The sequence below is a fragment of the Pelobates fuscus genome, chromosome 5, assembly GCF_036172605.1.
Source record: "Pelobates fuscus isolate aPelFus1 chromosome 5, aPelFus1.pri, whole genome shotgun sequence".
NCBI classification, from domain to species: Eukaryota; Metazoa; Chordata; class Amphibia; order Anura; family Pelobatidae; genus Pelobates; species Pelobates fuscus.
The window spans coordinates 72175682-72319860 of record NC_086321.1 but is presented as its reverse complement, the minus strand read 5'-3'; the positions used below and the strand labels follow the sequence as shown (position 1 = coordinate 72319860).

Below are 144179 nucleotides of genomic sequence, written 5' to 3'. Positions count from 1 at the left end.
TCCATAGGAAGGGAGCCATCCGCGAGACGTCCTTCAAGTGTGAGTCAGCCATACGTGTGTGAGCAGCGGACAGGTGAAGGTCACGAGCAGAGTGGAGCGACCAAGAAGGGGCATACCTATGGATCTGTGAAGAGATAAAGGAGGGGCTGGAATTGTTCAGTGCTTTCTAGGTATGGGTTAGCACTTTGAATTGACTCCTACAGGATACAGGAAGCCAATGTAAGGATTGGCAGAGGGATAAAGTGTGAGAGAACTGACTAGAGAGGAAAATCAGTCTGGTGGCAGCATTCATTACAGTCTGTAGCAGAGCAATACGGCTTTTGGGAAGACAAACTGGGAGAGGGTTACAATAATCCATGTGGGAAATTACTAGAGCAAGGACAAGTTCCTTGGTAGCATCCTGTGTAAGAAAGGGGCGGCTACGGGCTATGTTTTTAAGATGGAATCTACAGGATTTGGCAACACACTGGATGTGAGGCCATAATCACGTATGACGCCAAGACAGCGCGGTTGTAAGGATGGACTATGTGGATACCGCTAACTTGAAGGGAGAGCAAAAGAGGAGGATCAGTATTTGGAGGAGGAAAGACAAGGAGCTCAGTTTTAGAGAAACCGAGTTTCAGAAAGCGGGAGGACATCCAGTCAGAGATGGAAGAAAGGCAAACAGTGACATGTTGCAGGACGGCAGGGGAGAGGTCCGGGGAGGAGAGATATATCTGTGGGTCATCAGCATACAGGTGGTAGTGGAATCCAAATGAGGCAATATGTTTGCCAAGAGAGGCAGTATGAAGAGAAAATAGAAGGGGACCAAGGACAGAGCCTTGGGGGACTCCAACCTAGACAGGACGAAGGGAGGAGGTACCATTAGAAAAGAAAACACTGAATGAGCGTTGGGAGAGATAAGAGGAAAACCACGAGAGGACAGAGTCACAGAGACCGAGTGATTGAAGAATTTGAACAAGGAGAGTATGATCAACTGTGTCAAAGGCAGCAAAGAGGTCAAGAAGAATTAGTATGGAGTAGTGGCCTTTGGATTTAGCTGCGATTAGGGCATTAGTAACTTTGATAAGAGCATTCTCAGTAGAGTGAAGAAGGTGGAAGCCAGATTGAAGAGGGTCAAGGAGAGAGTTGGAATTGAGGAAGTGAGACAAATACGGGTAAAAACAAGTCTTTCCAGAAGCTTTGAAGAAAAAGGGATCAGGGATATGGGATGATAGTTAGAGGTGCCAAGAGGTGTTTTTCAGGATAGGTACTACAGTGGTATATTTAAGATCAGTAGGGAAAATGCCAGAAGAGAGAGAGCAATTGAAGATGTGTGTTAAGGAAGGCACAAGACAGGGGGAGAGAGATCTGATAAGGTGAGATGGGACAGGATCGAGCGGGCAAGTGGTGGGATGAGAGGAAATATGTGCAGCCACCTCTTGTTCAGTAGCCAGGGAGAAAATCTGAAGGGTAGGAAAGGCATTTGCTATGTGTGGTTGAGAAAGAGAATGGCAAGGTGGGGAGAATTCTTTCCTTAGCTGTTCAATCTTGTCGGTAAAGTAGCATGCAAAGCTATCGGCCGTAAGGTTAATTTGGGGGGGTGGCCACAGCAGGGCAAAGAAGAGAGTGAAAGGTGTCAAATAGATGCCGGGGATTGCAGGAGCATGAACTGATGAGACAGGAAAAGAATGACTGTTTGGCGAGGGCAAGGGCTGCGCTGTATGAATCCAATATGAATCTATAATGGAGATAGTCTGCCTGGGTGCAAGACTTCCTCCAGGAGAGTTCAGCACAATGGGAGCATCTTTGCAGGTAGCGTGTTGATTTAGAATACCATGGTTGGGGGCATGTCCTCCTCGAGGAGCATGTTTGGAGCGGGCCTGCAGCGTTCAAGGCAGAGGTGAGACTAGTGTTATATGTGGAGACGGCCAGTGTTGGACAGGAGAGTGAAGAGACGGATAGCAGTTGTTAATCATTATCAGCTGACAGCTGCAGGAGGTCAATAGAATTACGGTTGGGTGGGGGTTAGGCTGAGGTTGTTGGGTGACGGGGTACTTGAGAGCAAACAATTAGAGGTAGTGATCAGAGAGAGGAAATGGAGTGTTGCAGATATTAGATACCGTACATGCAAAAGAGAAAATTAGGTTGAGGGTATTGCCAGCTACATGGGTGGGACAAAGGTGGGTTAATGGGAATATTAAAGTCCCCGAGAATTAGGGATGGAATATTAGAAGAGAGGAAGTAGGTTAGCCGGCAGGAAAGTAGTCAAGGAAGAGGAGAGGGGAACCAGGGGGGCGATAAATAACAGCAATGTTAGCAGAGACGGGTTTGAAGAGGCGAATCAAATGCATTTCAAATGATGGGAAAGAGAGGGAAGGGGGGGGGAGGTTTGAAGGAGCAGTGAGGTGAGAGGAGAAACCCTACAGCACCCCCTTTACATTCAGAGTGTCTTGGATTGTGAGTAAGTTGAAGACCACCAAAGGATAAAGATGCAGGGGTAGCAGTGTCAGAGTGCGAGAGCCATGTTTCTGTTAAGGCTAGTAAATCTAGGGAATGAGAGATGAAGAGGTCATGGACAGCAGTGGATTTTGTAATATTGCAAACAGAGCGTGCATTCCAGAGGGCAGCATTGAAGCAGGATTTAGAGGAAGAGTAGCATGAGATTAGTGTGGTTCCTTGAGTTAGTACGTGGTGGATTTGCTGAGATGGGACCGGGGTTTGGAGAGACATCACCAGCTGCTAGAAGCCGAAAGATAGAAAGGAAGTGAAGGTGGGAGTAGGATTTGAAAGTTTTGTAGGAGGGTATGTATATAGAGGACAAATGAGACAGACACTAGAGGCTGGATTAACCCTAATGTTTCTCTGAAACTGCTATGTTTACAGCTGCAGGGTTAACACTAGATGGACCTGGCACCCAGACCACTTCAATGAGCTGAAGTGGTCTGGGTGCCTATAGTGGTCCTTTAATATCAAATCAGGGTGGACATATTGTGTAAAAATATTAATGCCAGTCTTAGACTATAGGGATGTAATATATTAATCTGAACTACAAAGAATTCTCACTAAACTTAACACTGTATAATTAGTTAATGTGGACTTGTTCTCCCATGTAACTACAGTGATCTTCATTGTGATACCTTGAAACAACTATATTGGCTAATTCACATCCAGTTGGATTCTTTACCTTTCTTGTCTGTTTTCTAGCCACCTCTCTGTAAAACTCCTGTACTACCTGAGCAAAATGCTTACCCTGGCAGCATCGACGCCTTATATCCTCTATTCCACTTCCTGTTCCTTACTAGTCATTCCCACCTCAAAAAACAAGGTCAGTAGATCAGCATTCTCCTTTAGAGGTCTGCATATGTGAATAACAAAGTCTCCTGGATCAATTTACCTTCCATCACAAAGCAACTACACTCACTGTTAATGCTTAATGTATTATATGTGTAACAATGTATATATAATTGTATTGTAGCTGTATATTATATGTGTAACAATGTATATATAACTGTATTGTAGCTGTATATTATATGTGTAACAATGTATATATAATTGTATTGTAGATGTATATTATATGTGTAACAATGTATTTATAATTGTATTGTAGATGTAGATTATTTGTGTAACAATGTATTTATAATTGTATTGTAGATGTATATTATATGTGTAACAATGTATTTATAATTGTATTGTAGATGTAGATTATTTGTGTAACAATGTATTTATAATTGTATTGTAGATGTATATTATTTGTGTAACAATGTATTTATAATTGTATTGTGCCTGGCTCCTGCTATACAGTATGTACAGTGCTGTGGGAAAATTAAAGAATTTTAATGTCTAAATATTATCCTCCTGGCCGAATTCGGACAATGTATAAAAAAATGTTATGTAGAAAAAAAGTGCGTTTTTATACTTAAAAACATATACATATTCAAACCAAAATGGTGAAGTTGCAATATAATGCACTAAATAATGTGCTATAGTAGTGCAGATTATACAATATATTTATACACACATTGTGAACTTTCCAACCATTGTGCACTCTGTGATAAAAAGTTAATAATACAAATAGAGCACTTACTCCTTTATAAATAGAGGAAAGGAATTTAGGCAATATAACTTTCCAGATATGGGTAATGTAGCTCAGAACATAAATAGGAGAAAAGAGAAATACAGGGGGGAAACAATAGTGTAACTCTGTGTAAAAAATATAAACTATAAAAGATAATCAGGCAACTCACAAGAGTAGAGCAGTAAAAGTCTGCTCTAACTTTAACAGCTTTGATGTCTATACCAAGGACCATGATGTGACAGCAGGACGATGTAATAGGGTATAACAGGCAGGACGGCAACTTCATATAAATAAATCCTTTATTTGTAACATAAATAAAAATGATCTCTCCCTTGAGATGCTGATAGAACATCTAGCCCTCAAACCTTCTGACACACGGCTAGCACTTGCGGTCCTCAAGTAATGTATAAAAAAAACTTTTTCAGCAAACAGTTTTGACTAAGATGCACGGTCTCGCGAAAACAGGTACCTGACTCCCTGTGCGTTGCTGAAAGGGGTGGCATGCAGCAGGTACAGCTGTGTGAATGAGGCACGAGTACTGAGAGAACTGCTGGAATCTCAACTGGTACCTAGCTCCCTGTACTGTTACTGGAGCAGGGATATGACGTCACTCCAGCCTGGCATTAGTGCAGTGCTGCTCGGAGCCAGGCAGCAATTAGTGCAAATACTGTTACTATAAGCAAATTACTGGACCCAGGGATGAGGTTTCACTCGAGCTCCTTTTTAAGGTAAGAAATGAGAAACTGAGTGTACGTTACTGTGATCCCCCTACAAAAAAAATAATCTGAAATTAAAGTATGTGTGTATGAGTCTGTGTGTATATGAATGTGTGTTTGTGTATATGAGTGTGTGTGTGTGTGTGTAAATGAATGCGTGTTTGTGTATGTGAGTCTGTGTGTGAGTATGTGTGTGTGTGCATGAGTCTGTGTGTATATGTGTGTGTGTGTGTATGAATGTGTGTTTGTGTATATGAGTCTTTGTGTATGTGTGTATATGAATGTGTGTTTCTATGAGTCTGTGTGTGTAAATGTGTGCCTATATATGTGTCACAGGTTTGTTAGAAAATAGACACCATCTTTGCAGAGGGTCATAAATATTTATATTTATATTTATGACCCTCTGCAAAGATGGTGTCTATTTTCTAACAAACCTGTGTCTTATCTACACTCATGTCGCTTTAACCCCTGTATCACAACTCAACTTTGAATTCTATGTGTCGTCTGGCTCAGAAATGCTTCAGACTTGAGAAAGGTAGGTTCTCCCGAAAGCTTGTCATTATTATGTTAATCCAATAAAAAAGGTATTACAAGATACACATTGTATCTGTTTTTTACATCTACATCACTGGACTAATACGGCTACAATCTCTACTTGAACATCTAAAAGTTACGTAGAGATAGTAATTGAAAAAAAGGAGACACAAAATAAATTTTTGCACTTGTGGCAAGCTGTGGAAAGCAACAAAGGACTGTTAGCAATCAGATCTTCCTACATATGGAGCAGTACATGTCATTGCCCACTTTAGATTTTGTATCTATTAAGTAAAACATTAAAAGGCAAGTTGAAGATGCTGAATGTAAAATGTATTATTATTTGAAAAAGGCAGGTGTATATTTGTTGCAAAGTACTCCTCTAATGTTTCAAAACAGAGTGATTCTAACTACCTTAAGATACAAAGAGCACTGCTATTTTAACAGTTTAGAACCTTTTAAGCTGCGGTAACATCTGCATTACCCTGTTTTTGAATTTTTCCAAGAGAAGCAACGGTAGCAACCTCAGATGGTCTCCATTGTTTACATCTCTGTTGAGTTCACTCTAGGAAAGTAACCTCAATAGGTTATTCTTCTCATTGACCTGCCTTTAACCTCAACCTTTGACCTCACTAAAATACCATCAGGATTTTTGATTCATAGCCTTCATTTTAAACATTTCATGGCCACAGTTTTTAGCATACCCTTTAAGGAACAGTCAGAGCATTAGGCATACAAACTTGTATTCCTAATGCTACAGTGTTATACTAGGTATTTGGAATAATGATTCACCACAATTCCAAAAAAGGACCATGCTTTATAATCAGTAAGCTCCAAATCATCTCCACAAGGTGGATCCTTAAAAGTACTCAGTTCATTTAAAAATATGCAACATAATACAAAAATGCACACAGACCTCATAAGTAACATGTGATGTAGATGAAATCCTAAATTAATTAACAAAACATTAAAAAAAAAAATGCAAATCCCGTGAAGTCCTAGATCCAAGTACAGGTAAAAGGAAGGGGGAAGTAATGAAGTATAGGAATTACCCTAAGTGTGTTCTGAACGCTACAAACAATTGTTGATAAAGCCTTAGGGTAAACGCAAAACGCGTTTACCCTAAGGCTTTATCAACAATTGTTTGTTAATTTATATATTAGCAGAATCTATCTATCTATCCTAGCTGATACATTGTTACCAGTGTCTCTAGTTCAGTCACACTAGATACAATGCCAATTATCTTTAGACTAATTGGAATGGACTTTAAATTGCAAGACTTTTGCAACATTTGCAATTTGGCAATGACCATGGACTATGGACCTAATAGGTGATTTAGGGAGTGTTGGGCAAGTCAGTTTGGACTGCCAGAAATTCCACTCCCTAAACAATAAGGCAACTACTTGCTGGTAAAATACTGAAACAAGAAGGGGATCAGGCAAAGGTACGCACACAATAAACACTGAATACATTTTAAAGCCCAGACACAGAAACTAAAATGTTCTAAACAATTAAACCTCTGCTGTCGAGCAGACACAGGATCCAGGGTCAGGACAAAAGAGGCCTCAACAAAGGAGCCCATAGTCTCTAGAGAGAAGGATGGCCCCCAGGCTGGTTGTGGTGATGTGGGAGTGCAGTTCCTGGGACACCCACACAAAAATTTTCAATTCATAGGGGAATATATTTTATTTATAATTAGGCCATATAATGTGACTAAAATTAGTTTTATGTACTTTTGTTAGATTGGTACCTCACTTTATACAGAGTGCAAAGATTTATAAATGTCTCAACTAACCTTAATCACCACTGGCAATTGTTATAATTGCTCTGTTCTGTCACAGTAAAAACAGCTTCATTGATCCATAGAAAACACATCAGAATATAAATGAATAACGTGCTTACGTGCCAAAATATCTTTTAATCGATTTTATAAATGAATATCAATTAGAAAATAATTAAACAAAGAGTATCTTTTACAACATCAAAATGTGCTCACCTGGTAAAAGTGACAAAAAAAGACAAAAAAAAAATCTATTTCAAGTGCAAAATCAGTGCAAATACAATGAGCTATGAAATCATAGTGTGTAAGAATTAACATGCTAAGGAATAAATGAAAAATATGCATGTGCACGTATCAACACCATATTGAAATCTCTGTTTGTTTATACAGCTGTGTTCAGTATATCCAAACACACATGTGTTCCTCAGAATTCTGACGATTGGTTTTTGTAGATAATGGAATGTCTCTGTGTTTTTGAAGAGAAGCTGTGCATGGTGAATTCTGGAGTCCTGTTGGGAGACGAAATACTTAGAGGTTCAAAGTCTTTTATTGTGCTGTGTAAAAGTTGCCAGCAAGAAGCCAATGACTCTAGATCTTGGTTTGTGGGAGAGGTTATTATTAAGCACGGATATCCGACTGAGGGAACTGAATATATTTTTTTTTTTCTGGGGCTCTTATCTAAAAAAAGTGCGATAGAAGCTGAATAGAGAACTGAATTGTTCTACTTTTTTTCATGACTCTTGTAGTAGCCTTTCTGTAGAAAAACAGTTTAGTAATAAACACAAATGAAAAGGATATTGCAGATTTTTTTAAGGGCCTTCAAACAGTGTCTTTATTTCATTTTCCTTTGTACTTTCAATGTGTGGACAAAAGCCAAAAATGAACTCTCTTTTTCCCCATTTGTCTTCCCTATTATTTTGTTGCTAAGGTCGCAACATGGGAGAACAGACAAAAAAAAAACACAGCTTCTACTGCACCGTATACAATATTAGTGCTACAGAGATAGATTAGCACAAACTTCACATTTAGGGTAGCACTCTAGTACAATGGATAACCTAAAATGAAAACACCAAACACTGCAGACTCTACAGCTTGCTGTAGTGGTTATGGTGCCAAGAGTACACTTGTGCCCTCCCAGAGAAACTAGTCAAATAATTTAAGAATGATTTGGCAACTTACACAAGTCCCACCAATGTCTCCTCATGCAGCAAGATGAAGGAACTTAGCTAAACTGGCCTTAGCAACTGCTAGTTGGCCTTGCACATTGTTGCCTAGTTTGTTGTCTATAATAATTCCCAAATCCTTCTCGTGTGTTGTTATTCCTAATTCATTACTATTTAGGGTGTAGGTTTCTTGTGCATTCTTTACACCGAAGTGCATAGCTTTGCCTTTTGCTACATCTGCCATTTGAGTGCCCAGCCCCCCAACCTGTCTAAATCTCTCTGCAGCAAAGTAATATCTTGCTCACATTGTATTCTTTCACAGAGTTTTGTATCATCTGCAAACACTAAAACATGGCTTTCAATGCTGTCTTCAAGATTATTTACAAATATGTTGAATAGAACAGAATCCTGAACAGACCACTTACCACTTTTGTCCAGCTTGAAAATGTACCATTAGAGACGTCCTGAATAGTTCGCCGGCAGATAGTTCCCGGCAAACATAGCTTGTTCGCGTTCGCCACGGTGGGCGAACATATGCGATGTTCGGTCCGCCCCATATTCGTCATCATTGAGTAAACTTTGACCCTGTACCTCACAGTCAGCAGACACATTGCAGACACATTTTTTTTTTTTTTAGACAGAAGTGTGTTATATTTGAGCATGCTAGGCTGAACGTGCGTATATCATGGCTAGTTGCACTGAGGGTATGAGTATATAGCAGTACATTGGTGTGAAAGATGGCTGTCATGTTTAGGGTGTAGCTTGCACGTTTTCAACTGTGTATTTATATCAGCAGCTCCACCATTAGTTATAAATCAAGTGTGAGTCGCCCCATGAGATGAGACTAGTGAATAACATAAACGCTTGCTACTTTACGATTAGTTCATGTGCAGAGAGCAGTTCATGTTATCCAAGGCATGGTGTGGAGGATCGGCTATAGTGGGCAGGCTGCTGTTTACTGCTTGTGCTCATCCGATCCCTTCTGGGCGCCAGGTGTAGACCCTGGGAGTCCCTGATACCTGGAACAACAAAGGCAAGTCTCTGGCTGAGTGCCGGGTTCGCGGCTTGAGGTGGTGGAAGCTTGTTTTGTCGGGTGGTCGGATCTGTCCCGGTGGTGCTTCACGTCCGGTGCGGGATTGTGGTGGCTTAAGGTGGATGCGAGTGCTTGACGTGGGGCAGGCTCTGCATTTCTGTTTGTGCCTCCGGTCCCGTCTTCGACGCCTTTTGCATTGGTGGATTTTAATGGGGACTGCTTCGCTTAGCTGTGGTGGCGCTTGTTGGGGCTGTGGTGGAGCTTGTTGGGGCTTCCTGCTTGTTATTTGCTTCCAAAATTGATTAAAGAGTCTGTCCAGCTTAGACTCAATATCCTGCCATGCTTTGCTGGTACCAGGAGGACACGCGGCTGCCGCCATATTGGGAGAGTCGCAGATGAGTGTGTCAGCCTGGGTGGCTGTGCTCTGTGCGTCCATTAGCTCCAGACAGCCTCTCAGGGGTGGACCGCGATAACCCCCACCGGTCCAAGGGGAGGGGGGTGACGGAGCACCTGCCGGGAAGTAGCTGCTCCTGGGCATCCCAGGATCAGGAGATCGGCCGCCTCTCCCGCCCGGTGAGCACCAGGCCACACTTGCGGAGGTAAGTAAGACTCTGTCGAGTTGCTGACCGCTATTAAGCCTGTCGGGTGGGTCAGGTAGGAGCAACATTGCTGGGTCATCCCATTCTGGGGGGAAATTCGCTTGTTGATAGCTGCTTAAAGTGAGATATTGAGGGAGCTCACACGAGGTGCGTCTTTCCTCCATGACAGCTAGGCCCCTCCCCCGGAAGCTGCATCCTTAGTGAGAGGAGGGACAGTGTAGCTGCTGCTGATTTATTAGGGAAATCGATAGCTAGGCTAGTGTATTCAGTGTCCACTACAGTCCTGAAGCACTCATCTGATCTCTGCTGTAAGGACAGCACCCCCAAAAAGCCCTTTTTAGGGCTAGAACATCAGTCTGCTTTTTTTTTTCCTGTGTAATCTAATTGCAGTTGCCTGCCTGCCAGCGTGTGTGTCAGGCTCACAGCGTATACTGTGCCCACTTTCCCAGTGCCACCACTCATATCTGGTGTCACAATAGCTTGCATTTAAAAAAAAACTTTTTGGACTGTAATATAATAGCAGTCAGTTTCCTTTACACGTGTGCGTTTCAGGGCCTGCCAGGGCACAATGTTACACCAGTGCAACTCATATCTGGTGTAACTGTAGTGTACATTAAAAAAAAACTAGAAATTTGACTGTGAAATAATAGCAGTCAGTTTCATTCACACGTGTGCGTTTCAGGGCCTGCCAGGGCACAGTGTCACACCAGTGCAACTCATATCTGGTGTAACAGTAGTGTACATTTAAAAAAAACCTAGAAATTTGACTGTGAAATAATAGCAGTCAGTTTCCTTCACACGTGTGCGTTTCAGGGCCTGACAGGGCACAGTGTCACACCAGTGCAACTCATATCTGGTGTAACAGTAGTGTACATTTAAAAAAAAAAAAAAAACTTTTTTGACTGTGAAATAATAGCAGTCAGTTTCCTTCACGCGTGTGCGTTTCAGGGCCTGCCAGGGCACAGTGTTACACCAGTGCAACTCATATCTGGTGTAACTGTAGTGTACATTAAAAAAAAAAACTAGAAATTTGACTGTGAAATAATAGCAGTCAGTTTCATTCACACGTGTGCGTTTCAGGGCCTGCCAGGGCACAGTGTCACACCAGTGCAACTCATATCTGGTGTAACAGTAGTGTACATTTTTAAAAAAACTAGAAATTTGACTGTGAAATAATAGCAGTCAGTTTCCTTCACGCGTGTGCGTTTTAGGGCCTGCCAGGGCACAGTGTCACACCAGTGCAACTCATATCTGGTGTAACAGTAGTGTACATTTAAAAAAAAAACTAGAAATTTGACTGTGAAATAATAGCAGTCAGTTTCCTTCACACGTGTGCGTTTCAGGGCCTGCCAGGGCACAGTGTCACACCAGTGCAACTCATATCTGGTGTAACAGTAGTGTACATTTTTAAAAAAACTAGAAATTTGACTGTGAAATAATAGCAGTCAGTTTCCTTCACATGTGTGCGTTTCAGGGCCTGCCAGGGCACAGTGTCACACCAGTGCAACTCATATCTGGTGTAACAGTAGTGTACATTAAAAAAAAAAAAAACTAGAAATTTGACTGTGAAATAATAGCAGTCAGTTTCCTTCACGCGTGTGCGTTTCAGGGCCTGCCAGGGCACAGTGTCACACCAGTGCAACTCATATCTGGTGTAACAGTAGTGTACATTTTTAAAAAAACTAGAAATTTGACTGTGAAATAATAGCAGTCAGTTTCCTTCACATGTGTGCGTTTCAGGGCCTGCCAGGGCACAGTGTCACACCAGTGCAACTCATATCTGGTGTAACAGTAGTGTACATTAAAAAAAAAAAAAACTAGAAATTTGACTGTGAAATAAGAGCAGTCAGTTTCCTTCACACGTGTGCGTTTCAGGGCCTGCCAGGGCACAGTGTCACACCAGTGCAACTCATATCTGGTGTAACAGTAGTGTACATTTAAAAAAAAACAACACTTTTTTGACTGTGAAATAATAGCAGTCAGTTTCCTTCACGCGTGTGCGTTTCAGGGCCTGCCAGGGCACAGTGTTACACCAGTGCAACTCATATCTGGTGTAACTGTAGTGTACATTAAAAAAAAAAAAAACTAGAAATTTTACTGTGAAATAATAGCAGTCAGTTTCATTCACACGTGTGCGTTTCAGGGCCTGCCAGGGCACAGTGTCACACCAGTGCAACTCATATCTGGTGTAACAGTAGTGTACATTTAAAAAAAAACTAGAAATTTGACTGTGAAATAATAGCAGTCAGTTTCCTTCACATGTGTGCGTTTCAGGGCCTGCCAGGACACAGTGTCACACCAGTGCAACTCATATCTGGTGTAACAGTAGTGTACATTAAAAAAAAAACTAGAAATTTGACTGTGAAATAAGAGCAGTCAGTTTCCTTCACACGTGTGCGTTTCAGGGCCTGCCAGGGCACAGTGTCACACCAGTGCAACTCATATCTGGTGTAAAAGTAGTGTACATTAAGAAAAAAAAACTAGAAATTTGACTGTGAAATAATAGCAGTCAGTTTCCTTCACACGTGTGCGTTTCAGGGCCTGCCAGGGCACAGTGTCACACCAGTGCAACTCATATCTGGTATAGCAGTAGTGTACATTTAAAAAAAAAAACACTTTTTTGACTGTGAAATAATAGCAGTCAGTTTCCTTCATGCGTGTGCGTTTCAGGGCCTGCCAGGGCACAGTGTTACACCAGTGCAACTCATATCTGGTGTAACTGTAGTGTACATTAAAAAAAAAACCTAGAAATTTGACTGTGAAATAATAGCAGTCAGTTTCATTCACACGTGTGCGTTTGAGGGCCTGCCAGGGCACAGTGTCACACCAGTGCAACTCATATCTGGTGTAACAGTAGTGTACATAAAAAAAACAAAAAACTAGAAATTTGACTGTGAAATAATAGCAGTCAGTTTCTTTCACGCGTGTGCGTTTCAGGGCCTGCCAGGGCACAGTGTCACACCAGTGCAACTCATATCTGGTGTAACAGTAGTGTACATAAAAAAAAACAACACTTTTTTGACTGTGAAATAAGAGCAGTCAGTTTCCTTCACACGTGTGCGTTTCAGGGCCTGCCAGGGCACAGTGTCACACCAGTGCAACTCATATCTGGTGTTAAAGTAGTGTATATTAAGAAAAAAAAAACTAGAAATTTGACTGTGAAATAATAGCAGTCAGTTTCCTTCACACGTGTGCGTTTCAGGGCCTGCCAGGGCACAGTGTCACACCAGTGCAACTCATATCTGGTGTAACAGTAGTGTACATTTTTTTAAAAACCAAGAAATTTGACTGTGAAATAATAGCAGTCAGTTTCCTTCACATGTGTGCGTTTCAGGGCCTGCCAGGGCACAGTGTCACACCAGTGCAACTCATATCTGGTGTAACAGTAGTGTACATAAAAAAAAAACAACACTTTTTTGACTGTGAAATAAGAGCAGTCAGTTTCCTTCACACGTGTGCGTTTCAGGGCCTGCCAGGGCACAGTGTCACACCAGTGCAACTCATATCTGGTGTAAAAGTAGTGTACATTAAGAAAAAAAAAACTAGAAATTTGACTGTGAAATAATAGCAGTCAGTTTCCTTCACACGTGTGCGTTTCAGGGCCTGCCAGGGCACAGTGTCACACCAGTGCAACTCATATCTGGTGTAACAGTAGTGTACATTTAAAAAAAAACAACACTTTTTTGACTGTGAAATAATAGCAGTCAGTTTCCTTCATGCGTGTGCGTTTCAGGGCCTGCCAGGGCACAGTGTTACACCAGTGCAACTCATATCTGGTGTAACTGTAGTGTACATTAAAAAAAAAAACTAGAAATTTGACTGTGAAATAATAGCAGTCAGTTTCATTCACACGTGTGCGTTTCAGGGCCTGCCAGGGCACAGTGTCACACCAGTGCAACTCATATCTGGTGTAACAGTAGTGTACATTTAAAAAAAAACAACACTTTTTTGACTGTGAAATAATAGCAGTCAGTTTCCTTCATGCGTGTGCGTTTCAGGGCCTGCCAGGGCACAGTGTTACACCAGTGCAACTCATATCTGGTGTAACTGTAGTGTACATTAAAAAAAAAAACTAGAAATTTGACTGTGAAATAAGAGCAGTCAGTTTCCTTCACGCGTGTGCGTTTCAGGGCCTGCCAGGGCACAGTGTCACACCAGTGCAACTCATATCTGGTGTAACAGTAGTGTACATTTAAAAAAAACAACTAGAAATTTGACTGTGAAATAATAGCAGTCAGTTTCCTTCACACGTGTGCGTTTCAGGGCCTGCCAGGGCACAGTGTCACACCAGTGCAACTCATATCTGGTGTAACAGTAGTGTACATTAAAAAAAAAAAACTAGAAATTTGACTGTGGAATAATAGCAGTCAGTTTCCTTCACGCTTGTGCGTTTCAGGGCCTGCCAGGGCACAGTGTCACACCAGTGCAACTCATATCTGGTGTAACAGTAGTGTACATTTTTTAAAAAACCAAGAAATTTGACTGTGAAATAATAGCAGTCAGTTTCCTTCACATGTGTGCGTTTCAGGGCCTGCCAGGACACAGTGTCACACCAGTGCAACTCATATCTGGTGTAACAGTAGTGTACATTAAGAAAAAAAAACTAGAAATTTGACTGTGAAATAAGAGCAGTCAGTTTCCTTCACACGTGTGCGTTTCAGGGCCTTCCAGGGCACAGTGTCACACCAGTGCAACTCATATCTGGTGTAACAGTAGTGTACATTAAAAAAAAACTAGAAATTTGACTGTGAAATAAGAGCAGTCAGTTTCCTTCACACGTGTGCGTTTCAGGGCCTTCCAGGGCACAGTGTCACACCAGTGCAACTCATATCTGGTGTAAAAGTAGTGTACATTAAGAAAAAAAAACTAGAAATTTGACTGTGAAATAATAGCAGTCAGTTTCCTTCACACGTGTGCATTTCAGGGCCTGCCAGGGCACAGTGTCACACCAGTGCAACTCATATCTGGTGTAACAGTAGTGTACATTAAAAAAAAACAACACTTTTTTGACTGTGAAATAATAGCAGTCAGTTTCCTTCACGCGTGTGCGTTTCAGGGCCTGCCAGGGCACAGTGTCACACCAGTGCAACTCATATCTGGTGTAACAGTAGTGTACATAAAAAAAAAAAAAACTAGAAATTTGACTGTGAAATAAGAGCAGTCAGTTTCCTTCACACGTGTGCGTTTCAGGGCCTTCCAGGGCACAGTGTCACACCAGTGCAACTCATATCTGGTGTAACAGTAGTGTACATTAAAAAAAAACTAAAAATTTGACTGTGAAATAAGAGCAGTCAGTTTCCTTCACACGTGTGCGTTTCAGGGCCTTCCAGGGCACAGTGTCACACCAGTGCAACTAATATCTGGTGTAAAAGTAGTGTACATTAAGAAAAAAAAACTAGAAATTTGACTGTGAAATAATAGCAGTCAGTTTCCTTCACACGTGTGCATTTCAGGGCCTGCCAGGGCACAGTGTCACACCAGTGCAACTCATATCTGGTGTAACAGTAGTGTACATTAAAAAAAAACTAAAAATTTGACTGTGAAATAAGAGCAGTCAGTTTCCTTCACACGTGTGCGTTTCAGGGCCTTCCAGGGCACAGTGTCACACCAGTGCAACTAATATCTGGTGTAAAAGTAGTGTACATTAAGAAAAAAAAACTAGAAATTTGACTGTGAAATAATAGCAGTCAGTTTCCTTCACACGTGTGCATTTCAGGGCCTGCCAGGGCACAGTGTCACACCAGTGCAACTCATATCTGGTGTAACAGTAGTGTACATTAAAAAAAAAAAACTAGAAATTTGACTGTGAAATAATAGCAGTCAGTTTCCTTCACACGTGTGCGTTTCAGGGCCTGCCAGGGCACAGTGTCACACCAGTGCAACTCATATCTGGTGTAACAGTAGTGTACATTAAAAAAAACAAAACACTTTTTTGACTGTGAAATAATAGCAGTCAGTTTCCTTCACGCGTGTGCGTTTCAGGGCCTGCCAGGGCACAGTGTCACACCAGTGCAACTCATATCTGGTGTAACAGTAGTGTACATTAAAAAAAAAAACTAGAAATTTGACTGTGAAATAACAGCAGTCAGTTTCCTTCACATGTGTGCGTTTCAGGGCCTGTCAGGGCACAGTGTCACACCAGTGCAACTCATATCTGGTGTAACAGTAGTGTACATTAAAAAAAAACAACACTTTTTTGACTGTGAAATAATAGCAGTCAGTTTCCTTCACGCGTGTGCGTTTCAGGGCCTGCCAGGGCACAGTGTCACACCAGTGCAACTCATATCTGGTGTAACAGTAGTGTACATTAAAAAAAAAAAACTAGAAATTTGACTGTGAAATAATAGCAGGCAGTTTCCTTCACATGTGTGCGTTTCAGGGCCTGCTAGGGCACAGTGTCACACCAGTGCAACTCATATCTGGTGTAACAGTAGTGTACATTTAAAAAATTTGACTGTAATAGATTGAATAGCAGTTAGTTGTCTGCAAGCGTGTGTGTCAGGCCTACAGCGTCTACTCTGCCAACTTCTGCCAGTGCACAGTGCCACTCATATCTGTTGTCACAGTAGCTTGCATGCATAGTACTAATAATCGGGGAAAAAATGACTGGAAGAGGCAAGCCACCCGCAGGGGCCGTCGTGGTCATGGTGCTGTGATTCTCCTTTGGCCCTAGAATAATGCCCAGTGTTCAGAGGCCACGTACCCTGAACTCGAAAAGTTCTGAGGACATAGTTGACTGGCTAACACAGGACACCCAATCTTCTACAGCTTCCGCTCGGAACCTTGATGCACCATTCTCCTCCAGCTTAGCTTCGGGCACCTCTCAAGTTACCACTCGCCCGCCTGCCGCCACCACCAACACTAGAACCACAGCCGCTTCACTTGATCTGTCAGAGGAGTTATTTACACATCAGTTGGAAGAAATGAGTGATGCACAACCATTATTGCTAGAGGATGTAGATAACAGGGATATGTCTGAGTCAGGCAGCATTACACACATGGACGTACGGTGTGATGATGATGATGTTGTACCCGCTGCTGCTTCCTTTGCTGAGTTGTCAGATACAAGTGAAGCGGTTGATGATGATGATGCGCCTGTGGATGTCACGTGGGTGCCCGCTAGAAGAGAAGAAGAACAGGGGGAAAGTTCAGATGGGGAGACAGAGAGGAGGAGGAGATGAGTTGGAAGCAGGGGGAGGTCGTCGCAAGGAGCTAGTGGCACAGTCAGACAGCATGCATCGGCACCCGGGGTCAGCCAGACAGCACGCCAATCAACGCATGCTGTGTCCACCACCAGAATGCCGTCATTGCAGAGCTCAGCAGTGTGGCATTTTTTTTGTGTGTCTGCCTCTGACAACAGCGATGTCATTTGCAACCTGTGCCAAAAGAAACTGAGTCGTGGGAAGTCCAACACCCACCTAGGTACAACGGCTTTGCGAAGGCACATGATCGCACATCACAAACACCTATGGGATCAACACATGTGTACAAGCAGCACACAAACTCAAAGCCGCCATCCTCCTCCTGGTCCAGCATCTTCAGCCACGTTAACCACAGCTGTCCTCCTTGCCCCCTCTCAACCATCCGCCACTCCTTCTCTCGCCTTGAGCAGTTCCTGCTCATCTGCCCACAGTCAGGTGTCTGTCAAGGACATGTTTGAGCGTAAGAAGCCAATGTCACAAAGTCACCCCCTTGCCCGGCATCTGACAGCTGGCTTGTCTGAACTCTTAGCCCGCCAGCTTTTACCATACAAGCTGGTGGAGTCTGAGGCGTTCCAAATTTTTTTAGCTATTGGGAGACCGCAGTGGAAGGTACCCGGCCGAAATTTCTTTGCACAAAAGGCAATCCCCAACCTGTACTCGATTGTGCAAAAGAAAGTAATGGCATGTCTGGCACACAGTGTTGGGGCAAGGGTCCATCTGACCACTGATACCTGGTCTGCAAAGCATGGTCAGGGCAGGTATATCACCTACACTGCGCATTACCCCCGGTATAAGCATAAAGTGCCTGAAATGTTACCGAATTACTGCAAGTCGGAAAGGATGCAGCAGTTCCAAAATAAATTAAAAAGTATGCTTTACACAGCGTATAAGGGTGATGTCACAGCACAACAGGAATCTAACAGGGGAAGAGGTGAAAGTAATCCTCCTCCTCCCACGACCACGCCGGCAAGGACAGGACGCTTTACAGACGTGTTGTTGATGGAGGACATGCGGAGCTTTTTAAGTCCTACGGATCGCCACAGCCGTTCGGGGTCCACCCTCAGAGAACGACTCGACCGACAGGTAGCAGACTACCTCGCCTTAACTGCAGATATCGACACTCTGAGGAGCGATGGACCCCTTGACTACTGGGTGTGCAGGCTTGACCTGTGGCCTGAGCTATCCCAATTTGCGATAGAACTTCTGTCCTGCCCCGCTTCAAGTGTCCTGTCAGAAAGGACCTTCAGTGCAGCAGGAGGTATTGTCACTGAGAAGAGAAGTCGCCTAGGTCAAAAAAAGTCTAGATTACCTCACCTTTATTAAGATGAATGAGGGATGGATCCCGAAGGGACTGACAGTGGGCGATACATTTGACTAAAAAAGGCCTGATGAGGGGGACGTAACAGGGATTAAACTGATAAGAATAGTACTACTTAACACACCACTCCTATCTGGTGGCACATTAGATTGCACGTGCAGTGCCCCAAATTTGAAGTAGGAGGACCGACCAAGCATCTTTTTCCATCTCCCGGTTCCTAAAATCGATGCTATATACACGTCACCTGATAGGGGACGTAACAGGGATTAAACTGATAAGAATAGTACTACTTAACACACCACTCCTATCTGGTGGCACATTAGATTACATGCGCAGTGCCCCAAATTTGAAGCAGGAGGACCGACCAAGCATCTTTTTCCATCTCCCGGTTCCTAAAATCGATGCCATATACACGTCCCCTGATAGGGGACGTAACAGGGATTAAACTGATAAGAATAGTACTACTTAACACACCACTCCTATCTGGTGGCACATTAGATTACACGCGCAGTGCCCCAAATTTGAAGTAGGAGGACCGACCAAGCATCTTTTTCAATCTCCCGGTTCCTAAAATCGATGCCATATACACGTCCCCTGATAGGGGACGTAACAGGAATTAAACTGATAGGAATAGTACTACTTAACACACCTTATAATAACGCAGAGAGAGGCATTGCAGAGAGAGGAGTCTGAAGAAGAGGAGTCAGAGGAGGAAGGTGACTTTGAGGAGGTGGAAGACCAAACACAGCAGGCGTCCCAGGGGGCTTGTTGTCACCTTTCAGGGACCCTTGGTGTTGTACGTGGCTGGGTGGAGGAAGAGACCTTCAATGACATCAGTGAGGACAAGGAACGGGACATGGCTAGCTTGGTATCCAACCTTGTGCAAATGGGGAGTTTGCGGTTGTGCAAATGGACTGTTTGCGGTTGTTTGCGGTGCGTTAAACGGGGAGTTTGGTCTGTCACTCTGAAGCGGGCGTAACCCTTACACTACCTGATAGATACAACATCATACCTGATGTTTTAAAGCACGTTATTCCAAACAATTTAGGAATGTTAGGTGATTTATGCCCTTTATGGATTAAAAGACTCTGCATCAACTATGTAATTTTCCATGGGAGTTTTGCCATGGATCCCCCTCCGGCATGCCACAGTCCAGGTGTTAGTCCACTTGAAACAACTTTTCCATCACTATTGTGGCCAGAAAGAGTCCCTGTGGGTTTTAAAATTCGCCTGCCTATTGAAGTCTATGGCGGTTCGCCCGTTCGTGAACATTTGCGGAAATTCGCGTTCGCCATTCGCGAACGGAAAATTTTATGTTCGCAACATCTCTATGTACCATTAATGACACTCATGGCTAAGTCATTGTTCTATCCAAGAACAAGACTTTTAATTTAAACCAACTTATTTTAGTGTAAAAACTAACCTGTTGTGAGGAATCGTATCAAATGCCTTAGCAAAATCCAAGTATGCTGAACAAAATTATAAACGTAACACTTTTGTATTTGCCCCATGTATCATGAGCTGCACTCAAAGATCTAAGACTTTTTCTATGTACACAAAAGGCCTATTTCTCTCAAATATTGTTCACAAATCTGTCTAAATCTGTGTTAGTGATCACTTCTTTTCCGAGATAATCCATCCACCTCACAGGTGTGGCATATCAAGATGCTGATTAGACAGCATGATTATTGCACAGTTGTGCCTTAGGCTGACCACAATAGACGGCCACTCTAAAATGTGCAGTTTTATCACACAGCACAATGCCACAGATGTCACAAGTTTTGAGGGAGCATGCAATTGGCATGCTGACTTCAGAAATGTCCACCAGAGCTGTTGCCAGTGAATTGAATGTTCATTTCTCTACCATAAGCCGTCTCCAAAGGCATTTCAGAGAATTTAGCAGTACATCCAACCGGCCTCACAACCGCAGACCACGTGTAACCACACCAGCCCAGGACCTCCACATCCAGCATCCTCACCTCCAAGATTCTCTGAGACCAGCCACCCGGACAGCTGCTGCAACAATCGGTTTGCATAACTAAAGAATTTTTGATCAAATTGTCAGAAACCGTCTCAGAGAAGCAAATCTGCATGCTCGTCATCCTCATCGGGATCTCGACCTGACTGCAGTTTGTCGTTGTAACCGACTTGAGTGGGCAAATGCTCACATTCGATGGGGTCTGGCACTTTGGAGAGGTGTTCTCTTCATGGATGAATCCCGGTTTTCACTGTGCAGGGCAAATGGCAGACAGTGTGTATGGCGTCATGTGGGTGGGTGGTTTGCTGATGTCAATGTTGTGGATCGAGTTGCCCATGGTGGTGGTGGGGTTATGTTATGGACAACGAACACAGGTGCATTTTATTGATGGCATTTTGAATGCACAGAGAATGCGTGTTCCAGGTCCTGCCAATATCCAGCAACTTTGCACAGCTATTGAGGAGGAGCGGACCAACATTCCACAGGCCACAATCAACAACCTGATCAACTTTATGCGAAGGAGATGTGTTGAATTGCGTGAGGCAAATGGTGGTTACACCAGATACTGACTGGTTTTCAGACCCCCCCCCCCACCCCGGGACCCACTCTCAATACAGTAAAACTGCACATTTTAGAGTGGCCTTTTATTGTGGCCAGCCTAAGACATACCTGCACAATAATCATGCTGTCTAATCAGAATCTTGATATGCCACACCTGTGAGGTGGATGGATTATCTCGGCAAAGGAGTGCTCACAAAAACAGGTTTAGACAGATTTGTGAACAATATTTGAAATAAATAGGCTTTTTGTGTACATAGAAAAAGTCTTAGATGTTTGAGTTCTGAACTCCTGAAAAATGGGGGCAAAAACAATAGTTTTGCGTTTATAATTTTGTTCAGTGTAGATCATATACTGTAACACCCTGATCTATACTTCTACTTACTTCTTTGTAGCATGCAATTAGTTTAGTTTGATGTGACCAATGTTTCAGAAAACCATGTTGATTAAATACTTTCCCAGCCACAGACGTTAAGCTCACAGATCTATAATTTCCAGGCAAAGATTTTGAACCCTTCTTGAATATACGAACCCCATCTGCCTCCCTCCAATCCAACGGTACACTTCCTGAAAGAAAAGCAGCGCTAAAAGTGTTCCTTTAATGTTGTAAATGAATAGCTGTCCTCTATGGAAAAATTGATATTCAATTAACTGTTGTTGTGGTTAAAGGTTTGGTTGGAATGTGGGTAATCATGTGGGTTACTTGTATTGTAACTGACTAATACCAGGAATTCTCGTGAATCAGAATTTTTTTTTTAAGGTTAATAATATCAATAGAATTAGATTTTTAATGACAATTTCATGGTCAACTATTAACAAAAATGCATTTAAAAGTCTAGTATTATTTGTATAATATATCTATGCAGCAGACTTGACACCAGTTACTCTTGGTAAAATGTTGCTTGTTTTTAAGGCCCATATGTGTTGGAGATAGTTTTGGTCATGTATGTATCTTCTAAAGATGTAGATCCACCTGGAGTCTGACCACATGAAGTATACATCCTATAAATAGCTGTAGGATTCAGTTAGGTTAAAAGATGGTGTGTGGAGCTTCGGCAGTCCAGGAGAAAAAACAAACTAACATTGTTACAACAGTTTACCTACCAGCCGATAAGAGGAAAGTATAAAAAAGAAGTTGGAGGAAAGTGGTTTGGTAAAGCTGGAGGTCCATCTTCTCCTGCAACTCCTGGCAGCCTTGCTTGAGTTACGTCACTCCATGTCACTGTTGTATTCTTACAGATGTTTAGAAATGCAAAGCAGTTCTATATGGAACATCTTGAGAGAAAGTCGACATCAGCAGGATCATCAATGAGATCTGGGAGAATCAAAGAGTACTGCAGCAGGTAATGAATGACTCTGTATAACCAGCAGCTTTACGGCTTCCTATCCCACCTTCTAACAATACGTCATTCTGATCCATGGCCTCAATTTGCTATGTTTTCAAATTAAGTAATATTTTTGGATAAACTTTTGAAATGATTTAATATTTTTTTTAAATGTTTTACTATTGTGACCTTTTTTGATATAATAATATTTTAAGTAGGATATGTTTGATATTTTAAAATTGCGCAAACATTTTTTTGAAAAGCTTATCCGAAAATATTGAATCAAGGCCCATATTTTTTAACCACACACGTCTATCTATCGAACATTTATTTACTATTGTAACTTATACTGTTGGGCTTATGGAACTGACCCTTCAGGAACAACTCAGGAACAGTTTTATAGTCTGACTTTACACGTATACTGTGCTTAGAGTATGTTAATGATGTTACTATTTTGGTACCAATTCAAAAGTTGGAACTTCTAATGAAAAGTATTTATGATGCTATTAGTGAAGTTAAAACTAGCTACTTTAATACATTGCTCTGCTGATACAAATAACTAACTAAAAACCCATTATTTTTTTTAAATCTCATGTCCTGATAATGGTTATTTAAACTAGCGTTTGTAATGGATAAGAACAGGGCTGAACTGGGGATATAGAGCAGCGCTGGAAGGAAAAAAAATATATGCCAGCCCCATAAGTTGTTGCGCCATTTATTGTCACATGTAATATGTAAGGCTATGTATTACCACCCCAGATGATTGAGTAATATATAAACAAAAACATATACTGTATATATATATATATATATATATATATATATATATATATATATATATATATATAAATATATATATATAAACATATATATAACATAAATATATATTTCTTTTTCTTATATAAAATATTGATTCTTTCAGAGTAAAACATTTAATCATACAGTAAGCATACTCACATGCAGACACAGACAATCTCACTGACACACACAAGCTCATTGATACACAGCCTCATAGACAAACAATCTCACTGATATACATAACCTCATTGACATAAAAACACAAGCTCACAGATGCACACACATAGGCTCAGTGACAGACAATCTCACTGACACACACAGACAAGCTTATTGGTATGCACACAAACATAGTACAGACAAACTCTGACTAGCACAAGCTTTCTACAGACAAGCTCACTGTCACACACACACGCTCACTACAGAAAAGCTCACTGATACACACATGCTTCCTACAGACAAGCTCACTGACACACACAAGACCACTACAGACAAGCTCTCTGTCACACAAATGCTCACTACATACAAGTTCACTGACACACACATGCTCCCTACAGAAAAGTTTGTAATATACATGGTCTAGATTTCCTGTGGGCACCCTTTACTTTTTCCTGCAAACGTGTCATTGGCACAATGCCACACCTACAGTGGAAAGGATATGAGGATATGCTTCTAAAACCTCGCTTTAAAGGGATCTGGTTATATATGCAGTGGAGAACCTCAGGCTTTATCAAACTGTTCCAAAACAATCTGACAGAATTCATGAGCGGTATGCACCGATTAGTAGAACTATAATCAATTGGCACATGTACACACAAAAGCTAACTCACTAGCAGGCGCACACACACACACAAGCTCACTCACTAGCAGGCACACAAACACACAAGCTCACTCACTAGCAGGCACACACACACGCAAGCAAGTTCACTCAATAGCAGGCACACACACAGCTTAATATAGTGGTTCTGGTGTCCATAGCCTGTCCCTGCAGGCTTTTCAATGCAAACACTGACTTTTCAGAGAAAAGGCAGTGTTTACATTGCTTCCTGGTGACCCCTCTAGTGACAGTCACTCAGACGGTCACTAGAGGTGCTTCCTGTGTCAGTGCTGCACAGTGTGCAGCACGTACATTCAGCGCCGCCACGCTCTGCATGAAGGCGCTGAACATTCCCCATAGAGATGCTGATTGGTGTAGCATTTTGCAGCCAATCCTATGGCAAAAAACAACAAAGTGGAACCCACATCTAATAAGCATACAATATATGTATACAACCTGGGAATTAGACCAGAGTGAAATATTCTATATACAATGATGATAGAATCTAGAAAAACACAAATTGATAATCATAGCATAACACTGTTATATGTAATGAGTGAATACGTGGTAGTGATGTTTAACTCACAAACGAAGGTAGAAATCAGGCCTCTCACCCCCTTGGGGTATATATGGAGTATGAACCTTGGTAGCCGCTTCCGATGCACAATTGGAGAAGGTGTGTATCTTAAGAAGTGGATAAGAGAAAACCATACATGGTGAAGTATGTAATAAAAATTGTAAAAAGGATTTATTGGATACACTTACAAACAGAAGGCAATTCTGAGCATATCTCCACTCTTTGTGGAACTCCAGAGCAGCATGGAACAAACAGCACGATTCCAAAGAGGAGTAACACGACCAAGGGAGATCAAAATACAATATAAAATAAAAATTAAAAATTAAGAACAACTTGAGTCCATATATCCAACGCGTTTCGTCCAGATAAACTGTCAGGGACTTCTTCAGGGATATGTAAAGGATCGTATGAAGGAGAATCTTCTTATACCCGTTGCAATTCTTCATAATGCCGATCACCGGCGGCGTGCGTTTCAGTGTGGAACGCACCAACATATTTCCTGTGACGTACATCCGTTAGTTGAGCGCATGCGCGCTAGGAATCTAAGAATAAAACGCTCGAGACTCGAGCATGTATAGACACAAAAGGTGGAGATCAAAACACCAGAGATCTAAAAAGCCCATGAATATGTCGTTAGGTTACCACAACATAGTTAGAACTATACAGAACCCCAGAATTAGAATACATGGATAGACAGCATGTCTACTAAACAGACATACAATGAATCCAGCGTCAATTCAAATGTGTACATGGATGCGCAGGCAGGTTAACAAAACACCCAATATACGCATCCGTGTACAAAATGGTGACGGACTGGAACAAACTGGATAATAGAATTACAAAACAACCGTCTGAGTATGTATATATACCTCATAATACAAATAAAGCAGAAAATAATATAAATATTATATACATACATGTATCAATGAATGAACAAGAAATGAGGAAGTATAAGAGGAAAAACAGTCTATACCAATGACCAGCAATCAAAATATCTATATAAGACCTTGAAGATCTATTTCAGCATTCAAGCCAAAATGTAGCGTCTTTAATGTATAAATCCAAAAGGCTTCTTGTCGGATTAATAGTTGGAGCTTATCTCCTCCTCTGCAACCCAGTGTGATATGTTCAATGCCAAAGGCCTGGAAATTTTCCCAACGAAAGAGGGGACATGAATTACAATGTTTGGGAACACTGTGATCCAGAGTACCCCTCTTAATGTTGTTAAAATGCTCCAAAATTCTGATGTGGAGTTTTCTGGTGGTACGACCCACATACTGGGCTCCGCATCCACACTGGAGTATATAGATAACAAAAGTGGTAGAACATTGTATATGTTTTTTGATTACATATGATTTTTTAGTCTGAGTACTGACAAAGCTAGTGATTTTTCTTTTTTGATGTTTACACGTGGAACAGTGTCCACAACAATAAAAACCTTTAAGGGGTTGAAGAAAAGAACCAGAAGTAGATGAAGGAAGTGCAGGAAGAAGACTAGGAGCCAATTTATTTTTTAAATTGGCCGCTCTTTTGTATATAATCATGGGCTTATCGGGAATAATCTCTTTGAGTACGCTGTCACGTTGTAAAATGTACCAATACTTATTTAGAATCTTTTTAATTTTATTAGCATGTGGGTTGTATTGGGTAATGAATGCAAATTGAAATTTATTATTGTTTTTAGTATGTTGTTTTTTATGATGATTTTTCAAGAATGTATTTCTATCTGTAGTCAATATATTTTGTATATCTGTGTTAATTTGGTCCTGATTATAGCCCTTTTCCAGATACCGTGCCTTTATTACTTGAGCTTGTTCTACAAATGTGGCATTATCTGAACAATTCCTCCTGAGTCGAACTAACTGGCTTCTTGGCACATTAGAAAGCCAGGGGGGGTAATGGGCACTCGACAAGTCTATAGCATTATTACAATCAGTTGGTTTGAAAAATGTCTTGGTTTGAAGCTGATTTTGATCTATATAGATAGTAAGATCTAAGAAATCCAAGGACACTAGACTAGTGTTATAAGTGAATTTAAGATTATAATCATTTGAATTGACATGATTAAAGAAAAGATCTAGACTTTCCATGGAGCCCTCCCAAATAATGAGCACATCATCTATGTAGCGCCGCCATAGGACCAGATTGCCCCCCAGCTGAGGGCCTAGATGGATATGACGCTGTTCCCAATGGGAAACATATATATTGGCAAAGCTGGGGGCAAATTTGGTACCCATGGCGACGCCAAATTTCTGCAAAAAGTACTGACCATTAAACCAAAAAAAATTCTTAGTCAATACAAAGGCCATGCACTGTATTAGAAATTCGATTTGAATAGGTGAAAGACATTGATGTTTAATGAGTACATCTTTAATGGCCTGAATGCCCTTATCGTGTGGAATGTTTGAATATAGGGCTGTGATGTCTGTAGTGGCCAAAACGTATGTAGATTTCCAATGGATTGAGGAAATATCCTGTAAAATATGTTTGGTATCCCTAATATATGAATCAATACGGGAAACGTATGGTTGAAGAAAAAAGTCAACATACTCCGACAGGTTACAGGAGAGGGAATTGATGCCACTGACTATAGGGCGGCCGGGATTGGATTGGCTGAGATCATCAAGCTTGATCTCAGCCATAGAGGCAGGGCCAGTCGAGGGAAGACCAGCATGACGTGGGGGGGGGGGGGAAAGGTGAGTAATAACACTATCCCCTTGCCAATGGAAGGGGTATGGTAACCTAAATACACACACAGACAAACACATACACCATGACAGACACACACACACACACACCATGACACACACATATACCATGACACACACACACACACACACACACATACCATGACACACACACACACAATGACACACACACACACACACACCATGACTGGCACACACACCATGACACAGACAGACACACACACCATGACACAGACAGACACACACACCATGACAGACAGACAGACACACACACACACACACACATACATACACACACCATGACAGACCCATACACTCACACTGACAGACTGACTCATACATTATTGCTACCTGTGGGTTCCAGTGGGTGACCGGCAGGGGATTGTGCAGGCGGGCGGCATGCTGGTTGGTCGTACAGGGCGGGCGGCTGGCTGCGCCAATAGTAGATGTAAATAGGGAGCTGTGATGTCTTTGCTCTGCTCCGCAGTGCAAAACTCAATGAGCCGGGCCTGGAATATGACGTTATATTCCAGCCCCGGTCTCATTAAGTAGCCCGCAAGGGCGGAGGAGCAGAACAGAGACAACACAGGTCTCCCTCCGGCTGCCAGCACAACAGCTGTTTGCCCGGCCTCAGGTGCCGCTGCAGTCCGGTGCGCCAGTCCGGCCCTAGATAAGAAGGATTTACAAGAATCCACAGTAGGTTGAAACATGTCTTGGTCCTTTTTATTTTATTTTATTTTTTTTGTTAACATGAATGTTAGACGCAGGGGGTAAGGATTCCCTGAAATAAAATGTGGATGTTAGGCTAAAATATAAGTGAGTCAGTATTGTCTGGGGGAAATTGCTAAGTGTTTAATTATCTGGCAATAAGGCTATTCTACATTGCTACAATGGGCCCTAAATTGGCTAAAGAATAACTTTGAAAAGTCTGAACCTTGAAACATAAAGTGGAATGTACAGCAAGCAACTACACAATATGAAAATAAATATGTTGGTAAAAAAAATCTCTTTTCACTATCACTTTCTATCCCTGCTCAATATATAGAGCTACTAAACTGGTTCATGGATTACAGGATAAAACTTACCAGTAAAGGTTAAAGGATCTTAACATGTATAGCTTGGAGGAAAGACGAGACAGGGGGATATGATAGAAACATTTAAATACATAAAGGGAATCAACACAGTAAAGGAGGAGACTATATTTAAAAGAAGAAAAACTACCACAACAAGAGGACATAATCTTAAATTAGAGGGGCAAAGGTTTAAAAATAATATCAGGAAGTATTACTTTACTGAGAGGGTAGTGGATGCATGGAATAGCCTTCCAGCTTAAGTGGTAGAGGTTAACACAGTAAAGGAGTTTAAGCATGCGTAGGATAGGCATAAGGCTATCCTAACTATAAGATAAGGCCAGGGAATAAAGAAAGTATTTAGAAAATTGGGCAGACTAGATGGGCCGAATGGTTCTTATCTGCCGACACATTCTATGTTTCTATGTTTATTTTTTTTTAGCATCCTATTGTTAAATTTGTATTAGATGCAGGCATTTCTGTGTTATCCTAACATGGCCTATTGATCCAACTACTATTATATGCAGCTTATCTGTTCCTTTGGGACTCTACTCACCTCATACATTTTTTATCTATACTGTTCCATCATTGTAAAAACCTTATGGTTTTTGCACCTAACTAGGAGAAGGATCCTGAAAACTTTTGAACAGGACTTCTTTATTCAGACCTTGTTTGCAGTTTTACTAGTGTGAGTCAGTTTTTCCTCAGGATTTTTTCACCTTCACGGTTTATTATATATATAGCGTCACTTTTGTGACAAGCGTTATTGTTTTCCTTTCTATATGTATAGCTAGCATATCCTAATTTTAACTATACTATTAAAAGCTATATTTTATATTTAGGGGCACTCACCCTCTCTCTCTTTTTTCTTACTACCACCGTAGTCTCTAAAGGGTTAATCCCTATATGAGTGCATTCCCTTGCTTCCAGCCCCTTGTTCTATGTTTATTTTTCATTTATATATTTTATTCATTTTCACAGTGTACCTACTGGCTTTTAAAATGCACACACAACTGTTCAAGATTTAACTTTAGAGCAGCTGCAGACCAACTTGAATGCACTTTAATAATTTTAACATATTTCTTAGATCAAATAAATGTATTTTTTTCCTCTGTTCAGAAAAAGATTTATAAAGATACCCAAATTCAAACACTTTTCTTTTAAAAGACCTAGACTGAGATGTCAACGGAAGCAAAGTAACATATGGGCTTGCAGATTAAGACATTTAAAATAGTTGAGGATAACATATGCTATTTAGGTAACAGATACATCTTTCTTTCTAAACAGACAATGTTTTAATGGTGCGTCCCCTGCAGGGCTCACCAAAGATGTCTGCCATGTGAAAAATGATCAAAGGCAAGCATGACCACCCTGATGTCATGGGTTAATGCTCTTAAAGCAAGAACTGGCACTAAAGGGATTTACTCCGAGCTACACTTAGTTCCATTGTACAAACTTGCTAGATCATTTTCAGATCTTTCTTTCTGCAAAGGGTCTTAATGCATATATTCATGAATTGATTTTCTTGTTTTACATAATACATAATATAAAAAAATAAAATAATAAATTACCTATTGGTTAAATCAAATTAAATACTTTTAAAAATTCTATAAGTCATATCGCATTTGATATATATATATATATATATATATATATATATATATATATATATATATAAAACAGCAATGAATACATATTCTGTACTTCACAAGGTCACTGGAATGAACAGAACCCCCCCCCAAAAAATGCAATACTGTGTATTATCCCTCACCTCAAGACATAAGAGCTTATTCACTAAAGCATGGGTCACAGAGAACTGTCAAGGGGAATGCAGACCCCCAAACAGTTCCAATATTGGTGGGACAGTCCCTATTTTGGGTTCCTGTTCCACCTTTCCGGTGACTGGGGACACAAGGGAACTGTCTTTATGCAGCACAGCATGAACGCATTATAAGATGCGCTTGCCCTGTGCATGGACACTAGAATCCTAGGACTGCTGAAGACCTCTTTACAAGTTCCTGCAGGCTCAATGCCAGCTGGACGGGTCCCTGCAATGGGGTCCCTTCAGTTGTTTAACTCGACCATTTTCTGGGCAGGACCGCCTATTATGGGTGTTGTCCATGAGTCCCCTTGACACACCGCTTCAGGCCCACCCACCAATTCCGAACTGCATACCTCACAGTATTGGGACACATAGGAATGCAAATTTTATACCAATTTACATAATACAAAAAAAAATCTCCAACTCAGCTATAGTAATAAGTTAACTCTTTATAACCTCAGACAGGCCTATTACTGTTCTGAGATTGGGGGACCTGCAGTGCACCCATGTCAGTCTCACCATGTATTTTTAATGATACATTGTGTTACATCAACAGCCAAGCAGTATCAGATTTAAAAGAATATTCTTCCGGGGCATAACAGACAGATTACAAGACTGAATTTTTATTAATGTCTCCAGAATTGACGATTCATGATTTAAAAAAAAAAAAAAAAAAAATATATATATATATATATATATATATATATATATATATATATATATATATATAGTTAGGGCTAAGGTTAGGGTTCCTTTGATAATAAGGCAGCAGCAGACATACAGTATCTCCATCTGCCAGAGATTGGTGGAAGTTACATACACACAAATAACAGTTGCAATTTGTAGCTTCTGTCCTTAATTAGTCACTCTATCACAGTAAATATGGAGTTGTAGTCATCACACCATGTTTTATCATTTTTTATTGCCACCCATCTCACAATAAATAGTAAACCATAGAGTATTAAAAAGAAAGTCAATGTGATGAACCCATGGGGTTTGAGTGGGTAGAAGAACTAGTTGCTTATATATATTTTATTCTTTTGGCTGCTTTTGTCAATGACCAGCAACCTGTGATTTTATTTTCTGCATTAATGTCAATAAAATGCATAGCTAGGAGAACCAAAAGGTCCCAAAGAAGACTGAAGACTGAAGCATTATTTTACTGCACAGCATCAATGTAATTTTTTCATCTAATAAATTAAAAAGTAAATCACTAAATCAATGCATGCTCTTTTTTCTATGCTGTATCATCAAGTGCATGGTGTGTATATATATGCACTGTACAAAATAATAAACGCAACACTTTTGTTTTGCCCCCATTTTTCATGAGCTGAACTCAAAGATCTAAGACTTTTTCTATGTACACAAAAGGACTATTTGGGGGGCGGGGCCGGACTGTGGAGCTGAAAGGAAGCCATCTCATGCAGCTCCAGTCCTAAGCCTGAATAAACACTGATTTTCTGCCCACAAACTGACTATTAACCCTTCAAAATAAGATATCTGAATAGAGTAACCTGCCAGCATCATACGTTGTCCAACTTGAGGAGAACACAACAGTTCGCCTTTCCAGGGGTAAGGCTGCGAATCGCAAAGGCTCCTGCCAGAAGTTCTAGGCAGTTGATGTGTAACGACTTCTCTGCGTCGGACCATCTGCCCCCCGTGGAAATGTCGCCACAACGAGCCCCCCAGCCGTGCAAGCTGGCATCTGATTCTATGATCACGTCCGGAACGGAACCGAAAATCTCCCTTCCGTTCCAGGCTTCCATGTGTGCCAACCACCATACCAGCTTGTCTCTGGATTCCTCGTCCAGACAAATTCGGGATTCGTACGATCGACCCGAACGTAGGTGTGACCCCTTGAGCCGCTGGAGAGCCCTGTAATTCAGAGGGCCTGGGAATATCGCCTGAATGGAGGAGGCCAGCAGACCGATGATCCTTGCCAGCTGCCGGACCGACAAGTCCGAAGCACGAAGAGCTCGACGGAGCTCCTTCTGGATGGCTTTTATCTTGGATTCCGGCAAGTACAGGAACTGCCGTACAGAATCCACCTGGAACCCCAAAAACTCCATAGACTGGGCGGGTTTCAGGACCGACTTGTCCCAGTTGACCAGAAAACCTAGGTTCTGTAAGAGGTTGACCGTCCAGTCTAAATGCAACCTCAGGCATTCCAACGATTGGGACATGATTAGGATGTCGTCCAGGTAAATAATCAGTCGAACCCCTCGGGTACGGAGGAACGACACCACCGGCTTCATAACCTTGGTGAAACACCAAGGGGCCGAGGAGAGACCGAACGGCAGGCATGTACAGTGGATACTGTGCCCACTTGCCCAGTGCCACCACTCATATGTGGTGGCACAATAGCGTGCATTTAAAAACAAAAAACTTTTTTCACTTTTATAGATTGAATAGCAGTTAGTTGTCTGCAAGCGTCTGTGTGTCAGGCCAACAGCGTGTACTCTGCCAACCTCTGCCACTGCACATTGCCACTCATATCTCGTGTCACAATAGTGTGCATTTAAAACTAAAAAGCTTTTTCACTGTAATAGATTAATTAGCAGTTAGTTGTCTGCAAGCGTCTGTGTGTCAGGCCAACAGCGTGTACTCTGCCAGTGTGCACAGTGCCACTCATATCTGGTGGCACAATAGCGTGCATTTAAAAACCCACAAACTTTTTTTTCCCTGTAATAGATTGAATAGCAGTTAGTTGTCTGCAAGCGTCTCTGTGTCAGGCTCACAGTGGATACTGTGCCCACTTGCCCAGTGCCACCACTCATATCTGGTGTCACAATAGCTTGCATTTAAAACGAAAAAAATGTTTTCACTGTAATAGATTAATTAGCAGTTAGTTGTCTGCAAGCGTCTGTGTGTCAGGCCAAAAGCGTGTACTCTGCCAGTGTGCACAGTGCCACTTATAATTGGTGGCACAATAGCGTGCATTTAAAAACCCACAAACTTTTTTTCACTGTAATAGATTGAATAGCAGTTAGTTGTCTGCAAGCGTCTGTGTGTCAGGCCAACAGCGTGTACTCTGCCTGTGCACAGTGCCACTCATATCTGGTGTCACAATAGCGTGCAGTTAAAAACAAAAAAACATTTTTCACTGTTATAGATTGAATAGCAGTTAGTTGTCTGCAAGCGTCTGTGTGTCAGGCCAACAGCGTGTACTCTGCCTGTGCACAGTGCCACTCATATCTGGTGTCACAATAGCGTGCATTTAAAAACAAAAAATTTTTTTCACTGTAATAGATTAATTAGCAGTTAGTTGTCTGCAAGCGTCTGTGTGTCAGGCCAACAGCGTGTACTCTGCCTGTGCACAGTGCCACTCATATCTGGTGTCACAATAGCGTGCATTTAAAAACAAAAAAACATTTTTCACTGTTATAGATTGAATAGCAGTTAGTTGTCTGCAAGCGTCTGTGTGTCAGGCCAACAGTGTGTACTCTGCCAACCTCTGCCAATGCACATTGCCACTCATATCAGGTGTCACAATAGCGTGCATTTAAAACTAAAAAGCTCTTTTCACTGTAATAGATTAATTAGCAGTTAGTTGTCTGCAAGCGTCTGTGTGTCAGGCCAACAGCGTGTACTCTGCCAGTGTGCACAGTGCCACTCATATCTGGTGGCACAATAGCGTGCATTTAAAAACCCACAAACTTTTTTTTCACTGTAATAGATTGAATAGCAGTTAGTTGTCTGCAAGCGTCTGTGTGTCAGGCTCACAGTGGATACTGTGCCCACTTGCCCAGTGCCACCACTCATATCTGGTCTCACAATAGCTTGCATTTAAAACGAAAAAATTTTTTTCACTGTAATAGATTAATTAGCAGTTAGTTGTCTGCAAGCGTCTGTGTGTCAGGCCAAAAGCGTGTACTCTGCCAGTGTGCACAGTGCCACTTATAATTGGTGGCACAATAGCGTGCATTTAAAAACCCACAAACTTTTTTTTCACTGTAATAGATTGAATAGCAGTTAGTTGTCTGCAAGCGTCTGTGTGTCAGGCTCACAGTGGATACTGTGCCCACTTGCCCAGTGCCACCACTCATATGTGGTGGCACAATAGCGTGCATTTAAAAACAAAAAACTTTTTTCACTTTTATAGATTGAATAGCAGTTAGTTGTCTGCAAGCGTCTGTGTGTCAGGCCAACAGCGTGTACTCTGCCAACCTCTGCCACTGCACATTGCCACTCATATCTCGTGTCACAATAGTGTGCATTTAAAACTAAAAAGCTTTTTCACTGTAATAGATTAATTAGCAGTTAGTTGTCTGCAAGCGTCTGTGTGTCAGGCCAACAGCGTGTACTCTGCCAGTGTGCACAGTGCCACTCATATCTGGTGGCACAATAGCATGCATTTAAAAACCCACAAACTTTTTTTTCACTGTAATGGATTGAATAGCAGTTAGTTGTCTGCAAGCGTCTGTGTGTCAGGCTCACAGTGGATACTGTGCCCACTTGCCCAGTGCCACCACTCATATCTGGTGTCACAATAGCTTGCATTTAAAACGAAAAAAATGTTTTCACTGTAATAGATTAATTAGCAGTTAGTTGTCTGCAAGCGTCTGTGTGTCAGGCCAACAGCGTGTACTCTGCCTGTGCACAGTGCCACTCATATCTGGTGTCACAATAGCGTGCATTTAAAAACAAAAAAACATTTTTCACTGTTATAGATTGAATAGCAGTTAGTTATCTGCAAGCGTCTGTGTGTCAGGCCAACAGTGTGTACTCTGCCAACCTCTGCCAATGCACATTGCCACTCATATCAGGTGTCACAATAGCGTGCATTTAAAACTAAAAAGCTCTTTTCACTGTAATAGATTAATTAGCAGTTAGTTGTCTGCAAGCGTCTGTGTGTCAGGCCAACAGCGTGTACTCTGCCAGTGTGCACAGTGCCACTCATATCTGGTGGCACAATAGCGTGCATTTAAAAACCCACAAACTTTTTTTTCACTGTAATAGATTGAATAGCAGTTAGTTGTCTGCAAGCGTCTGTGTGTCAGGCTCACAGTGGATACTGTGCCCACTTGCCCAGTGCCACCACTCATATCTGGTGTCACAATAGCTTGCATTTAAAACGAAAAATTTTTTTTCACTGTAATAGATTAATTAGCAGTTAGTTGTCTGCAAGCGTCTGTGTGTCAGGCCAAAAGCGTGTACTCTGCCAGTGTGCACAGTGCCACTTATAATTGGTGGCACAATAGCGTGCATTTAAAAACCCACAAACTTTTTTTTCACTGTAATAGATTGAATAGCAGTTAGTTGTCTGCAAGCGTCTTTGTGTCAGGCTCACAGTGGATACTGTGCCCACTTGCCCAGTGCCACCACTCATATGTGGTGGCACAATAGCGTGCATTTAAAAACAAAAAACTTTTTTCACTTTTATAGATTGAATAGCAGTTAGTTGTCTGCAAGCGTCTGTGTGTCAGGCCAACAGCGTGTACTCTGCCAACCTCTGCCACTGCACATTGCCACTCATATCTCGTGTCACAATAGTGTGCATTTAAAACTAAAAAGCTTTTTCACTGTAATAGATTAATTAGCAGTTAGTTGTCTGCAAGCGTCTGTGTGTCAGGCCAACAGCGTGTACTCTGCCAGTGTGCACAGTGCCACTCATATCTGGTGGCACAATAGCGTGCATTTAAAAACCCACAAACTTTTTTTTCACTGTAATGGATTGAATAGCAGTTAGTTGTCTGCAAGCGTCTGTGTGTCAGGCTCACAGTGGATACTGTGCCCACTTGCCCAGTGCCACCACTCATACCTGGTGTCACAATAGCTTGCATTTAAAACGAAAAAAATTTTTTCACTGTAATAGATTAATTAGCAGTTAGTTGTCTGCAAGCGTCTGTGTGTCAGGCCAAAAGCGTGTACTCTGCCAGTGTGCACAGTGCCACTTATAATTGGTGGCACAATAGCGTGCATTTAAAAACCCACAAACTTTTTTTTCACTGTAATAGATTGAATAGCAGTTAGTTGTCTGCAAGCGTCTGTGTGTCAGGCTCACAGTGGATACTGTGCCCACTTGCCCAGTGCCACCACTCATATCTGGTGTCACAATAGCGTGCATTTAAAAAAAACAAAACTTTTTTCACTGTAATAGATTAATTAGCAGTTAGTTGTCTGCAAGCGTGTCAGACCAACAGCGTGTACTCTGCCAACCTCTGCCAGTGCACATTGCCACTCATATCTGGTGTCACAATAGCGTACATTTAAAACTAAAAGCTTTTTTCACTGTTATAGATTGAATAGCAGTTAGTTGTCTTCAAGCGGGTGTGTCAGGCCTACAGCGTGTACTCTGCCAACCTCTGCCACTGCACAGTGCCACTCATATCTGGTCTCACAGTAGCTTGCACGCATAGTACCACTAATCCAAAACAAAAATGACAGGCAGAGGCAGGACACCCCGCAGGGGCCATCGTGGTCGTAGTGCTGTGATTCCCTTTTGCCTTAGAATAATGCCCAGTTTTCAGAGGCCACGTACCCTGAACTTGAAAAGTTCTGAGGACATAGTTGACTGGCTAACACAGGACACCCAATCTTTTACAGCTTCCGCTCGGAACCTTGACGCACCATCCTCCTCCAGCTTAGCTTCGGGCACCTCTCAAGATACCACTCACCCGCCTGCCACCACCACCAACACTAGCACCACAGCCGCTTCACTTGGTATGTCAGAGGAGTTATTTACACATCCGTTTGAAGAAATGAGTGATGCGCAACCATTATTGCCAGAGGATGTAGATAACAGGGATATGTCTCAGGCAGGCAGCATTACACACATGGACGTACGGTGTGATGATGATGTGTTGTACCCACTGCTGCTTCCTTTGCTGAGTTGTCAGATACAAGTGAAGCGGTTGATGATGACGATGCGTCCACGGATGTCATGTGGGTGCAAGAAGAAGAACAGGGCGAATGTTCAGATGGGGAGACGGGGAGACAGAGAGGAGGAGGAGGAGACGAGTTGGAAGCAGGGGGAGGTCGTCGCAAGGAGCTAGTGGCACAGTCAGACAGCATGCATCGGCACCCGGGGTCAGCCCGATAGCACGCCAATCAACGCATGCTGTGTCCACCACCAGAATGCCGTCTTTGCAGAGCTCAGCAGTGTGGCATTTTTTTGTGTGTCTGTCTCTGACAACAGCGATGCCATTTGCAACCTGTGCCAAAAGAAACTGAGTCATGGGAAGTCCAACACCCACCTAGGTACAACTGCTTTGTGTAGGCACATGATCGCACATCACAAACGCCTATGGGATCAACACATGAGTACAAGCAGCACACAAACTCAAAGCTGCCATCCTCCTCCTGGTCCAGCATCTTCAGCCATGTCAACCACTGCTGTCCTCCTTTCCCCCTCTCAACCATCCGCCACTCCGTCTCTCGCCTTGAGCAGTTCCCGCTCATCTGCCCACAGTCAGGTGTCTGTCAAGGACATGTTTGAGCGTAAGAAGCCAATGTCAGAAAGTCACCCCATTGCCCAGCGTCTGACAGCTGGCTTGTCTGAACTATTAGCCTGCCAGATTTTACCATACAAGCTGGTGGAGTCTGAGGCGTTCAAAAAATTTTGGGCTATTGGGATACCGCAGTGGAAGGTACCCGGACGAAATTTCTTTGCACAAAAGGCAATCCCCAACCTGTACTCGATTGTGCAAAAGGAAGTAAGGGCATGTCTGGCACACAGTGTTGGGGCAAGGGTCCATCTGACCACTGATACCTGGTCTGCAAAGCATGGTCAGGGCAGGTATATCACCTACACTGCGCATTGGGTAAACCTGCTGACGGCTGGCAAGCATGGAATGCGTGGCTCTGCAGAGGAGTTGGTGACACCGCCACGACTTGCAGGCAGGCCTGCTGCCACCTCCTCTACTCCTCCTACTCCATCCTCTTCCATAACCTCCTCGGCTTAGTCCTCTTCTGCTGCTGTGTCTTGCTCCACATCAACGGCACCCCCCAGCTCCCCAGGTACTATTCCACATCCTGGATACGGCAGTGTCACGCCGTCTTGGGTTTGACTTGCTTGAAAACAGAGAGTCACACCGGACAAGCACTACTGTCCACCCTGAACGCACAGGTGGAAAAGTGGCTGACTCCGCAGCAACTGGATATCGGCAAAGTGGTTTGTGACAACAGAACAAATTTGTTGGTGGCATTGAAGTTGGGCAAGTTGACACATGTACCGTGCATGGCACATGTGTGTAATCTGATCGTACAACACTTTGTGCATAAGTACTTACAGGACGTCCTTACAGGTACTTACAGGACGTCCTGAAGCAGGCCATCCTGAAGCAGGCCAGGAAGGTGTGTGGCCATTTCAGGTGTTCCTACACGGCCATTGCGCACGTTTCAGATATCCAGCGGCAAAACAACATGCCAGTGAGGCGCTTGATTTGCGACAGCCCGACACGTTGGAATTCAACACTCCTAATGTTCGACCGCCTGCTCCAACAAGAAAAAGCCGTTAATGAATATTTGTATGACCGGGTCGCTAGGACAGCCTCTGGGGAGCTGGGAATGTTTTTGCCACGTTACTAGACGCTCATGCGCAATGCCTGTAGGCTCATGCGTCCTTTTGAGGAGGTGACAAACCTAGTCAGTCGCACCGAAGGCACCATCAGCGACATCATACCATTTGTTTTCTTCCTGGAGCGTGCCCTGCGAAGAGTGCTGGATCAGGCCGTAGATGAGCGTGAAGAGGAAGAGAAAGAGTTGTGGTCACCATCACCACCAGAAACAGCCTTATCAGCATCGCTTGCTGGACCTGCGGCAACGCTGGAAGAGGATTGTGAGGAAGAGGAGTCAGAGGAGGAATGTGGCTTTGAGGAGCAGGAGGAAGACCAACCACAACAGGAATCCCAGGGTGCTCGTTGTCACCTATCTGGTACCCGTGGTGTTGTATGTGGCTGGGGAGAAGAACATACCTTCATTGTCATCAATGAGGAGGAGGAACGGGAAATGAGTAGCTTGGCATCCAACCTTGTGGAAATGGGGTCTTTCATGCTGTCCTGCCTGTTGAGAGACCCTCGTATAAAAAGGCTGAAGGAGAACGACCTGTACTGGGTGTCCACGCTACTAGACCCCTGGTATAAGCAGAAAGTGGCTGAAATGTTACCAAATTACAACAAGTCAGAAAGGATGCAGCATTTGCAAAATAAATTAAAAAGTATGCTTTACACGGCGTATAAGGGTGATGTCACAGCACAACGGGAATCTAACAGGGGAAGAAGTGAAAGTAATCCTCATCCTCCCACGACCACGCCGGCAAGGACAGGATGCTTTAAAGACGTGTTTTTGATGGAGGACATGCGGAGCTTTTTAAGTCCTACGCATCGCCACAGCCCTTCGGGATCCACCCTCAGAGAACGACACGACCGACAGGTAGCAGACTAACTCGCCTTAACTGCAGATATCGACACTCTGAGGAGCGATGAACCCCTTGACTAGCATCTTCCAGCATCTTCAGCCACGTCAACCACAGCTGTCCTCCTTGCCCCCTCTCAACCATCTGCCACTCCGTCTCTCCTGCTCATCTGCCCACAGTCAGGTGTCTGTCAAGGACATGTTTGATCGTAAGAAGCCAATGTCACAAAGTGACCCCCTTGCCTGACATCTGACAGCTGGCTTGTCTGAACTCTATGCCCGCCAGCTTTTACCATACAAGCTGGTGGAGTCTGAGGCGTTCCAAAATTTTTTAGCTATTGGGACACCGCAGTGGAAGGTACCCGGCCGAAATTTCTTTGCACAAAAGGCAATCCCGAACCTGTACTCGATTGTGCAAAAGGAAGTAATGGCATGTCTGGCACACAGTGTTGGGGCAAGGGTCCATCTGACCACTGATACCTGGTCTGCAAAGCATGGTCAGGGCAGGTATATCACCTACACTGCGCATTACCCCCGGTATAAGCAGAAAGTGCCTGAAATGTTACCGCATTACCGCAAGTCGAAATGGATGCAGCAATTCCAAAATAAATTTAAAAGTATGCTTTACACAGCGTATAAGGGTAATGTCACAGCACAACGGGAATCTAACAGGGGAAGAGGTGAAAGTAATCCTCCTCCTCCCACGACCACGCCAGCAAGGACAGGACGCTTTAAAGACGTGTTGTTGATGAAGGACATGCGGAGCTTTTTAAGTCCTACGCATCGCCACAGCCCTTCGGGATACACCCTCAGAGAACGACTCGACCGACAGGTAGCAGACTACCTCGCCTTAACTGCAGATATCGACACTCTGAGGAGCGATGAACCCCTTGACTACTGGGTGTTCAGGCTTGACCTGTGGCCTGAGCTATCCCAATTTGCAATAGAACTTCTGGCCTGCCCCGCTTCAAGTGTCCTGTCAGAAAGGACCTTCAGTGCAGCAGGAGGTATTGTCACTGAGAAGAGAAGTCGCCTAGGTCAAAAAAGTCTAGATTACCTCACCTTTATTAAGATGAATGAGGGATGGATCCCGAAGGGACTGACAGTGGGCGATACATTCGACTAAAAAAGGCCTGATGAGATGAGCTGCCTTGGGCTAAAAATGGTGACCCTATGTAGGAGGAACAGTCCCTATTCTGCTCTGTGTCTGTGTGTATCAGGGTCCCTGAGGACAGGTGTCAATCCATATCTGCCAAGTGACCCTATGTAGGGGGAACAGTCCCTATTCTGCTCTGTGTCAGTGTGTATCAGGGTCTCTGAGGACAGGTGTCAATCCATATCTGCCAAGTGACCCTATGTAGGTGGAACAGTCCCTATTCTGCTCTGTGTCAGTGTGTATCAGGGTCTCTGAGGACAGGTGTCAATCCATATCTGCCAAGTGACCCTATGTAGGAGGAACAGCCCCTATTCTGCTCTGTGTCAGTGTGTATCAGGGTCCCTGAGGACAGGTGTCAATCCATATCTGCCAAATGACCCTATGTAGGGGGAACAGTCCCTATTCTGCTCTGTGTCAGTGTGTATCAGGGATCCTTAGGATAGGTGTCAATCCATATCTGCCAAGTGACCCTATGTAGGAGGAACAGTCCCTATTCTGCTCTGTGTCAGTGTGTATCAGGGTCCCTGAGGACAGGTGTCAATCCATATCTGCCAAGTGACCCTATGTAGGGGGAACAGTTCCTATTCTGCTCTGTGTCAGTGTGTATCAGGGATCCTTAGGATAGGTGTCAATCCATATCTGCCAAGTGACCCTATGTAGGGGGAACAGTCCCTATTCTGCTATTTGTCAGTGTGTATCAGGGTCCCTGAGGACAGGTGTCAATCCATATCTGCCAAGTGACCCTGTGTAGTCCCTATTCTGCTCTGTGTCAGTGTGTATCAGGGTCCCTGAGGACAGGTGTCAATCCATATCTGTCAAGTGACCCTATGTAGGGGGAACAGTCCCTATTCTGCTCTGTGTCAGTGTGTATCAGGGTCCCTGAGGACAGGTGTCAATCCATATCTGCCAAGTGACCCTATGTAGGGGGAACAGTCCCTATTCTGCTCTGTGTCAGTGTGTATCAGGGTCTCTGAGGACAGGTGTCAATCCATATGTCAAGGTGTCAATATGTCATATGTCAGGTGTCAATCCATATCCATTGTGATTTAGGAATGTTAGGTGATTTATGCCCTTTATGGATTAAAACCAGACTCTGCATCAACTGTGTAATTTTCCATGGGAGTTTTGCCATGGATCCCCCTCCGGCATGCCACAGTCCAGGTGTTAGTCCCCTTGAAACAATTTTTCCATCACTATTGTGGCCAGAAAGAGTCCCTGTGGGTTTTAAAATTCGCTTGTCCATTGAAGTCAATGGCGGTTCGCCGGTTCGCGAACGTTTGAGGAAGTTCGCGTTCGCCGTTCGTGAACCGAAAATTTTATGTTTGCGACATCATTACTCCCACCTAAAGCAGGAAGTTATTTTTACTTAATTAATTTTATTTCCTTAATTACTTACTTGTGGTTTTTTATTTTATTTTATATATATAACCTGGCCGCACTTGCTTGGACCAAGATCCCTGGGGTTCACAAGAGGACCTATCCCACAGGCCCCTCCACAACCGCGAGGGCACCCTTCCCATCTTTTTTATTTCCCCGTCTCTTATACTATCACATCATGATTACCTGGAGCGCTAGAGGGAGTTATACTTGGTACAAACTTAATATGGAGCCTGGGCTATGTCTACATAAGCCTAACACTAGAATGGAGTAGGCCATACGCCATAGTTAATGACACCGTTTTTGCCACAAGATAAATCATAAGAACCCAGGGGCTCCCAGGTGACGATAAACAGAAGAGCTGCTTCTTCTTCACTGCATTCTTCTTCCCGCACGTTAAGGCACAACGTTCATAACTGTAACCCTGTAAATTGATTTAGTTTTTTGGGAATATCCCCTTTATAATTGCAGAAAAACACACAGGAAATAGGATAGAGCAAAGGAAAATGAACAATCAGACATACATAAGCGAAACACTGTGGGCTGACACTCGCCTTTAAAGGTTAACCTGAAAACTCACATAGCTCATACAACTTGGATAGCAGGTGGGCCTGATGCACAGTTGCAACCATGCGATTTTTCTACATACTTCCCCATACCGACTATTCCTTATCTTTATAAGACATGCGCTACTTAGCCTGCTGTACTTATATTAGTATTAATTTAAATACTTAAAGTTAGCACTGATAGAGTTACATATATAATATACTCGTTACTCTTAAGTTCATTAAGCACATCTTCATAAAAATGCCCACTTATTTTGTAATATCTGTCGGCAATGTCACAGTATGTCATATTACATTCGCACCCTTTATTATAAACGCCTGTATACAGATATGGCACCTGTAGTACACTTCATGGACACGTTGGTTTCCAGACTTGTAATTATATTATTGCTATCACGACTGACTTTACTCCACTGTAATGCTGCAATATTATTGTACAACAGCTTATATTGAAATAAGCCCACTGTTTATGTATGCAAAATGATGTGAATAAAAGCCTATGTTTAATAACAAAAAACAAACAAAAAAAAGGACTATTTTTTTCAAATATTGTTCACAAATCTGTCTAAATCTATGTTAGTTAGCACATCTTCTTTGCCGCGATAATCCATCTACCTCATAGGTGAGGCATATTAAGATGCTGATTAGACAACATGATTATAGCACAGGTGTACCTTAGGCTGTCACAGTAAAAGGCCACTCTAAAATGAGCTGTTTTACTGTTCTGGAGGGCTCTGGGGCGGTCCGAAAACCAGTCAGTATCTGGTGTGACCACCATTTGCCTCACGCAGTGCAACACATCTCCTTCACATAGAGTTGATCAGGTTGTTGATTGTGGCCTGTGGAATGTTGGTACACTCCTCTTCAATGGCTGTGTGAAGTTGCTGGATATTGGCAGGACCTGGAACACGCTGTCATATACGCTGACCCAGAGCATCCCAAACATGATCAATGGGTGAAATGTCCGGTGAGTCTGCTGGCCATGCAAGAACTGGGATACTTTCAGCTTCCAGGAATTGTGTACAGATCCTTGCAACATGAGGCCGTGCATTATCATGCTGCAACACGAGGTGACGGTCTCAGGATCTCATCACAGTATCTGTGTGCATTCAAAATGCATTCAAAATGCCATCAATAAAATGCACCTGTGTTTGTTATCCATAACATACGCGTGCCCATACCATAACACCACCGCCACCATGGGCCACTCGATCCACAACGTTGACATCAGCAAACCTCCCACCCACACGATGCCATACACACTGTCTGCCATCTGCCCTATACAGTGAATACTGGGATTCATCCGTGAAGAGAACACCTCTCCAAAGTGCCAGACGCCATTGAATATGAGCATTTGCCCACTCAAGTCAGTTACGACGACGAACTGTAGTCGGGTCGAGACCCCAATGAGGATGACGAGCATGCACATGAGCTTCCCCTAGATGGTTTCTGACAGTTTGTGGTGGTCTTGGAGGTGAAGATGATGGATGTGGAGATCCTGGGCTGGTGTGGTTACATGTGGTCTGTAGTTATGAGGCCGGTTGGATGTACTGCCAAATTCTCTGAAATGTCTTTGAAGACATTTTATGGTAGAGAAATGAACATTCAATTCACTGGCAACAGCTCTGGTGGACACTCCTGCAGTCAACATGCCAACTGCACACTCCCTCAAAACTAGCGACATCTGTGGCATTGTGCTGTGTGAAAAAACTGCACATTTTAGAGTGGCCTTTTATTGTGGCCAGCATAGGGCACACCTGTGCAATAATCATGCTGTCTAATCAGCATCTTGTGAGATGGATGGATTATCTCGGCAAAGGAGAATTGCTCACTAACAAAGATTTAGACAGATTTGTGAACAAGATTTGAGAAAAATAGGTCTTTTGTGTACATAGAAAAAATCTTAGGACTTTGAGTTCAGCTCATGAAAATTGGGGGCAAAAGCAAAAGTGTTATAATTTTGTTCAGTGTATATATATATATATATATATGTACATACATACTATATGCCCTAAAATGTGTCAGGTTTTCCAATGTAAAAAGAGTGAGACTGACACATTACAATATATTTAAATTACAGTAATTGAATGTGCAGCTAAATGGGGTATCTATAACTTCTATTGTTCTCAGTTATTACCCCGGGTTACAGAAATAGATGTAGTATTAACAGCGGCTATGAGGAGCTTGGAAGTGGATTTGTAGAAGTGGTAGGCATTCCCATTACTATGGTGATATCTTGCAGGATGGACAAGCCTTACATTGGCCGTAGACTAGTCCACAGTGCAAAAGGTTTCTTTCTTCTCACCGTCTATTTACCATGGACATAGCAAAATACTGAAAGCTATTTGGGGTAGGATACAAGCACTACACTTTTCAATGTGTTTCTAACACAGAGTTTGCCTAATTATAAAACCGATTGTCTGCTTAATGACCTCCAAATTTCACAGGATTCTCAAGGAGTTCCCTGTGTAATAGAATGTCCTTTCATATTTAATACATATCACGCACACTGCATGCATTTATTAATGTAATTTTAACTTTGTCTCTATTTGGTCACAGTGCCCCAGTAACATTCGTATTGGCAATGCAGGCATCAACGAAGGTTCTGCTTGTGGTAAGAAAGCCATATGTAGTCTGGTCATTCCTTAAACTGATAAAAGCTTAAGTGGACTGTTTGTTTCTGGGTGCCACGGATATTCATATAAGATTTTGAGCATGCCAGGTACCGTTATTTAAAGAGGTTTGTTTATTTCAGCCCAGCTGGAAAACATGGAGCAGATCATAAACGTTCAACTAGTTTGATGGTTGAGTTGGCAACAGATAACTGGTTGAGACCAATTCAGAAACAAGACTGGACGTGATAAGAAATATTAAAGATATTATCCTAGGTAGACTTCTGACAACTACATTTTTTACCTTGACAAATATGAAGCCTCCTGTCATGTGGTAAAATTACTCAATCACTCTGTGAAATTAACTTTGGAAACTAGAAAAGAAGCTTAGCACAAATTGTGAAGATAATTTTTTTTCAATAAAATATCTTTTAACCCCTTAAGGACAGAGCTTCGGAAGCTTGTCTTTCACTTTGTGACAACGGCATTTTTTGCATTTTTTGCTGTTTGCGTTCAACTGCAATTTGCATTTGACTAATTTATTGCACCGACGCATATTATATACCGTTTTTTAAAGGACAGAAAGGGCTTTCATTTGATGTAACATATATATATATATATATATATATATATACATGCTTATTTATTATAAAAAAAATACAGAAAAATGCAAAAAAAATGAAAATTTTTGATTTTTTTTACAGTTTTTGCAATAATAATGTGTGCCTAATTAGTGCAGGTTAAGGAAAGTAATTAAAAATAAATTCATTTAGTTGTTCTGATTTACAGAATATATAATGTGTCTGGGATTTTCAGTTTTTTTTGGTAGTTACAGGTCACAAAGCACAAGGAGTAAAATAAACTTTTAATATGGAGCGATTTTAGAATTTGGTATGTTTGTCTTGTAAGCTTTATAGCCATAAAAGAAAACAAAATTGCCACACAAAAGTATATATTTATATAAAGTAGACACCACAGGCTATTTACCTAAGGTTGTTTTGACACTTTCTACGTAGCCATTTTACCGCCAACCTCTGCTAAATATTGGAGTAAAATTGTGTTTTTTGGGGGGTTTCGCACACAAACTTATAACAAAGAACTTCTCATGTGTATTTTGTAAAGTTGGTGTGTGCTATTCCTGTACAAAGTTTTATTATGTGTTCAGTTACTTTTGCTGAGTACAACGGTACCCCCATTGTATGTCTTTGGCACTATTTTGTGAAGCTACAGTGCCATGTAGGAGACCTGTCATTTTCAGTATTCACAGTAGAATTTTGAGAGACGGATTTAATGAGCCTATGCTTCCATTTGGGGTATTATAACAGTTTGACTGTTCAAAAAAAACCCACAAAGGCCTACCATTTGTAAAAGTAGACACCCCAGGGTATCTCATAAGGTGCATATTGTGCCTTAACATGGCCCCATTTTTTTACCATTACATGCCAAAGTATGTGGTATAAAATAATTTTGTGCATTTTTTACATACGGATTGCATTTTTGCTGGGCATTTTGTATATTTCACATGTGCCACTAAGTTCAAACCCCCCAAATTATGCTCAGCTAAGTCTTCTGAGTAAAAGGACACCCCCATTGTATGTCTATGGCACTATTTCGTGAAGCTACAGTGCCATACAGGAGACCTGTCCTTTTCAGTATTCACAGTAGAATTTTGAGAGACGGATTTAATGAGCCTATGCTTCCATTTGGGGTATTATAACAGTTTGACTGTTCAAAAAAACCCCACAAAGGCCTACCATTTGTAAAAGTAGACACCCCAGGGTATCTCATAAGGTGCATATTGTGCCTTAACATGCCCCCATTGTTTTACCATTACATGCCAAAGTATGTGGTAAAAAATAATTTTGTGCATTTTTTACATACGGATTGCATTTTTGCTGGGCATTTTGTATATTTCATATGTGCCACTAAGTTCAAACTCCCCAAATTATGCTCAGCTATGTCTTCTGAGTAAAAGGACACCCCCATTGTATGTCTATGGCACTATTTCGTGAAGCTACAGTGCCATATAGGAGACCAAGCCATATCAGTTTTTACCGAACTTTGAATTTTGACGCCGGGCCTAAGTACAATTTCCAAGCATCTTCGCAGGTTTTAAATTTAAACTACCCCACAAAGGCCTACCATTTCTTAAAGTAGACACCCCAGGGTATTTCAAAAGGCATATTTTGAACCTTAGCGTGGGATCATTTTTCCGCTAGCTTGTACCAGGTGTAGTGGTAATAAGCATTTTTTCTGCCTTTTTGACACACAAAGTGAGTTTGCACAGTATATTTTGCAAACCTTATGTGTACTACCACTGTATAATACTTCATATGTTGCTCAGCTATGTCTGCTGAGTACAAAAATACCCCCGTATGTACCTTTGCCAGCTATATGTGGACATCGGAGGGGCACATTTGGGACACAGCCATTCCATTTTTTTTCAAACTTTAAATTTTTACGCTGTGCCCATGTCCCATTTTAGAGTATTTTACCAGGCTATATAAACCAAATACCCCATAAAGCCATACCATTTCTTAAAGAAGACATCCCAGGGTATTTTAAAAGGCATATTTCGAACCTTAGCGTGGGATCATTTTTCCGCTAGCTTGTACCAGGTGTAGTGGTAATGAGCGTTATTAAATGTATTTTTTTACTTTTTAAAACTTTTTTTACTTTTTAAAACTATTTTTTAAACTTTTATTTTGCTTATTAATTTTTTTAAAGTTTCCTAAACTTTCGTAAAACTTTTTTTTACAGATTTAAAATTTTTCTAAGCTTTATTTTTACGTTAACCCCTAACTAGCAGTAAGCAGCACTAACAGTAAATTCCCCATTTTCCCATAACTCCCACCCACCCCAGCTAGCAAAATATTTAATTATACAATATTTAAATTAGTTAATTAAATAAATTTAACCCCTGAGGGTTAAAAAATAAATAAAAGTTAATCGTCAGGGGTTAAAAAAAAATTAGATCACAGTATAATACTGTGATCTGTATTTTGATCACTGTAGGCAGTGATCGACTGGCAGGGAAGGGGTTAATTTTTATTTGGACTGGGTAAAGGGTTTATTTTTTTACATTTTTTACTTAAACGTTATTAAAACTTTTTTTTAACTTAATTTTTTAACTTTTTAAAGCTTATTTTTAAACTTTTTTTAACGTTAACCCCTAGTTAGCCTAATACTAAATCCCCCAATTCCCCACTAACTTCCACCCTCTCCAGCTAGCTAAATTTATAACTTTAAAATATTTAAATTAATTAATAAAATAAATGTAACCCCTGAGGGTTAAAAAAAAAATAATTAACCCTCAGGGGTTAAAAAAAAAATCAGATCATAGTAAAATGTAATCCCTGCCAATTGATCAATGTAGTCAGTGATCAATTGGCAGGGAAGGGGTTAATTTTATATTAAAATGGGTAAAGGGGGGGTAAAGAGGGTGGGATTTTAATTAAACTTTATTTTTTGAACACCAGGGGGCAGGATCAACACTGATCCGTCTCCCTGCACTTCACACTGAACCCGGAAGTGCAGGGAGGCGGAGGTGAGTATAGAGAGCACATGTGCCTGCTCTGGCATGCTGTCAGAGCGGGCACATGTACTTGGGCAGCCGGATCCGGTGCTCCCGGTCTGCCTCTAATGCAGAGGCAGACCGGAGCACCATTAACCCCACGATCGCCGCGATTGCGGCGATCTGGGGTTAATTTTAACGGGTGACGGACGAGGTCCGTCACTCGTCGTTAAGGCAATCCCCTGAGTGACGGACCTCGTCCGTCACTCGTCGTTAAGGGGTTAAGCACTCTCCCTTATTATTATTATTATTATTATTATTATTATTATTATTATTATTGGTTATTATTGGGTTTTATTTATAGAGAGCCAGCTTATTCCACAGCTCTTAAGAGGGGAATTTACCAAATGAGACAATAACAAAATGTAACAGGAACAATGGGTAGTTGAGGACCCTGCTCAAACAAGCTGACAGTCTAAAGGAGGTGGGGTATAAAAACACAATAGGAAGGGTATTGAGGGAGACAGCAAATAGACATGGTGGGAAAGTAGCAGAACTGGAGGTGAGAGCTGAGTGTGGCCCTTTAGGAGAGAGCAAGCGATAGAAGTTACTCTTGGAGGCCATAACCAATCCTGAAAAGATGGGTTTTGAGGGGCTTCTTAAAGGATTGAAGACTAGGGGAGAGTCTGACAGGCATGAATTTGCAGTACGGGTGCGAGCAGCAGACAGGAGAAGGTCTCCAGTAGAGCGGAGAGACCGAGAGGGGGCACACCTATGAATCAGTGAAGAAATGTAAAAGGGGCTAGAGTTGGTTAGAGCTTTATAGGTAAGGGTTAGTATTTTAAATTGACACCTGTAGGGTACAGGAAGCGAGTGTAAGGATTGACAGAGTGGTGAGGTGTGAGAGGAGCGACATGAGATAAAGATCAGCCTGGCAGCAGCATTCATCACAGATTGTAGGGGGCAGTACAGCTTTTGGGAAGACCAATTAGGAGGGAATTACAGTAATCCATGCGAGAGATTACTAGAGCATGAACAAGCTCCTTGGCAGCACATTGTGTAAGAAAGGGACGTATGAGGGCAATGTTTTTAATATGGAATCAACAGGGTTTAGCAAAAGACTGGACATGAGGCGCAAAGGTGAGGTCAGGATCGAAAATGACACCAAGACAGCAAGCTTGAAAGGATGGGGTGAGGCAGGTACCATCAACCTGCAAGGAGAGTGAAGGAGGAGGTTCAGTGTTATGAGGAGGAAAAATAAGAAACTCAGTTTTAGGGACAACATTGATGACATGTTGTAGGACAGCAGGGGAGAGGTCAGGAGAGCTATATCTGGGTGTAGTCGGCGTACAGGTGGTAGTGGAATCCATATGAATTAATGAGTTTGCCAATGGGCAGTATAGAGAGAGAACAAAAGGGGACCAAGAACTGAACCTTGAGGGACTCCGACTGAGACAGAATGAGGAGAAGAGGTGTAGTTGGAAAAAGAGACACTGAAGGAGCGTTGGGATAGATAGGAGAAGAACCATGAAAGGTTTGTGTCACAGAGAGGTGAAGAAGAATTAGTATGGAGTAGTGGCCTTCGGATTTAGCTGCAATTAGGTCATTTGTAACTTTAATAAGAGCAGTATCTGTAGAGTGGAGCCAGATTGAAGAGGATCGAGGAGGGAGTTGGAATTTAGGAAGTGAGTCATACGAGTAATGACAAGTCTATCTAGAAGTTTGGAGAAAAAAAGGAAACAGGGAAATGGGACAATAGTTGGAAGGGGAAGATGGGTCTAGGGATGGCTTTTTTAGGATGGGTACGACAGTAGCATGCTTAAAGGGAGCAGGGACAACACCAGGTGAAAGAGAGCAGTTTAGGATGTGTTAGGGATGGTACAAGACAAGGGGAGAGAGATCTGATAAGGTGGGAAGGTACTGGATCAAACAGACAGGTGGTGGGACAAGAGGAAAGGAGAAGTGTAGCCATCTCCTGTTCACTTACTTTCTACAGCTAAACATGTTAGTGAATACAATGCCCCTAATTGTTGACACTAATGAAAAAACAGGGAATCAGATGTTTGTTTTTACAATGAAAGACCCTGCGAAACAAGGCTTTTCTTGTTTTCTGTGAGTTAGCACAAGATTCGAGACTGTGACGTAAAATACTTTACTGTTATACGAGAATGATATTATGTTAAGATTACAGATCAAGTGCACACAAATATGAAGACACGTTAGTAGTGTACAATGTTGCAAAATAACGTTTAAGAACTTAATTTTCCATGATTCTCAGCCAGCCTTGTAGGCATTTACTTTGGCTGAGCCCAATGGGAAATGTAGTCAAATATCTTTTGTTCCAATGATAGCAATCCATGATCTATAATCTATCTTTAGACAATAAAAAAATACATTGATGGAACACAGTAGATTTATGGTAGAGATCCCATTAACATAAAACTCATTCATTTGAATGTATTAGAATGTATTGGAAAGTGTTTTTTTCATAACACTAAGTTTTCATACTTTCCCCACAATCTCTCTCCCTCCCTCTCTTTATCAACCTATGTAGTCTAGCTGTCTGTCCATCCACGTCCCCTATACCCATCCTTCCATTCATCCATCCGTCCATCTGTTCATCCGCCAATCTATGAATAAACAGGATAAACTATATTAATGATCTCTTCCTGACAGAATGTAAAACTATGACTACTTACATTTTCTTTTGTCAAAAAGCAATATAATGGTCAGCCAATAGGATTAAAAATAATTTGTGGCCCCCGACACGGGAAACCCCCACACCCACCAAGAGACCCGAAAGTCCAGAGGGTCCCAGTGAAAATTACCACACACAGAGCAAGCCATCCAGCTTCAAGGTGAAGAGACTGACTCCAGCACACAGAGCCGCAGAACCACGACCATCTGAGAAGAAGGACCGAACGAAAACTGATACTAACAGGGACTCCTTTTGGTAAACTGACTTAATCTGTTGACCCGCCAAAGATCGGCCACTGACCCTGAAATACAACACAGAGGCGAACACGACAAGTAACTGGTGCCCGATTACTCATCAAGCAGACACTCTCTATGGACAGTCCCGTAGAGACCCAGGTGCCAGGGCACCTATATAAAACACAGCGACTATCTAAACACTTTGCATATGTGCCTACCTAAATACACTGCATTACTAATATATTGCATGACTATATAGCCTGCATTACTAAATATAATGCATTACTAAATATATTACACCACTGTATTATTGCACCACTATAATATAGCTTTACTAACTATAGCATTACTAGTGATATTGCATTGCTAGAGATATTGCATTGCTAGAGATAGTGCATTACCAGAGATGTTGCATTACCAGAGATGTTGCATTACTAAATATATTGCATAATTATTCAGGCTGCATTACTATATATCATGCATTACTAAATATAATGCATAACTATATTATTACGTTACTATATTATTATAATACTGGAGAAAGTGTATCACTAAATATATTGCATAACTATAGTCTTGCATTACTAAAGATATTACATTACTGAATATATGGCATAACTATGTATACTGCATAACCGTATATATTGCATAAATGTACACGTTGACTACAACTTAATAAAACATTTTTTTTTTTTAAATAATTTGTGGATATCATTCATTATTAGAGATGCAACAGTAAACAAGACATACAAAATATAAAAAACTCTCACACCTTCCTTCCCTTTCCACGTTTGCCCATGTTTCTGGAGTGTATAAATTCACACAAAGATAGCACATTTCACAGAATAAGTTGCTTGTTTGGTTATCTCCTCTGTCTGTGTTTACTCAATGCATACATTGGAAGGTGGTAGTGTGAACTTCTGGTACCTTTTGATGAAGAATTTCTCTACATGGACCAGCTTAAGATCTCCAAATATGTTCTAGTAATAATTCTGGGGGGGAAAGAAGAGACAGCTCAAATTGCATTGCTGCGTCACACTGGTTATTTCATGACTGCAGCCCTACATGTCAAACAAATATTCTATATTGAAACCTTTAGGGCGAAATTCCCAGTTAGTTTCTAATTAAGTAGCAAGAGTTGCAAATATATTGGGAAAATCGTTCTCTAAAGAAACAATTATACTGGAGGCAGCCTATTGCACCATGTAGTTCAGTTAGATCTGTGTGTGTCTTTAGTACTCCTGGTCTATCCACTTTACTGTGATGCATTTTGCCTAATTTTACTGGAGCTAGCACCGGTTATGGCTCTAGTCAGGCATCCAACAATGGACATTTCTATTGGTAAGCCAAGTTCTCCCCACAGCCTGATCTTCCTTCACTTCATTCAAACTTGCTGAATAGGGAACGGACATCAAGGAGGGTGGTTCTGAAGAGAGGACATGGGTGGCACCATTGTTTCTCTGGTGCCAACGAGCTGTGCATGCTGAAGTCATACATTGAAATTCCACATAATTCACATTTGCCACCAGGCTGGTTAATGATGCCCCAATGACCCTTTCCTAAGGTGGAGTTATACCACTGGCAGCACAGGGGTTAATCTTTATGTGTGCAGTATTACATAGCAAAACAATGTACATACAGACTCAAGGCACCATGATCACTTAAAATCAATAAAATCAATTAACTGCTCATGGTGGTTGGAGTAACATATTAATGTTACCTCCTTGTTACTGTAATAACAGTGCAGTACAGACAAGGGAAAATCCTAAATTAGACTATAGGACAAATCCAAAGGTCAGGGCAGGCAGCTAGTATGCATAAACGATAATCAAAAATGAAGATAAAAAAACAGTCAGATCTCCCAAATGGGTGGCAACACCTGGCAGTTTTCAGAGATGGGGGAGAACTATGACACCTTTTGTTCCCATGCCGCAGCTGGCCCTGCAATTTTGATGATCTCAGATAATCCAATGCTTTGCCATATAAAAGCATTGAGAGGGTGTGGCGCATGCATGGCAAAACCCCACAATTTGCCAATCAGCATCTCCTCATAGAGATCCATTGAATCAATGCATCTCTAAGAGGAACGTTCAGCATCTCCATTGAGTGGCCACTGGAGGTGTCCTTAGAGAGCACTGTAAAAGCTGCATTTTCTCTGAAAAGACAGTGTTTACAGCCAGTGGCGTACTAAGGGGGGGGGGGGCGGCTAGGGGGGTGCGTTGACGTCCGGTGTCATGTGTCACCCCCCGGCCCCCATCATTAAGCTGCGCACAGCCGCAGCACCTTTGCGGCCCAGCAGGAATTACTACATGGATGAGAAGGGGAGGAGTGTTGCGGGCCGCGGCGTCACGAAACGTGATGACGCCGTGCGCAGCGCCGTCAGCCCGCCTTCACGGATCTTCAGCGGAAGGATCCGGGCGGTGTGGCACCCAGTCGGTCAAGGCATCAATAAAATGTAAGTAGTCATTTTATGTGATGGGGCTAAATTAATTAAAGGGGGGGGGGGTGGATAATGGATTAATTAAAGAATTAAAGGGGAGGGAGGTTTAATTAAGGGGGGGTGTATTACTTAAGGGGGTGTATTAATTAAGGGGGGAGTGAGTATTAATTAAGGGGGGTGTATTAATTAAGGGGTGTATTAAGGGGGAGTGAGGATTAATTAAGGGGTGAGTGGATTAATTAAGGGGTGAGTGGATTAATTAAGGGGGATGTATTAATTAAGAGGGTGTGGATTAATTAAGGGGTGTGTGGATTAATTAAGGGGGGTGTATTAATTAAGGGGGGTGTGAGCAGTGGCTTACGTACCGCGGTCGCAGGGGTCGCAGCTGCGACCGGGCCCGGCACTCCAGGGGGCCCGGCCGCCCTGCGGACCCCCGCGACCGGGTAGCAGCTGCCACGCTTTGCGGCCCCGGCCCGTGCGGCAAACCGCCGGGGCCGCATGTTAAGGGGTTCATCGGGTGGCCCATGATGTCAGGGCCACCCGATGGACATGGATTGTAAGGGGGCCCGGTCTGCGCTGGGCACTTCAAGAGCGCGACCGGGCCCCCTGTGATTACATCATCACGGCTGGGAGGAAGTGACCGCACGTCACTCCTCCCAATACTTAGAGCCCACGCGGGAGGAAACCGAAAGGAGGAGGGAGTCAGAGTGGGAACTCTGACTCCCCTCAGGCTGAGCCACCACTGGACCCCAGGGAAAGTCACACATGGTCAGGGCCGTCTTTAACGCGGGGCAAACGGGGCAGCTGCCCCGGGCCCAGTTGCTTCTGGGGGGCCCAGAGCAGCTGCTCTGTGGGCCCCGCGATTTGCGCAGCCCCTACAGGAAGTGCAGAATTATTAGGCAAGTTGTATTTTTGAGGATTCATTTTATTATTGAACAACAACCATGTTCTCAATGAACCCCAAAAAATCATTAATATCAAAGCTGAATATTTTTGGAAGTAGTTTTTAGTTTGTTTTTAGTTATAGCTATTTTAGGGGGATATCTGTGTGTGCGGTTGACTATTACTGTGCATAATTATTAGGCAACTTAACAAAAAACAAATATATACCCATTTCAATTATTTATTTTTACCAGTGAAACCAATATAACATCTCAACATTCACAAATATAAATTTCTTACATTCAAAAACATAACAAAAACAAACCAGTAACCAATATAGCCACCTTTCTTTGCAAGGACACTCAAAAGCCTGCCATCCATGGATTCTGTCAGTGTTTTGATCTGTTCACCATCAACATTGCGTGCAGCAGCAACCACAGCCTCCCAGACACTGTTCAGAGAGGTGTACTGTTTTCCCTCCTTGTAAATCTCACATTTGATGATGGACCACAGGTTCTCAATGGGGTTCAGATCAGGTGAACAAGGAGGCCATGTCATTAGATTTTCTTCTTTTATACCCTTTCTTGCCAGCCACGCTGTGGAGTACTTGGACGCATGTGATGGAGCATTGTCCTGCATAAAAATCATGTTTTTCTTGAAGGATGCAGACTTCTTCCTGTACCACTGCTTGAAGAAGGTGTCTTCCAGAAACTGGGAGTTGAGCTTGACTCCATCCTCAACCCGAAAAGGCCCCACAAGCTCATCTTTGATGATACCAGCCCAAACCAGTACTCCACCTCCACCTTGCTGGCGTCTGAGTCGGACTGGAGCTCTCTGCCCTTTACCAATCCATCCATCTGGCCCATCAAGACTCACTCTCATTTCATCAGTCCATAAAACCTTAGAAAAATCAGTCTTGAGATATTTCTTGGCCCAGTCTTGACGTTTCAGCTTGTGTGTCTTGTTCAGTGGTGGTCGTCTTTCAGCCTTTCTTACCTTGGCCATGTCTCTGAGTATTGGACACCTTGTGCTTTCGGGCACTCCAGTGATGTTGCAGCTCTGAAATATGGCCAAACTGGTGGCAAGTGGCATCTTGGCAGCTGCACGCTTGACTTTTCTCAGTTCATGGGCAGTTATTTTGCGCCTTGGTTTCTCCACACGCTTCTTGCGACCCTGTTGACTATTTTGAATGAAACGCTTGATTGTTCGATGATCACGCTTTAGAAGCTTTGCAATTTTAAGAGTGCTGCATCCCTCTGCAAGATATCTCACTATTTTTGACTTTCTGAGCCTGTCAAGTCCTTCTTTTGACCCATTTTGCCAAAGGAAAGGAAGTTGCCTAATAATTATGCACACCTGATATAGGGTGTTGATGTCATTAGACCACACCCCTTCTCATTACAGAGATGCACATCACCTAATATGCTTAATTGGTAGTAGGCTTTCAAGCCTATACAGCTTGGAGTAAGACAACATGCATAAAGAGGATGATGTGGTCAAAATACTAATTTGCCTAATAATTCTGCACACAGTGTATGGACCGGGCGGTGCGGCTCCCGCACACTGAGGAGGCCCCCCGGGTGGCCCATGCACTAAGGGCCACCCGGGGAGTATGTGTCAGCAGGGGCCCGGGCGGGCGCTGTGGTGCTTAAACAGCGCGACCGGGCCCCTTCCAGTTCTGCAGCCGGCTGGGAGAGGTCACTTCCTCCCACCGGAGATAACAGCCGTGCGGGAGGAGGAAGGTAGGGAGAAGGGGAGTTCCAGAGTAGAACTCCCATCTGCCTCAGCCTGCCACTGGACCAGGGAAACCACCCTCCAGGAAAAGGTAAGAACCTGGAGGGTGGCTCAATGTATGTCAGTAGGTCTGTGTGTGTGTGTGTGTGTGTGTGTGTGTGTGTGTGTCTGTCAGTATGTCTGTGTGTGTGTGTATGTCTGTGTGTGTGTCTGTGTATGTCAGTGTGTGTGTCTGTCAGTATGTCTGTGTGTGTATGTATGTCTGTGTGTGTGTCTGTCAGTATGTCTGTGTGTGTGTGTGTGTGTGTGTGTCTGTGTGTATGTATGTCTGTGTGTATGTATGTCTGTGTGTGTGTCTGTCAGTATGTCTGTGTGTGTGTGTCAGTGTGTGTCTGTGTGTATGTATGTATGTCTGTGTGTGTGTGTGTCAGTATGTCTGTGTGTGTATGTCAGTGTGTCTGTGTATGTCAGTGTGTCTGTGTGTGTGTATGTCAGTGTGTCTGTGTGTGTGTCAGTGTGTATGTCAGTGTGTGTGTATGTGTGTGTCAGTAGGCCTGTGTGTGTCAGTATATCTGTCAGTGTATGCGTCTGTGTGTATGTATGTCTGTGTGTGTGTGTCAGTATGTCTGCCAGGATATATTTGTGTTTCAGTGTATGTGTGTGTCAGTATGTATCTGTGAATGTTTTAATGTCTGTCTGTGTGTATCTGCCAGTACGTCTGTCTGTGTGTATGTCAGTATGCCTGTGTGTGTGTGTCAGTGTGTATGTCAGTATGCCTGTGTGTGTGTGTCAATGCGTCTGTCAGTGTATGTGTCTGTGTGTGTAAGTATATCTGTCAGCGTATGTGTCTGTGTATGTATGTATGTCTGTGTGTGTGTCAGTATGTCTGCCAGTATATATTTGTGTGTCAGTGACTGTGTGTGTCAGTATGTATCTGTGAATGTTTTAATGCCTGTCTGTCTGTGTGTGTATGTGCCAGTACGCCTGTCAGTGTGTTGGGCGTAATTGGGGGGTGAGGCGGTGGGAGGGGCAGGGCCCAGGGGGCCCAAGAAAATGCATTGCCCAGGGTCCTAATCAGATTATAGACGGCCCTGCACATGGTAGGAAACATTTTGTGTATTTGTGTCTCTGTATGTCTTTGTGTCTGTGTGTATGTGTGTCTGTGTCTCTGTATGTGTGTGTGTCTGTGTCTCTGTATGTGTGTATGTCTGTGTCTGTGTCTCTGTATGTGTGTGTGTATGTGTGTGTATGTGTCTCTGTATGTGTGTATGCCTGTGTCTCTGTATGTGTGTATGTCTGTCTGTGTCTCTGTATGTGTGTATGTATGTGTGTGTCTGTGTCTCTGTATGTGTGTATGTGTCTGTCTCTGTATGTATGTGTGTCTGTCTCTGTGTGTGTGTATCCGTATGTATGTCTGTGTGTGTGTATCCGTATGTATGTCTTTGTATGTGTGTGTCTGTCTGTGTCTCTGTGTGTATGTATGTCTGTGTCTTTGTCTCTGTGTGTGTGTGTGTATCTGTACGTATGTCTGTGTATGTATGTTTGTGTCTCTGTGTGTGTGTATGATTGTGTGTCTGTCTCTGTATGTGTGTATCTGTATGTATGTCTGTGTGTGTCTGTGTCTCTGTATGTGTGTGTGTCTCTGTATGTGTCTGTGTGTGTCTCTGTATGTATGTGTCTGCGTGTGTGTCTCTGTATGTATGTCTCTGCATGTGTGTATGTATGTATGTGTCTGTCGGGGGTGTGTGTATGTGTTTGTGTCTGTATGTATGTGTCGGGGGGGCACAGTCAGGGGGGAGTGGGTCAGGGTAGGGGGGGCCCACGGATCAGTTTCGCACCGGGGCCCCATGGAGTGTGTGTACGCCACTGGGTGTGAGTATTAATTAAGGGGGGTGTATTAATTAAGGGGTGTGTGGATTAATTAAGGGGGGTGTATTAATTAAGGGGGAGTGAGGATTAATTAAGGGGGGTGTATTAATTAAGGGGGGGTGAGGATTTATTAAGGGGGGTGTATTAAGGGGGTGTGCATTAATTAAGGGGGTGTATTAATTAAGGGGGGTGTGGATAAATTAAAGGGGGCTGTGGATTAAAGAATTAAAGGGGGAGGTTTAAATAATGGGGGTGCAGGGTTTTTTTTTATTAAGGGGGTTGAAGTATTCTATTTATTAAGGGAGGATGTGCACTGCAGATTTTTGTTTTTTGTTAAGGGGATGTGCAGGGTTTTTATAAGGGGGGTGTGCAGGTTTTTTGTTATTAAGAGGGGTTGTGCACGTTTTTGTTTTTTATTAAGGGGGTGTGCAGGGTTTTTTTATTAAGGGGGTGTGCAGGATTTTTATGTGTAGGGGGTGAATGAAATTTATGTGATCGGGGTGCAGGGTTTTTATGTGTAGGGAGTGTATGAAATTTATGTGATCGGGGTGCAGGGTTTTTATATGAAGGGCGAGACAAGGGGCTTTGTAGAAAGGGGCAGGGCAGGAGTTTTCTAGAAGGTTCTCACCAGCCCCTTTCTACAAAAGCACTGGTCTTCCCCCCTTCCCCTACAAAACTGGCGCATTTTACACATTTTACAAGCAGTTTACAAATTTGTGCAATAAATATTATTGAAAACATTGAAAAAAATGTGGGTGTTTTCTTACATTTTTATTATGGGGGGGGGGAGGGAGGATGCCACACTCAGGGTCCGCCCCGGGTGCCAAATGCTCTAGGTACGCCCCTGTTTACAGTAAAAAGCCTGCAGGGACTGACTATACTCACCAGAACAACTACAATAAGCTGTAGCTGTTATGGTGACTATAGTGTCCCTTTAAGAACCCAAAAGAAATCCTTAAAAAAAATTGAATTTATAATCACTGCAGTACTCAAGGAAACACACCAAGAAGCTTTTTCAACTGTGATGCTAGAAAAAACTGTATTGATCAATTAACAGTCGGTAAACTATTGTTGTTATCAGGCAGTAAACCCTCATAACTGTCTCATAACAATGCTTACACAAATAAAAATGAGCTAATGTAATTAAAAAGTATAAAGAACAGATACGTGCTAGCAGATCAACCCTAGATTGCAAACAAAGAAGAGATCCGCACTATCATCACCTGTAGACCTCGGTGCACTGTACCTAGGGCTGGCAATCCCCCAAATCCATATAATAAGAAAAAGGTTGTCCAGGCACTCAAGGTCTTCATAAAGCAGCAGATTTATTGGCAAAACATGGTGAATACAGCAATGTTTTGATCCCCTATGGGATCTTTGTCAAGCTTGAGAAAGATCCCATAGGGGATCGAAACGCTATATTCGCCATGTTTTGCCAATAAATTTGCTCAGTGGTATTTATCACCATACAAATCACATGAAAATTATAAATTACCCAGTTCCACCTTGCTTGAGATGCCTTCAAAGACCAGTTACACCATTTCATATCGGGTGTGCCTGTCCTTAACTCCACCATCTCTGGACGCAGGTCCAGGGACTGATTAACACGTTGTGTATCCTGTCTCTGCCATTCTTCTCCACACTATATCTATGCCTGTCTTTCACAGCCTCTCTCACCTTCCACAAAACTACATATGTTCTAGTAGTGAAAAATCTTATAGTCTTGAACTGATAAAGCCAAAAGGTTCCATCAATGAGAGACATGGAAGTGACGTTGCACATAAATTATAAATACAAACTCACGGCTGCCTCCACAGTATCCCAGAAAACAACAATGAGGAAGATTTGTAGTCTGTGGTTGGTAGAATATCCCCCGATCGACACCCCCATGTCTATATCTCTGTCTAGACACACTGAATGCCTTACTAAAGTGTCTTGCACTATCCTGTGCTCCCCCTAAAGTGTCTTGCACATCACATGCACTCGCTCCTCTCCTACTTGGGCACACGCCACTGTCTTGTGTAATTCTGAGCGCAGATAGGTAGAGTTGTCGGTTTAGCTGGTGCCATAACCTGCTTGTTTTTTGAGTTTGATGCTTAAAGATGTCTTGATGCTTTAATTTATCTGCAGTTCAAAGTATCTGTATATGCCATGTATTGTAACTCATGTATTCTTATTAATAAAAAAAACAATCAAATTCTATTTGAAAAAACCAACAACTTAATAACGGTGTTCTAACTGATTTTAAATAACCACAAACAGGAGAGCAATAAAACAACCCATAAAGTTATTGCTTAAACAGACTACTGTGTTTCCCCTGGAGGGCTGCTATGTATATATAAAGAGAATGATTAGATAACAATAAATTTACAGATAGCGTCTTTCCTGTTACATTCATATTCTTGCCACTTTATGGACTTGTTCGATGAAACGTCAAGGAATAAGGAAACACACTGTGAGAAAAAAAAAACCACAAACAAATGTTCTACAAGTACAATCAAGGGGCCTCATTGGCGCCTTCAAGTGGCTATCATTTATTTCTAAAAATAAAAAAAAAAACAAGGGGTTCTGTAGCAACTCTTTGGATCAGAGTGACACCCTCTACCCCCTCCACTTATTCCCCCCCCCCCCACCCTTTTATTTGTTTTTTAGAAAATATTTCATTAGGGACACTCAAGATTTCTGTTGTTGGTCAATTTATAATTCTTACGAGGTACTGATTTTGTATTATTAGCAAAGCAGAACTGACAAACCGTGAAAGTGGTCTAAAGAGGAAATACAAAGACAGGAGGCCTGATTTCTCTGTCAAGAGTAATCAATATTCCAAAGGCTCCTAGTTTATTCTTTTCACTGGGTCTCTCTGTTTTTTTTGTTGTTTTTTTTGACTAGCTGGTTCACTCCCCTTTTCTTAAGTCAGAGAGCAACAGTAGGTTGTTGTTGAGAGCACATGTTCTCTCTGATTAGTTCAGTCAGTCCTCTCTGTGTGTTAAAGGAAGATCATATCAAAGCTCTTGGTTTCTCCTCTGATAAAGGTGAGTGTAATATTTTGTGATATTTTGTTTAATTTCTATTTCTGATTTGATGACGTATACATTAAATGTATCATTAGCAATATTACGTTTATCTAAAGGGTACAAGTAGATTTAATATTGTGACTAAAAATAATCAGAGAAGAAGTGGATGTATTAACTTGATGCTTCTGCTAAATATGATCTGCCCCAAGACTGTAGCTTTGATTTGTTTATATCTATTGAAACTTTATTCATTTTGTTTGTGTTCCACAAGCCTGCTGGAGAAAAATGTGTTTTTGTTCTTTTAATCAGCACAGACTCTAAACATTCCATCACATCACAGTCTGTTTAACTCCGCAGCTAATTCCCAAACAATCAGCTCTCTATGGGTGATGAATGGCTTAGAATTTAAATATGAATCTATGCATCAGATATGATTGCCAGTAGTTCGGCCTCTGCTTCTAAATTATAGAAGTTATACAATCCTGGTTTGTGCAAAACGTGTACAATGAAAAGTCTCTATGTAACTTTTGTTTCTAGAATTCCAATGGTACAAACTCTTCTTCAGCTCAATATTTCAATGTACATATTTAATATTCCCAGCTGTCATTCACTTATTTCTGATAAGGGATTTTATATGCTCAGCTACCAGAGCTAAAACAAATTAAAGAAAATAGCTCTATAATCTCTAGAAAGGGAACTTAATGTCACCAAATTGGGGTTTGGAATTTCTGAGATTGTTGAGATTTTCCACGTAACCTGTTTCCGCTGAAGATTAAATAAAAATTCCAGTGTCTATACATAACAGAAATATCCATATGACATTTATTAATCTTAAATTATTACTGAAAAAAATAAACCTTTGGGGAGCAAAGCAGTGCTCATTAAACACGAAAAGAATTACATTAAAAAAAACTGATGTATTGTTATTATTATTTAAAATAAAGAATTCATTTAGAGAATGTAGTGGGATGCTGAGATAGTTTTGATAGAACATCTAGTTCAATATAAGTCAGTGTGAGCTCAGCAGGTTGATGTTTGGTTTCTCAGAAGACAAGACATTATGATTGGCAAGCTGATAGTATTTAGGGAAGAAAATATGTAATTTTGTAAAAAATGGCTAAAGAAGAGATTACATGCTTTAAAAGTTTAACAAGATTACATTGTAGATATGATGTCTTATGTAAAGGATGCAAAATTCACTGCGGAAATCGTATCATTAGAATGAAAATTAAGTTTTATGCTATTAAGTTATTACTCAAGTTATTAAGTAAAGTTATTATGAATTAATAACATTCATAAACAGATTGAGCGCTTAGCAGTGAGCTCTAATGAGTTGGAACTGACTTCAAAAACTTACGAAAGTTTGAAAAGTTTGTAAAAAAGTTGTAAAAAAACAAAAACCTGTATCTTAGCTGAATGAGAGAATGTATTTTAATATCTCTGCCAGATTTACCTGCATTTTGTGAGTCAATTATCAACTATCAACTTGGGTTACTTGCTACATATTGTTATGACGATTATGTTACTCAAAATAAATACGAGGCAAGTAAGCGAGTTGCACCACAGATCCTGTACAGTCTAACTCTCATCACTACCAGGCTGATGGCTGTAACAGTCAGTCAGTCATATAGATCTGTCTTTTTCTATCAAGATGTTAAAACTATTGTGAATTATCTAGCTTGAAATTTTGGATTAAACAGGTGCAAGGGTACAATTTATCACTAGAAATTAGATCCAGTGGAAATAAATATTGTCAGCAGAAAAAACTGTATTAAATCCAAGATACAAGTTCATTAAATATGAGAAGCTTTGATCAAAGAATTTAGTGCTTAATGAGCAGCGTGAGAGATATTTCTGCTTTCTGTTCTATTTTCTAGAGATTTGTAGGAAATGCTCAATGCAGTAAATTATCTTTAGAATAGAGAAGACCAAAAGGTGTATCACAGCTCACACTGGATAAGTTCATGCTAAATGTGATTCTGCATTGGCTGGGGATCAATCTTTTGGCCACCGTTGTTTTAAAATGTATTCTTCAATGGCATGGGGCACTTAACTAAGGCGTTGGTTAGTGCTTGCTTACGTATCATAAGTATACATGTATTGGCCGCACTATGCACAATAAATATACATCTACTAACCCATACATACAATTGAATCTATATATTTATCTAACACATTACATTTTGTATAAAATTGTATTCTCTTCAAATTACCAGGGTATTATTATTGAAGGGCTGTGAGATAGAGACATACAAAAGGGACTAGAGGGGGACAAAGATACACACAAGGGGCTGGGGGGAAGAGACACACAGTGGCTGTGGAGGAGAAAAACAGAAACACTAAAGGGCTAGAGGGAAGAGACACACAAATAGAGATGGGGAAAATAAGACACACAAAAGGGGCTAGGAGGAAAAGACACACAGAGGGGCTGGGGTGAAAGTGACACACACAGGGGCTCTGTACAAAGATGCACATGAGGGGCTAGGGGAGAGACACACACACAGGGGCTGGGGAAGGGGAAGAAAGAGACACACAAAAGGGGATGTGGGGAAAGAGACATACGAAAAGGGTTGTTGGGGAGAAAGAGACACACAAAGGGGCAGGGGGGAGTAAGAAACTCACAAAGGGGCTGGGGGAGAAAGAGACACACACAAAGGGGATTGGGGAAGTAAGAGACACAAGGGTAAAATGGGGAGTAAAATACACTAAATGGGGTGTAAGACACAAAAGAGGGGATAAGAAACACAAAAAGGGGTACAAAATGCAAAAGGGGTTAAGAAACACATAAGAAGATGTGTTTTTTTGGAAGGGAGGACAGCAAAATGCATCTTTGTCTGTGTAGCCCAAAATCCTTGCACAATCCCTATTCACATCTCACTGATTCGTAATTAGTATCATTGAGAAACCTATGCTGTTTAATCTAGTCTCTCACTTCAAAGATAGACCCTGATTTCAAACTGGGTTAGATTTCCTCCTACCAGAAGCTCATTCTCAGCATTTTTCAAGAGATCTTCCCATTGATTTGCGAATGAATGATATCATAGCCATGACTTCATTGCACACACACACATGCATGAGTAGCCTTGCAGTCCATCCCTATAGGTAATCCGAGAACTTGCATGTGATGTCACATTGGAGTGCATGATCATTAACATTCCCATAGAAAGCTACGAGAAGTCAGTGATTGGCTGAGAAATGCCCAACAATTAAAAAACAGAGTTGGTGGATCAGAACCATGGGGAACAAAGGAGAGTTTTTAATTAATTTATTTATTTAATGAAATACATAATTTCCAATAAAAATAACATGAAGTTTATTTGCAAAATAGCAAATTGCAGAGAATCGAAAACCTAATTGCACAATCCAGATCTTTTTTCCAACTTCACTCCTTTAGCTTAGTTTCAGCAATTCAGTTTTAAATTCACCACAATCTAGTATTTAGTTACAAAAAAAAACGCAGTGCAACATTCTAATTAAAACATAAAAATGCTATAAAGAGTTTGTCACTAAACTGGGATCTGGAGAGAATGGATGAGGAAATTGCTTCGTTTAGAAGGAGTTAATTGATAACAAATTCTCCACTTAATTTATTTTGACTTAAAATTTGCAATTTACTTATAATTTACTTGTACTTTCTCGACAATTCCTGTTTCTTTTTTTTAACTACGTGAACCATGCTAAAACTATATATGTTTGTGTCAACATATCCTGTAGTAATATATAATTTATGTATGTATGTATGTGCCAACATGTTCTGTAGTGTTGTAAAGAGGAGCTGTGAAATTTGAGACACACTGAAATCGATGGTATAAAATAGCCTTTTTGTTTAAACAAGTTCAATTTTACCTTGAGGATATGTCAAGACAAAACAGACTAAACGTTAGATGTCATATTAGATGAGTTATTCTTTTCCAATCTAAAACGTAAAGGGAATATTCAAATAATAAATTATATCCTTTATCCAAAAAAAATTTCATATTATTTTTTTCACTCATCAGTATGATATTACATTTTTATAGCTTTGCTTATTTTATTTATTCTATTTTTTTGTTACGTCTCCTAATATTATTGTTAATAGCTTCAGATCCTACAGTGGTGCACGAAAGATACGATTCACTGATTCCATTTTTTGACCCGAATAATGTTGCAAAATAAACCAAAAAAGTTTGATACAAGATGAGTACAATTCACAGGCTTGAGTGGTTGTAATGGTACCCCTTATCTCTTTTTAATGTAAATGAGGACTTATCTCATCACCTGGGAAACTTTCTGTTTGTGTTAATTCCCAAATTAGGTAAAACGTTTACAGGGAACCCCTTTTTTGGGGGGATTTTTCTGTAGATAAAACCATTTTAGATATCTCTCCTATTTTTTCTAAGGAAAATAACAGCTGTGCTCCATTTGACAATTAGCGAATTACCCCTTAAATGCGTCTGTATGGAGTTATGTATATAATCACATTAGACTGATATGAATATTGGTCAACGCGTCATGTTATAATACCCTGTTCACATCTTATATTACAGTTGTCTGCTAGTCCACTGGCAGGTGTAGTGGCCATTAAGTTCAGAGAAGAGGCATCCTCCAACTGGCCAGATGACTAAAAGTAACGGGGAAGACACACGATCAGGGAACAGGATGGAGCGTTTCCAGCAAGGGGTTCGCCAGCGCTCTTTATCGGCAAAAAAAAAGATGCAAAACATAACAAGAGAAGATGTCAAAACCTTTTTCCGCCGGAATGGATTTGTTCTTTTCACTGTCTCTGCCGTCATCATTGGTAAGTGTGTAAAAAATATATATTTCTGTGTTTATATTTACTACCTTGGCTTAACTCTGCCATAAATTGTAAATAAAACTGAATGCAATGTTCAAACTATTAGCTCTTAAGTAAAAATGACAGATCTTTAATGAAATGTCATAAATGTGGTCTGTGCAAGACGTCTAAAGATGTGAAGCGTACCTTTACTGATTTTTCTCAAACTGGTGTAGCTCTATAAACAGCAGTTCTAGGTCAAGGTTCTAAAAATGACAGTCAGAAGTAGTCTTGTCACCCCTGCAGTGACATTCCTTGTATAAGATGACCCCCAATTTTAGACTAAAAAATATTAGAAAAAAACATAGTCTTATACATGGTAAAACACAGTAGTTAGCATGGTGACTGCATCAAATTTAGAATTTTGACGAGTGGCGTTTAAACATAAACCACATAGTAGGTTATGATAAATGCGTTGGTACCTGAGACAAATTATTATAGCTAAGCAGAATAAATCCAGCATTAACATGTCAGCTTCCTAGTCCAAGGAGAGATCTGATTGTCATTCTGGGGTTGAGAAGGAATTTTTTTCCTAGCCAGAGAAATCGGAAAGCGCTTCAAACATAGTCAGATTAAGATTGCCAAGGGCCCAAAGCAGTCCAGATCGGGACCCCTTCCTAGAGCCCTGGGCCCTTGTGCAGATACTGCCTCACACAGAGGCATACATTCACAGATACACTTACCTTCATATATGTTCACTTTCTCACACTTACTCATACATACAGAAACATTTACCATTATAAACACATATTACAAACACAGATACGCAACACCACACACATAGACACACTGCCACAGATATATCCAAACAGGTATACAATGCCACACATAGATACACATTGCCACACACATATACATAGATACAAACTGCCACAAATTTACACAGCACATACAAACATATGCACACAGACACACATATACAAAACCAGGAGCATGTGACAATGGAACGTGTGTGGGTGATGTCACAAGCACGTTCCCAGAGGTTAGGGACCAATGGGTTAACTAAGGAGGAGGAGCTTAGTAATTGGCGCCATTCCCATTGCCACGTGGGAATGCCGCCGCAACAAGATGCGTCCGCTGGGTCCCAGACCACTCTCTGACAGGAGCGGATCCAGCGGGCGCCATGACGGTTTAACTTTATCTGTGTTTAATTGATTTTCTGTGTGCAACTGAGTAGGTGTGTCAGTGTGCATATATATCTGTGTGTGTGTAAGCTTATCTGTACATCGGTTTGTGTACTTGCCACAAAGTGTCCCTGGAAATCTTTTTCAACTATGCTTAGCATTCCACATAATTTCCTTTCCATTAGGCACCATGCATCAGTCATCTCCTTATTGATAGATGTGAGCAACATATGGGTGGAAGTCATTATTTTTGTTGTCACACTTGTGGAGAGCCGAAGATATAGATAATGGCATGGGGAATGACATCCTAAAGTTATGTAGGAACATTTTAGAGTGATTTAATGGGAATAAGCAGAGCTACTGGGTCTCAAGGTAGGGAGCAAGTTCTCGTGGTAAAAGGGCAGAAATTTCTGATTCTCAGATTAAATGAGCAAAGTTTCATGGGTGAATGGGCAGGTTGTGCTGAGGTCACCACCAAGAGTCAGAAACTCTCTCCAGAGACCATGAACCATGCAATAAAGCAGACCAGAGTCTGCAATTTATTAGAGCAGGACACTATAACTAATAGTAAAAATAGATAGTCATATTATTTTGACAGATTGGTCCATACATTTGCAACATAGCAAGACATGACTTTAAAGTCCCATTGAGTTATCATCCTTGTGCTAGACAATTTGTGGCATAGTGTCCTCACCAGTCCAAATATGCATACAAATGTAAAGGGACACTCCAGTCCCCTAAGGCAGGGGTGGGCAATCTGCAGCCCTCCAGATGTTTTGGACTACATCTCCCATAATGCTCTTAGGGCCATAATGCTAGCAAAGCATCAAGGGAGATGTAGTCCAAAACACCTGGAGGGCCACAGATTGCCCACCCCTGCCCTAAGGTATTTTATCTTGTGAAAGTGCTTTATATGTTCTAAATTAAACACAATTTGCAATAAAGGAAGTGTATACATCAAATGACTATTTACAGGAAGTGTTTAGGAAGGCTATGCAAGTCACATGCAGTGTGGGGTGTGACTAGAGCTGTATAAACATAGTGATTTAACTCTTAAATGACAGAGAATTGAGCAGTGAGACTGCAGGGGCATGATCTATACATCAAGATGTCTTCATTAAGATAAAGTTGTTTTTGGTGACTGTAGTGCCCCTTTAGAGAATTGACCCACATATTTTAATGCATTATATAGTTAAAAATGATGCAAAAACATTAAATAAAAAAAGAAAAAAATACTTTTAAAGATCTGACTGCTATTACACAGTAATAATGAGTAGCAGGCAGACTCCCATACCAGGGAAAGACCTCATCACTGAGAAGCTTCTTGCTTTGTAGCAAGTGTGTTAAAAAATGATAAGCTTAGAGTCATGTCTACAAATTCTCACAGTTTAGGGAATAAGATCCATGAACTTGTGGCAATAATGGCAACTGATAGTGTAGATTTAGTCGCTGTTACTGAGACATGGTATAATGAGAAAAATGACTGGGACATAGCAATACCAGGGTATTCTATATATAGAAAAGACAGGGAAGGCAAGAAAGGGGGAGGGGTGTCCCTGTATGTGAAGGATAGCATAAAATCTAGCCTAATAAAAGTTAGTGAGGCGAACATAGAGTCCGTTTGGGTTACGTTAGAATTTGGTAATCACACAGTAACTCGTGTAGGTCTGATTTATAGGCCCCCAGGACAAATTGAAGAGTTAGATAATCTACTAGTTGAGGAAATAGCTAAAATGACAATGAAGGGGGAAGTTATCATCATGGGTGACTTTAATCTTCCTGATGTGAATTGGAAAACAAAAATAGCTGCTTGTGCAGGGAGCACACATATTCTCCCTACTGGGATTGTCTCTAAAACAAGTCGTTGAGGAGCCAACTCATAAAGAGGCCATACTAGATTTAGTGTTAACAAATGGAGATTTGGTATCAGATACTACTGTAGGTGAAACTTTAGGATCAAGTGATCATCAGTCAGTGTGGTTTAATATAAGAACAGTGACTGAGTCCCACCACACAAAAACAAAAGTTTTAGACTTTAGAAAAACAGACTTTTCTAAAATTAGAATATGTGTAAAGGAGTCATTATCAGACTGGAGCACTTTAAATGGAGTCCAAGAAAAATTGGATTATTTAAAAGTTGCACAACTGAAGGCAACAGAAAATTGCATTAGGTTTGTCAGTAAAAAATTCAAGAAACCACTGTGGTACTCCGCAGATGTGGCCAATATAGTAAAAAACTAAAAGTTAGCATTTAGTAATTATAAAAAAACCCAGAGTGAGGAAGACAGAATGATCTATAAGATTAGGCAGAAATAGGCTAAGCAAGTTATAAGAGCTTCCAAATCACATAGATGAGAAAATAGCAGTCAGTAAAAAAGGGGGACAAACTTTTTTTAGATACATAAATGAGAAAAGAAAAGTAAAACAAGGATTAGTTAGATTAAAAACAAAAGAAGGAAGGTATGTAGAAGGAAGAAGTTCTATTTCAATTGTCAAAAGTAAAGACAAATAAGTCAATGGGACTTGATGCAATACACCCAAAGCTATTAAAAGAGCTTAGTGGTGTACTAGCAAAACCATTAACAGATTTATTTAACCAATCATTGTTAACAGTAGTCCCAGAAGATTGGAAGTTAGCAAATGTTGTGCCCATTCACAAGAAAGGTAATAGGGAGGAGTCGGGCAACTATAGGCCAGTAAGCCTTACTTCAGTAGTGGGGAAAGTGATGGAAACCATGTTAAAGGATAGGATTGTTGAACATCTAAAAACACATGGATTTCAAGATCAGAGACAACATGGGTTTACTCCAGGGAGATCATGCCAAACTAATCTTATTGATTTTTTTGATTGGGTAACTAAAATTATAGATCAGGGTGGTGCAGTAGAGTATTGCTTACCTAGATTTCAGTAAGGCTTTTGACACTGTTGCACATAGAAGACTTATCAATAAACTGCAATCTTTAAGTTTGGATTCCAATATTGTTGAATGGGTAAGGCAGTGGCTGAGTGACAGGCAACAGAGGGTTGTAGTCAATGGAGTATATTCAAAGCTTGGGCTTGTCACCAGTGGGGTACCTCAGGGATCTGTACTTGGCCACTTCTCTTTAATATTTTTATTAGTGATATTGCAGAAGGTCTTGATGGTAAGGTGTGTCTTTTTGCGGATGATACTAAGATATGTAACAGGGTTGATGTTCCAGGAGGGATAAGCCAAATGGCAAATGATTTAGGTAAACTAGAAAAATGGTCAGAGTTGTGGAAACTGACATTTAATGTGGATAAGTGCAAGATAATGCATCTTGGACGTAAAAACCCAAGGGCAGAGTACAGAATATTTGACAGAGTCCTAACCTCAACATCTGAGGAAAGGGATTTAGGAGTGATTATTTCTGATGACTTAAAGGTATGCAGACAATGTAATAGAGCAGCAGGAAATGCTAGCAGAATGCTTGGTTGTATAGGGAGAGGTATTAGCAGTAGAAAGAGGGAAGTGCTCATGCCATTGTGCAGAACACTTGTGAGACCTCTCTTGGAGTATTGTACGCAGTACTGGAGACCGTATCTCCAGAAGGATATTGATACTTTAGAGAGAGTTCAGAGAAGGGCTACTAAACTGGTTCATGGATTGCAGGATAAAACTTACCAGGAAAGGTTAAAGGATCTTAACATGTATAGCTTGGAGGAAAGACGAGACAGGGGGGATATGATAGAAACATTTAAATACATAAAGGTAATCAACACAGTAAAGGAGGAGACTATATTAAAAAGAAGAAAAACTACCACAACAAGAGGACATAGTCTTAAATTAGAGGGACAAAGGTTTAAAAATAATATCAGGAAGTATTACTTTACTGAGAGGGTAGTGGATGCATGGAGTAGCCTTCCAGCTGAAGTGGTAGAGGTTAACACAATAAAGGAGTTTAAGCATGCCTGGGATAGGCATAAGGCTATCCTAACTATAAGATAAGGCCAGGGACTAATGAAAGTATTTAGAAAATTGGGCAGACTAGATGGGCCGAATGGTTCTTATCTGCCGTCACATTCTATGTTTCTATGTTTCTATGTTGTTCTACTTGGCCTGATTTCATCCCATAAATATCTGTCCAGTGGAGCTTTTATGGGATAAGTTGATTTTACCAACAGCAGCTCCTCTCAACATATAGAATAAAGGGAATTGATTTAATAACTGAAACCTGCCATCATAAAGCCTGAATTGACAACGCTTGGCCTGGGGACAAGTACAAGTAAATAGGTATTTTCTTGGTACAAACATAGACACAGCAGTGGTGCTGGTGACATTTGGGGTGCTGTACTCCCCCCAGAATTGTATTCCTCCCTATACAGTACAGAGATGCTCATACATTACAGTGAAGCTGAGCATAATACAGAGATGCTCATACAATAAAACAAGTTGGGCTTCTGCAATGATACCTTTAGCTTTCCATTAAATAATGCTGTTATGAAACATGTCAGCTACTCCAATAGCTCTCAGCACACAGTGCACACTGGGTTAAAACAGCAGGATACTGATTGACTCCTTTTTACCTTTGCAGCTGACAATAATTAATCTGCAATAGTAATATGGAGTCAAGAAGTAGCTGGCATGGTTAACACAATCAACAATCATTGAAGATTAAAACAGACTGTATTTAGAATCAGATCAATCCTCCGAGTCACAGCCCCAGTCCTGCAGTTTGAAGCTTCACAACTTTTCAACTAGCCACAGCATGAGTGTCTCCGGTCTCAACTGTAGAGTGACTGAACATCATAGGCGTGCCCACGGGGTGTGCCGGGTGTGCCTAGGCACACCCTAATCCCCGCGGCACGCCTGTGAGTCCTGCAGGAACGCGTGGGAACAATGTTCCCACTGTTCCTGCAGGCACTCTGCCACCCCCAAATGCCCTCCGAGTTCCCCCTGTCTTGGGGGGGGGAGGGAAGGGGGGAGGCAAGAGGTAATGGACCCCTGCCAGTCTCCATCTCAACCGCAGCGAGAGAGCTGTGTGCTCTCTGCTCCCTCTCGCCGCGCGCTGTTTGCTTATGACGGGAGCCGGAATATGATGTCATATTCCGGCTCCCAGCTACAGCAGACAGCCCGCGCGGCGAGAGGAAGCAGAGAGCACACAGCTCTCTCGCTGCGGTTGAGATGGAGACCGGCACCTGACCCACTGGACCCCAGGGACAAGTCCACGCCAGCACTCCAGGTAGGGAGGCTGGGTGGACAATTTTTAATAAAAAAAAAAATTATGAGTGTCTGTGTGTGTGTCTAAGTATGTCTGTGTGTGTGTGTGTGTCTAAGTATGTCTGTGTGTGTGTGTGTCTAAGTATGTCTGTGAGTGTGTGTGTGTGTGTCTAAGTATGTCTGTGTGTGTGTGTCTGTGTGTGTGTATGTGAGTGTGTGTGTGTCTAAGTATGTCTGTGTGTGCGTATGTGAGTGTGTGTGTGTGTGTGTGTCTAAGTATATCTGTGTGTGTCTGTGAGTGTGTGTGTGTGTCTAATTATGTCTCTGTGTGTGTGTGTGTCTAAGTATGTCTGTGTGTGTGTGTGTCTAAGTATGTATGTGTGTCTGTGAGTGTGTGTGTGTGTGTGAGTATGTCTGTGTGTCTGTGAGTGTGTGTGTCTAAGTATGTCTGTGTGTGTGTGTGTGTGTCTGTGTCTGTGTCTAAGTATGTCTGTGTGTGTGTGTCTGAGTATGTGAGTGTGTGTCTGTGAGTGAGTGTATGTGTGTGTGTCTGAGTATGTGTGTGTGTCTGTGAGTGTATGTGTGTGTGTGTGTATGTGTGCCTGTGAATGTATGTGTGTGTGTGTGTCAAAGTATGTGTGTGTCTGTGAGTGTATGTGTATTTGTGAGTGTGTGTGTGTCTGTGAGTGTATGTGAATGTATGTGTGTGTGTGTCAGAGTATGTGTGTGTCTGTGAGTGTATGTGTGTGTACGCGTATATATATGTGTGTGTGTGTCAGTGTGTGTGTGCACTTATATATACACACAAGTGTATATTATTTTTTTGGGGGGGTGGGAATCTTGGGAGAGTTCTTACACTTTATTCCCAGGACTTGACCCCTGCCGGCAGGAGAGTTCTCCGGATCTCCCCTCTCGGCTCATGCAGAGCCGGCACTATTTGAGTGCCGGCTCTGCTCTAAGCCTCCATGGGCCGGCGGGGAGATCAAAGACCTACCTCACCGGCCCACAGTAGCATGGAGGGAGGCAGGAGAGGACCCAGGGAGCTCTAGACAGAAGCTCCGCCAGGTTCCTCTCGCGAGATCACTCTCGCGAAAGTGAACTCTAGCCCCGCAGGCTAGAGTATACTCTACACTGGACCACCAGGGATGGCACATGGCAGCAAGGATCTCCCCTCCCTACATAAGGTAAGAAGGGAGGGGGGATATTTACTAATCTGCCCCCACCTTCACAATCCCTCCAAACAGACAGCACACACACACATACAGCACCCTCACACACACAGCACACAAACAGCACCCACACACATAGCACACATACAGCACCCTCACACACACAGCACACATACAGCACCCTCACACACAGAGCACACATACAGCACCGTCACACACACACAGCACCCTTACAATCACACAACACTCTCACACACAGTACACTAACAGCACCCTCACAAACACACAGCACCCTCACACAAACAGCACACTCACAAATACATGACACAAACAGCACCCTCACACACACACATATCACACAAACAGCACCCTCACACAGCACACTAACAGGACCCTAACACACAGCACACTACCAGCACCCTCACACACAAACCGCACCCTCACACACAACACACTAACAACACCCTCACCCACATAGCACACTACCAACACCCTCACACACACACACACAGCACCCTTACACACACAGCACCCTCACACAGCGCACTAAGAGCACACACACACACAGCAGTGTATGTGTGTGCATTTATATATATATATATATATATATATATATATAACAAAAAAATATATATATATATATATATATACACATACACGCGGCGTGTGTTTGTGCTTTGGGATGCACACCCTAATGCAATAGGCTGCGCACGCCTATGCTGAACATGTTAAAGAAGATGGTAAATATGTGCAGTAGGAGTTATTAAAACTATTAGTGACAGGCAGCACAGTGCTCTGTGTTAGAAATGTTCCATTCCACTTGTCACCTCTGGCTTTTTATACACAGTAATTATTTATTTGAGCAAAGTTCTCTGGCAGTCGCTGGGGCTATTTGGGGAAGAAGAAAAGATAATACTATCCACTTACATTTGGCAGTGGCAGTAGCTGTGTTACTTCCAAGATGGATTTTTGCTTCTATCTCATGTGGGCACTTCAACCACACCCCCTGGTGCTATCAGCCAATGATGACCCCTGAACAGAGAAGCCAAGAAATGCCTTCCTTCATGGGCAGCTGGCTCTGCTGCCGAATGGCAACCAAATGGAAATTCCTGAAATTCCTTCTTAAAGGACACTAGGCATGTGCAAATCCTGCTAAAAATGGGCAGATGTTAAACTTGTCCATCTTTTTGACATGCCTAGATGTCCTCAAGTAAGCTTCTACAAACAGCTACAAATGAGTGGGCAGGGACCCAGCAGAACTGAAACCTATGACATAATTAAAGAGCCACTAATTGTTTCATATAGTAGTTTGGCTTATCACACTCACCTCCAAAAAACATTTGTTTTTAAACTGCAAATATTTTTTCTCCACATAAAAACTGGTGGTGTGCTGCCCCAAGGGCCCCAGTGGATAAGACTCTATTGAGACACAGTATATTGTCCAAATAAAGTGCAAATATATTAACTATAATATCTAGTATATTATAAGTTGTCTCACATCACATATCATATTACTGTTGTAGTAGAAATGTGGAACTGCACTCAATCCCAAGTATTGTGTATCTGGGTGAAACCAGGCCAGTGCCAGTACCAGGGACCAAATACTTAGTAGAGAAAATATAAGAAAGGTCCAGGTACTCCAGGATACAAAAAGGCAAATTTATTGAACCCACTGCCACTCACAATGTTTCGACCTATACGGTCTTTGTCAAGCTTTGTCAGGCTCTGTCATTCCCCCACCCCTACCAAAATAGAGTTTGTCTAAAGATAAAGATAAAATATCTGAAATTCAAATGCAGTCAAAACAAATCATAAGATAAAATAGAAACTACTTTGTCTTGTGCATTTTCCCTCCATTTTACAAAACTTGACAAAAGGCAGAGCTACCACCGTCAAGCAGGGCTGCCATAAGGGGGTGACATCCATGACGGTTGTCACGGGCCCGGCGGTCCTTGGGGGCCCGGACTCACTTGGCTGTCCTGGGCCCCACATTCTCTCTCTGCACATATATATAGCGATGATTGCTATATAAATGTGCAGCTGCAGGCCCCTCGGCTCCCTGTACCTGTTACCATGGCAACGCTCCGTGCGGCACGCACGTCACGCTCGCGGGAGTTAGAGAGAGGGAAGAGCTGTAACATACTGCTGCAGTCTGCTGCCCCCCCTGCAAGTACAGGGAGCCCAGACCTTTTGCTTTGTCAGGGGCCCCAAAATGTCTGGTGGCAGCCCTGCCGTCAAGTGTTGTCAGTTCCCCCAGCCATTATTAGTGACAGCTGTGAGGAAAAAAAGCATCGTCTATGGAGGCTCCCACAATCTTGCAGGATCATCCATAGACATGCGTGTTGCTCTCTTGTTCATGCGCAAGAGTACAGCACTGACGTGGGCTCCTGTCAGATGAAGCCCCAGGAGCTGAAGAGCATAATAACAGCAGCCATGAGGGTCAGGTTCAGGTAAGTAAAACCTACCTTCCCCCAGACCACCACACAGCAAGGAGAAATATCACCTTTGGAGGACTTTGCAAAATATGCACAAAATCCAGAAGGTGGCAGTGCCACTTTAATAGAGAACTGATTTATAATCACATAGCTTACAGCTCCTAGAGATGTATTTTGTCTTTTGCTACAAGGTGATGGGTAGCCCAGGATACAATGTATCTTCATCCTAATAACGATACATTTTTAGAGAGATTAAACACTTACAAGTCTGTGGGAACAGAACCTCCTGCTCTCGAGAAGCACAAACTGGTTGTCATTATGCACAAAAACTCGTCAATGTAGCAGAAAATGGAAACAGAAGACTGATAACGTGAAATCAATTTTTTTATTCCAAAAGCACAAATAAAAACAAAATAAAGATGAAAACGGCCAAAAAGTGTGCGGGTGATAAAAGCACAGACCCTTGGGAGAAAAACTCCACATTCTTAACATTAAAGGGACATTTCACTGCCCAAATACCAAAAAAAAAAAAAAATATTGCTGTTTAGTCCTGCATTTAATTATGCATTTTTTCATTGGTGATATGTTAGCTTGCAGAAACTGCAGTTTGCTGCCTTTACAAACTCTCCCCTTCTAACCCCACCCATACTTTCTGTGGCTGTCCAATCAAAGTCTTCCCAATGCAGCTCAATTAAAAGTCTTGACAAGGCTTGGCTCTGAGCAATTGCTGCCTCTTGAGTTTAGCACCACTGAATGAAACAACCAGGAAGTAACAGGACTTGTTGTCTGATTGACAGCACAAGGGGTGTAACAAGGTTCATTTATAAAAGTGCAAATTTCTTTTAAATATACAGTTTTTGGAAAATGACAAAAAGAGGACACAGTCTGCACACATAAAGCACTTCAGCAAGTTAAACTGCTTTAGGGGTCTTGAGTGACCCTTTGGTATTTGAGCAGTGAAATGTCCCTTTAATGTTAAGAATGTGGAGTTTTTTTTCCCAAGGGGCTGTGCTTTTATCACCCATGGTGCCCGCACACTTTTCTCATCTTTATTTTGTTTTTGTTTTATTTTGTGCTTTTGGAATGAAAATTGTATTTCGCGTTATCAGTCTTCTGTTTCCGTTTTCAGCTACATTGCTGAGATTTTCTGCATAATGGCAACCAGTTTGTGCTTCTTTAAAAAGTGTAAGCATGGCTAAAATTGTTCACCTCAAACCCTGCCTTGGATTACATGTTTCATCTGAACACCTCCATTCGATGCCTAGTTTTGGCTTCTGGTAACCATTTAATGCTAAAGTGTAAATAATTCATATGAATGTGTTCTTAGCGTGTTCATATGCTCCAATAACATAAAAAAAAAAAAAGGAAAATATCTGCAATTTCCAGTTTTATGTAAAGTAATCAATTGATGTAATAATATATTTGGCAATTTGTTGCCAGTGTTGCTGGAAAGTTTTACCGACCAGCCATTACTTGCTAAACTAACTATCTCTATTCTTAGCAAGTAGCAGATGTTTCTCAAATGTGAAATCAACCATTACAAACAACATACATCATAGGGAGAGCGTCTGTTGGCCACACTTGTCTCTCTCTATTAACAATATTAAAAACGTAAAAAGAGTAGGAATCTCTGGGCCCCAGTAATATTGGTTATGGGGCCTGACAATTGGCCCTGGGTTAAAGGGTGATAATCTAGTCCTGGAGACGCACAGTCTCTTGTGCTCCTTTTATTTACATCCATAATAGTACAATCAGTGCTTAGTGGTTTGGATTGTTCCTTTAAGAGATTTAGTTTTATGCATTATCCTATAAGAAATAGACCTGTTGAATTATTAGGCCCAATGTGAAACAAGCACGTTAATAATATATATTAGAGGAATGGGATGGAAGTACGGTAAATGAAAAAGTATTGCTATAGGTGTAAAAGGCAGGAAATGCTCCCAGTGCCAATAAGTCCCTTTCAGCATAGTAAATTGAAAGCCGTCTTAAATGGAGAAAGGATGGATTTTTTAAAACCAATACATGGACCACCCAAGAAGCTCTGCACCAACATTCTCATTGATCAAAAAGAATTTTGGAAAGTCATGAATGGAGCTTTTATCAGGCTTGCAATGGGCGCAGTATCAGTGAGAGAACATCTTCTCCCTTTCCATTATTAACACAAGTTATATAATTTACCCTCATTTTGAGACGACTTTGATGCATAATCCCTCAATTCATTAACTTAGATCTAAACTTTCAGTAGACTTTATTTATGCCCATAGAAATCCTATCTATTATTGTAGTCCTTGCTTACTGGTCTGCAGATCAGCAATTGCTGTGAGCCCAACATAATCTATTTTATATTCTTTTACAATCTGTCTCCTTACAGTTTGTTATATAGAGTTTATTATATAACTTAGTTCTTCTGAATTATATCATCTAAGTAAACTAACAAGCTTTAAATCCATATATTTTCAATGCTACCTTTAAATTAATGCTATGGTTATTTTTCCACTATTTATACTGGCACTGTAGCAGAGGTCATGGCGCAGTATGTAGATATGTTAAAGGCCTCAGTGGTGCTATAGAGAGGAGGGGAATCTGCATGACAAAAAGCAATATTAGGCTTTACACGTACAGAACATTCTTAGCATGTCGCATATGTGTTTGAATGCAGAACGCACACATGGAAAGACCTCTGTGCACACACATGTGATTGTTCTAAAATGTTCATGGAATTATTTACACTACAAAACAGTTTCTTCTCAACAGTTTCCCCTTGCACCATTGAAACTCTACAAGAATACAAATGTTTTGTTGGTTTGTTATGGCTTTGGATCATTCTGAATTAACACACATGGTTTGCTGTTCTACACAGTAATGTCCATAGCTAAAAACAAGACATACACAAGCTGAATTCTCACCGCATTCCCTGTGTTCATGCATAGAGCCCTGATAGGTGAGCAGAATTGAGGCCTCATTGCGTGGAATGGGACCCAGATTTTAAACTAGACCTCAGACCTCAGTAGTGAAGAGTTCCCAAAAAGCACAGCATAAACTCAGTAGTTCCAGGTGCCAAATGTTGCAGATTTGTGTGAATGTGTGGATGCAAAAAGCAAGAGAATTGACTGACTGGAGAAGATCAGAGTACATTTACTGTTTCATAAATGCCCAATCCTACAAATAGAAAAGGTACACAGCATGCAAATTAGGAGCATAGTTTTTTTTACAGCAGGTCTCTAATGTATCTTGCCCTCTCTAAATGCCATTTAACGTTTCTCACTATTCTTTCCTCTCACTCATACTTTCTAATTCTAGCTCTTACTCATCATACCCCCAAAATGTTTTACTATAGTATGACAGTAAGTGCCTTTCTCTCTGTCTTTCCTTCAACCCATGTGTAGCTCTTTTAGACATTCTGAATAGACCTGCCCTCTTAACCTGCCCATCATTTGCTTATTTATTCATTCGCTCATTCATTCATTCGTTCGTTCGTTCGTTCGTTCAATCATGATGATGTTTTCTACAATCTTGCATCTGCAATACTAAGTGTAACTTATTCAGATAAAGTAGACTATAATTAAATTATTGTCAGTCCTACATATGTCAATGGAGTAGGACAGATTTATACACACGCCGTACATAAACACTCTATTCTACAAATTCACTATACACTAAAAAATACATTTAGAATAAAGCCAAATCTTCATTTCTCCTTTCTGTTAATGTGGACTCACACTCAGAAGTTGAACTGTTTGGATATAAAGTGACCATGAAGCATGGCAGTGAGGTTCCCAAGTTTATTAATCTGGGGGAAGCCACCAGTGTAGGTTGCCCAGATGCTAAGTTTAGTGTTTGTTTTGGTTATCTATGTAAGAGTGAGTGCATAGCCAAGGGGATTCTGCTGCAGAATTAATTTGATCATTCAGCAAGTCAACAGTTTTCAACACTGAATTGGCTAATACGGTATTTCAACATACCTGTTTGTTTACCATCTTAAAGAATAAGAAGAATACTGGGGATGATAATTAATTGTAGTGAATTATTTTTTTGAGACGGGGATTAAGTTAAACACGTTAAATGCCATAGTGTGAGAATAATTCGGTTTGAGGAATACCTTTGAAGTTCCTCGTGTGCCCTGGAGGTTTCTTTTATGAACATTCAGTGCTGAACCTTAAGGGTCATGACTTAATCTTATAACATCTCTAAGTGTTTTGTTTCATTTAGAAATAGATATGTACACACTGTTTTAAGATGTCACTGTTATAATGTGTTGTTTCATAAGCAGACATGTCTGAATCTAACCCACCCTATTCTTTATATTAGGTATTATCCTGGGATTTTCTGTTCGGAAATATAAAATGTCCTTCCGGGAGATCAAATATTTCTCGTTCCCAGGAGAGCTTTTGATGAGAATGCTCCAGATGTTGGTCCTTCCGCTCATTGTGTCCAGCTTGGTTACAGGTACACTAACAATACATTTTTGTTACACATTCACGCTTTATAACATTAATTATGGATGTAATTCTACACACTGCCTAAAGGGTTTTAAAGTAATGTCTGCAGGTACAAAGGGTGTCCGCTACGACTGTAGATGTGATAAGCGCATCCTGATTTTCAATCAGAACTGACTTTAATTCTTCTCCGGTAACAACCCTGCAGATCTGAAGGTGGAGACTTCTGTTCTTGTAGAACGATTCGAGAATATGCTTTTATCACAGAAATCCACAGAAATAAAACCTATAGTAACCTATAGTGTAGAGGTAGGCAACCTTTGGCACTTCAAATATTTGGCACTCTCCCATAATGAACTCAGAGTCATAATACTGGCAAAGCATGGGAGATGCAGTCCACAATATTTGGAATGCCAAATGTTGCCTACCCCTACTATCATGTTTGAATGTAATGCAGAGTTTCACTGCAATAAAACTCACCACAATATGTATGAGTGTTTGGATAAGGAGAGAAATCTGTTGATATATTTTTTATTATTAATGAATTACCCCCATGATGGCATACCATTTGCAAAAGTAGACAACCCAAGGTATTGCAAATGGGGTATGTCCAGTCCTTTTTTAGTAGCCACTTAGTCACAAACATTGGCCAAAATTGGCGTTCAAATTAGTTTTTTGCATTTTTCACACACAAACAAATATGAATACAAAATTTGGCCAGTGTTTGTGACCAAGTGGCTACTAATAAAGACTGGACATACCCCATTTGCAATACGTTGGGTTGTCTACTTTTGCAAATAGTATGCCATCATGGGGGTAATTCTCATTCCTGGGCTACTATACAGTCTCAAAGGCAACGTAAACAATCTGGCGAATTTCAATGTGAAAAAACTGAAAAATTTAACATGCTATATTTGACCATGTAACTTCCAACAACACCATAAAACCTGTACATAGGGGATACTGTTTTACATGTGAGACATTGCTGAATACAAATATGTGTATTTTATTGCAGTAAAAGCAAACAGTATTATGACATTCACAGTTAGAATGTAACGTAGGACTAAACATTTTTAAAAATTCTTATTTTCTCCCTTTTTTTATATTTTATTCATATTAAATTATGTTTCATACCTAAATATTTGATGTTAAATGAAAGCCCTGTTTCCCCATCAATAAAATGATATATAATACATGTGGGTGCACATAATATGAAAGAACAGACAAATAGCGCAAATTCAAGTTTTTGTTTACGTTTTGTTTTGATCACAACGTGTACATTTGGCTCAGTCCTTAAGGGGTTAAAACTCAATGATATGGTGTAAGAATATCAGAAGCTCTAAGGGAAAATCAGCTTCTAGAGCTCCACAGCAATAACAATTGATTTTGCGTTGTGTGTGTTAGTATTATCAAGGAATAAATCATTGTGACGTAATGTGTGTGAGTATATCGCAGAGCTAGATTGTAATAATGCTCAGTGTCATCATGCAAATCACAGAGCTCCACAGAAATAACACTATGCATGATATATATAACTGTTTCACAGAGCTCCACAACAATATGATTTATTTTATTTTTAATTTTATTTTAACAATTATTATATTTGTTTCATTATCATTTATTTATGTACAGATGAAATATTATCTGTAATGTACCCAATGCAATTTTGTTTCAGCTGCAATGTATTACGCTCTGTAAAATCACAGAGTTGAGCCATATATTCAATATCAGAAATATCTCTTATGTTCACACTTTTTTTGATCTGTTAACTTATTAAAAGTGGCCTCATGTGCACAGGTTGAGATAAGTACTGTTAACCAATACACACAGACAAAGCGAGTCATATCATGGGCATGTACAGAATCTATAGCTTGATAAAAAATTGTACACACTTGTGCGAAATATGATAGCAGGGCCGCCATCAGAAATTTTGGGGGCCCTAATACAGCTCAAGGCCACCTCCAAGCCCGCCCACAGGGACCTCCTCCAAATCCCGCCCACAGGAATACACACACAGACACAAACAGATACAAATACTGCAACAGACTTACACACATACAGGCATACTGACACACACATACTGAGACACACACACATGCATGAGGAGATACAGATACACACACACACACTGACATACATACATACTCACATACACACATACTGACACACACACACACACATATACATGCAGACATACATACATACTGATATATACATACATACTGACAGACACATACTGGCATGCATACATACATACATACACACACATACACTGGCATACATACATACACACAGGCATACATACAGACAGACATACATACATACAGACATACATACATACAGACATACATGCAAACATACAGGCATACATACAGGCATACATACATACATAGATACATACATACAGGCATACATACAGACATACATACATACAATTCATTTTTCACCCACCCTCCTCTTCCTTACCTTTGTATTGATGGGGGTGATGGGTGTCGGCTGCCTCTCCTCTTGGCCTTCAGGCTGCGTCCTCCTTCCCACACGGAGTAAGCTGGGAGGAAGTGACCGTCTGTCACTTCCTCCCAGCAGCACTTGCGTTATGTATGCATTTTTTTTTAAAAGGGGCCCGGTCGCGCTATTACAGCTCTGACCGGTCCCCTGAAGATAATAGGACCCATTGGGTGGCCCTAAATGCTTGGGCCACCTGATGGGCCCCAGGGCCAGGGCCGCCGGGCCCGTGTCAACCATCATGGTTGTCACCCCCTGATGGCGACTATGTATGATAGTATGATACACACAGCTTTTAAGTCAGTCTTAGCACTGAACGGAAATGTTAAAGTAACCTCGGAATTTTGTTTTCACTAAACAGTCAGTTGGGGTGAATTGAAAACCATTTAGGACCTAGAAGTTGATTGGCATTCATTCTCCAATATAGCTATATTAAATATATACCAACTCTGCCTTTATTTTATCTGAATGTTGCAAATTTCCGCTTCTAGTTTGCCAAAACTGTTCACCATTGTTTAAAGCATAGTTATTCACTAAACCAGATTGACTAGAGAATTCCAAATTGTAATTAAAGTAACAGATAATGTTATTAATTATTTGTTATAATAAGTATGGATGTAATTCTACACATTGACTAAAACAAGCTGAGCTAATTTCTATACTGGTCAGTAAAAAGTAGCCATTATGTGTTGTTTATACCAACAGTAGATCCCTGTGGCTAAAAATACTGTCACACTTCCATAGTCCATCTTTTGTCTGCATGCTATGAATGTCTGCATCCACTGATACAGACCCCCACTTAGCACTTACCATTGATATATTATACAATAAGCAAGTGGTGTTGCCATAGCTTACTAAACTAACATAGTTCTGGTAAGTATAAAGAGAGGGCAGATCCGGAGCTCAATCTGCAGAGTAGCACACTTAGATTAGATTATGGATGACTTCTTTGCCATTTCTCCCTTTATTCATTCACAGCCCTTTGTCTGTGAGTTATTCCCTAGTTATTTCCTTCCCACTAATGTTCACATGTCAACATTACCTGCCAATTCACCACTTGTGCTTCCATGTAATTAGCCCTTTCCTCCCAAACTAGATCTTCACATTTGCTATTGCCTCCCCAAATTAGACCCCTCGCTTTTCCCTACCAGTAAATTATTTGCCTCCCTAAACTAGGATCCTTGCTATGCCCTGCAATTAAATGATTACTCCAACCACCATGACCACTTAAGTGATATAAAGTGCTCATAGTGATTGGAGTATGCATGTGCTGTGTTTCAGTTTGAAACACAGCACATACTGAGTTATTGCTTATTGTATGCTGGGGGGCTAGTTGGACTCACAGCAAACGTGACATTGGCAAGCTAGAACCCAATGTCAATTCTGTGCATAAAAAAATGTTTGTCATTAGTGTGCACTACAAAGGCAAACATGAAGATCTTCCTTTTGCAGGCAGAGCATCTTCAACAGGAAGATTGCTTCCCCCTCTCTTCCACCCTCTCGGCATTCCCTCCATTGAAGAATAATCGTTTTTTTGAGCATGCGCTCTGAGCTAGCAAAGTCTGTGATTAGACTGACGTCGAAGAGGGCATGCCTGTAAATGTTTTACTCATCCTTCTGCACTACACACAAAAACTGCAATTTTCTGTCCTCCTTGCTTATGTCTATCTTGTCAAAAGAAGAGGAGGTATATGGCAGCCCAGGGCTGGGATCTTGTTATAGCCAGAGACATGTGCTCTCAGGATTTCACATGGTCCTGGGCAACAAACTGAAGTGACATTATATTCCGTCTCCTGTGCGTGAGTTATATGCAGAGAGGGAGCCTAGATAGGCAACCTCGCATGTTTTGCTTCATATTTCTTTTTCTGAGTATATTAGTGGTTCTACCTCATGGCTAGGTGGGTGCACTTGCCCTCCTGCACCCTCCAGATTCCACTGGAGGTGTAAAGTGGGAAAGACAAGTTACTGACTGCAAAACTTTAATACATCCTATAGGTTAGAAAGACATTTGTGTTTAAGAAAACCTTGTAATGTGTTCTGGAAGAGTTTCTTTGGCAACACCAACATGTTTACAATGACCTGGTTGCTATGGCAAGTGCTGCAACAGCCCTGTATGCAGAGCATACCTGCCAATCTTCCCTGTCCACTTTCCAGGATGGAGGTGGGCAAGAAGAAAGCAAGCTCTGTGCAGAGAGCAGGTCCACCCCAAAATATGGTGGCCAGGCTGACTGACAAACTGTCCCCGCCCGCAGATCTTGCGCAGAGCGTTGCTGAAGCGTCCTCTGCGTGACTCTAGTGCCCAGGCCCCGACTGCATTTTGAAATCTGGTGGAACCTATTTTTGCTGAGACAGTATTCCAAAATGCGGGGCCATCCCAGCAAATTTGGGACTATATTCCCATAGACCAGTATATCATTTTCTCAGTATTTATGTTTGTTTAGAACAATACAGGTGGTCTTTATGTCTGAGCAGAGAATTATCTTATTGTTTAGCTAGATAGTTTTTATGTCCACTAAGAGAGATACATGGTCTGTGTTTGTATAGTGTTTGGTTATAGTTATATAACTAATTAAGGTATAAAAATTCTAATTAAAAAAAAAAAAAAACATTTGGAATGGCCAATTTTTGCTTACAAGCAGTTTGACTTGTCTGAATTTTGTTAAAAAAAAAAAAATTGGGGAATACGAATCAGATTAACCACAAAAAGTGACAACAGTGGTTTCAAGTATGTGGAGCTTACTATTGTTGAATTAAGAAACTTACTTATTTCAATAAAAGATTTATTTTTATTTTTTTCGGTCCTGTTGGTCAAAACAGAACAAAAAAAAACGATTCCAACTTTTTTATTCTTCTATTGTGAAATTATTTTGTAATGTTACATATGGACCATCTTTTCTTATGGACACATTTTCTTACCAATACGCATATAGCTCATAATTTGTATGTCCTCTCTTGTTGATATTTATTCTTCATTTTCCCAATACCCACAATATTTTTTATCCCAAGTTCAGTGACTCATCCAAACCATCATTCAGTAAATTCAATGGAGCAGAAACTTTTTGAATGAGAGTACTTGTCTTCCAACCCTTATTGTTAGTTACTCGTTGAGGAATGCTTATTGTCCTGCCCTTTCTCGCTCAAGTTTAATAGAACCCGTGTGATTTAGGCCGTGTGAATTTTGTGATACCTTTCTTCCCTAAAAGGAACTCGAGTTAAAAATAGCGGAAGTAATTCCTTCCTCTTTCCATTCGTAGAAAATCTTTTGATGGTATTATGATGTAGGTTTCTACAGAATTAAACGATTGCAGTAAAAAAAAAAAAAAAAATGTTGTATTAATATTGTTATGCTTCTTGAATGGTATAATATACATTGAGCTATTAACGTATCTCCTTCCATCTTTTGTCTAGCCTTCTCCTTACCCTGCATCTACAACCCCATTACCCTGCCGTTGTTTCTTTAATGGTAGTTTTCCTAATGTGAGTAAATAAGTCTGTAAAGGTTAAAGTTCTCCTGTTCTTTTTATTTTTCTCTTCTTATTATCTCAGTTATCTCATATGGATACACTCATCTTTAACGCTTTACTCAGTCTGGCTAAGGCTCATCACATGGTTACGCAAACTTTTTTTTATTGTTTTGTAATTCATATATACAATAAAGATCACTTGCAATATAGTGTTTGTTTTACATTCTCATCAAACATGATAATCTTATTTTTTTCTTTTCTTTTTCACATTTCCATTTCCTTTCCATTATTAAATATTGCAACATTAACATACATCATTTTCTTTACATGTTATACTCTAGCATCAAAGTATAATATACTTGAGCATATTGTTCACTTAGAAGACTTGTACCTTTTTTTTTTTTCAATATTGTTTTATAGCAACAACATATATATTTAAAAGCATGGGTCCTCAAACTCCGGCCCCCCAGATGTTGCTGAACTACAACTCCCATGATTCTCTGGCTATCTATGTAATTCAATGAATCATGGGAGTTGTAGTTCAGCAACATCTGGGGGGGCGGAGTTTGAGGACCCATGTTTTAAAGCATATTCAAAAACATTTTTCAATAAATACAAAAAATGCAACATAAATAACAAACTGGAAAAAAAGGGTGATAACTCACAGTGTGAGATTCAAGACTTTACCAAGTAGGGGATAATTTAGGAGAGGTCGTATCTGTGTAAGCAGACGTTATTGTTATACTATTTATTTTGTATGACAAGACAATATATTAATATATGTAGTTGATTAAATAAAATGCAATAAAATATATGGTGGTTTACTGAGGATAATTAATGTAAAACTGTATTAATAGCAGATGTTGTAAAAGACAAGGCTGATGGCTGATTTATTTATACATTTTTTTCACAAAAAATATAATTTTCCAAGTTAAATTAAAAAGTTGTGAAGGATATTCCTTTTTTTATTGTTTAGCGAAATGCGTTGGATATGGAAGTCTTGTTTTGTAACACTGTTTATCTCACAGTTCTGGACAGAGACAGCTTGATGATTTTGCAGGGCATCTCATGTTGCCAAAAATATCCATTCTAGTGAATACTAGTGTACTTCCCTTGAACTTTTTTTCTTTTTTAGATGCAAATTTTAGGCCACAGTGAATGACTGTTGGCATCACATCTATAATTGTTTATTCAGCAGGGTAAGTTATGAGCATGTCTCTATAATTGTGAGATACAGTTTTTTCTTCTCATTGCTATTTCTTTCCCTTGAGAAACAACACGGGAGTCACCAAGTGCTCATTATGCATCAATCTTCATATATTTAATCTGCATCAATGATTTGTTTTGTTTTTGGGTGAAACGAATTGAGCGATGGGAGGTTAAAGTATCATCTGGAAATGGAAACTGTAGTTGTATATCGAAAAATATCCAAAGAATTAACATTATCCAATCCTATAAAATAGTCATTGTCTAAAACGCAGCATACTCCATTTCCAAATAAACACAAAATAAAAACGTATTTAACTTCTGTTCAATGTTATTACTGAAGTATAATACTAATTTAATTTTGCATTTTATATTATACCTCGTATAATGCTCATGGCATATCCAAGGATGATATTTGGCAGATATGATGTAGATAATGTAAAGCAAGCATGTCAAACTCGCAGCCCACTGGCCACATGCGGCCCACAATGGACCTCTTTGCGGCCCGGCGAGCGGCGAGTACATGCTTAGTTTAAAGCACAGTAGGCACCTGTTTTCTCCACATCGCAGGTGCCTACTCTGCTAAAATTTACCCGGCTGGGAAGAGAGCTCAGTCTTCCTGCTCCTCACTGCTCCCTTGCGCGCGCCGTCTATAGTGATGCCGGAATATGAAGTCATATTCGGCACCCGGCATCACTAAACTGCGCGCGTGAGGGAGCAGTGAGCAGCAGGAAGGAGATCTCCAGATTGAAGATTTCCACTGAACCCCAGGGATAAATACAATGATGCGAGCATGTGTAAGAATGTGTAAATGTGTGTGTGTGTGTCTGTCAGTGTGTGTGTGTCTGTCAGTGAGTATGTGTGTTTCTGTCTGTTTGTGTCAGTGAGTGTATGTGTGTGTCTGTGTCAGTGAGTGTGTGTGTCTGTGTCAGTGTGTGTGTGTGTGTGTCTGTGTGTCTGTCAGTGAGTGTGTCTGTCAGTGAGTGTGTCTATCAGTGTGTGCGTGTGTGTGTGTGTGTCTGTCAGTGAATGTGTCTGTGTGTGTCTGTCTGTCTGTCAGTGAGTGTGTGTGTCAGTGAGTGTGTGTGTGTGTGTTTCGGTCAGTATTGCGTTGGCCGCGGGTGGACAGTGGAGGACCTGGAGGTGCATGGAGGCACGCAACACCACGTCCCATTCCAACGTGACGTCGACGTGCTCAACCTTCACAGGGTTTCAAGAAGAAGCAGTAAGATCTGCTTTGGCACAGGGTGCACACGGGGCCATTTGGGGTATACCAGAGGCCGGACTCTGGAGTCGCATACTGGCAACGGCAATGTGAGTGGAGTCTGCTTGTTGGCTAGAGGGGGGTGCTGGGATTTAGTAGAGGGGGAGGACGGGGATTTAGTAGAGGGACTGGGATTTAATCGAGGGGGTGCTGTAGTTTAGTAGAGGGGGATGCTGTTTTTTTTTTATACTGTACTTTTCAAAATAAACCTACGTTTCGATGAAAATTTAAGTTTTGTTTTTTTTTTTACGCCCCACATAAACTTAAACCTTGTTTATTTGGCCTGTGCTAGACTTTGAGTTTGACATGCTTGATGTAGAGCCAAAACGCATTGTGTATAGAGCATTATAATATACTGTATTGCCTATACTGTATACTGATCTGCTTGCTTACCTTGGGATCAGAGGCTACTGGAACTATGGATGAAAAACTAAAGCCACCCATTTCAGTTCTATAGCAACTATTACATCTAGACATGCATAAGTGAGAAACGATTTAAAAGCCGTGCCTCTCAGACAACATTACAAAAATTCTTAAAGAAAAAAAAACGCTTGCCAGCAGTATCGTACCACCGTGACATCTGTCACTCTATGTTCCTCTTGCAAACTTGCCAGAGGAATAATCACAGCAACTACAGGACATTTTACTAGTATTGTTTATGAAACATATATATTGCAGTCATAGTTCTAAAATTAATTAACACCTATATATAAAATAAATAAACACTTGCTAAGTAGCATTGGAAGTGTACATTTAAAACATTGGATTTGCCAAGGTTAGGCTTTCAATGGCCAAACTTAACATATTTCCATTCTAGTTGATTGTCATAATATTTTACTATTGTGTAATACACATAAACAAGGTGTACTTTTGTAGGTGATCTGTTTTTGTAGGATACTGTGAATTACATCTTGCTTGTGTTACCTAAACTGGTATTCAAACTCAATTAGTATTATTATTCTTAAAACGCAATTTATTTTATAGATTACCTGGCATTGTTTTGACACTTTTAATATCAACGTCTTCACATATCACTGATTTTTGTTGTCACTGCATAAGAAAATATATAACAACTACACTTAGCATCAATAACAACCCAGCACTGGTTCCATTCCAGCCTCACACGAAAAGGAAACATCAGCAAGAGTCTCATACATTTAAATCATATTTTATCATTCCCACTCCTGCACTGTATAAAAGCCTCCATGGATTATGGTCTGGAATAACATAATGCTAGAGAAGGAAGTGACATTCAATTATTAGGTATACATTGTATGCCCAGGGTAGTCATAGCACCACAATAGCATCCAGTAATGTATATATTATTTAAATTAGACATGCTTCATTTTAGTATGACAGGAGTATTTACTGTATATGATTAGTATGCCTATTCACAGTCATAATGTTTTTATTGTGTCTCATTAAGGAAATTCCCCAAAATGCCAGCAGATTCCTTACAAATATTCACAGTGAGCATAGCTGACCATTTCTATTTATTGCCTGCGGGGTTAAATGTATGTTCTTGTATGCCAGCCATACAGTAGTGCGACCACTATTCCCATGGCTTGCTTTTCTGATGATCATACCAAAGGGTGAGAAAAGCATGTGTTGAGGGTATAATTGAAGAAAAGTGTTTGAACATGTCATAATCCATCACAGACTGTGAATGTCGGTGCCTGAAGAAGTTTATGTAAAGATGTGTTGCATGCGGAGAGCAAATGATCTTAACGGGACAGTCGAAGCACCAAAACAACTTTAGCTTAATGAAGCAGTCTTATTCACTTCTGACGATCATTCAGTTCAATCCATTGTTTGCTTTTTGCTTACCAGCCACCAAACTAAAAAAAAAATTAAAAAATTTGGGGTCAATCAGAAGACAGAAGAAATGCCCAGCAGCAACCTAGTTAACCCCTTAAAGACAGTAGGATGTTTCATTATGCCTAACTTTAATGGGCTTTAATGCTTTTAGGACACAATGACACGTCCTTAGTGTCCCCAAACTGACCGATGAGCTCTGTGCAGTGCTGGAAGCCAGCACTGTACAGAGCCCTTTAACTCATCCATTAAACCACTGCAGTGTTTCTGGGATGCAAGCAGCTTTGGGGAGACCCACTAGGTCTGAATAAACTGACCGGGACTTGTGCTGGGCTTTGGCAACTGCTCAGCACTGATCAAACGATTGGATCATTGCAAAATTACACTAAGCCTAATTTTGAACACGGCCAGTAGAAGGTGGTAACATACCTTCATCTACTGTGTTAAATAGCAAAACCCAGTTCTAGTATCAGAATTGATTTTAGCAGTGGGTTACCATAGGTTTAGGGTATGGTCTGTGTTAGATTTAGGGTACGATTAGGGTCAGATTTAGCATTAAGAGTAGGGTAGGGTAACAATTAGTTTTGGGTTAGGGTTAAGTGTAGGGTTGGGGTTCATGCAGAGTTTGTGTAGACTTAGGTAAGCATTACTGTTGGGTATGGGTTAACACAGTTCTAAGGTTATAATAGAGTGGGGTTGAGGTTAATGGTGAGATTAGGGTAGGCATATGGCTAGATTTAGTGTTAGCATTATGTAAGGGGTGTGGTTGGTATAGCATTGGTGTGGGGCTTGGAATAGGTTACTGGTAAATACCAAATTTAGTTTCTAAACACATTAGGCATCTTACAATCAGAACTGATATGTGAATCTATTTTAATTTTTTTTTTTTAATTAGTTGCACTGGATGTATAACAATTATTATAAGCAAACATGTAAAAAATGTGACGGTTAGAAATAGTGTCAGTGAGGTACCTTTACACTGAAAATAAATTAAGAATTTAAATAGTCTAGCACCACCTATTTCCAGTATGATAGACACACAAATCCTCAAATTTATAAATATAAGATATGAGGAAAATATACAAAAAATGTATTGAAGGTAGTATAATGCATACTTCTGCTAATCCTATGCATAAATAAATTTACATTAAGTAGCTTTAATACCATTCATGATTATGATATTATTATATTATATTATGATATTTTAAAGCATCAAGCCCCTTTATCCAAGCTGAGATCAAAAAATCTGGGAAGTGTTGTATATATATTGTGATGTAGTAATCTTGATCTCTCTGTAGAGCAGTGTGTGACTTCAAAAGAGAAACACTTATCTGTACTGAGCACCAAAGAAATCTGAAAGACCCAACTTTCTTGCTTTAAGCTACATACAGTAGACTTTAGGACAAGGGTAGTCAACCTTTTAGTAGTACTGTGTACAAAACAAAATCTTGAAGTCCCATGGCGTGTCGGCCCTATTTTTTTAAATTGAGGTGTATATGTTGCTGTATTCTGCTTGTGTTTTTTCTGGGTGCTGCAGTTGCTTTGTAACTTGTGCGTATGTGGGGTGTTATATTGTACATGTCCATGAGCAGTTTGTGGTATTGTGCATGATACTTATGAATGTGGGCTGCATATAGGGGCTGCTTGTGAAGTTGTGTGTCTGAATGATATGTCACATTGTGTGTTTGGTGGTGTGTGTATGTGTGGGGCTGCTTGTGGTATTGCATGTGAGAGGCTACTTGTGGGATTGTCAGTGGGATTGTTTTTGTGGGGACTGTGGGTGTTTTTGTGTGTGGGCTGTTTGCATTATTTGTATGAGGGGAAACTTATCCTGTAGCTGTGTGTATATCAAGCCGAGTGGGTGGCTTATCTGGGGTCCAGTGTGGACCGTGATGGTCCGGTTTACCTTAAGTACAGGAGCTGTGATAGCTGTTACGGGCTGTTCTACTTAATTGTGGATTCCAGTTCACAAGTGCTGAAAGGAAGTGATCTGAGATGCAACAAAGCATACATTGAGGATTGTCCCTCGCCACCTGCAATCATAGCTGAAGACCCACTGGGACTCCTGACAGACCCCTACTTTAGGAGAATAATGTGCTCTTAGTACAGCCTGTCACCCAATAGCAATGGTGAGTTGAAAGGTACCGTTGTCAAAATACTCCTTAGAAAGAAAAGAATAGTCAGACATCAGTAACATCAGAGACAAGTATGTAATGTGGGTGATGTATTATATCATATGTTTTCTTTGATATTGCATTGCACATGAACTTTAACCGCTTAAAGGCTATCTTCCCACTGCATCAACTACACTAGTCAAATAGCTAACCCTAGGTCAGGCTTGCTCGAGATACAAAAGAAAAATAAGAAATAGAGTTATACGTACATTGTTCTGGTAAGCTTGTAATGAGATATAGACAATCAAGAATGTTTTTATGGCTTACTCCAAGCATCATGGCCATTTCAGTGATTTGAAGTGGTAACAGTGCTCAAGGCCTGTAAGTGCAGTGTTTCAGTAAAAAAAACACTGCAAGTACATATTTATTTAATGTTGATGTTGTGGTGGGTCTCCACCTTCAACAGCATCATTGTTAATGTTAATTCTGGACAAAAAAGATGACCTTGGTAGGCACGCTAACAATCCATCCTAATGGCGGCACGGTCCTCAAGTCTTCTCAGGTCAGCCTTTTGGGATGGCCCTCCCCCTGCAGTGGTTGGCAGAGACATCACCGAATGTGGATCAGGCTGCTTGAAGAATTGTTTGAATTTGTTGATATTTTGTTTTTAATGGGAGAGGGACATTCCAGGAAGCTTATGCCATCGAAATCAATGTCTTATTAAAACACTGTTATTGGTTGGAGTAACCCTTTAATTCATTTATTTATGTGTCAAAATTACACATGCAATAAAATTCAAAGGAATCTTAAATAATAAAATCCTCAACAACAAAATAATTGCCTGAAAGGAGACATACAAAACAAAACAAAAGAAAAGTCAGATAAGAGAAGTGCAAGTTTAAATGGTAGCTTAAATGTTAAAATAGAACCCACTTATGTTAATAAGATCAAAATAAATAGAGAACTAATGGAAATCATGTCAAGTGCAGTTGACATGAATAATGTTTCTAAAGAAATATGGGGAAAATATGTGATTGAGTATATGGGGGATCGGCAAGTAAACCATAAAATTCAAGGTATGCTATTTATAATATTAAAATCGTTTTCGAAATGTTATGTTTATTAATATTTTATATTATTTTTAAAGTAGCACCATGTTTCACAGAGCCCTACAACATTCTATACTTTCTCCTAAAGATTCCAGGAAAAGCCATGCTTAGATATTTGATAATCTGACTTGTGGTCTAAAGATCTCTGGTTTCTTCATTAGCCATCTGGATGGTAAATTGGGTCTTCACAAAAAATAGGACAAAACTTAAAAGGATCGAAAACCTTATTAACACTGTCACTGCCAAACAAAGGGGGGTAGGAGGGTGAGGCAACAACCATTTTCGGAATAACTAGTAAAGAGACTTCCCACCCTCCTTTTTATTTCACATTAAAAAAACATACCTCCGACATACACAATATAGAATATCTATTAGTATATAAGTTTTATTTTTAAACAGCCCCAGGAAATCCATACACAAACCATGACATGCTATGGGGAATGAAAAGCTCGAACACAAGAAAGGTATTATTTGGGGGATGCCATTGTTCAGGTAGCGGTGATATTTTGTTACAGGAATCTGTGCTGCTATTTTTTCTGTCCCTGGTCTTCCAATTCTTGGCTCAGACACAGTCAGCCCTTTGTGTTCCACAATCCCAATGAGGTAACCAAAGTAAAAGCGCCGCACAGCCTGGGACTGTCAGCTGTTACTAATCACCGCTCTAAGGCTTGCTGTGAATCCCCTGGCTGCCTGCTCCTCTATCCTGCTCTGCTTAGCACACATACAGAAGATAAATGACCCTCTGCTTCCCTTTCTAAAAGCATATTGTTGCGCATTCCACCCCAACAAATCAAGGAAATGGGATAATGTAAAGAGTTAAATGGGTACCTAAGCCTCACAACAGCAGGATCCCACACTGGTAACTACTAGCTTTTGGAAAACATTTTGGACACAAAAGAAACTTCTCACAGTGACATTTTGAACAACAATAGCTATATAACTAGAAAGTCGATGACAGTACACAGTTATGAAATGATTAATTGCAAAATAACAAAGATGTTATATTTTCTCACACTGTGCTAAAAACAATTTAATGAAGCCGAGCATTTTGATTGAAAAGGATTGCCGCAGTTCTGCTTCATTATAGGTGAACATGTTTGCATGCTTGGATGGATCTGGTATTGTTAATATAGTCTGGCAGTCGTAGTTTTAATTAAATAGTTTGGGTCTGAATCAAGGGGAAGTGTAAACTGGGGGCCCTGAAAATTTTCAAATCTCAGCTGGCTTCTGCTGTCAAAGTTTAACTTTGCAGAAAAAAAATATATAATTTTTTTTTTCTTTGCAACTTTAGGATAAGAGAATCCAAACGTGGCAAATTGACATTGCGAATAATTTTTCGCACTTCTGTGATAAATAGTGATAAATAGTGAATAAACATTTGCACAAAAAAATATAACCTATAAGAAAGTATAGGTTATATATTATGTTGTTCTAGTTGTTCTAGTTTGTGAATATATTTATTACATTTATGAAATAACTCAGTTTCACTAATAAAGTACTGCTGGTGGCACATTTGGTATTTTTTTTCTGCTCCTATTACATGCCTACCTAAATATAAAAAGGAGAAAATACTTATATTCAGGAAAATAAAATAATAGAAATTAATATAACTATATTGTTTATACACTTACACCCATAAGGGCACTAAATTGTTTTGGACTGGGTTGAAAACCTTTTGTAAGACTAGCTACAAATCTTTTCCCTCATCTTGCACCTCATTTTCTTTTCATTCGGCCACTCATCCTCTTTATTCTGCTTCTTTTATCCATTCTCACTTAGTGTCAAAGGGGAATGTTTTTACTTTGATAAGTATTTTATTGTAGGAAGAGGGCAAAGCCAGCTGGTGTGATCACTGTGGCATTCCAGATAGTTCAGAAACTTCAATATTTATTTGAGTATTTTGTTTTTATTTCTTTATTTTATGCGAGTGATCGCGTAATGGTAACATGGCACATGAAACATTTCCAAAAATTACAATCAAAACTTGGTACAATTGCGAGTTACTAGGTCTCATTTCTGTAGTCCACTCATTTTTAGGTTTTAATAACTAGGTTACTCTATTATGGACAGGGTGCGTTATGGCAAGCTATGTTTATAGAGGGGTCTAGCCTTAGATCTCGTAGAGCCTCTTAGGTCTTATCGTGATATGGCTTTGAGAAATCAGCTTCACTGAGGCTAAATATATTATAGTGAGGTAAATATTTAGCCTGCTAGCCTTCATTTGCTGTGGCTTTGCGCTTGACATATAAATGCTAGGGTGGAAGGCCTGAGGAGTGGCCCGTGCGAGCATGGTGTGCTTAGTGAAAACGTTAGGAACAACAGGCCTTTGCTCGTTATGGGGGGGGAGTGTGTCGTATTATATGGCTAGTCTATCAGCTTACGGAGCCACTTTAGATCTTAGGGGGGGGGGGCGAGGGGTATGGGGATAAATTCTGCATTATAGGCGACAGGCAGTCTTACGGTCCACCAACAGTGTGGACAGTCAACATGGGTGTCTGTAAGTCCCGCTCTCAGGTGGGTGAGGTATCCCTCTCACGTCTCCCCCTTCCAGGGACAAACGGAGTTATTCCAGCTACTGTCCATTATGGTCGCTCTGCTTGTGGTGCTTTCTCCGCTGGTATGCCTAGGCGTTGGAGGAAGGTGGGTGCTTCTGAGAGGCATGACATTGCGTGCATCTTGCCGGCTTTATCCACTATAATTCGGCGTGGGCCCCATCTGTAGGGGATAGAGGGTTCCTGTAGCGCCTGGGTGACTTGCTTGAGGGACCTCCTCCAGGTAAGTGTGTGCCTTGAAAAGTCTCGGAAGAAAGTCAGTTGTGCCCCCTCAAACGATACTTTGGAGGAGCCTCTTACTGCCCACATGATCGCTCTGCAGGCGGAGTCTCGGGTTAGCTTCAGCAGGATGTCTCTGGGCGCTTCTGGAGCGGCGTTGGAAGCCTTGTTGAGGCGGAAACAGGAGTCCACCACCACCTGCTTCGCCTGTTTGGGCATGAGCAGTGAGGCGAACAGTCTCCGGCAATAGTGGGGGAGTTCTGCCCCTGCAATCAACTCCGGAGCCCCCCGGATTCTTATGTTGCGGGCTCTGGCTCTGTCTTCCATGGAGACTATTTGCGCTTGTTGGTCTGCGCATTGTTTCTGTAATATATTTTATCTTGATTCATACAGTTGTATTCCTACATAAAGCTGGCCCTAAAGTCTGTTTGATGGGGTTATGGTGAACTGTTAGTGACTTAGGAATTAGTTCTACCTGGCATTGACTCAGACTTACCACTAAGACATATTATTATTATTATTTTATTATTTATATAGCGCCAGCAAAATTCCGTAGCGCTGTAAAATGGGTATTATTTTTGCGACTAATCCCCGTGAAACATTTTCATTTTTAAGTTGAACGTCTGCTCAGCCTAACTTTTCTGATGCTATAATTTTTCTGTGTGCTATTTGTGAAATAGCTGCAGTAAGCATGTTAGGTTGAGCAGCAATCGACAAGACAACATTAGAGTCGGACCCAGCATGGCTGCTTTGCCAGATAAAAAAGCAAACTTTTCTCAGAACATACAACATTTGAAAAAAAAAAATCGTAAAGCTTCATTAAATATAATAAACTTAAATTTAAAAAAACGAGACGTGAAAATGCTAGGACAGTTGTCCTTTAAGCAGATCTGGAATTCTAAATGTATTATTATAAAAAATAATCTGATTACAACACCGCCATCTTGTCTGTTTCCTGCTGTTTTTATTTTCTTCCAGACTGTAAGATCGAATGTTTATTTTATCTACTAAACATACATCTGGTCAGATCGTTTGGGCGAGGAAGGAGTAGTTAGCTCTTTATTGGGTGCAGCATTGTAAATGAAATGATAGTAGGAAGGGTCAAAATGAAATGGGAATCTGGCATGAGTAATTGATTAAAGACTCTGGGAGCAGTAAAGTTAGTTCCGTGTCTTTCACGTGTCATAGACCCTTTCAGTTTATGTTTTCCTCTTTCACAAGGAGCTAGCAATAGCCTCATTGTGGAAAGTAGATGTATACTCTGCTTTAATCTTAGCAAAGAGCTCTCTCTCCCACATGTGCAATAATGTATTCAGCCCCATGCTCCACGTCCCCCCTTTCTTGTCCCTTTAAAAGCCCTGGGAAACTCTTAGTACCAATAGACACTGTGTATAAAGATGCCTCTCTTGTTGCCGCGGTAACTCTAAATGTAGCCTTGGCGATTTATTCTTCTACACTCACACATACTCAAGTGAATAGGATGACGTAAGAGCAAAGCACATGCACTGAATAAAGCATCCTTCAATCCTTCTTCTTTCAACTCTTATTCTTTCCACTTGTTTTTGGTCATTCTCCTTAAGCGAGTGCGAAATGGTCGTACTGAGCTGATATAAAGACATAACAAGCCTTTCTGTGGGTTCCTTCAGAAAACAAAATCCCTCAGCTCCAGTGCCTCATCAGTGGTACAAAAAAGCTGGTTAGGTTACATTAGACCTAATGTTTTCACTTAGCAAATTGCTGAAAATTCCACTTTCTTTGTGGACTTGAAGCCTGGTAAAGAAACTTTCAGTAGTCTCTAAAACGTTTCTTCATGTTTGGATTAAAAAAATAGTTTTAATATTATAATAGTGCCTATAAAATATATATATATATATTTTAAATTTATTATTATTATTTAATATAATGTTTTATTTTTTATTTTTTATTATTATTATTATTATTATTATTATTATTATTATTTTGTCCTTTGCCTGTATCTTCTACTTAATTTATGCAATTTCCCAGTATATATTGGACCTCTGTTTCCTTATTGACTGCTCAGTTTGTGTCCTTATACTTCTTCAAAAATAAATTTATAAAATATGCATAACCAGGAAGAATACATTTTACTTTCCATCGTTTTTTCAGTACAGGTATCATAATTTCCAAACATAATGGTATGAATTCTACTGACATCGGAAATGAATAGATTGCCTAGGGAATGGAGGTTTCATGAAATATCATGGTGGGGCAGAATTAACACGATTAGGGCTTATATAGTCCCAAAATGGATTTATCTGTTCCGCATGATCCCTCTTAAGATCCCATTACACTGGTTAAATTTAATACAGAGACGTTTTACAGACTTTATATGGAGGGGTAAGAAACCCAGAATCAACTCAATAACATTAGCGAATAAAGCCTATCTGGGTCTGGGATACCCACTAATAATAAATACTTATCAAGCAATTATGATGTCACATGCCTTCAATTTACAAGCTGCAGATTGTAAAGAACAAGCGTGGTATAAATTAGAACTATATAGAGAGGAGTTGTCTAACCTAGAAACATTACTCTGGGCAAATATTGGTAAAAGGGTTAGCATACCAGAATGTAAAACCAAGATTATTTCACATACAATTATTGAATGGTTTACTATAAAAAAAAAATTGGGAATGGTAGATTTAATCCCAGATACGATATCTCTGAAAATGGTGGAATAAATTATGGATGATATAAGTTTGGAAAACTGGCACGATAACTCTGATATCTGTATTAAATATATATATGACAACGATCATTTAGAAGACTATCCCACTCTAAGGATAAGACTAGCCTTACCCCCCAGAGAAATGTTTAATTACTTGCGTATTAAGAGTTTCCTAAAGATGCATCTTATAAAATATAATGGGGATAAAGGAATTCTACTTAGAAAGATTCTATCCATAGAAACTACGAAAAGGAAATATTCCCTAATACTTGAATTGTTAAACTCTATAAAGCAACCAAACATCCCCACAGCTTTTAAAAAATGGGAGAGAGATTTTTATACCGAAGTTGACTTTAACTCGTGGTGCCTTGCATTTCTAAAAATTTAAAAATATCTCCATTGCTTAAATATATTGGAAAACTTTATTAAAGTCAGCTATAGATGGTATATGGTTCCAAGGAGATTAAACAAAATATGTCAAACTAATCCTCCTAATTGTTGGAGATGTTTTAATTTAGACGGCTCCATGATACACATATGGTGGAGCTGCCCTAGAAACCAACCAATATGTGACCTTACTTATAAAATAGTAGCTGAGATAAGTAATATTTATCTAAACTTTACACCAGAAACAGCCTTATTACATATTTATAACAACAAGCTAGATAAAAAAAAAACGAAATACTAGTTATACATTGTTTTATGGCTACAAAGCTCCTGATTTCAAGATCATGGGAAAAAAACAGATATTCCAAATATGCATCATTTAAAGGGCCAAATTTTGAATCAATTAGAGATGGAAAAAGGAATAATCTGGCATAATGCTCATAAAAAAACTCAATAAGAGAGATATATAATACCCTTATAGCAGATATAAACCTTATAGAAAGCTAAAGAGGAAAAAAAGATTAATAATTTGAAGAACAAGAGATAACCCATTTTATGTTTCAATGTATGTTGAAGTTAGTGTGAATGTGGCTTAATCATAGATAAGATGAACAATGTATGCAAAACAAGAATGTCTATATTGTTGACGCAAAGAGTAAAGTGTCAAGCTAAACAAAAGTAATGTAATTGTATAGATATAAGAATATAAAAAGAGAAAAAAAATGGAAAAAAAACTATCTTTCTATGACTATGTATGAATATTTTTATGTCTGATTCTTAACAGAATCATTGCTTTATTGTATGTATATTTGTATAGAATGTCTCAAGACAAATAATTTAATAAAGAGAAATTACAAATCAAAAGATAATTCTACTGACTTCGGAAACATCAGGGATTACTATGCCAGGAACAGAATCCGAGGTTTGAACAGATTCTATGGACAGTGCAGCTATAATGATAAACGTGTTTGTGAACATGGTATTCAATTACATTGCTTTCATTTTGATTTGCTGAACTTAAAATACAGGACATTGAACATTGGAAATTAACATATTGATCAAGATTCATTACTACATTTCTGCTGAACACACAACCTCTAGAGGAACAATATTTGATATTGTTACTTCCCTTCGTCTAGGCAACCCTTCCACTTGCTGAATTAGAATTTTCATTCTTCAACTTCCAAGAGATAATGTTATGTTCTCTGCTGAGCCCTTATCATCATCAGCTGTCCAGAAAACCACACATCCTCATTTATTTACCCCCTTAAGGACACGACTTCTGGAATAAAATGGAATCATGACGGAATATTTCCGTTATGTGTATTTAAGGGGTTAAAGATCTTTGTATTCTAGACAGGTATGACAATATAATGAAAATTACAAGATTATACATATCTGTGTAGGCTGGGTTAAACATTGATTAGGTTATCAGGTTTTCATATTAACACATTATTAATAACTATGAGCCTCTCCTATATACTGTCTTCTTTTTAAACTCATCTCTCTTCTTTCTGAAACATATGATGGGGTCCAATATTGAGCTGGGTAGGAGGGACAGATTACATCCAGTGAAATAGGATTTTAATATGTAAGAGTTTCAAGAGGATACTACCAGTATATTAAAAGGAAGAGCGGAGTTTGACTCTCATTATCTGTGGAAGGAAGGAATGAATGGTGGCCACCTAGCAAAAAGAGGCTTGATATTGTTATGTTTGTATAATAAAGTGTTGGACCAGTAAAGATAAAATAATGTTTAACTGGTGAAGAACTGCAACTTTCCTAATTTTTGCTGCTGATGCGTGATGAAGTGATTCATTGTTTCCAAGAGGGCCAACACAAAGAGGGCCCACTGAAGAGTCATAAGAAGTTTAGAACCAAAGTTTTTGGTAGCAAACTCATGGACTTTTTTTCCACGAGTTATGAATAGGTAAATTTTCTCTAATCTCTGGGGTCCTTAGAGATAAGAGCTGTGGGGCCGATGGATCATAGGACCATATTTACTGAAACTTTCTGAGAGTGATTAATATAAATGAGTTCAATGCTTTCCTAAAAGAAGCATGTGATTGGACGTGCACCTAGTCCCTGATCTAATCAAAAGATGCACTAGGACACTATAGTGTTAGGAATCATAAGAATTGTGATTGCAAATAAGGGAAATTCTTACCCCAGGCCACTAGCCCACTTAAACTGGAATTTAAGTCTAGCAGATTTAAAGTCTGTAATAAAACTGTGATGTGGGCTGGTGTTACTCAGTTACGGTATTCATATGGTTGTTTTGTGGCAAAAGAAATATAGTTCCGTAAGCAGTGAAGTGTAGCTTCCTAATCCAATCCACCATGTATTTATGTACTGACCCTAAATTGTATTTGACATAGGTTCCCTTGTCCATTTTTTTTTTCATTTTAATATTTACAGTACCATGTTAACATTTGTAAGGTAGTTTGACATACAGAGTATTGCAACCTGGGGTAGTTTATTTAATCCACAAAATGCATAACTCTCCATTTATCTATGTTGAAAAAATGTGATTATAAATGTTTGTACACATTGTAGCCCAGTAGGTTAATGTTCACATTGAATATTTATAAACTAAAAGTTATTCAACTTAATATTCTTATTGTATATATATACATTCTAGCCAATACAAATTTATGTTCATATTATATTTGCATATATTGTAACTTTTTCAGCTTAATGTTTTATATTGTAGCTAATTATATCAGCTTATTGTTCAGATTGTATGTTTGAGTCCTTTCAGGTTTTTCATATTGTATATGTGTAAATTCTAGCTTTAGTGTGTGAATCTAGTTGTTTATGTGGTTGTAGTTGTTTAGTTTCTTATGCTCTAGATTTGTTACCTACTTGTCACATGTGAATGTTCATATTGTATACAGTATATCAACATTCTTGATTTAGTATACGTCATTTGAAGACTGGCTTTGGATCTTTTATTTCATTAAACTCTGCATTTTATCAAATCTATTTCAATAAGGCATGTATATAAATTCTAGTTGTAATTTGTTTCTGAAATGTAAAAAGATTGGTTGCAGTTGTGTTAGTTTAGCACATGGTGTGATATTGGTATTTAAATTTGGGAAATTCTTTAATTTTGATAGAAAATAAATCACAGTTCAGTATAATACAAGTGGTCATTATATTGCGTCAAGTTAATAAAGAAAGGACCCAGGTATGTGTTGAACTGTGTTAAAATGTTTTGCAGATTTTTAAACTGTGCTACTTCACTGCTAGCACCATAATCACTACAGCAGGTTATATCAGGCGCCATCAGCAGGCTATATCAGGCGCCATCTTAGCTTCCTTTTACAAGATTTAGAAAAACAATACTTTGTTGGCCAAATAATCATATTTCAATTACACGCACATTGTTTCATATACATAGATCCATTTATATTAGATCTGCCTTCTAATTTAATTACCTAGCAATAATGTGTGTTGGGCTTACACACAGTAAACTAAAATTGTATATTTCTTATTTATTGTATTGGTGATTTCAGGAGGTACCCAGGTACCCTGGTATGAGGGCAAACCATCGCAAAACATTTTGCCCCATTAAAGATGATCAGTAACTACTAGGGCAGACTGCTTGGAGTAACACTTTTATAACTTATGATGGACTTTTTGGATTGTAGGATTCTCTGAATCATTGTTCATTGTCAAGGAATTTCTTTTAAGATATTATTATTATTTATGGATGGGTTGGTTGTATTTTTGTGATATTGGTAACTAGACATGCAAATAGTCATTCTGGGTGGAATTAAATTACTTTTAATCAACTGCGCTGCAGTTTTAACAATACGAAGTCTCCGGGGACAAGCTAAAGACATCAGAACCATTACATTGGTTCTGGTGACTGCAGTGTCCCTTTAATCCTTTGTTTAACTCCTCTTAAAAACACCTCATGTGCCCTAATACTAAATAAAAACTCTAGCCCTAAACACAGTAATCCTCACACTACCCCTGTATCCAAATGCAAAATTTAATTCTACTTTAGTCCTTAACAACCCGTATACCCATGGTCGGTGCTACACTATTCTGCGCACTAGGCAAGACCAGCTACTTGCATCCCCCAAAACAAAAAGTGTGTCTCTTTCTCCCTCTAGCCCCCTCAGTCTCTTTCTCCCTCAACCCATGTGTGTGTCTCTTTTTTCCCCTTCTCCAGCTCCTCTATGTGTCTTCCCCCCCCTCCCTCCCTCCAGCACCTATGTGGGTTTTTTTTCTTCCCCCAGGCCTATGTGTCTCTTCCTCCAGCCCCTTTGTGTGTATTTCTGTGCCCCAGTCTTTTTGTGTCTCTTTCTCCCCTCAGCCCTTTTGTTTGTCTCTTTCTCCTTTAGCCCCTTTTTGTGTCTCTTTTTCCCCTAGCTCCACTCTGTGTCATTCCTCCAGCCGCTTTCCATGTCTCTCCTCCCCAGCCACTTTCTATGTCTTTCCCCCAGCCTCTCTGTGTGGGCCATTATTCTCTTCCCCAGCTTCTCTGTGTGTCACTATCCCTTCCCCAGCCCCTCTGAGTGTTTCTGTTTCCCTTTCCCCAGCTCTTCTGTGTGTGTCAATGTCCGCTTTCCCAGGTCCTCTTTGTGTGTTACTGTTCCTTTCCCCAGCCCCTCTCTGTCTGTTGTTGTTCCCTTTTCCAGCCCGTCTGTGTGTGTTTTTCTCTCTATCCCCTTTGTGTATGGCTGAGCAAACTGTGGGTAGGATCTTCTCAATCCTCCAACCGGTTTGACAGGAAGCTGTTCTTTTAGAAGAATCTTTAAATATCTGTGGATTTAGTACAGACATGTTTTCGGACATTATGACATGAACAGTTAACCTTGTGATTTTTTTCTGCAATTCACATTGGTGCTAAATCAGTCAAGTGCTTTGTATGGAGTTAGTAACTTGACATTTTATGTGTGTGTGTCATACATATTTTCTGTGTTGGTTAGAATTCAGCACTTTCACCAATTCATTGATCTTTCATGAGCTAGTGTATCCAGTTTATGCATATTACTTTTTTAGGACTTTGTGATCTGCATTAAGATATATTCAGACATATTGCCCAACCACTTTCTGTGTCCCACTCAATAGTCATGTATTGTGTTAGACTTTTTGAATATGTGTGGTGTCCTTTCTCTCCTCTCTATGAGTTTGTCCTATAGCTCATTTACTAAATTTATAATACATTGGCTCACGTAGGCCTAGACTGGTGTAGATACTACTATATGTAGTTCCCTCATTACCAACTGATTTGATTAATGTTGTCCAGCCTAGATGTTTTACTTACATTATTTAATCAATTTAGCTGTGAGATTCTTGTAGCCAAGATCTTTGAATTTACAATCAACATATATTTATGATTTAAAACCCACACCTTCTAGTGCCCAACTTACCAATATTCCATTTTAGAGAACCGATATATATTTTTTTCCATTAATGTACTTAATTTGTGTGGGACGTGGATTTATTTTTCACCGTTTCTCAGTTTTTATTTATCTATTTCAACTTTATTGCCTTCTTTTAATGTCCATTAGCATCTTTGATTTTTTTTTACAATGCTATTGTTGCATCTGATGTATACTTTAAATGGCATGCTCTTTTTTCTTTGCTTCTATATTATATATTATTTATTCAAAGCACTGTATGATTGATTTTACGTCTTAAATATAATATATCTCAAAACAAATGCATTCTAGGATGAATATTTACTAATAGACACATGAATATGACAAATAAACATCCAAAACTCATTAAACATAAAAACATTGTGAGACATGAATATTAACTAAATATTTTTCAACAAGCACAGTCCTTAAAGGAACACTTTAGTGTTAGGAATACAAAGATGCATTCCTATATTCCTCACACTAAAGTGTTTCTCTGCCCGCATTGCACCCACCCCCCTCCTTAGACTCCCACTTTCCATGACAGGGTTAAAACCCTTTAATTCAACCTTACCAGATTCCAGCTCCAAAGTCCCTCAGTGCTGGGTTGCGCTCCTCTAACTTCAGCCGATGGGGCAACGAGCACTGTGTGTGCATCAGGCCTTCCTTGTTGAAAGCAGGGCTGGACTGGGAAAAAAATTAGGCCCGGGCATTTTTCAATCAGAGCGGCCCCCTAAGAAGGGGGCGGGGCCAGAGAGGGTGTGTTTTGTCATCACTAATGACAAGCACGCCCCCTCTCAAAGTGAGCATGTTGGTTCAATGCGCAGAGCCCCGCTGAAGAGCTCTAGCATTAGAAAAAGGCTCTGTATTTGTTCTGCGCAGCGCAAGCAAATATAATAACATGCTTGCGCTGTGTTTGCTTTTAAATTGTCTCTTGTGTCTCCACGAGTGGGATACCAGAGGACAAAAGGGCCAGAAAAGCGTATGGTGCATGTGTTTGGAGCCTGCTTGTGGGATTGCGTGTGTGTAGAGTGTGGTGTGGTATTGTGTATAGGTCAATTTCATTTGTGATTGTAGTGTAATATGTGTGGCTAGGGGCTGTAGAGAGTGCGTGCATAGGGGCATAGTGTTATATTGGATATAGCGAGTGTTTGGATATGGGCTGTAGTGTGTGTAGGCCAAATCAGAGTGCTCTGACAGGTAAATGAAGAGACTGACAGGTAAGTCTCTACATTTACCTGTCACAGCACTCTGATTGGTTGGTTTGAAATCCACCAATCAGAGTGCTCTGTGTAATTTTACACAGCGTGGGAAAGCTCTTTGGAATTTTCCCACGCTGTGTAATTTGAGTCATAACTCTCTGATTGGTTACTTAATCCACCAATCAGAGAGTTATGAGTCAAATTACACAGCGTGGGAAAATTCCAAAGAACTTTCCCACGCTGTGTAAAATGACACAGAGCACTCTGATTGGTGGATTTCAAACCAACCAATCAGAGTGCTGTGACAGGTAAATGTAGAGACTTACCTGCCAGTCTCTTCATTTATCTGTCAGAGCACTCTGATTGGATGGCTTAAACCCACCAATCAGAGTGCTCTGAGCCTAATTGCAGGGCAGGGGAAGGCTTTATAAGCCTTCCCCTGCCCTGCAGAGCTCAGTCTGCGCGGAGCCCTCGCCGGGTGAAGATGGATTTTTTTTTGGGGGGGCTCGTTTTTTGGGTTTTTTTTATAATTGCGTCGGTTATTATGGTTTTTTATTTGCCCTTTTTTGGGACTGAAAAAAGAAGATTTTAGAAGAAAGAAAACATCAAATGGTAAGTTTTATTTTTATTTTTTACTGGTACTTAGTTAAAGGTCCCCCCCTCATTAGTTTTTAAGGTGACGGGGGTAGGTAGAGGGATAATTTTTATTGGGGGGGAGGGGGTGACTAGGGGTTTGGGGACCCCAAGTCACCTGGGGGGACATTTTTTTTAGGCCCCCACCCGCCGCTCAGGGGTGGGGGCCAGGGGGAAGGACATTAGGTCCCCTCCCCTTATTAGTATTTAGGGCCCCCACCTGCCGCTGAGGGGTGGGGGCCAGGGGGAGGACACTAGGTCCCCCCCTTATTACAATTTAGGGCCCCCACCCGCCGCTCAGGGGTGGGGGCCAGGGGGGAGGACATTAGGTCCCCCCCTTATTAGTATTTAGGGCCCCCACCCGCCGCTCAGGGGTGGGGGCCAGGGTGGAGGACCTTAGGTCATCCCCCCTTATTTTACTGTAGGGCCCCCACCCACCGCTCAGGGGTGGGGGCCAGGGGGAAGGACATTAGGTCCCCCCCTTATTCTCGTTTAGGGCCCCCACCTGCCGCTAAGGGGTGGGGGTCAGGGGGAGGACAATAGTTCCCCCCCATAATTTTACGTTAGGGCCCCCACCTGCCGCTCAGGGGTGGGGGCCGGGGGGTATTTTTTTTTTTTTTTTAAACAGTGAGCAGTCACAGGCTGCTCACTGTTTACTAGACATGCCCCTACTCGCAGTATAGCGAGTAGGGGCAAAATTTACTAATACTAAGTAATTTTTACTTAGTACTAGTAAATTTGGCTGAAAGACCAATTTAGGTCTTTCAGCCTTTTGGTAGATAACTCCCTAATACCGTGGGAATTAGGGAGTTATCTACCAAGCGGCTGCAAGAGAAGTCCCGAGGTGCCGAAGTCCCGAAATTCCGAAATGCTGAAGTTCCAAAATTCCGAAGTGTCGAAGTGCCGAAGTTGCCGAAGTGCCGAAGTGCCGAAGTGCCGAAGTGCTGAAGTGCCGAAGTTCCAAAGTTGCCGAAGTTCTGAAGTCTTGAAGTGCGGAATTGCAGAAGTCCCGAATTGCGAAAATCACGAATTTCGGAATGCCGAACCGAACCAAAAATGTTTCCCATGCACATGCCTAGTGAGGGGTGCTGTAGTGTGTATATATATATATTTGGACGTATTGTATTTGTGAGGGGCGCTGTGTGTGTGAAGGGTGCTGTGTGTGTCTGGGGGTGCTGTGTGTGTCTGGGTGCTGTGTGTGTCTGGGGGTGCTGTGTGTGTCTAGGGGTGCTGTGTGTGTCTGGAGGTGCTGTGTGTGTCTGGGGGTGCTGTGTGTGTGAGGGGGTGCTGTGTGTGTGAGGGGGCTGTTAGTGTGAATTTATTTTTTATTTAAATATATTTTTTATTAATAATTAAAAAAAAAGGTTTTATCCCCCCCTCCCTTCTTTAGCCTGGGAGGGGGTGGTGCCGTTATGCCATGGAGTGGGGAGCCATGCTGCCTTCCCTGGTGGTCCAGTGGTGAAAGTGAACTCTAGCCTGCAGGCTAGAGTTCACTCTCGCGAGATCTGAGCGTTGCCGCGGTAACCGCGGCAACGCTCAGACCTCGCGAGAGGACCCGGCGTAGCTGCTAGCTTGAGATCCCTGGGTCCTCTCCTCCTTCCCTCACTCCCCAGTCAGCGGCCGCATCTCAGTGCCTCTGGGCCAGTGAGGAAGATCTTTGATCTCCCCACCGGCCCATGGAGGCACACAGCAAGGCCGGCGCTCGGATAGAGCTGGCCCTGCAGGGGCTGGCAGGGGAGATCCTGTGAACTCCCCTGCCGGCCTCGGCCCACGGCCATCGCGGCCCACCGGGCATTTGCCCGGTATGCCCGATGGCCAGTCCGGGCCTGGTTGAAAGCATTAACTCAATGCTTTGCTATGGGGATTTAGAAGACATTGGACGTTCTCATGCAACACATGAGGACGTCTAGTGTAGTTTCAATGAGTCAGACTACAGGAAGAGCCTCTAGTCATTGTCTGGTAGACAGCCACTAGAGGTAATCTTCTCTAAAACATTTGTAAAGCGATGTAAAACATTGCAGGGTTAAAGAAACGCTGCACTCAGACCACTTCAATGGGATGATGTGTTCTGGGTGCCCTTTATTTACAAAAGTATCCATATAAAGCAAGCAGATAATATTACAGAAGTAGAACAGTAGGCAGATGCATTTATATAAACTAGACTTGGGTGTTGCCGCAGTTTTAGTTTCATCTGAATACATTCGGACAATAAAAAATATGTATTTCTTTGGTCATTCGTTATCTGATGAAATTCAGCCATTATTTTTATTTTGGAATTTCATTGAAGGCAGGCTGGAGGAGGCAGTGTTCTGCTGGGAAACCTTGGGTCCTACCATTCATGTGGATATTACTTTGACACGTACCGCCTACCTAGAGATTGTTGCAGACCACATTCACCTTTTAGTGTTCCCTGGTGGCAGTGGTTTATCTCAGCAGGATAATACAGCCTGCCATTCTGCAAAAATTGTTCAGAAATGGTTAAAGGACCAGGACAAAGAGCTCAAGGTGTTGCCTTGGCCTCCAAATTCCCCAGATCCAACTAAGCATCTGTGGGATGTGCTGGAAGAGCAAATCCGATCCATCGAGACCCCCATCTCGCAACTTGCAGGAACTAAAGGATCTGTTGCCAAGGTATTGGTGCCACAAACAACAGGGTACGTTCATGACAGGAGTCCACGTCTCAATGCATCAGAGCTGTTGTTTCAGAAAGAGGGCAGGTGGTTTTAATGTTGTTGCTGATTAGTATATATATTCTTAGCCAACATGTTTTTGTTGGTTGCTGCATGTGATCTACAACATTTAGGTGTTCGATACCAGACCAATTTCTGTTCTACAGGTTCTATTGTTCAAAGATATCATAACCCACTTGGTGTTAGCAAAATATGATAGTGATAATATTCAACACTTTACAAGTGGATCTGACATCTAATTACTTGTTGGGTTTACATGTTATTTCTCTCTTTTACTAGGCATGGCAGCTCTTGACAGTAAGGCTTCAGGGAAGATGGGCATGCGAGCTGTTGTGTACTACATGACGACAACAGTGATAGCTGTGTTCATTGGAATTATCATCGTAATTATTATCCATCCAGGAAAGGGCAGCAAGGAAAAAATGCACAGAGAAGGGAAGATTGAACCGGTTACTGCTGCTGACGCGTTTCTTGATTTGATTAGGTATGAACTGGTCTCAGTTAATCAATGGTCATACAGCCAATCTGTCTAGACATTTCACTGTGAATTACATACACATCACCAGAATATAGGTGTCTATCTCAAAGTGGAATTTAATATATATTCAATACTATAAATGCCACATTAAGAAATCTATAGTTTCAAAAACTATGTAAACAAAGTCATCGATTTTTAATATATTATAGCTAAAGATTTGTGGATATTTTGAGCACATATTTAAACCACCTATTGTTTTTTTTATCTTTTGTACTAGTTACCATGATACACGTTTAGCAGCTAATCAGAAAAAAGCAAACACGTATATTATGGTGCACATTACATTCTCTGCACAAGAGTTATATTGTGGAAGTGCAAATATGTTATTAGATTATATCAAAATGTATTAGCCGTCTTTTTTAAAAAATCAGCCCATTATATCAACATTATTTTCTGTTGTTTTTTATAAAAAACATATAATATTTTCTATATTCTTCAATGTAGTATGTTTTGATTAGTGATAAGTAAGAACAAAGTGTATTTACTCTTTAAGGGTACTTTATAGGATAATGTAGATTTTATCTTTCTTGTATCTTCTTTTGAATAGGAACATGTTCCCTCCAAACATGGTGGAAGCTTGCTTTAAACAGGTATGCATGTTGCATTTTGTTAATTTGTTCGGCTGTCTAGCATGATCCACAAAATTTACATACTCTAGCAATGCAATGAGAAAACAAGATCATTTCAAATATACACTTAAAGGGTTGCTCCAAACTAGTAAGAAATATTGCACATGCTGACATTTTTTTAATTGCTCCACCTCCGGCACCATCATTAGCCAGCCCGGAAAAGGACTTTCAGGCTGAGTAATGTCAATCCTGTGCATATTCCTTGCACAGAGAATCTTAATGTGAGCACTCAACTGGCGCTCTCAGCTAATGAATGACTGGTGGGATCGGCATCCAGCTATTGCAATTCTGCATGTGATGTTCGTTTACTCGCTCCCAGCAAACAAAGTGAGCCGCTCAGGAGGGAGGAACAGCCCAGTACATGTCCACTAAATGCAGCCGTTGCCTGATCCCACAGGATGGGGAGGGTGGCTAAAACAAGTTAAATGTCAAAATCTGAATTTGTGTGTGCTTCTGTCAGTGTTTTTGTGTCTGTCAATGTGTTTGTCTGCTTGTGTGTATATGTGTGTCTGCCAGTGTGTGTGTATATGTCTGTGTGCTTGGCAGTGTGTGTGTCTGTATGTTTACCTGTGCATGCATAGTGTGTATGTATGTCAGTGTATGTGTCTGTCCGGCAGTGAATGTTAAGTAGTGTGTGTGTATGTCTCTCTGGCATTTTATTTGTGGGTGTATATGTATCTTTGATTGTATATATCTGGAATGTATAGGTGTGTGTGTGTGAGTTTGTATATATGTGTCAGGGAACTTGTTCTCAAACACTGGGTTTGAAAGGTTTTCCAAGTGATGTTAGATTGCCAGTTTGACAGGTCACTTCCTCCTAGCTAGCCAAAATGCCACGTGGAGACAGTGAAGAGAAAGGAGAAGGCAGAAGTGGAGGGGTTAGTGGGTTGAGAAAGCCTGGACAGCCAGCCTCAGACTCCTAAAAGCCTCTTCCAGCATCTAGATCCCAGTGGACCCTAAGGAAGCCAGAAGGTGTGGAAACAGGAGGGTGGCTAAAAATATATAAATAATGACTTGCATGAGTGTGTGTGCCAGCGTGTGTATCTGTGTGTGTGTTTCAATGTGTATGTGTCACACTCTTTAGCAAATGTTAATTAACGGCAAGATTTTAGGGAACACAATAGCACAGAATATTTTACCTTTGTTTCAGTGACTGGAGGGTCTCTTGAAATGTTTTCCCCACTAGATGTAAAGTTGTTTAAATGCACCGCTTGAAACTGGGAAGCAATGCACAGAGAGGATGTAGGTAAGAGATTCATAATCTGAAACGTATCAGCAGAGACAGACAGATACATTCATAATACAGAACTGGTCCAAGTCAGGGAACGCCGAAATTTAGAGATTGAGCAACAAAATATCAAGAAGTTTCAAGGTGTTGGGAGGTTAGCTACAAAATAATTGAACAGTTTGTTTTTCAATTAGTGTAACCTTCTGCTTCATTGGAAACCATGCACAATCTAAGCAGAGAATGTGAAACTCCCACATTTGTAGATTGTAACACCATGTGTATCTGCGTGTCAGTGTATATGTGTGTCAGTGTATATGCGTGTCAGTGTATTTGTGTGTCAGTATGTGTGTGTGGCAGTATATTTGTATATGTGCATGTATAACAGCATTAAAATGCCAAAACTACACAAAAATACACAAGTGCATTCAAATGCCAACCCTGCAAACAATCACATCGCTACATTCAAATGCAAACACTACACACAAACATATGCACCCCTATATTCACATACATACTCCATACAAAAAAATGCTAACATACCAACACTGAACAGTGCTCCCAATTACAACTGCACAAGGAAGGCAAATGGTAGATGCCCAGCTTGCAAAGCATTGTGGGAGATGTATGAAAATGGTGAGCTACCTTTGGACACCCTTGCACTACACGGGGGGCACAAAACATTATTGTGTCGTGGCATTTTCTACATTATTTCCGACACTGACTATGGTAAGGTATATTAGTGCAATTACACTTTTTAATTAATAAAGGGAAATTATGTCATACACAACTCAATAACTTTTTTACACTATTCGGGTAACTCGGGTTCCTGTCAAAAAGAACCACTGTGTTATTGACTTTTTTTTCTTCAAATCTTTAATTATTAAATAGCATTTAAATATCTTGTGTATTGTTCATCATCTAACCACTGTATGTTATTTCCTATGCAGTTCAAAACACATTATGAAAAGAAGCTTTTTAAAGTTCCAATTCCTCAGAATTTCTCCAATTCCTCATCATTGGTGTCAGCCATTGCAAACAACGTATCGGAAGCAATGACTACGCTCTACAAGATCAGGGAGGAATTAGTACCTGTTCCCGGAGCAGTGAATGGCGTCAATGCCCTTGGGCTAGTAGTCTTTTCTATGTGCTTCGGTTTTGTTATTGGCAACATGAAAGAGCAAGGAAAGGCTTTGAAAGACTTCTTTGACAGCCTCAACGAGGCAATTATGAGATTGGTTGCTGTTATCATGTGGTATGTTAAAATCTGTATTCAAATTCATAGTATGTGTAAATCGTATTAATGTTCCAGCAAAAGAAGTTATGAAAGAGATTATAGACTAACACTTAAAAAAAACCTATTACCGAATCCCCTCCCAATGTGGCATAAGGTGGTCAAATTTCAAAGAGTTTTTCATAAATGATGCCCTTAAAAACCCAAAGCATTTTGATGAAAACAGCATAGTATAGAATCATGGAACCCTGGACACCATATACACTCAATTAAATTGTACCCTAGATTTCTACTCTTACTTAAACCATCAGTATTTAACAGTCAAAAAATCACAGAGTAATATTTGTTGTCTAACTCCATCTGACTCCATATATAGTGTCTCACTCCGTGTATAGTGGGAGAAGCCAGGTTATGTATGCTTCATCCCCATTCTTCGGATATTAAATAGGTACTTGTTTATTGTGTGTGGAAATCTCTTAAATATCCAGGGAGAAAACACTGACCTTTTCTATGTCCACAAAAATACATAAGAAATTTACTTTATTTGCTCCTTTTACACATTTTCTCCATCTCGCTTGGTTAATCAGTCAGAGAGTTTCCAAGTACACAGATGCAGTACCCACACATATCATTTGGAATGCCAGTTGTGCTTGGCACTTGGTATGTCCAAACCAGAGCATAAATCCTGTGCCAGAGAAGTGCCCCAACCTTACCCACATGCATATATATGTATATATTTTATTTTGGAAAGTAATATAGTAATACTGCTATGTCTATCACTATGAGGCTTTTTCATTGCATACACTCACAGCCCTTAAGTCTCACTAACATCTCTAACTCTTAAAAGGTTAATCTAACCATTTTTCACTGTTGGGATTTTTTTTTAGTTAGATTGGTCATTATATACTAGGCCCCCCTTTAACACCTGCAAAAAAAACAAAAAAACTTTCGACTTACCTGTAATCCAGCACAAGGCAAAATTCTTGGTGCTGCTCTGCACAACTCGGTCTGATGTCAACACTGCCCTTATTAAATATTTTAAATGTGTACAGTGGAGCAGTTCATCCAGCTTAGGACATTCTGAAAGAGTAAGTTATTCGTGACATATATGACATCATGTTGTCAGCTCTGGTGTCATGAATGAAGAGTGGAGTCACCACCATTTAGAGAAGACACATTTAATGTTATTATTGCAAACTGTCCAAGACTCTGCATACTAAACACAAGCAGCACAGGAGGGAGGCATCTTGGTCAACACCTACTCGAGCTATAGGGTAGGTCAGCAGAACGCCTTCTTTAACAAGTGTAACATGCCTGCCAGCACAAGTACACCATGTAAAAATCAACTACTTAGTACACTTACTAGTTAATCCATACATGACATTATAATATATCAGCAAGACGTTTTCTTATTGTTTTGTCACTTTCTGTTTTTACGATCATTAATTTAACTTTTTCTCTGACTGTAGGTATGCGCCACTTGGAATTCTCTTCCTAATTGCTGGGAAGATTGCAGAAATGGAAGATATGGGTGTAGTCGGCGGTCAGCTTGGCATGTATACTATTACGGTTATTATTGGATTGCTTATACATGCTATTATTGTTCTACCGCTGCTTTATTTCTTGGTAACCCGCAAAAACCCTTGGGTATTTATTGGTGGATTGCTGCAAGCTTTAATCACCGCTCTGGGAACATCTTCAAGGTAAGAATGCTGAGCTATTGATATCCATACCTAAATGTCAGATTTGCTTGAGATTAAATATGGGATATGCACAAAATTAAATTCCTATATTCCAAGGATCTTGCAAATTGCCTATTGATTGTGTACTTTCTAAATTCAAATCCACAGGCGTGGATATAGGCGTGGAATAGGCGCAGCCTATTGCCTAAAGCACAAGCACACGCGGCGTGTATATATATATATATATATATATATGTATATGTATGTATGTATATGTGTATATATATATATATACACACATATATACACACACACACACAAAGCTGTGTGTGCTGTGTGATGGTACTGTTAGTGTGCTGTGTGAGTGTGAGGGTGCTGTTTGTGTAATGTGTGTGAGGGTGCTGTGTGTTTGTGAGGGTGCTGTGTGTGTGGGTGCTGTATGTGTGTGTGGGTGCTGTATGTGTGTTGGTGCTGTGTATGTGTGTTGGTGCTGTGTATGTGTGTTGGTGCTGTGTATGTGTGTGGGTGATGTGTATGTGTGTGGGTGCTGTGTATGTCTGTGGGTGCTGTATGTGTGTGGGTGCTGTGTATGTCTGTGGGTGCTGTGTATGTGTGTGGGTGCTGTGTATGTGTGTGGGTGCTGTGTATGTGTGTGGGTGCTGTGTATGTCTGTGGGTGCTGTGTATGTGTGCTGTGTATGTGTGTGGGTGATTGTGGGGGGTGGAGGTGGGGGTACATTACTTAATATCCCCCCTCCCTTCTTACTTAATGTAGGGAGGGGGGATCCTTCCTTGCTGCCTTCCCTGGTGGTCCAGTGGAGGTGGGGGCAGATCAGTTATCCCCCCTCCCTTCTTACCTTATGCCTGGGAGGGGGGATCCTGCTGCTGCCATCCCTAGTGGTCCAGTGGAGAGTGAACTCTAGCCCCGCAGGGCTAGAGTTCACTCACGTGAGATCTGAGCGTTGCCGCGGCAACGCTCAGATCTCGCGAGAGGAACCAGGCGGAGCTGCTGGCAATAGCTCCCCGGGTCCTCTCCTGCCTGTGAGCCGGTGAGGGTAGGCTGAGAGCAGAGCCGGCGCTCGGATAGCGCCGGCTCTGCATGAGCCGGCAGGGGAGATCCTGATATCTCCCCTGCCGGTCTCAATACATAGGCGTGCCGCAGGGATTAGGGTGTGCCCAGGCACACCCGGCACACCCCGTGCGCACGCCTATGTTCAAATCTTGTTCTAGAGCCAATATTACTAAAAAAAATACTTTCTGAGTTATTCACTAAATTGAGAATTGCCAGAAATTCAATGTGTACATTTCAAATTTAAAGTCAACATAGCAGAGTTTAAAGCCAAAGCAGAATTTACTTTTTCTTTTAATCTTTTTAATTCATCAAGTTTTAGCCTAAATTTTGAAATTCACTTTGAATTCTCAGCAATTTTCACTCTTTTTAGCTTTTTGAATTCTTTAATTTTCCCTGCAGAAGTTGCAGACTTGCAACATATACGTAAAAGTCATTTCAGTTATAGATTTATTCTTATTTAACCTTTGTCTTATTTCAAATGGTGGACAATTCCAACCTGTAGTGTCTAATTAAAACACCCACAAATCAAACCTCTCATGATACACAATAGCAAATTGAACTGAGCTGCAGCACGGTGAGCAAGACCATACAGCGGTTTCACAGGACAGGTTCCACTCAGAACATGCCTCGCCATGGTCGACCAAAGAAGTTGAGTACACATGCTCAGCGTCATATCCAGAGGCTGTCTTTGGGAAATAGACCTATGATTGCTGCAGAGGTTGAAGGGGTGGGGGATCAGCCTGTCAGTGCTCAGACCATACGCCGCACACTGCATCAAATTGGTCTGCATGACTGTCCTCCCAGAAGGAAGCTTCTTCTAAAGATGATGCACAAGAAAGCCCACAAACAGTTTGCTGAAGACAAGTAGACTAAGTAGTAGACTAAGGCTTAGACATTAATGACTGTGTGCTGAGTTATTTTGAGGGGACATCACATTTACACTGTTATACAGGCTGAACACTTACTGCTTTACATTGCAGCAGAGCGTCATTTCTTCAGTGTTATCACATGAAAAGATATAAGAAAATATTTACAAAAACGTGAGGGATGTTCTCACTTTTGTGAGATATTGTACATACCTAATATGAATAGGAACATACCATATGTAATATTCTACATTATTCAATACTTTGTGTGATATATATCAAATCAATTTAAATTCCAATATATATATATATATATATACATATACCATTCTTTGTTTTAGCTCAGCTACTTTGCCAATTACATTTAAGTGTTTGGAAGAGAACAATGGCGTTGACAAGCGTATAACAAGATTCGTTTTACCAGTGGGAGCTACAATTAATATGGATGGTACCGCACTCTATGAAGCTCTGGCAGCTATTTTCATTGCTCAAGTCAACAATTATGACCTTAATTTTGGGCAGATTATTACAATCAGGTATGGAAATATTGATATTATATAACTCATACGGTTTTAAAAATAAGGCATAAATTACAGTCTTTTGATATGGAGTGTAAATCCAAACATGTAATATTTCTGCCTGTGTGTGTGTGTGTGTGTGACTGTCTGCCCGACCCGTGTGCTCATCCCCATCTTTCTTCTAACTCTTTTTTCTTCCTCTTTCTGTCTGTGGTTCCAAACATCTCTTAGGTGGGGCATATAGAAAAGGGGATTTATGTTCTCCATGTTGTAAGCTAACTGGAAGAAAATATTAAGGCTGGTTTGTCGGTGACAACATGTGCCTTGCTACTACTTTCCTGCTCACTGGTGATCTTAAGCTAGGCACGAGACTTATTCTTAGTTTCTCAATGTTAATATTGTTGTACTTTACTTTATTAGCGAAAAAACACCCTGATAGGTCATCTTCAGGATTGGAACCCATACACTATATGTATATCAGTTACTATGTATAATAATTGTGTCATGACGGATGTTTATATACCTTCGGTATAATGCCAATTTACTATTTGCTTATTGTGTATTGGGTTCTCGGATTGTATATCATATGTATGTGGATGACCATCAAGGCAAAAAAAAAAAAGAAGAATGAGGTACCAGCAAGCAACACCTGGAAAACCCTCATTTGCATCTTAAAGGACTACTAGAGCCACCCAAACCCAGGCCACTGCACCCAGACTACATCTCAATGATGTGGTCTGGGTGCAGTGGTCCTACAATGTAAAATATTGCAGTTTTTTTAGAGATGGCAATATTTACTTTGTAGGGTTACATATCTCCAGGGGCAATCTTACTGTCAGTTTAAGAGGTGGTTCTTGTTGCAGCAACCAAGTAAAATCCAGTCACGTGACTGCAGGCCCCATAAAAAAGCATTGAATCTATGGGGAAATTAAATATGCGTGTGGTGATGACTTCGCATGCGCATCAGGTCCCCAATGCTCCTCTATAGAGAACATTGGATTAAACCGACGCAGGAGAAAGCCGTGCCTCCTTGCTGGAGAAGGAGCGGTAAGCAGTGCCGAGGGAGCCACAGTGCTGGAAATAAGTAGAAACCTATTTTTATTGTTTTTATGGTGAACTGTGGGGGGAACCTGTATGGATAGGGACAGGGACACTAAAGCATTAGGAATAAATTTGTATTCCTAACGGCTTCGTGTTCCTATAACTGGAGTGAGATGTCTACAGCCTTAAGCTATGGAATTCTCATTAAGCCATTGCTTAAGTTTGAACAGTAGAAAGAAAACTATGATTAACCTTTGTCTCAATTAATTGCTTGTGATATTTTTTCATGTTAGAACCTGCTTTTTCTCTTTTTCATGTTAGTATCACTGCTACTGCTGCAAGTATCGGAGCCGCAGGAATCCCACAAGCAGGCTTAGTGACCATGGTCATCGTGCTGACATCTGTGGGTCTTCCCACTGAGGACATCACGCTGATCATTGCAGTTGACTGGTTTTTGTAAGTATTTACAGATATCCAATATATTTTAGAAGAATTGTATTATACCTCTGTACCTGACTTTTTTTTTTTTCTCTCTAAATCTGGTTAAAAAAAAACATAATTCTATCCTATGAAATTAATTTAGCATTTTTATTAAGAAGTTATAAAACAAAAAGTTCAAAATCAATAGTGAAATAGAAAGATACAACATTAAACATGAAATATGAGATAATTCATGTTTTGAGCTCTGTATCTGACAATAATTTAACAATGCGTTCTTCTCACCTCATTATCATGATGCTGGTGACTTGTTCCATTGTGTTTTTGTTAGCAAACATAAAAAAAAAAAAATCAGTTGACAATCATCAATGGAAAGATGACTCATAATTAAGAAGAAAATATTTTATTCCTACAGGCAAATAATTTACTTTCAAGATGCTATTCACATTTTTATAGAGAAGATATGGCCTCAGATGTAGGAAAAACCTACACTGTTGCCATAGAGAAGGTTTCCGAAGGTAATAGGGGGCATGAACCCAATTAACATCAACACTTATACCTCACTTTTTCTATTTTTCAAGTTATCACAATTTTACACTAAATAAAACAGTGACAGTATATGTATTCATTAATGTTATTGATCAAATAAATACTTGCGTAGCAAAACCTAAGGTTAAAATTTGTTTATATTATAGGGACCGTCTTCGTACCACAACAAATGTGCTTGGAGATTCACTGGGAGCTGGTATTGTGGAGCACTTATCTAGGCATGAGCTCAAAAGAGCAGATCCTGAAATGGGCAATTCAGTAATTGAGGAGAATGAAATGAAGAAACCATACCAACTCATTTCGCAGGAAAACGAACCAGAGAAACCCTTAGACAGCGAAACAAAGATGTAGAAGATCATAGGAGTTTCTTTAACTGATTGGATCATTCCATTTCATTCCCTTTTGGCTTTCGAACCAACTGGTGTGATAGCAGGAATACTGATTATTAAGTTATCCAGAAATAGCAGGTGCCTCAGTACCCCTTTATAAATGATCCAAATTAAAAGTTCTCTTGCCATCTTGGCCCTGCTCCGATTGTGCTAACCAGGTGAAAATAATGCCATATTCATACACAAGATTTTTTTCAATTTCATATTATTATTTTTTTCTGGGTAAAAAAGGGCACATTGTCAAGACTTCAAAAACGGCCATTAGTTGAGATAAACATTTATTACAGTGTCTAATCCAAGTAAACATGGAACACAGTAGGCTACATCACGTTAATAAAAATGAATTATGGACCTTTTATACCCATATACTATTTGAGAGCCAGAACAGCATCCATCGCATTGAATACAATTATACTACCAACTATTGCTCGAAAGGCAAAGCATTTTCTATAATTGTTTTTTTTTTCCACAAAGCAAAATATTTAGATTCCAATCCATTTGGACAATAAGAAGCTTGGTGGGTTTGTATTTGGTGTATTATATCTATATATTTTTTTTTTTATATAACCTCCGGTGTCAAGTGTCACAATGTCACAATTACCTCCTATATTTTCTATGCCCATCTCGTTTTCTACATGGGAGCTTAATTTAATAGAAAGTATTACACATTATTCTGAAAGTGGCATTAGGTTATATAAGTCGATTACTTTGAAAAGCACAAACAATATTCAAATTATAATTTTTATTTGTAACATTTACATGAAATCGAGTAGATTCATCTATGAAATAGTACAGAACTTTTTACGAGACCTTGAACCCAAATGTACCTGCAGGATCTTTTCCTGGAAGTGCTCATATTAATTGTTCTGTAAATATAAATATGTGTGAGTAAAAAGAGAGATTTTTTTTTTTATCGAAAGTGCACAGTATGAAATTTCAGAAATGGTTCTCGATACTAGAATGTTATACTGGGTACCTTTCAAAAGGAGATACAGGCATTACAATTTAAGACAGAAAGATATACATTACAGACATTTTATTTTGCTAATAAGAATATAGAAAGCAAACTCATAAAATGTAATTAGAGATATTTTTATAATAGATTCTGTTTACATGTGTACAAAATGTAACTTTAACTCTAGCTGATAGAACATAACCGTAATTTTTTTTGTCATCTGTGAAAATGTGTTGTCTTGTCCTAATGTCAAAATTTGTGCAACTATTTGTCAAAAAAAAAAAAAAAATCAATTGTGTTTGTGACTTTTGACTAACTATTTTCATGAATATCAGGTACTGTAGAATATTCTTTCCACATTCCATTCACTGGTTCTGTTTTCAGATGTACCCGGTGTGGATTGAAAAAAATTACTTTGTAGGAGTATTTTCAATAAAAAATAGATGATAAAATCTTAACCAGAGTATGTCCTTTATTTCTGGTGTACATGCAGAGTACACTATTTCATAACTATTTTTTTTCTGTTTCACCTATTTGGACACCTATTTGAACACCTAGGCTGAAGATATGCGGTCATGCAACATTATGTCCAAAATTATATACACAGTATACATGGCAAGCATTTGAAATGAAGAAAATCAAACAAATGGTGGACAGTTTCTGATATGGGATTTACTGATATGATGGGACAGAAGATGCTTCTGAGTAAACATGTTTACAATGAGGTTGCTAGACAAGGTTGGTTTAACCACCATAGGGGAAAGGAAAAAAACAGTAATGAACTAGTGCTAACTCAAAAAGGAGTTGGCTAGAGGCAAAGGCTATGGCATGACCTTCCACCCCTCTACATCCACCCAATCCCATTCACCCTACCTCCTTTTTTTTCTTCAAAAATTAGCAAATACTCACACCAGGAAAATGAAACCTACGTAGGGCGAGAAATGTAGCTAACATAGAAACATAGTAGAATTATATGAATATAGATAGGGCACCTTGGATGCAGCTACCCAACCTGTAAAGAAGGGATGGGGAAATGTAAAACAGGGAAACTGTAAGATGTAGTGGCCATTGAAGGCACATGCGGGTCAGATCTAGGATGAGGGACTCAAATGCAATGTTTACTTACTAAGATGCTGTTCCTCCTAAGAACTCTGTTAATGTGAGAAAATGTATTGGTTGTATCTGAAGTTATGGCTGTGATTCATGATCCGTTTCTTTTCTTCTCTTCTCCTCATTTTGATTGTTGTTCTATCATGTAATAACTTAAAATCTATTCAAATAAAGGCTGGAATGACTTTTTTAGAGCAAAGTTAAAAAGCCATTCAAGTGACAAATTAGTCGGTGCATCCATTAGGCTAATTAGGTGGCAACGCATGGGTGCGGCATCCATATGCTCCAGCCCTTTGCATAGTAATTTCTGGGATTGAACCAAGATAGAAGAAAACCGAAACCGAAACCGGGACAGCAAGATCTCCAGAGACAAAGATGAAGGAGGAGGTACCACACTGATCAATATGGGGCTACTTCCAGTGCTTCCACCAAGGGCACCAGGAATTGGCCCTTGGAAACAGGCATACATAAAAAATACTATTTGCCTGTAACAAATAATTCCACGTAATATATGCAACAAAAAAACAAACAAACAGAAACAAGTATATAGTGCAATATGATCATTGTAAACTTATGATAAAGTGAGTTAGTAGGGGTACTCGTCACTCTTAGTATACATTTATAAACCACCCCAAACGATTTCCTAAAAGCGATCCACTTTGTCACATATATCCTTTGTTATTTTTTGTCACGTATGTGGGGATAAGTGTGAAGCTGCTGAAAGGTACATATTTCTCTAAATTACACTATTCTTTCATAGTATTAAGAGCTCATTTTTTTAGTTTTTTTTTTAAAAAGAACATTTACTGAACTGATCCAAAGGAGACATGGCCCAACATTTGAATCTGTCAAAACTCAAAGTTTTAAAACTCTTATCGGTACAATTCCTGTGTTACACCACAAAACATAACAAAACACAACAAAACTCTGGCAAAAATATATCTGAAAAGCATTCGGGTACTGATGGCATACAGATTGATTACACTGGACTTTTTATTGCCGTTGTCCATTAATAATACTTTTAACAAAAAAGCAACATTCAAGTAGCACAAGTATATTATTGTTTTCATACAGTTGATTTAATCTGTTGTGGAATCTCCAAAAATGGTCAGCACACCTTGAGTTCCAACATCAGACTGAGTTTGGGATAAAGCTATAAACTTTGGTTCAGAGTTTGTTGTTTTGGTTGTCCAGCCAGTGTTTCCAACAAAGATCTTGATCTAATTATTTTGTATACGTGTTTTACATTATCACAATTTTTGTGAACGCCTTTTTAAAAAAATTCATCTATAGAAGTCACCATAAAAGCCTATGCAAGTACTCATAGATAAATCATTTGAAAAGTTTTTCGAACAGATTGTGAGCATTTTAAAAGCTTGTCCAAAAGAATTAAATCGAGGCCCTACTGTGATAGATATATGAAAAGTGCAAAATACCCGATGTAAAATATCCTGGGTTGCCAAATGTTGAAAGTTGGGTGCTTTTATGATGGTAATTTGAACTGATGGGCTATTACGCTCCTGCTAATGAGACATATGCTTAGCTACAAAATCCCAGCTGTGAAAATAAAAAAGGGGAGGACCAGAATTTGGCGCTGTAACACAAAAAAATTGGCAAAGGTATACACAGGGGTCATTGTTGTACACATTTGTTATGTTTTTCCTTTTCTGTACATAATTTTCTCGAACTTGGTGAGTTATAAATAGGTTATCAAAAAAAGCAATATATTTTAGTTTAATTTTATAGTTTTTTATATGATAGAGATAAAAAAAAAACAAGTGAGCAAGTGGAGGGGTTAGTGCTAAATATGCTGGTTTGAAAAAAAAATATTGTGTACACGATCGAAAGTGTACATTTAGGTTGATGATGGAAAGCAATACAAAAAAGTAAGATGTACTTAAAGGACAACCGTGAACACTTTCATCATGTTTTGAGAGGAAATATAAAAAAAAAGTTAAATTAAGTATTTGTAAAAAACGATGATAAGCTCATCTCTCTCTTTAGTATATGATATGTTCCTTTAGCTATATACACACACCTTGGGTCAGACAGTGTTTGGAAACCTCTATGGTCTTCGTTGCTTTACTCTCAGTGAAGACCATAGAGACTAACTATCCATTTTCTAACACTGGGTGAACCAAGATGTATGTATGTGGAAAGGATAATGTCATATACTAAAGGTATGAATGAGTTTGGTATACTGACGTGGGATCGCCAAAATTAAGGATACCAAATTAAGAACTTATCTACTAATCAACTGAAACAGCAGATTTTAAGAAAATTGACTTTTTCTCTTAATTTTGACCTTTCAGCTGTGTAGTAGATTTATTATCATTATGTGGAATTGTCATAATTCAGAAACACAGATTCACACACTCAGATTCAGATAGAGCAGGACCTCATATCCCATTTCTAGGAGAGTAAAGTGCTGCGGAATATATTGGCATATATGAATGCCAATAATAACTCTCAGATTCAGACTGACAGATTCACACACTCACACACACAGATTAAACACACTCACAGATTCATACAGACATACTTACAGATTCATACAAGACGCCCACACTCTCATGTTCATGCTATACTTAGCCACCCTAATCTTTGCTTACCATATAACTGCAGGAGGATATGCAGGAGGTGGCTATCCATAGGTGCAGTTAATGCTGGACCTCCCACGCAGCTTTCAGAATGCACTAGAAGGACGTGATATTATGCGACAGTGTAGGGGGAAAAGCCAGAACAATAGGTCCATTTTGGGCATGGTCTGCTGAGATGGAGCTCCATCAGCCTGACCCTATGTTAATCCTGCCTTGCCAGACAGTGCCCACTATGCCTATGCTGCTGGAGGCATGGTTACATGGCTATCTAGATTGCATGCCTCCGAACAGTCCCAATTTTGGTTGCACAACCTCGATTTACGGGTCCTCCGCCTTCCTGATTTTATTCCCTGGTGTCCTGCTTTTGGGGACACCAGAGAACTGTCCCCAACAATCATAGATTGCGCTATGTTCAAGGCACTAGACCCTGCAGGGAGCACTTTGCAAGATTCGCAGGCAGCCTAGCGTGTATTCACACCAAGCTGACCAGCCAATAACATGGGCGACCTTGCCCTCTTTCTAGGTGGATCCTCTCTCTTTTTGGGCAGCCTAGCGTGTATTCACACCAAGCTGACCAGCCAATAACATGGGCGGCCATGCCCTCTTTCTATGTGGATCCTCTCTCTTTTTGGGCAGCCTAGCGTGTATTCACACCAAGCTGACCAGCCAATAACATGGGCGGCCATGCCCTCTTTCTAGGTGGATCCTCTCTCTTTTTGGGCAGCCTAGCGTGTATTCACACCAAGCTGACCAGTCAATAACATGGGCGGCCATGCCCTCTTTCTCTGTGGATCCTCTCTCTTTTTGGGCAGCCTAGCGTGTATTCACACCAAGCTGACCAGTCAATAACATGGGCGGCCTTGCCCTCTTTCTATGTGGATCCTCTCTCTTTTTGGGCAGCCTAGCGTGTATTCATACCAAGCTGACCAGCCAATAACATGGGCGGCCTTGCCCTCTTTCTAGGTGAATCCTCTCTCTTTTTGGGTGGTTTCAGTGACAAATTCCTGGAACTTATGAAATTGTAAGTTCTACCTAGATTGTAAGTTCCCATGGGAATACGACAGTGAACTACTCCTGTATTTGTTTGTCAAATTTTTTTATTTTTGTCTCAGATGTAAAGTACTTTTTTATTTGTACCGTTTACAGCGTTGCGGAATGTGTTGGCACTTTATGAATAAAGTATAATAAGAATATCTCAGTATGTGCAGCATCTCTCCAAGCACTGTGACCATATCATCACTTAACTGATCCTCTGATTTGGATGTTGATGCCATTTATTATATTTTATCTTTTGCTGGTTTTTAGAATCAATAAGTTGTGAATATTGATTTACATATGTGCCATCATGTTATATATTTTTTTTAATTAGAAGGTTATATGCTCAACTACATGAACACTATCGGCGTCTCAAACAGAAGACAACTCTAGACTGAAATGTCCCTTTAAAGCAGGGGTGCCCAATAGGTAGATCCCCAGATGTTTTTAAACTTTGCTGCCATTTTAAAGTCATGCAAAGCATCATGGGAGTTGAAGTTCTACAAAATCTGGGGATCTACCTTTTTGGCACCCCTGCTTTAAAGGAACACTTCAAGCACCACAATTATTTAAACATGCTGTAGTGGTTATTGTGCCAGAAGTGCCCTGACCTTCCCCCAAGTGTAAGTAGTCAACCAATGGCTTGACTTTTTTGTGCTGTCTGCCAGACCCCAGTCACTGCTTCTACTACTGAATTAAGTTCTCTCTCATGTCCAGAGGCTAAATTATTGGCTAAAAGCTATAGCTTGATGATCTCAGTCAATGATCTGGCCTACATGACAGACTTAGCACAGGTGAGCTAACAGAAGCTCCTAACAGAAACTTACAACTCTCCAAAATAGAACCCAGCAGATCCCAGGTAAGATGTCAGACCATTAGATGAAGTAGTCTGGGTGACTTAAGTCCCTGAAGGTACATTTTACATTTAAAAAAATGTTTTCGCTTTCTTAAGACACTTTAATCATCCTCACAATTTTGTGGTGTGATGTCTCCCTCTGTAGGACAAAGTGAAATTCTCTTCATAAAATAATTCATAAGTTTTTTTTAATGATTTTTACATTTATTATTCATTTGCAAATGCTTTTTATGAATATTGAAGAGTATTTCTCCATCTTATAATATCTTAGTAGTATCATACTATCTAATAATCTAGCAGAAGAATAGAGAATGGTGCATATCCCACATAACGTTCTGAAACAAAGAGTGCCAACATATTTTTGAAAATTATTTGCTGCAATCCAGAAGCAAAAAATTAGAAGAAATAAGCCATCATCTGAAATAAATGAACAGGCAAACAGGCCAACCCAAATATAGACTGGCCAGAAATTGACTCAAAGTGGAGCCTCCACAAATCTGTCCTTAATTAACTCCATTTACTTCCATTCGGTGCTGAATAACTCTGGACCTGCTAGAAAGAAAGAAAGAAAGAAAGAAAGAAAGAAAGAAAGAAAGAAAGAAAGAAAAAGAAAAGAAAAAAAGAGTAATGATGCAAGTAAGTTACTATGACCCTCTAAGAACTGGGGTGTGTGGCAAAAAAGCCTCACCTATTACCCAAGAAGTGAGTGTGGAACCCTGAATTTTACCACATGACAGGAGGCTTCATATTTTGCATTGACTCTCTTTACTAACTCACATAGCAGTAAAGAAAAGGTGAAAACATTAACCAATCAAAAGAAAGTAGGAGGTATAGTATTCACAGTAATGAGGCTCCTCCCCCTCTTTCTTTACTGCTCCATCAGCAGACAGGTCAGAGTTTTTGGCTCTTCCCTTTTTTCACTATTGTATATGTAATTTTTATATTATACCGTATTTTATCTTATATATGTAGTTTTATATTTGCTACTATTGTTGTTTTCTACCTTTATTTCATCTGCCCCCTTGGGGTTTCGCTCTTGGGGGAGTCTTTTCCCCCTCCCTGTTTTCTTCACAGGGTCTCTCTTCTTTTCTTCACCTCTCGGTCCGCCGGCTTCTCCGCCGTCGGACCGACTGTCTCTCACTTCCCTGAGGGTAACGCTCACCCTCCAACCCCCCCTTTTCCTCCACACGGCTTCACAGCCGTTTTCACTGTAGCCGCACGGCGGGAAACCGTTTTTCCCGCTCCTCCGGCGGCCATCTTGGATCTCGCGCCTCGCGAGATCCACGGCCGCCATCTTGGGAGCATTGCGGTCTCCTCATTCCGGCGCCCGTACACACAGTAACCGGACACAACCAGGCAGGGGTCCCCAGGTCAGTCAAATTATTTACCTGTGCTTGGGGTGTGGCCCCATAATCGAAAATACTTACTGCCTACTGGTGCTTTTGCACACTTACAGGGTGAAGCCCCATATTTAATACCGCTGCTATCAGGTGGATTTCGTGCCACCTATATATATTTGAGCATTTATACCTGGGTGTGGCCCAGAAGAAAATCCCAATATTCCCTGCTGGGGAAACTGGTGCTTTTTACTGCCAGAATTGTCATACTCACCCTGCTGGGGTTTTGCCTTTTTTACCTTTCACGGTTTATATATATATATACCTATACCTACCCTGCTGGGGTTAACTGGGTACTGCAGGTACCCCCCTCCTTTTTATCACTAACTGGGACAGACCCCTAGCCCAACATTTTCTGTGCCTCAAGCTATTACAGCGGCCCAACTCCCATTACCATGGATACACCTCAAAACCCTGCAGACTTCCAAACCATGATTGCGGAAGCCATCTCCGCCTCTATGGAGAAAGCATTATCCAGGGTTATGACGGCGACTGCCGATCAGACTAAAAAAGTTACAACAGCCCAAGCCCATGACTATGATTCTGAGGCTTCAGAATCCCATGCCCAGGCCGACTCTCGGCCCAGCAAACGCCACTGGAAGGGCAAGGAAAGGAATGATAACCTGGGCAAAGGCAAGGCACCTGCCAAACGCCACAGGCCAGCACCACCCACCCCCGCCCATTACTCCTCGGACGAGGGGGAAGAACAAACACGCTCCATGGCTGTGTTAGATGAGTGGCAGGCCGCAGATTCCGATCCAGATAACGACTGGGGTTCGGACACGGGATCCCATACGGGTCTCCTAAAAGGCACCTTTTTGGACGACATCCAACTGCCGGACGACCCCACACCGGGCCAAGAAGAAGGGGAAGCCATTCTGGACCCCACGGGGCAACGTCTATTCGACCCCCGCAACATACGGCACCCGCGTTCGGGGGACTGGACCCCCCCCGACCATCTTTCCAAATTTATGCACCGTTGGCTCCGCAAACCCCTGGACAAAACGGTGCGCAACCGACTACGTTCGGAATGCCCTCGCCCTTCCCTTCCCGACAACGTGGCCCAAACCCCCGAATTCGACCAGGTCATGAACACATTCATGTCTAGGGGTGGTCGCGACCCCAGGAGAGGAGTGGAGAAGGGCTTTCACGGAGTTCAAGACAAACTCCTAGACTCTATTGGCCCACTTTCCCGCATCATGTTTTTGGCGGACGATGCTTTTACAAGGGCTGACGAATTTGATGCCAGTATGGTTAAAGAGTGGGCACACGATATAAGAGAATGGGCACAGAGGTGCTTTTGTTTTGTTGGCAACACCAACGTAGCCCTCTCCTCTGAGAGGCGAAAAGCAGCGCTGCTCCGTATTGACGGAAAGCTGGTGGAATTGGGCACCAAGGAGTTGGGACCGCTTGCACAGGGCAAATTGTTTGGGGAAGCCTTCCTCAAAGAGCTTAATAAGCACGTAAACATTTTCACCTCGCTCAATAAGGCTCAAACTTCAATGAAGCGAGTATTCAGGGGCTACCCCAATCGGGGTGTTTTTGGACGGGCTGGCCGCTACAGGGGCCGAGCAGCCAGCCGTTTTTGGCCCTCTGGCCCCCGCTCACACAGACCCCAACCCTTCTACCCGGAAGTGGGTTTCAGGCAGCCCTTCTCCTACACCCGTGGAGCAGACAGAGGCAGAGGACCTCGTAGCCGTGGCAGAGCACGCTTCCCCACAGGTAAGCATCATTATGCCTCAATGTCCACTAACCCCGTATACTGCAGGTCGTATCGCTCTGTCTTTTCAGAACTGGACAGCCATCTCCACGGACGCATGGATCCTCCAGACGGTCCAAGGCTACATCATAGATTTTGTGGAAACCCCGTCCCAGACCGCCCCTCCGTACCCCATTCAGTGCTCCAAAGAAGATCGCCTTCTAATCGATGGCGAACTACGGGAACTCAGGGCCAAAGGAGCGATAGAACCCGCTCACGACCAAAACGGCTTCTTCAGCAACATTTTCCTAGTGAAAAAGAAATCTGGAGACTTACGGCCGGTTATAAACCTAAGGAAGCTCAATGCTTTCGTAACATACAGACATTTCAAGATGGAAGGCATCCATCTCCTAAGAGATCTGCTCCAAGAAGGGGACTGGTTCACAAGACTGGACCTCAAGGACGCCTACCTATCGGTACCCGTCCACACATCCTGCCGACAGTTCCTCAGATTCCGATGGCAAGGCCGCCCCTGGCAGTTTACATGCCTCCCCTTCGGCCTCAGCTCAGCACCGTGGTGCTTCACCAAACTCCTGAAGCCAGTAGTGTCTCGACTACGCACTCAAGGAATTCGGTGCATTATTTACCTGGACGACCTGCTACTGTTTTCCTCAGACAGGTACAGTCTAACGCAACACACACAATATACCACCCGACTCCTCACGTCCCTAGGTTTCGTGGTGAACTTTCAAAAATCGGAAGTATCCCCAGCCCAGAAGATACAATTCCTGGGCTTCGAGATAGATTCCAAGACCAGCACTCTACGGCTCCCAACCTCAAAGATCACAGCCATCAAGAAGGAAATACGCAGAGCCATTCGCAGCCACTCCATTCCACTCCGCAACCTGGCTCGGATCGTGGGCTTGCTATCCGCATCCATCCAGGCGATATTCCCGGGTCCACTCCACTACAGAGCGATGCAGCGCTTGAAGGCTTCCTTTCTCCGCCAGAACCCCTCGTACGACCAAACGGTTCCGGTGACGGAGGAAGTCAAAGAAGAACTGGGATGGTGGCTGGACAGCATGGAAGCGTGGAATGGCCGAGCCATCTTCGGAAACACGCCCGACATGGTCCTGGAATCAGACGCCAGCCTCTGGGGATGGGGCGCCACCTGCGAAGGCAGTTCGACGGGAGGCACTTGGACCTCCCAAGAACTCAAACTTCACATCAACTGCCTAGAACTTCTAGCGGGGTCGTTTGCAATTCGCAGCCTAGCGAGAAACCGGACCAACTGCTGCATCCTCCTCCGGATGGACAATGTGTCAGCGGTCCGTTACATCAACAGACTAGGAGGGGCCCGGTCCAGACTCCTTTCAGAGATTACGAAAGAAATATTCGAGTTTTGCCTTCCCCGGAAAATCTCCCTCATGGCAGAATATCTCCCGGGCGAAACGAACCTGACAGCGGACTGGTTCTCTCGCCATTGGCGGGACAGCAGCGACTGGAGACTGGATCCTACAATCTTCCATCGCCTCTTGGTCAGGAGAGGCCCCCTCCACCTGGACCTCTTCGCATCTCGGAACAACAGGCAGACGGACGAGTACTTCAGCTGGCTACCAGACCCGGAGAGCAAAGCAGTAGACGCCTTTCTCCAACCATGGCCACCCAGGGGCGCTTACGCCTTTCCCCCATTTGCCATGGTGGCAAGGACGATACAATACTTAAAGACGCAACGCGGGTCTCTGCTCCTCATCACTCCCCTATGGCCGAGCCAACCATGGTTCCCGGACCTTCTAGCTTCATCCTACAGGGACCCTCTCCTCATACCGTCCTACCGGACACTCCTCACAGACCCGAGAGGGAACCCCCATCCTCTCATTCTGGAAGACCGCCTCTCTCTAGTAGCCTGGACTCTTTCAGGGGTGCCTGGCAGACCGAGGACTTATCGCAGACAGCTAGAGACCTCTTATGGGATTCGTGGGCACCAGGAACCAGACGATGCTATCTCGCAGCATGGAATTCCTGGTCCACTTGGTGCAGTGAACGGAACTTTGATCCCTTTACGGCACCTGTAACGGCCATCTTGAATTTTCTCTCCCACCTATACTCCGCGGGCAGGTCTTACCGATCCCTCAACGTCGTGCGCTCCGCGATCTCAGCGGCTCACATTCCGGTCCTGGGTTCACCCGTCGGGAAACACCCTCTGGTATGCCGCCTCCTCAGGGGCATCAGACTTCAAAGGCCCCCCAGACCCAAGTACACTCGGTTATTTGACGTGGAAGTCGTCCTACAGTTTCTGCGAGACTGGCCAGATAACGACAGACTCTCACTCCGACAACTGTCGGCCAAACTAACACTCCTACTTTGTCTGGTATCGTTCCGCAGAGTTTCGGACGTGCGGGCTTTCGACGTCAACGCCTTTTCGGTCTCCCCAGAGGGAGTTACCTTCCAAGTGTCTCGTCGTACTAAATCGGACTCATCGTCGGTTTTCTACCCCTTTTTTCCTACCGAACCGCTGCTTTGCGTGGTCTCTGCTCTGCGTCGTTATGTCCAGGTCACTTCCCTCCTTCGGGTTTCATCATCGGGACAACTATTGGTGTCTTATGTTAGACCTCACGTTCCCGTCTCTACTACCACCCTCGCCAGATGGGTTCGATGGATCCTGTCTCTAGCAGGTGTAGAAGACACCTTCGGTGCCCACTCAGTTCGCGGAGCGGCGGCCTCGTCGGCTTTCTCCGCGGGAGCATCACTGACAGACATCCTACGAGCCGCGGATTGGTCACGCGAAGCGACCTTTCGGACCTTCTATTTCCGCCCAAACTCGGGGGCAGCCACGTCTCTCCTTCATCAGCGTTAAAAATGCAAAATATGAAGCCTCCTGTCATGTGGTAAAATTGAAGATTATGCTAGCGTTAGTGTACTTATAATCTTAATTTTAGTAATGACAGGAGGCGAGTATTTTCCCACCCTCCGCACCCTCGAGGGACCCTCATCGTCGGTTTTCTACCCCTTTTTTCCTACCGAACCGCTGCTTTGCGTGGTCTCTGCTCTGCGTCGTTATGTCCAGGTCACTTCCCTCCTTCGGGTTTCATCATCGGGACAACTATTGGTGTCTTATGTTAGACCTCACGTTCCCGTCTCTACTACCACCCTCGCCAGATGGGTTCGATGGATCCTGTCTCTAGCAGGTGTAGAAGACACCTTCGGTGCCCACTCAGTTCGCGGAGCGGCGGCCTCGTCGGCTTTCTCCGCGGGAGCATCACTGACAGACATCCTACGAGCCGCGGATTGGTCACGCGAAGCGACCTTTCGGACCTTCTATTTCCGCCCAAACTCGGGGGCAGCCACGTCTCTCCTTCATCAGCGTTAAAAATGCAAAATATGAAGCCTCCTGTCATGTGGTAAAATTGAAGATTATGCTAGCGTTAGTGTACTTATAATCTTAATTTTAGTAATGACAGGAGGCGAGTATTTTCCCACCCTCCGCACCCTCGAGGGATGAAATCTCATGTAAGTATACCTATACTCTATATTTTCCTTCATATTTTTCTACCTGGTATATATAAGACGTGTACTACCTGGTATATATAATACGTGTACCTTATTTAACTACAGCTTCGTTACTGTTGGTTGTCATACTTAGACTAGGTACATTTCGTTAGAGTTTGTGCTGGGTTTATTACATTACTGCAAACAGTTGCCAGACCGGTTCCTAACCTCTTCCACACTCTCTTTCAGCATAACCTCAAGACATTACTGCTTACACTCAGGATGGACATGTTTGGACCTTCCTTCAGAAACCAGGACTTCGCAATTGGACAAGTCATCTGTTGGTGCATGTTTGGATCACCCTAGGACTTCGTATTTGAAAAGTCACCCGTTGGTGCATGTTGCAAGACTTTATCCGTTCTCTTTTAAAACTTTTATTGTATTTGATGTCGCTCTCGAAAGAGGGGGAGGAGCCTCATTACTGTGAATACTATACCTCCTACTTTCTTTTGATTGGTTAATGTTTTCACCTTTTCTTTACTGCTATGTGAGTTAGTAAAGAGAGTCAATGCAAAATACTCGCCTCCTGTCATTACTAAAATTAAGATTATAAGTACACTAACGCTAGCATAATCTTCAATTTTCACCTGTTGTTTCAGAATATTGTATGAATATGAGGCCCCAAGGACCTGCAACCTTCATAATGTGTGCACATTCAATTCTATTCATCAAGCAAACTGAAACACAATTACTTCTTTACTTTTTTATTTTTTTATTTCACCATTTTTATTGAGTTTGGGATACAAAAATAATTCATGCTAACTGTCGTGTGTATATATTAGCGAAGAGTTTTGCAATCAGCAATTTGGTTCATATTCCAGCCTACTAAAAGGAATCCATCGATTCGCAAGTAAGAATTGTGTACTGTAGAGAAGAAGGTATATCCCCTCTATTCTTTTGTGTGTTGCCCTCCACATTTCATAGAAGGGAATGGATGTTTGTGTAACAGCATCTGAATAGCTCTACTTTGTTTTTTAAGCATGCTGTATCAGCTACCAGTTTTTGCTAGTGTTGTATCATCTGTGGAGTCAAAAACATGGTTATAATCACCACAGATAATGGTGATACCTTGTTGGATGTGTTCAGGGCCGGCGCGTCCATAAGGCATACAGTTACATACATGCATACAGAGACATATATACAGACATTCAGAGACAAACATACATCCAGTTACATACATGCATACAGAGACATACAGAAACATACGTACAAGACATACAGGCATACAGACACATACATACATACAGAGGCATACCATCATACAGATACATACATACATACAGACAGGCATACAGAAAAATACATACTCACACACACACACGCACACAAACTCACAGACACATACTCGAACACACACACTGACATACTCACACACACCGACAGACACACTCACTCACACACAAACTCATAGACACACTTACACACACACTGACAGACACACATACTGACAGACACACACACACTCACTCACACACACACACTGACAGACACACATACTGACAGACACACACACACTCACTCACACACACACACTGACAGACACACACAAACTCACAGACACACATACACACTGACATACACACTCACACACACCGACAGACACACTCACTCACACACAAACTCATAGACACACTTACACACACACTGACAGACACACACACACTGACAGACACACACACACTGACAGACACACACACACTCACTCACACACATACACACTGACATACACACTCACACACAAACTCATAGACACACTTACACACACACTGACAGACACTCACACTCACATGCACACACACAGTAATTATTAAAGTAATTACTAATAAATTACATTTAAATGTCCCACCCAGCCTCCCTACCTGGAGTGCTGGCGTGGGTCTCTCATTGGTGGTCCAGTGAGGCTGCTGCGCGGCGTGCGGCTGAAGTTGATTAGGAGGCGGCGAGGGAGCTCTCTGATCTCTCTGACCGGCTCCCTCGCAGGCTGTTTTCTGATGCCGCGGGAGCCGGAATATGACGTCATATTCCGGCTCCTGCGGCATCAGCAAAAGGCGCGCGAGGGAGCCGGTCAGAGAGATCAGAGAGCTCCCTCGCCGCCTCCTAATCAACTTCAGCCGCACGCCGCGCAGCAGCCTCACTGGACCACCAATGAGAGACCCACGCCAGCACTCCAGGTAGGGAGGTTATAATCATGTCTCTGTATGTATCATTATGTCTCTGTATGTACGTATGTGTGTGTCTGTGTGTCTCTGTATGCCTGTATGTCTTTGTATGCATGTTTCTGTATGTATGTATGTGTCTGTATGACGGTATGCCTCTGTATGTATGTATGTGTCTGTATGACGGTATGCCTCTGTATGTATGTATGTGTCTGTATGCCTGTCTATATGAATGTGTCTGTATGACGTTATGTCTCTGTATGCATGCATGTATCTGTATGTGTGTATGTCTTTGTATGCCTGTATGTCTTTGTATGTATGTTTCTGTATGCATGTATGCATGTATGTCTCTGCTTGTATGTCTCTGACTGTATGTGTTTGTATGTCTCTGTATGATTATTGCTGTCTTTGTATGACAGTGTACCTGTATGACTTTGACTGTGTGACTAAAAAATTATGCCTGTGTGCCTGTGGCTTGGGAGGAAAGACACACAGGTGAAGATGCATTTTTTTTTTTTAATGAGGGTTGGGGGCGCCAAAATGCATCTTCGCCTGTGTAACTAAAAATCCTAGCACCGGCCCTGGATGTGTTGAAGTTTGTGTATGATTTTGTGTAAAAAGTTGCGGTGGTCTGCGTTCAACCCATAAACGTTGGCTGTGGTGTATACTGTATCATTGGATATTCCCATGACAAAATTATATCTGTCCTCAGGATCTGTTTGATTGGAGAATTCATGTTGGAGTAGCGGTGAGTATGCATTGTTTTTAAAGTGTGTCTCTTGTATGGACATAATATCAATACTCACTGATCTAATTTCATTTGCTAGAAGTTTTGCTATGACATTCAGTCCCCTAACATTATGAGAACATATCCTCATGGGGGTTTATAGGCATGTCGCTTGTAAACACGGTGTTTGTTCTAGTAATGTAGGGGGCCCACCCTGTCCCAGTTCCTCAGAACCAGGTGGATTTCCCAACCTAGTGTCCTATGAGAAGGCCTTAGAGAAGGCCCTTCCTTCGTGACAAGCAGTCCATTACCTTATAGCTTAATGTAGTTGTTCTGGTGAGTATAATCATTACCTTCAGGCATTTTCATGCAAACACTGCCTTTTTTTTCCCTACAGGAGAGCAAAGGATTGGCTAAAAATGGTAAATACATGTTTGTGTTCCTGATCCTATAGTGTTCCTTTAAATATGGCATTCTCACGTATGAATAGCAAATGAAGGAGTTATCTACTAAGAGGCAGAAATATCAAAATATAATTTTTTTTCTCTAATTTCGGTCTTTGAGCTGTTTAGTAGATAGCTTCTTTAATTTTGTACCCTTTTATTGGATTGCCATTTTTAAGGATAGCAAATTAGGGAGCTACGTGGTAAAGAGTGCCCCCATAGTTTCGGACAAACCGAAAATTCCCTATGCACATTCCTGTCAGGAACCAGAGAAAGAAATCAAATTGGTAAACAGGAAATCTAGTCACAATCTGAAATGTGCTACTGGGCAAATGGAAACCACAATAGGGCACTGATCCTAAAGGCAGAGTGGTTTAAGTAGCTAAAGCTGGTATGGCATTCTTGTATCGCCAGAAGAAGGTATGCGTGGATACTTGCGGGGAATGAACACACTGGTCTTATTATTATTATTATTATTGCCATTTATATAGCGCCAACAGATTCCGTAGCGCTTTACAATATTATGAGAGGGGATGTAACTATAAATAGGACAATTACAAATAAACTTACAGGAACAATAGGTTGAAGAGGACCCTGCTCAATCGAGCCTACATTCTATAGGAGGTGGGGTGTAAAACACATTAGGACAGGAATTTAACATTAGGACAGGAATTTGGTCTAATTGTATCTAGACTTACGCCATAATTCATTACTAGATATTGGGTGAGCATCAAGCACTCAGCATCAGAATTACTGGAGGAAACAGACTCTGGTGGTTTTGGTGCTTGAAATGTTCTTTTAAAAGATTCCATTTTCTGAATACACAGAGCCAAACATGAATTCCATGTAAAGGTGTTAAGATATTGTGGTGTTAAGATAAATCACTGTTAAAAATAAATAAATTAAAATTCTTTATTTTCAAAACAATACAACAGTACAGCATGACAATATAGGTGCACACAGCAGTGCAATGGTGGCCTAGGACTCAGTTTTCAAGTAGCAGTGAACAATAAATCCAAAAAGTTAAGTTTTTTTAAAAAAAGGAAAAAACAGAGGTGGAGGTTAGGGAAACAGACTGCAACGCATCCGAGGTAAACCACACTTAAAAGAATTTCAGTTTGAAAAATTATGGAATGACATTGCCATCTAGTGCCTAAAAGTTAACATTGCACTCAAAATATAATTGTTTTCAATAGCAGTAATTATTATTATTATGTTATTATTTATATAGCGCCAACAAATTCTGCAGCACTTTACAATGGGTGGACGAACAAATATGTAGTTGTAAACAGACAAGTTGGACACACAGGAACAGGGGGTTTGAGGGCCCTGCTCAATGAGCTTACATGCTAGAGGGAGTGGGGTAAAGTGACACAAAAGGTAAGGATAGCATTAGACTAATGACAGTTGCAAGAGAGGAATCAGTCAGGAGCTATTAACAGTTTAATTGATATGCTTTTATGAAGAAGTGGGTTTTTAATGATTTTTTGAAGGAGTGGAGACTGTGTGAGCATCTAACGGAGGAGGCAAGTAAGTTCCACAGGAACGGTGCAGCCCTGGAGAAGTCTTGAAGGCGAGCATCAGAGGTGGGAGTACGGACAGAAGATAGGCGTAAGTCTTCAGCAGAGCGTAAGGGCCTAGATGGGACATACTTGTAATTAACAAAATAGTTAAAGTTTCAATCCACCACTATGACTTTTTTTCCTGGCTAATCTATGACAGCATCACCTATGGGTTAATCTCCTGAAGATGTAAGTCTGAAAACTCTGTGCCCTGTTCCCCCCCCCCTGGACCGGTGGGGTTATCACAGTCGCCACTGGTGATTTGGATTAGTCCACTTGCCGAAAACACCTACCCACCGGCGACCCGGAGAGTCAAGGCCTAACTATCACGATGGCCACCCTGCAAGTGTCTGCCGCCATGTCTGCCGCCATGCATGTTGACCCGCTGCCTTAAATCGAGTCTGCGCAACATTCTGGGCAAGACTCTATGGTCGGGAGCAGTGGCGTACATACAGGGGTCGCAGGGGTTGCAGTTGCGACCGGGCCCTGTACTCCAGGGGGCCCAGCCGCCTGTGGACCCCTGCAGTAGTGATGTACCGTGTGTGGTCTCTTTAGAACTTACATGGTCGGCCGCCGCCGTGCCCCATTAGAATAATGCCGCAGTCAGTGCACGCCTGCCTGTTCTGAACTAGGGGGGAGGTGGAGCATGTGTTGCCTGGGGGTGGGATGGGACGGAGCATGTGTTGCCTGGGGCAGGATGGGGGCGGAGCATGTGCCTGGGGGCGCATGTGCCTGGGGGCCCACCTCCAGCTCACTTGTACTAATCCCATCTGATCACCAATCAGTATTTGTCTCTTATACCTATCCCCAGGTCTGTGACTCTATACAGCTTGATTTATCTTAACTTTGCTTACCGATCAGAACTACTGCTGTTTTATTTATTTTCCAAAATAAAAAGTGCTGTACGATCAACATTTCATAAATGTTTACACTATTCTGATTTGTTTGAGCATCCTTGATTGTCATCCTGCGCACTTCAAAAATAAAGAATTAAAAAAAAAGTACAACTTATCACGACGATGATAAATCGTTCAGTAAAAATGCAAAAAACTAATAAAAATGCTATGTTGACCCTGTAACTTTCCAAAACACCATAAAACCGGTACATGGGGGGTATTGTTATACTCAGGAGACATCGTTGAACACAAATATGAATGTTTCAAAACAGTAAAACTTATCATGACAATGATATCACCAGTAAAAGTGCAGTTTATGTTTTTTTAAAAATGCAAAAAAAAACAATGAAAACAGGGGGTGGGGCCTAGCCGCTGAACAGAGAGGATGCAGAAAAGCATGGCTCCTGCTTTTCGAGAAACTAATCGCTGCATACAAGCCACAAATGGCCCGCAAACGACACAAAAATGTTCCAAATCGAGAGGCAAACCTGCAGGGCACATAATGATATTAAACATGATGCCATCCCTGCAACAATCAGCGGAACAACAACTGCTGCCTACAAACCTGCACGGCACTGGGGAGACGGCCGCTCCCGGGTTGCCCTCAGAGGCAGACAGCTGGCGATCGGACCCCAGTTCCCCCCCTATGCACCGGCGGGGGTCATCCCGGTTCCTGACAGACCCCAACAGCCCCAGGGGAAGCACATACAAGCGGCGATGAACAAACCTGAAATGGTGGCAAACGCCCCGGAGACACTAGACAAGGTACACTGGCCCGACATCCTCACACGGTTGGAGGCCACATTTACAGCCTTCTGGACGAAACTGGCACCCTCCTCACGCCCCCGGCCACGAGGCACACCTCGCAGACAGAAGAGAGCGCGAAAATGGCGCTGCCGAAATCAAAACCTACAGCAAGAGCGCAGACCGCCACCTTCTCAAGCAGGGACAAGTCATCCACACTCGAACACGCCACCAAGCTTCAGCCCAACAAGAGAAACAAAGGCCCGACCAGAAGCTTCAGAGGAAGCAGTCCAGGGCTACACACCTTCTCGCAAGCCGAGGGCTGGAGGTATCCCTCGCCCTGCTGCGCCACAGTGGATCCAAGCGGGACACTCATTACAGACGGGACTCTGCTAGCCGACACAGGCATTGGGTGAACAGCAGCTGGTCGAGGGGAGGGGGGGATATGCAGAAGCATTAGCTTAGCTAACTCAAATTGCTTACATCTCAATGTCCCCCATCGCCCGAGTCCGACCATAGAGGTCCCATACACCCAGCAGAACCTGTCCCAAGTTAACCCTAGCATTTAAGTTAAACATGTATCCCCACACCACCAGTTACTCTCTTACTCACGTCAGGGCATCCTATAAAATGCCAGGGGTCAGTCTACTAATTGTTATAACCAACGATGTTCCTTTTGATTTATACCAGAAAATAGTTACAAATTGCCTGTATATGCAACCAAAATCATTTATGTTCACTTATTAGACACTGTTTTGATTAGCCTAGCATACTATAGGTGAAGCTGCGGTTAAAACCATGTATACTTATCTTCCAAAAAAAAAAAGTGCAATGTTTCCCTTTAATGCCATATGTATAAACGTGAATGCTAATATGGGTGCACCACATGTCGTGACAGCGCAATCCCTCGTGTATATCTTATGCACGAATAAAATAAAGAATTTAAAAAAAAAACAACAATGAAAACGTTAACTTTGGCCAGCGTTTGTGACTAAGTGGCTACTACAAAAGCCTGGAAATACCCCATTTTAAATACCCTGGGTTGTCTACATTTGAAAATTGCATGCCATGATGGGGTTAAATCACATTCATGGGCTACCATATGGTCTCAAAAGGCAACATAGACCCAGCAAACCAATCTTGCAAATTTCAATGTGTAAACATGGAAAAGGGGAAAGCCCTACATTTAACCCCTGTAAGTTTTCAAAAACCCATAAAACCTGTACATTGGGGGCACTGTTGTACTCGTGAGACATTTCTGAATACAATTATGTGTATTTTATTTCAGTAAAATCCAACAGTAATATGACAATCACACTTAAAATGTCATGCAGAACTTGAAAAATAACAAAATTTCTTAATTTCTCATATGTTTTTAGATTTATTCATATTAAATTATGTTTCGTATATAAATATTTTATGTAAAATGAAAGCCCTGTTTCTCCTGAACAAAATTATATATGATAAGTGTGCGTGCACTTAATATGAAAGAAGTGACTTATGGTTGAACCACATATAGCGCAAATTCCAGGTTTTGTTTACATTTTGTTTTGATCACAACTTGTACAAGTGGCTCAGTCCTTAAGGGGTTAAATCACTTTTCAGATCAGGTGGATGGCTGGGGCATGCACATTGTTTCCTGGGGTAGGGATAGCAATAGCAGAATGCACTATGGGAAGATGTCAGGCTGGCAGAGGCAGTGTTATGTTCTGGGCAATGTTCTGCTGGGAAACATTGGGTCCTGTGGATGTTACTTTGACATTTACCACCTACAATTGTTGTGATTGTTGCAGACCACGCACACCCCTTAATGGCAGTGGTGATCACTGATGGCAGTGGCCTCTTTCAGCAGGATAATGGACCCTGCCACACTGCAAATATTGTTCAGGAATGGTTTGAGGAACGTGACAAAGAGTTCAAGGTGTTTCCTTGGCCTCCAAATTCCCCAGATGTCAATCCGATTGAGCATCGGTGGGATGTGCTGGAACAACAAATCCGATCCATGGAGGCCCCAACTCTTCAATTGCCGTATTTAATGGTGTTAGAAGAAGAACCTCTGATGAAGTGAATTATATTTCACAAAGCGCATAAGGTAGAGAAACTGTGCAGGATTGAGGTTGAGGGAGTCACGGTGGAATGTAAGTGGTGGGTGGAACACATGCGGAACTTGCAATTCCTTGCCAAGGTGTGTTCACTTGCATATGGACTTCAGCTCCTTCCACTCAGTGCTGGCATAGATGCAAGCAGTACATCAAGTGGCAGTTCTCAGTGTTTTTCTGTGAGTGTTTTTAAACTTTATTTCTAATAAATTGCTATTCTACAATAAACCCTATGGATCACTTTTTCTTTATTTGTGGGCAGTTGGTATTCTGGCTAAGCCTTTATGTGGAAATAGATGAGTGGATACTTTATGTACCCTCAAATATGAGACTTTGTACTTCCATATTTTGCTACAGAGTACTATAATAAAACAGCAAACAAGTCTGATTATTGTTACACTGTGTGGTTAAATACTGCTCAGGCCAGATTCCCAAATTTGTATCAAATTACTGTATCTAGTTTTGAGTTATTAGGATTGTGGACTTTTATTGACTGATTTTAGTCTATTTATGCATGCAATTTGATATCTTCGTGATTGTATTTTATTAATTTATATTTTTTTATGTGACCTTTTACTTTATTGATCAAAATATCAGCTTCTGGTCATATTCTCACTTTGGTGAGAGATTTTTTTTTAAAAGTTTTCTACATAGGTCTGTCAGTTGAACTTAAGACCAGTTTTTTGAGCGATATTTAATTACTCCTACTCCAACTATTTTGAGAATATATTTTATATGTTTATATAGATTTATATTTTTCCTTTAGATTTATATACTTATTTTGGGGAAATAAAAAGTTATATGTATGTTTTTTTATAAACTCTATATTGTAGTAAAGCGTTTGTATTATTGGTTATATCATGCCATGCACCCTAAAGCACAAACACACGCCGCATGTATTTGTATGTATATATATATATATACACACACACACACACATACATACACTGCTGTTAGTGTGTGATGTGTGTGTGAGGGTGCTGTTAGTGTGATGTGTGTGTGTGAGGGTGCTGGTAGTGTGCTATGTGGGTGCTGTTTGTGTGTGAGGGTGCTGGTAGTGTGCTGTGTGTGAGGGTGTTTGTGTGCTGTGTGAGGGTGCTGTGTGTGTGAGGGTGCTGTTTGTGTGATGTGTGTGTGTGTGTGATGGTGCTGTGTGTGTGAGGGTGCTGTTTGTGTGATGTGTGTAAGTGTCGTGTATTTGTGAGGGTGCTGTTTGTGTGTGTGTGTGTTTGTGAAGGGGCTGTTAGTGTGCTGTGTGTGAGGGTGTTGTGTGTTTGTAAAGGTGCTGTGTGTGTATGTGAGGGTGCGTTAGTGTACTGTGTGTGTGAGCGTGCTGTGTGTGTGAGGGTGCTGTGTGTGAGGGTGCTGTATGTGTACTGTATGTGTGTGGGTGCTGTTTGTGTGCTGTGTGTGTGAGGGTGCCGTGTGTGTGCTGTTTGTGTTAGGGTGCCGTGTGTGTGTAGGTGCTGTATGTGTGTGTGTGCTGTATGTTTGGAGGGATTATGGAGGTGGGGGCAGATTACTAAATATCACCCCTCCCTTCTTACCTTATGTAGGGAGGGGGGATCCTTGCTACCATGTGCCATCCCTGGTGGTCCAGTGGAGAGTGAACTCTAGCCTGTGGGCTAGAGTTAACTCTCGCGAGATCTGAGCGTTGCCGCGGAACCTGGCGGAGCTGCTGTCTAGAGCTCCCCGGGTCCTCTCCTGCCTCCCTCCATGCTGCTGTGGGCCGGTGAGGTAGATATTTGATCTCTCCGCCTGCCCATGGAGGCTTAGAGCAGAGCCAGCACTCAGATAGCGCCGGCTCTGCGTGAGCCGACGGGAGAGATCTCCAGCAGGGTACAAGTCCTGAGGAATAAACTGATTCCCACCCCCCAAAAAAAAGAATATACACTCATGTGTGTGTATATATATATATATATATATATATATATATATATATATATATATATATATATATACGCGTGCACAAACACACTGACACACATACTCTGACACACATACTTAGACACACACAGACATACAGACACACACACACATTCACAGACACTCACAGACACACATACACATACACTCACAGACACACACAGACACACTCACAGACACACTTACAGACACACACACATACATTCACAGACACACACACACACACTGACACACATACATTCACAGACACACACACATACACTGACACACATACACTCACAGACACACACATACTCAGGCACACACACACTCACAAATTTTTATTATTTTTATTAAAAAATGTCCACCCAGCCTCCC

At 41.2% G+C, this 144179-nt stretch overlaps 1 protein-coding gene across 1 annotated transcript; it reads left to right on the top strand.

Annotated features, from left to right (window-relative positions):
• The first annotated feature begins 61402 nt into the window (after window positions 1–61402).
• SLC1A3 (solute carrier family 1 member 3) lies at window positions 61403–121481 on the top strand. Its single transcript, XM_063453983.1, has 10 exons — window positions 61403–61522; window positions 66031–66281; window positions 80534–80671; window positions 110168–110372; window positions 110974–111016; window positions 113231–113535; window positions 114984–115217; window positions 117475–117669; window positions 119014–119148; window positions 119826–121481. The coding sequence occupies exons 2-10, from the start codon at window positions 66101–66103 to the stop codon at window positions 120028–120030; spliced, it is 1641 nt and encodes a 546-aa protein (XP_063310053.1). The 5' UTR covers window positions 61403–61522; window positions 66031–66100; the 3' UTR covers window positions 120031–121481.
• Window positions 121482–144179: the final 22698 nt, after the last annotated feature.

Coding starts and splice junctions, on each gene's coding strand:
- SLC1A3 (XM_063453983.1), top strand. CDS start 66,101: ATGACTAAAAGTAACGGGGAAGACACACGATCAGGGAACAGGATGGAG. Junction 111,017..113,230: donor TGGAAGCTTGCTTTAAACAG/GTATGCATGTTG, acceptor TTTCCTATGCAG/TTCAAAACACATTATGAAAA. Junction 119,149..119,825: donor ATTGCAGTTGACTGGTTTTT/GTAAGTATTTAC, acceptor TTTATATTATAG/GGACCGTCTTCGTACCACAA.